At 44.5% G+C, this 144,179-nt stretch overlaps 1 protein-coding gene across 1 annotated transcript; it reads left to right on the top strand.

Moving 5' to 3' along the window:
* Positions 1–62,357: 62,357 nt before the first annotated feature.
* On the top strand, positions 62,358–106,404 carry LOC146062675 (anosmin-1-like). Its single transcript, XM_083174740.1, has 14 exons — positions 62,358–63,524; positions 65,922–65,969; positions 69,498–69,560; positions 71,043–71,250; positions 77,956–78,140; positions 80,323–80,452; positions 82,852–83,051; positions 83,137–83,272; positions 83,711–83,860; positions 87,179–87,273; positions 89,942–90,110; positions 91,518–91,720; positions 94,089–94,221; positions 105,940–106,404. The coding sequence occupies exons 1-13, from the start codon at positions 63,318–63,320 to the stop codon at positions 94,218–94,220; spliced, it is 1,926 nt and encodes a 641-aa protein (XP_083030866.1). The 5' UTR covers positions 62,358–63,317; the 3' UTR covers position 94,221; positions 105,940–106,404.
* Positions 106,405–144,179: the final 37,775 nt, after the last annotated feature.

The raw sequence follows: 144,179 nt of genomic DNA, 5'->3' as shown, positions 1-144,179 counted from the left end.
GGGGCACATATTTTGGGGTGCTTTGTCTCCTTCATTCCTTGTGAAAATGAAAAATTTGGAGCCAGAACTGCATTTTTGTGTAAAAAAATGTAATTTTTCATTTTCACTGCCCACTTGTATCAAAATTGGTGAAACCCCTGGGGGTTTGAAATGTACACTATACCCCTAGATGAATTCCCTGAGGGGTGTACTTTGCAAAATGGGGTGACTTGTGGGGGGGTTCCACTGTATTGGTGCTTGGGGGGTCTTGCTAATGCGACATAGCACCCACCAAAATTCCACCAGAATCTGAGCTGCAAAATCCAAAAATCACTCCTTCCCTTCTGAGTCCTGCCATGCACCCAACTGGTATTTTTTGGTCACATGTGAGGCATTGCCGTACTCGGGAGAAATTGGGGCACAGATTTTGGGGTGCTTTTTCTCCTTCATACCTTCTGAAAATGAAAAATTTTGAGCCAGAACTGCATTTTTGTGTAAAAAATGTAATTTTTCTTTTTCACTGCCCACTTGTATCAAAATTGGTGAAACCCCTGGGGGTTTTAAATGTACACTATACCCCTAGATGAATTCCCTGAGGGGTGTAGTTTTCAAAATGGGGTGACTTGTGGGGGGGTTCCACTGTATTGGTGCTTGGGGGGTCTTGCTAATGCGACATAGCACCCACCAAAATTCCACCAGAATCTGAGCCGCAAAATCCAAAAATCACTCCTTCCGTTCTGAGTCCTGCCATGCACCCAACTGGTATTTTTTGGTCACATGTGAGGCATTGCCGTACTCGGAAGAAATTGGGGCACATATTTTGGGGTGCTTTTTCTCCTTCATACCTTCTGAAAATGAAAAATTGTGAGCCAGAACTGCATTTTTGTGTAAAAAAATGTAATTTTTCATTTTCACTGCCCACTTGTATCAAAATTGGTGAAACCCCTGGGGGTTTGAAATGTACACTATACCCCTAGATGAATTCCCTGAGGGGTGTACTTTGCAAAATGGGGTGACTTGTGGGGGGGTTCCACTGTATTGGTGCAACATAGCACCCACCATTCATTCCACCAGAATCTGTGCTGCAAAATCCAAAAATCACTCCTTCCCTTCTGAGTCCTGCCATGCACCCAACTGGTATTTTTTGGTCACATGTGAGGCATTGCCGTACTCGGGAGAAATTGGGGCACAGATTTTGGGGTGCTTTTTCTCCTTCATACCTTCTGAAAATGAAAAATTTTGAGCCAGAACTGCATTTTTGTGTAAAAAAATGTAATTTTTCATTTTCACTGCCCACTTGTATCAAAATTGGTGAAACCCCTGGGGGTTTGAAATGTACACTATACCCCTAGATGAATTCCCTGAGGGGTGTAGTTTGCAAAATGGGGTGACTTGTGGGGGGGTTCCACTGTATTGGTGCTTGGGGGGTCTTGCTAATGCGACATAGCACCCACCAAAATTCCACCAGAATCTGAGCTGCAAAATCCAAAAATCACTCCTTCCCTTTTGAGTCCTGCCATGCACCCAACTGGTATTTTTTGGTCACATGTGAGGCATTGCTGTACTCGGGAGAAATTGGGGCACAGATTTTGGGGTGCTTTGTCTCCTTCATACCTTCTGAAAATGACAAATTTGGAGCCAGAACTGCATTTTTGTGTAAAAAAAATAATTTTTCATTTTCACTGCCCAGTTGTACCACAATTGGTGAAACCCCTGCGGGTTTGAAATGTACACTATACCCCTAGCTGAATTCCCTGAGGGGTGTAGTTTGCAAAATGGGGTCACTTGTGGGGGGGTTCCTAACTTTTAGCATGTTATGGTGCCTAGAAACCTACATGGTGCCTAAAAAATAATCTCATAAAAAGGAGGCTCCAAAATCAAGTAGGTGCTCCTTCTATTATGAAGCCTGTGGTTTGGTCACCGTGCACACTAGGGCCACATATAGGATATTTATGAAAACAAAAGAATTGGGGGAATCAATTTTTAGTCACATTTCTCTAGTAAAATGTACTGTGTTCCTTAGAAAAATGTATTAAAATTGCAAATCTGCAAAAAAAAAGAAATTTTGAAATTTCACCTACACTTTGTTTTAATTCCTGTGAAACACCTAAAGGGTTAACAAACTTCCAAAATGCTGTTTTGAATACTGTGAGGGGTGCAGTTTTTGAAATGGCATCATTTATGGGGGTGTCTCACATACAAGTCCCTCAAAGTCACATCAGAACTGAACTGGTCCCTAAAAAAATCAGTGTTTGAAATTTTCTTGAAAATTTGAGAATTTGCTATTCATATTGTAAGCCTCCTAGTGTCCCAAAAAATTAAAAGGAAGTTGAAATAATGATGTCAACATAAAGTAGACATATGGTCTATGTTAGTTATTCACTATTTTGAGTGGTAAGATTATTTGTCTCACAAGCAGAAAATTTAACATTTTGCAAATCGCTAAATTTTCCATTTTTTCACGATATTTTGGTATTTTTCACAAAAAAACACAGACTGTATCGACGAAAATTTACCACTAACTTGAAGTACAATGTGTCACGAAAAAACAATCTCAAAATCACTGGGATAAGTAAAAGCAAAAAAAAGTTATCCCCACTTAAGTGAGACATGTCAGAATTGAAAAAAAGGGCTCTGTCAGGAAGGCAAAAACAGGCTCTGTCAGGAAGGGGTTAAAGTATTATAGATAGACCAAATGTATATAAATAATAATAATAAAATATATATATATATATATATATATATATACATACAGTACATACATACAGGGGCATCAACAGCAGTGTAGACCCCTAGGCATAGCAATGTATTGGGGCCCCTACCGATCCTCCAGCGGTAGGGGTGGGGTAAGCTTTGATGTCCCGCGGGTGGTAGGGGGTATTATATCAACCGCTCAGCATGTAGGGCCTTGATCAGTAATTTCCACTAATTACCCCTTTACTGCACAGATGGTGGGAGATGAGGGCATTGGGCTGAATGAAGGGGCCCTGATACATAACTTCCAGGGTGGTAGAGGATGTTTAATACGCAGAGGAGGGGTGGAGTGGGCTCATTATTCATAATTTTCTGGTGCGAGGACAGCTTGCTTGACTGCAGATATCTCCAGTTCCTGGAAATAGATTTCTTAAATTTTAATGGAATTAAAAACTAGAGAATCCCACCTACCAAATGGTATTGGGAACTAGGGGATCAGAGTTCAGGAGGCAGAGCAATCTGCCAACGAGTATATAAAACTACATACCAGGTGTGTGGAGCTGGGGCAGTAACCAGCTGCTGGAAGGCGGATATCTCTGGTTCTGGGAACAGTAGAGACAAGCTACTAGGGCCCTTCAAAGGGGGAGGGTCCCAGCTTTTGGAGTATACCCTCAGAAAAACTCTAAGTCAGACAGAACCTGAAATATCTGACTGGGAATAACAATTAACATGCTTGGATGGGGACCACTGCTTTGAAGTCAGATATCTCTGGTTCCCAAGGGCCGATTTTTACAATTCTTGTATCCATGGAAAGAGGGGACCCTCAGCTTTCAGCTGAGGGCCCTTAGACTCCTGGGGGGGGGGGTTTCTGGGTACTCAGAAACCCCCCCTGCGTTTCCCCCACCCCCGGCTTCCAAGTCTGGCCAGCGCAAACCAGCTCCTGTTGTTCCTGTGAATGGGATTTCTGTGGAGCGGCGGTTGCAGCAGTTTGCCGTGGTATTTTATATCTATATCTTGTGGTAACCAGCCCACAGTGTCTTTTATATCAGCATGAGCATCTGCTTTTACTTGTCTCGTAGGAGTGTTAATTCTCCAAATAAATATATCATTTACATGCACCATGGAGCGCCCCTCTACTCTTTATATTTTGTACATCTCGTACTTCCTGACCCTGGATGTAGCTGCAGTCTATATCTTTGGATTTTGGTGAAACTGTTTGCTTTTTTTAAACAAGGCATTTATAGCTGGACTCATTTGGGTTTGTAAAAAACATTAGCGCCACCCGCACAACTGTTTTCTCAAATATATATATATATATATATATATATATATATATATATATATAAAAGAATCCAGATGATGGGCACACTCCTCAGCGGCTTGCAGCTGCCGCGGTGCACCAGCAGGTTTGAAATACAAAAGATTTCCAGAGGCGGGCACCCACGGACTTGATCCCAGCAATAAATCACTCTAACAAGAGTTTAGCAAGCTTTCGGGCTTTTATTATAGCCCTTCGTCAGGCAACATATATACAAATAACAAAGACAGTGCTCACCTTATATACCAATGCATCAGACATCTTTCAGACTCCCGCCTCCACTGCGTCCGTCCGTAGCGTGCACACACACCGGAACTTCCGGGTGTCCCACTTCCGGTGTCCCCCGCTGCTGGCAACGCTCGGCTGGTTGCTATGGAGACGTCATCTGAACATAAACACAATTGCAATCATATAAATATGCATGCAAAGGGCAAATCACTTAAATAGCAAGTTACAAGTACATAAAACAATTACAAGACATAACAGCATAACCTTGTATGGAATTCTAAGCTCCACTTTCCATAATCATACGCAATAGTATATCTCAATACTTTAAATATTAAGGGAGCATAAAACAAATGACCAAATATAACTGCAGATAAATTTACATAAATACATTAAAATTAAGCATATCATTGAGACCTTTGGGCTTTACTGTTTGTAAAATGAAAATCCATTTAGCCTCTAGGCGCAAAAGACTCTTGTGCCTATCACCTCTTCTTTTATTCTCAGGTATGTGGTCAATTATGATATGCTTGAAGCTTCAAGCATATCATAATTGACCACATACCTGAGAATAAAAGAAGGTATTGCTGGGATCAAGTCCGTGGGTGCCCGCCTCTGGAAATCTTTTATATATATATATATATATATATATATATATATATATATATATATATATATATATATATATATATATATATATATAAGATTAATTTGGACAGATCCATTTTTAACTTTATCTCATCTCATTGTTTTATGATCTGAGAAGTGTACAATGCTTGTGTAATACAATTTAATTGTATTAATATATACAGGGTTTAAAGTATGGGGAAACTAAATTTCACCATCTTTAATTTGTATATATTAAATGAGGACAGACACTGCATGCTAGTACCAAGTAGCCATGTGTACAAGAACAGTTGTAATAGGAAAGCCCCCCCCCCCCCCCCATGGCAACACTAGGTGTGGCCAAATACATAAGATTAACAGTACACAAACAAGTTCCATCACCTCTCCAGGACCACGTTTAGGGGGTTATTCTGATTCACTCGGAAAGGCACAATCACTCTCTAATGGACAAAACCATATGCACTGCAGGTGGGGCTGATGTAACATGTGCAGAGAGAGTTCGATTTGGGTGGGGTGTACTTCAAACTGATATTTATAGTGCAGCGTAAAAATAATGCAGCCAGTATTTACCCTGCACAGAAACAATAAAACACCCACATCTAACTCTCTCTGCACATGTTACATCAGCCCCAGTTGCAGTGCATATGGTTTTGTCCATTAAAGAATGATAGTGCCTTTCCGAGTGAATCAGAATAACCCCCTAAGCTAGGGTGACCAACTCATCCCTTTAATCCGGGACACATATTAATTACACATGTTCTGTGGCAGTTTAAAACCAGGTGAAATGGAGTCTTGAGGTGTGGCAGTTTAAAACCAGGTGAAAGCCAGCCACAGAACCTGTATAATTAATATGTGTCCCGGATTAAAGGGATGAGTTGGTCACCCTACCCTAAGTCCCATATATATATATATATATATATATATATATATATATATATATATATATATATATATATGTGTGTGTGTGTGTGTGTGTAGAATCTTCAAATATACAATAGTTTTAGTTCCCTAAGGGTCAATAAACTGTTTCTGTAACATGATACACACTGACCATGATATTTGTAAAGTATATTTCTGTACTCTCCATTGGAACAAACTCCAACACTAATCAGACATGAGTTTACATCTATAAATATTTGGCTTTATGTCTTGACCTTATCTTTCATTTAGTTTGTATGTACACAGTCTGGTACCTAAAATGTATTGCAAGCTGGGTTACAATATACAAACACTATTCTAGTGTTGCTGCCAAAAGGTGTATTGTGTAACTTATGCTAAAACCTATACTGTACTATGGGGGAATACATACAGATGACTGGCGGGCAGAATGCCGGCTGCCAGAATACCAACACTGATATCCTGATAGAGGGAATCCGGTACTTATGTAATATCTGGACTCCCGTTTTTCTTTTGAGACCGCGTCCCCTCACGGGGCTCGCTGCGCTCACCACGCTTCGGGCACGGTGGCTCGCTGCGCTCGCCACACTATATAAAATCAACTCCATGCGTAGTTGGATAGTAGGGGTATGAAAAAATGGGGTGCATTTAACATGGGAGTCCAGATAATACATAAGTACCGGGAATCCTGACAGGGGTCCAGGAAGTATCCTTAACTTCCCCCTGTGCCCACTAATCCTCCCTCACTGCAGCCTGACACTAACCCTCCACAGCCTAATCATAACCCATGCTGTGAGTGCCAGTAGTGCCTAACCCTAACCTTCCTACCCCACTGTCTAAGTTTAACCTCCCCTCTAAGTGCCTAACCCCCCAGCCTAATACTCACCCAACCCGCATACTTCGGTTAACCCACCCCAATACTATACCACCTCCGCGTAATTCACATTAACCCCATACCTAGTGGAGTTTACAATCTATGGGCCTTTTCCCATAAGTATACCATATAATAGGCTGCTTGCAATGCAAATGCAGACGGGTGTGGTATGGGGCTCCGACAGTAGGGATCCTGACAGTCATTAGCCCAACATCGGGATCCTGACTGCCTGTACTCAGACAGCATGGCGAGCACAAAAAAGCCCCTTGCGGGCTCGCTGCACTCGCCACACTGGAACTCTCAAAACTGAAAGTGGATAAATCAATGGGGCCAGATGGGATACATCCAAGGATACTAAAAGAGCTTAAAGGGGAGCTGATAAAACCAATAACAGAATTATTCAACCAGTCACTAGCTACTGGAGTAATCCCAGATTGAAAAACAGCGAATGTAGTCCCACTGCACAAAAGTGGAAGCAAGGAAAAGGTACGCAACTATCGAAAAGTGAGCCTTACATCAGTAGTAGGGAAATTGATGGAAACACTTTTAAAACAAAGAGTTGTAGAATATCTCAAAATCAGCAATTTACAGGATCCAAAACAACATGGGTTTACTGGGGGAAGATCATGTCAAACAAATCTTATTTACTTTTTTGACTGGGTGACTTAAGTAATAGATCAAGGTGGGGCTGTAGATGTAGCTTATCTAGACTTTAGTAAAGCTTTTGACACTGTCCCACATCGCAGACTTTTAAATAAACTTGAAAGCTTGGGATTGGATTCTAAGATAGTTGAATGGATAAGAGCGTGGTTGCAGGACAGAAAACAGAGAGTTGTAGTAAACGGAGTACAGTCAAAGGATGGAAAGGTTACAAGTGGCGTACCCCAGGGATCTGTACTTGGACCGGTGCTTTTTAATATCTTTATTGGTGATATTGCAAATGGAATTGAGGGTAAAATTTGCCTTTTTGCAGATGACACAAAGGTATGCAACAGGGTAGACACACCAGGAAGGGTAAAACAAATGATTGAGGATCTAGGTAGATTAGAGGAATGGTCAAGAGCATGGCAACTACAGTTTAATGCCAAAAAATACAAAATCATGCACTTGGGTCTCAGAAATCCAAAGACTAAATATAGTATAAATGGCACTATAATGGAAACTACTGAGGAAGAGAGGGATCTAGGTGTCACTATTTCAGGGGACTTAAAAGCAGGTAGGCAATGTAACAAAGCAATGAAAAAGGCAAGTCAGATGCTTGGTTGCATAGGGAGAGGTATCAGCAGTAGAAAGAAAGAAGTAATAATGCCACTGTATAGGTCATTGGTACGACCTCACCTAGAGTATTGTCAAGGCCGGCCTTAGGCATAGGCAAACTAGGCAATTGCCTAGGGCATTTGGAATGCCTAGGGGCATCAGTAGCTTCTGCTGATTAAAATAATATGCAGCATGCCTATATTCTGTGTGTGAGTGAGGTTGTCTCTGCATATGAAATAGTGTATTCATGGAAATCACTGTAACATAGCATTCCGTATGCAGGTACAGTCACAGTCGCACACAGAATATAGGCATGCCGCATACCATTTTAATCATCGGAAGCTCCTTGTGTGTGCTGGTCATAGCAATGCAAAGAAGACGAATTTTCAGCAAAAAAGGCCCCTAACGTTAGCAGAACTGGCCAGGAGCTGCATGGCCTATTGAGGCAAGATGTATGAGGAAACATCTGTATCCAAGCAGAGGCAGAGGTCACAGTGTTAGCGGCTGTGCGAGTGCTGTCGGTGGGTGGGTTGGTTGGTTATGCAATAGTGTTCGGCATATGTGTAAGGGGCATTATGTGTGTCATGTATAAATGCATTAATAATGTGACATATGTGTAACAGGCATTATATGTGTCCTGTGTATAAGGGCCTTAATAATGTGCAACATATGTGTAATGGGCATTATGTGTGTCATGTGTATAAGGGCATTAATAATGTGCAACATATGTGTAATGGGCATTATGTGAGTCATGTGTATAAGGGCATTAATAATGTGCAACATATGTGTAAGGGGCATTATGTGTGTTATTATGTGTATGAAGGGCATTAATAAAGGTTGGCATAATGTGTAAGGGGCATTATGGTTATAAGGACATTAATAATGTGTGTCATATGTAAGGGGCATTACTGTGTGGTATTATCAGGGGTGCCGAGAGAAAGGGGTAGTGGGTACAAATTACCCAGGCCAAAGTCTGATGGGAGGGCCCAGTGGTGGTCCCGGGCCCCCTCCCCTTGAGTGACAGCAGCAGCTGCAGCTCTTCTCCTCTGCCCAGCACACACTGCTTTGTGCTGGGTTGCAGTGTGGCCATGGAGGTGGTTAAAATACAATATTTTCTCAGGATAAGGGTATAATGTGAATAATGTGAGGACTAATGTATATAAGGTAAAGTGGTACTACAGTGTGATGTAACGTGAATAAGGGACACCATCGCATGATATAATGTGAATAAAGTTGCACTACTGTGTGGCATAATTTGAATTGCGGGTAAAATTGTGTGGCCATGCCCCTCCCCAGCAAGAACACACCCTTGTTTGGGCTGTGCACCGAATGTGTGCACTGTTTCTATTTAAAATATTGCGGGTAGGAGCACCAAAATGATGACTGCTATGATGAGAGTTGATGCTGGGAAAGGGGAGCAGGGTCAGAGGCGGCACTAGTGATGGTGCTAGGGGGCACCAGCCAACATCTTGCCTAGGGCGTCATTTAGGCTAGGGCCGGCTCTGAGTATTGTGTTCAGTTCTGGAGGCCATATCTCCAGAAGGATATAAATACATTAGAGACTGTACAAAGAAGGGCAACTAATATGGTGCATGGCCTACATCACAAAACGTACCAGGAAAGACTAAAAGATCTTAATATGTATAGTTTAGAGCAGAGAAGGGAAAGGGGGGACATGATAGAAACTTTCAAATATATCAAGGGTTTTAACAAGGTACAGGTGGGAGACATTCTTCACAGGAAGAGGAGCAACAGAACACGAGGACATGCACTGAAACTAGAGGGAGGAAGATTCAGGGGAAATGTGAGGAAGAATTACTTCACAGAAAGAGTAGTAGAAAATTGGAATAGCCTCCCATCAGAGGTGGTAGACGCAAATACAGTAGTACAATTTAAACATGCTTGGGATAAGCATATTGATATCCTTACAAAAAAATAAGGATCAAATATGGTTTGAGGTAACATGTTTAAAAAAGGGGCAGACTAGATGGGCCAAGTGTTTCTTATCTGCCGTCAAATTCTATGTTTCTATGTTTCTATGTTTCTATTCTATTCTCCCTCTGTGGGGGTCGTGGACCCCCACGAGGGAAAATAGCGGGTGACCGTCGGGCACCTGGCTGTCAGCGTTTTGACAGTCGGGATCCCGACGTTGGGTAAATGACAGTAGGGATCCCGACTGTCAGGAATGCGTCCGGCACCCATGCAGATGGAGGTGCATACCACCCCCTGCCATGAGGCTATACAATACTTTATTTTTAGATGGGGTCAATAGGGAGTACAGAGAACTTACGCAGGATTTTGCCCTCTGGTGTCAAGAACCATCTCCGGCTTAATACAGGAAAGACTAGGGAGCTGGTGGTTGATTATAGGAGACGTCAACACTCTCTTCCTACACATCCAGGAAGCAGATATTGAGATTGTAAAATCTTATAAGTACCTGGGTTTTCATCTAAACCAGTGGTTCCCAAACTGTGCGCCGCGGCTCCCTGGGGTGCCGCGGCGCTGTCACAGGGGTGCCGCGGCCGGTGGCTCTAACATGGAGCCTGACATCCACATATCTTATATATATATATATATATAGAGTAACTCATGTGTCGACACATATAGGACAGCACACCTTTTATATATGCAGATTTAATGAAAAAAGATCGGCAATACATAGCATGACAGCTGACCCATATACAGTATGTTTCAAAAAGAACATGGGTAATAATTTAGGCACCCATCTTTATAAGGCTTCCAGGGAATATGTCACAGTCGACGATACCGTTTCGGTGGGCTTTCCACCTTCCTCATGGAGTGCAGTGTTTTGAGTGGCAGTTGGCTTAACCTCCCAACCATCCTTTTTGCATACAAGTTATCTTATAATAAGTATTTCTTTCCCGATCTTAATACTAATCTTAATATTTTGACCCAACTACACTTATAAAAGGACAGTTCGGTAATTATTTTGGCTTAAGGGTGCCTTGAAAAAATCTTGGAGACCCGAAGGGTGCCTTGAGCTGAAAAAGTTTGGGAACCACTGATCTAAACAATAAATTGGACTGGACTGGTCATTCTGCTTCTCTGCATAGGAAGGGGCAGAGCAGACTTTTACTTGTTGAGGAGACTGAAATCTTTTGGGGTACAGGGAGTACTACTGAGGATCTTTTTTGATTCTGTGGGGGCATCAGCTATATTCTTAGGGGTGGTTTGCTGGGGTAGCAGCATTTCAACTGCTGATAGCAAGAGATTAAACAGACTGGTTAGGAAAGTTCTGTTTTGTTCTGTTTTGGGAATCCCCTTGGATACGGTAGAGGTGGTGGGTGCAGGGCCAGTGCTAGGGTGTCCGGTGCCCTCCTGCAAACCATAAATTTTGCGCCCTTTCACATTGCCATTGCAACAAGCTGCAGTGTATGCAACATGCGATCCTATGGAGGATCTCGGTGCATGTACAAACAACATCTCAGTGCTGTGTCCGCAAAATGTTGCAGGCACTAAAGGTGCCCATACATGCTGCAAGAATTGCATACGTTATGGGCTAGATTGCATCGCATCGCACAGCATGCATGCAATGTGTATGCGATGCGATCTCAAAGCAATACAAAAAGTACAGATAGCGCCGGCCTTATTATTGCTGGCGGAGCGCCGGGACCGTGTCCCTGCCGATCCGCCAGCAATCTGGCGCTCTGGCTGAATGAGACGCTCGTGCGTTTCCCACGCACGAGCGTCTCAATAGCCGGGCGGCGAGGCGGCGCGGCGGGTGCAGTCCTGCCCGTCTCCAGCTTCAGGGAGACGGGCAGGGCTGCGGGGGGCTGCGGGGGGGCGGTGTGGACCGGCGGGGACCCGGGGAAGCCGGCGGGGACCCGGGGAAAAGCACCGTCGGAACGGGACGCGCGTGCACCTCGTGCACGCGCGTCCCCTTCCGACATACAGATGGCGCGGGGCGGGGGATGGCGGGTGGCGAGTCCTCCGCCATCCCCAGCAAAGACAAGCCCGGTGCCATCTGTATGTGCAGCACATACTTTTTGGTCTATGCGATGCGATGCCCGCAGGAGCGCATATCGCACGCTGCTGTTGCAGTGTGTATGGCCATCTTTAGGCACATAACCCAGCCCATTATTTAAAAAGTGTCTAAATTCATATAAAAAAATCTACAATTATTAAAAAATTTGTTAAAAACATGTATAATAAAAGGCTCACTGTTCTTTTGCTGCTTAACTCTTGTGCAGGCCCTCCTCTTCTATCTGCGTAGGCATTACTCCCCTCTCGTGACTAGGGGGAAAGGAGGAGAGAAGGAGGAGATGGAAGAAGAGGGGAGGAGATAGAGGGGGCGGAATTTAGAGGACTGGCAGTGGCACTGGCACAGCACACTGAGAAGAAGGAAGGAAGGGGATGTGGCACTGCTGCCTGTTCATCATATGATTGACAGCATACAGGCGCAGGGAGCAATGGGTAGGAGGCGGATCCGGACATGACATGGCCTCCAGGCATTCACAGACAGCGCTACATGCCTCAGTGCAAGTGTCCGTGAGGAAGAGGGGGCAGGTCGCAGGAGGAGGACAGTGTGAACGTGCTGCAGGGAGCTGCTCAGCCTCTCCATACTGCCGCCCACTGTCAGACAGGCACTGAGGGCGGCATGCAGGCTGTGTGCACTCACGGTGCAGGGAGCAGCTCTTTATACTGCCGCCCGCTTTCAGACAGGCACTGCGGGCAGCGTGCAGGAGGCAGTGGCAGTGAGGGCTGAGGCAGCTTTAGCAGAGCAGGAAGGGAGACAGCACCTTTTCAGCATGGCGCCTCCTTGCTTTGCAGGAGCTGCTGAGTGGGTAGCGCCAGCCCTGGGTGGGTGAGAGGAGAATAATTGGCAAGTTAGCATCCCTGCTGAATGATCCGTCCCACCACTTCAGGATATTTTGTCAGAATTACATAGTTCCTTTGGTGATAGATAGCTTCACTCTCGAAGTCTCATTGAGAGATTCCGCAGGTCTTTTCTTCCTGCTGCGGTTAGACTGTATAACCACCATGGTCTCTGGTAGATTCCTGCACACATCTTACTTCAATCATGTGCAAAATATAGTTACAGATTTTTATTCACCATGGTTCTGTACTTTGTCTTTGGTTTATTTTTATATATTTTTATGTGTGTTTTATTATTCTATTTATTCTGTCTCTACTATGCACTTTGCTGTAACAATGGGCCTTATTCTAGTTCACTCTTTCTGACAAAATCCTTCTTAGATGGACAAAACCATGTGCACTGCAGGGGGAAGATGTAAAATGTGCAGAGAGAATTCGATTTTGGTGAGTTATTTTGTTTCCCATGCAATTTATTTATTTTTTAATCTCTTTCACTCACTTTTCCATAAAGAAGCACTGCACTGATCTAACTGATCCATGGATTCTCTGCTGGGTTTTGTGTTTCGCCAATTTCAGAGATGCATTTTATGTCCGAGAATGTAATCTTGAATGATCTCGAATGATAGTAAAATGATTCTTTGGTGCACCAACTAATACGTGTGTGCAGATTTCTGTAAAAAATGTTGCGGCAGCCATTTGAGAGAGGTTTCTGTACTACTGCACATTTTCTCAGCTATGATTTGTACTCTTTCTGCCATGAGAGAGGACTTCAGAGGTGAGTAGTAAAGAGATATGTGCAGCATGTGTGGTGCGGGCAGGGGGACCCATTTGATCCGATTATAAATTCACCAGTGGGCACAGTGCTTTTGTGATCAAGTCGAATCAGATTAGCTTCCGAAAACCAAGAGTTCATATTTAAAGTAACAAAGCAGCAGAGAAAGTCTATTGCATAAGGGACTACAGATGGGAGCTGATAGATGTCAGAAATAATGATCTGATTGGTGAACTGAAGGCACGTTTTTCCAATTAAGTATTCAACTGGTACATGGACCACAGGAGGTACTTAACAGCTCATAACTCAAGGGTTCCCCTATATACAGATGTGTCCTCATACATCTACTGTAGACTTAGAGGGTAATTCCGACCTGATCGCACTGCCGCAAATTTGCAAGGCGGATGATTATTGGTATACTGCGCATGCGAGCGTAAGCGCAAGGCCATCCTACAATGAAATCCTGCAACTTTTTCTATTCGCAAGCCGTTAGCAAGTTGATTGACAGGGAGTAGGCGCCTGGGGGTGGAAACCAGCCATTTAGCTGGTTTCTTCTTATTTCTTTCGTACCTTCTAGAAGATACATGTATAGGGTGGGATGCACTAAACCAAAAATGCAGTAAAAACCCTGTTATCAAGGTTTTTATCACATTTTGGTATGCAGGAAACCCCGTATGCCGGGTTTTCGCTGCAAGGGGTATCGCCTGCTAAAGCTGGCAATACCCCATAGAAGTCTATGGGCTTCATAACGTGCCCCCTGCCACCCCACATGGACCTCCGCCGAACCCGATCTAACCTGTGTCTGGGCAGCCTCCTGCTGCTCAGACCAGCGACCTCCTCCTACCCAGTCCTCTACTGTACTTCTCCTTCCGGGGGCAGGGAGAAGGAGGCAGAGCCCGGCAGCAGCAGTAGCCAGGCAGGAGGAGAGCCGCTGGGGACCCACTCACCCCCCGCCGGCTTATCGCAAGAGCTGCCCTTTGCAATACTAATCACATTTGTTAGAGCATATGAAATTAGTATCTCTGCAGAGGGGAGTGGTAAGGTGTCGTGGATGGTAGTGTATCCCGCCCATAATCTGATTGGTTGCTATGGGTAACATACCATCTTCAATAGAACTTCCATGTTAGCAAATTTACCCCTTAAACTCAGTCATACAGAGTTATATCAAATTAATCAGCAAAGTATCTGTGTTGTGACTAAGATGCACTAACAGTAAAAAAGATGCCCGATGATATTAGAGTGTTATGGGACCTGGGGTGCGGCAAGTATCTGTTTAGTGCGATTGCAGCAATGATGTATAAGGAGCATCTGTAAAATAATACAGCTCTGTGTCTTCACATAGGGACTGATTTAAAGGTTCACGAAGTGGGTTTGCAAACATATTCTTCCTCGTGGGGTTTTACAGATGCCCACAGATGTTGTCTCTGATCTGACACTTGTGCACAAAAACACACCATCCATCATTTGAGCTACTCTATAGTTCACCAGAATTTCCATCATAAGTAAGCCACTGGAGCCTTTAATCTGCATACAAATTTGCAGTTGCCAGCTCAGACATATCCCTCAAACTTCCATGACACATCTGCATTTTTGAAGCCACTCCCCTTTACCCCCCACAATCACTGCCATCACTCAATTTACATAGCAATCCTAACTGCCTCCATGATTACAGATCAATCGTCACACTGAGCTCAACTCTACCAACATCGGCAATGCGTCCACCTCTCAATACAGCCCTTAGGCTCAGCTTTCCTACAAAATGAGTATCTTTTAGGGCAATAGATGCATCCTGATGTTAGGGCTCAGTCTGATAGTTCTGTAAGGAGCTCTACTACACAACTAGTTACCGTACAAACTGTGAATATTTACATAGATAACACGAAAGCTGTTTATGAACGTAAAAGAGACGCTGTCAGCAATATTGGCTTTCGAGGAAAAGTAAGAGGCAGGATTTGTTTCAACATCACCTGTCAGAGCCAAGAAACATGTTTTGCATAAATTGTTAGAAGTGACTTTGCAGTCTTGCGCTACCATTCCTCCCAACATTTCCAGTTGTCGCAGCGGGAGTCATTCTGAGGAAAGGCAGCATGGCCCCCACTCTTTCCCCACGACGGCACACGGCATCGGCAAGTGTGTTTAAACTTACCGTTGCTGACTACCCCGCCAGGTCCTGTTGCTAACGATGTCCTGCTAGGACATTGTTTATTGTGTACCCAGCATAAAACAATTCTCCAATATCTGTAATTAAAAATAAAAATGAAGTAAATACTAAAAAGTGGGGTTATTTGGGTCATCAATTTTGATTTAAGTCAGATGGAGGAATAATCATTGAAATTTTATGAAAATCACCAATTCAAATGAAATATCCCTTTGTATTGATGTTCTGAATAAATACAAATGATTTTACCACTGTGTACCATTTCTGATGAAAATATAAGAGCGCACTTCTAAATCTTCTCTTTATTCAAGTGTCTAAAAGTGACTTGGATTGCTTATAAACGGGATCTCTCACACTGAAAGTCATCATTTCTGAAATACTTAGGTAAATGTACTGTACTGTAATGTACTGTATGGTTATATACACTATAAAGCAGTTGTTCCTAATTACTATCAGCAGCTAAATGTAATGAAGAAAGCAGTAATAGAGGATGTGTAAGTAAATAAAATAATATGGAACGGGACTAAACAAATAGAATAGTGTCATCATCAGTAAGCTGCAGAAGCAGTAGCAGTCTGGAGGATAGACAGCAAAGAGCCAGAGCCTGCCCAGCACCAGAAGACTAGAGGCAGGAGTTGGGAGGAAAGTTACAACAGCAGGTAATCCAAACCAGAAGACCGGGTCCTGCACAAGATCAAAGAGGTAAGGTACAACCAGCAGATGTTGGATGGCGGCATCATCATCATCATCAATTTACTACACATGGGATGTAGCTATGGACAACCAATCAGAATCTACTTTTCACTTCTTTTTAGCACCTTCTAGAAGATAATATATAGTATCTGAATGGTTGCCCATTGCAACATCACATGTGAAATAGAACTCACATGGGAGGTGAAGTAAATTCCCCCCCCCCCCCCCCAATGTGTTGGTAGCTTAAATAATGCAAACAAAAATCAATGTGCAAAAAATCAGAAAAGTCAGAATAGATTTCTGTTGTGGGAGTCCATACATCTCTTACTGATTGACAGGAGGGACAACCCTCTCTTCAATCCTGCAGCACCCCACATCTCCACCACCTCTGTGTGCTGCAGGTGTATCCACTTGCATATCATGTTTACCAGAAAGCCAAGAAAACATGCTCTGCCAAGGGGGTTCATGCTCGTTGCCACGAGGGAGTGAGGCTGGCCTGGAAGAAATGGAGTGAGAGGCACTACTGCTGCCTGCCGTGCACTCTTGACTGGCATTGCCAGTGGGTGGGTAACTAGTTGATGAACACATTGAGCAGCAATAACTCCATCTAAGCATTTCCCTGGGTCACTGCTATGGGGGCAGGGGGTTGGGGGGCTAGGGCATTTAACAGGTGCTGGATGTGATACCCACACGTGCATGCAGGAGCTGGGAAGACAGAATCAGCCCTGCGTTACTGGTGTTGATTAGTCCTGAACATCTACTTGGAGGAATTTTACCCCATTTCACATTACTAAAAGCTTACAGCAATTATTCCACATGAAATGGGTCATGTTGCCCGGTTGTGTCATGATTTTTTTTTCCAGCTTTTTATTTTAAGTTCAACTCCAGTGTTTCTTTAAGTAGCTGATCACTATGCATTATTATGCAAATTGATCTCACAGCAAAAATAGAATACATTCAGTAATACAACCTGAATACATAAAAATGTACTTGTTTCCTAGCTGGGCGCCCAGATTTCTTACGTACACAAACGTAGTGAAATCGCATCTCATCGCATCGCATGGTACGTTTTTACCATGAGATGTATGCAATGCGATATTTGATTGTACAAGCACCCATGCCATGAGATGTGATGAGTGCTTACAATGAGATGTGATGGGTGCTTACAATGAGATGTGATGCTGTGTGATGTGTGCATGTATGTGATGTGATGGGTGCTTACAATTGTAAGCACCTGCACCTACGCTATTGTTTAGCTTCAACCCCAGTATCCACGCCACCCCGAAGCATGGCGAGCGCAGCGGAACGCATCCTCCGACCTTTTCATACCCCCACTATCTACGTCAGCATGGAGATGATTTTAGATAGTGTGGCGAGCGCAGCGAGCCACCGAGCCCGAAGCGTGACTAGCCCAGCAAGCCCCGCAAGGTGACGCGGAATACATGTAAAGTTATCCACTGCGCTCGCCGCGCTTTGGGCTCGGTGACTCGCTGCGCTCGCCACACTATCTAAGATCAACTCCATGCTATTTGCTTAGTGGGCGCCCTGCTAGGAAACAAGTACCCATAAAAAACCCATAGACTGTATCAACTGCTGTGCTTCTTTTTTAGGCAGCCTTTTTCGAATAGTTGTCAGGAAGCACAGAACTTTTAACTTTAAGGACACCAGAGGACTACTACACCAACTCCTCCTGTCTTGAACCAGCTCCATTTATGTACCTTCTTGGTGAGAACTTAAAATAATCCACTTCATCACTCCACTTATTCATCATGGAATGCCACCATCTTTCCACCGCTCAAGACACCACCATCTGTTAATCCTTGGATTCCAACATCCGCATTATTGTGAGGTTGTCTCCAACTATCAGTGCCTAATATCCTCCAGCGGCATTCCAAGACACACCAGGTATAAGAACTTTCATGATGCTCTGTTTCTGAAGTGGTTAAAATTCTTGCGACTATACTTACCCACAACAGACTGAACAATATAGGAACAAGCGCGAGCTATATTTATCCATTCGCGTTATACTGCTAGATCCTCTTTGTCCTATTCTAACAAGTTATCTTGAAGTGCACAATATTATTTGAATTAATGTGTTGATTCATTTATGTTTTTTTTTAAATAAATATAATTTGTTATAGCTAATTGCCCCCACATATATTTATTAGCACTCTACTCCATTCCTTTTAATCTCCCAGTGCGATAGGCTTTTGATGTTGGTCAGTGCACCCCAGTATCCTGTTGAAAGGTGTATCTGTAGTAGGTAAAGTGTCAAGTAGATGTGAATCCAATGTTTCCCTGTATGAAGGGAGTAAGGAAATTGGGTTGCCTCTTTTGAAATGTAATCTGTATTTATTTATGTGTAATAAGATAGCTGGTCTGATTGATATTGGGATCCTAAAGGTATAAGGGGAGGATTTAACCATGTTATTGTGTCTTCTGACTATATAAAGGGCCTGTGAGCCGTGGGAGAAAGGTCTCTTCTGACTGGGAAAAGTGTGTGCTGCCATAACAATTTGTATGCTATGAAATAGTCCATAGCACCTTTAATGTCAGACTTAGCCTTTTTTAAGACTTATTGAGCAAATCAACATCATAGCCTTCAACACTACACGTTTTTCCATCAGTAAGTAAACAATGCAGAGCCTGGTCAATTGTCAGTGACCAGTGGGAGTCAACTGATGCCAGTCAGGAGGTGTATCGACATATACACAGCACTAAAGCGGTTCCAGGGTAGGTGGCAAGACCTGGTGGTGGCAGCAACACACCCGCTCACTGCACTGATATATCCAGCTTGAAAAAGAAGACCTGTGTGTCTTTGAAACGCGTTGCTGCTACAGATTGGGACACATACCGATTGACTGCCCATGCACTGTTTGCACTTTTCCAGCACTTGGACACTTTAACCTGGACGCACCTCTGCACTTTATCCTGGGAAACTACACCTTAACAAGCCATCTGCGGTGGTGCCGCAGATCTTCATTTGAAGCCTAGCCCACCGCAGCACCCACATACGATGAGATCTCGCTATTCATTGATCAACCCAGAGATGAAATTACATGCCATGCAATCCTATTGGTGTTCCCATTAGTGCTAAAACAGTACTTTTTATATCTATGTTTGTTTTTCACATTGTTCTGATATTGTAATTAAATACAGCTTTGTCATTCAATTGTGTACAGAACATTTTTGAGGAGGTTGCGCTATACCAGAACATTGTATGTTTCTAGTATATTTCCATAGAGGTGGTGTACGTGTACCTCTTGTTTTATGTTTTAGTAAGCAGCACCTCCCCAATTAATTGCGCTATTATCACTCCACAAACCCCTGTCGTTGGAAAGGTAGTTGCTGATGGTAAGAGGGAATCCCCTATTGATCAGGTCTCTTGAGACCCAAACTCGATCTGTAATTGCTGTACCGGGCAGCAGGGGCTCCATTGGTCACAAGCATATTTTGGTTTTTGGTTAAGATTTGACCATCAGAACTCTCGATATTCTGGCTGCTTTTTTTCTTTTTTTTCTTCACTTTTTATAATAGTTTGCCAGTTTCTTTTTCTGTGAAAGAAATACATATATAAGATATTGTAAAAAGGTCACATGAAAGATCTACATAAGAAACATCTCCATTCTATTTCTTTGAGCCTCACTTAAATTTTTTTTTTTTTTTTTTGTAACTGTACATAAAAAAAATGCTATGGCTTTCCCATGTTTAGTATAGAACAGCAGATTTTCCATCATCTCCACTAATCACAAGTAGTGAAGAACACAACATCACCTTAAATGTGCTACAAATCTGTGTAGGTCTGTAAACTGGGGAAAAACCAGCACGAAAACCGCATTATAATATCACAAAACAGAGTATTGACACAACTTTTTAAACTGAAATGTAACAATTTATAAATATTTCAGTTGCATAATTTTATTACTATACCACTTGAAATTAAATCAGATTCAGCTCTGTTTCTTAATTAATCAGGTTAAATCTTTATGCATCTGACACCTGGCTTAATGGTGCTTCTTACATAGGGCCTTATTCTAGTTCACTCTTTCTGACAAAATCCTTCTTAGATGGACAAAACCATGTGCACTGTAGGGGGGGGGGGGCAGATGTAAAATATGCAGAGAGAATTAGATTTGGGTGAGTTATTTTGTTTCTGTGCAGGGAAAATACTGTCTGCTTTATTTTTACACTGCATTATAGATCTTACTTTGAAGTAAAACCCCACCCAAATCTAATTCTCTCTGCACATGTTACATCTACCCCACCTGCAGTGCACATGGTTTTGTCCATCTAAGAAGGAGTGAACTAGAATAAGGCCCCAAGTCGTCAAGGCTGGCCAGGGAGAAGCAGTCCAAGTACAAGATTGTATCACTTATATTCATCCAACTATTAAATATCAAAATAAAAATAAATACTGTGGGCTTGTGACTTATCATTTGGCAGTGTCAGTGAAACTAGGGTCTGTGAACTCTAAGCCAGTGCAGTTTAGTTTTCCTTCTATAAATCAGGCTTTATACTGGCTTTGAAAACCAGTTTAATGCTGTGTCATTAAAAATAAAGGTGAAACAACGCAGGAGCAAAAGTGCAGCATGTGGTTATTGAAAGCACCGCTACAGTAATCCAGATATCTGGGAATGGTAAACAGTTTTTGTTAGCAGAATTATATAGTATGTAGAATTATATAGATTAATTATTCATAGAAATAAAAAAGTGGGTTACAGTACCATATCTCCCAAGTTTAGATTAGGGGGTGTGGGAGTGGGACTTTGTGGGTGTGGGGCCTGCTGAAAAGGGGGCGTGGCCTATAAACCCCCATTTTGCCGCTGAGGGGGCATGGAGAGCGGCTCTGTGAGCAGCTCGCCTCCCCCAGTCCCTCTGCCTGCGGGCATAGTTGCTATACGCATACGCACAGCGTCTATTTACCAGTTGACAGGGGGGACTCCCAACTGCCCCCCCTGCCCCGAGACACTAACGATTCTAGGCGGGATGTGGGAACATCACCAAAAACGGGACAGTACCGTGGAAAGCCAGACAGTTGGAAGGTACAGTATCCGTTACAAACATGGTTACCATGTTGAATTGGTCATCTGTTAGATCTTAAGCAAGAAGATCCTTTGTATAGCTGGTATCTGTACATGTGGTAGGGGCAAGGGCGTAACTACCATAGGTGCAGGGGGTGCAGTTGCTATGGGGCCCAGAGCTTAGAGGGGCCCACTTAGCATGTCAAAGTATCATGTGCTGTATACATTTTTCAGCATTAGGTGATAAATAGGGGCCCTTACAAACATTTGCTTTGGGGCCCACATGTATCTAGTTACGCCACTGGGTAGGGGATATAGATTGTAAGCTCCACTACATCAGGGACTGATATGAATGTTCTCTGTAAAGTGCTGCGGAATATGTGTGTGCTATAAAAATAACTGTTGATAAATAAAAAATAAATAATGTATCCATGGGACACACAACTCTCAAAATGGAGTGGATAGAAAGGATTCCAATTAGAGGACACAACAGTTGTGCAATGACGCGTTTTACTATGGAATAATACTCACTTATGCCTCAGAAGCATTTTTCCCCTCCACTTGAGATGCATTCATTAAATTTCAACGCAGCGCAATGCATCTAGATGGAGCTCACAAACCAGTAATATGGTTATTTTGTGCAAAGATTTGCGAAGGCAGGACAGAATATAAACCCATTTCCTAATATCTTCTTTCTTCCTTGTATCTGGAATACAAGAGCCTTAAGGAAGCAGAGATGCAGTTTTTGTGATTACAATTTGTACAGTTGTTGCCCAAGAATGTTCACTGCCATTTTGACTTTGATTTTTTCCATTTTTTATGGTACTTGTGTAGTTTCACGGCTGCACTGCCCGCGGAGCGCATTGTATGCAAAATCACAACATATGATTTGCATTCAATTTGCGATTTAGCACACCCCCACTATCCACGTCAGGCTGAAGCATGGCGGAAGGACGTGGTACGCATCCTACCAACCTTTTCATACCCCCACTATCCACGTCGGTGTGTAGTTGATTTTATAAAGTGTGGAGAGCGCAGCGAGCCACCGAGCCGTGGCCCAGTGTATGTTTCAAATACAGTCTACAGGACAGGACACAGGGAGAGTGTTGCTCCTTCACAGCTACTTCCAGAGGTGAGCAAGCTGCAGATTAGAAAGTAGCAGTCTCATATATACATAAAAGCAAAAATGTATAAACTGAGTGCAGGAAACCTGGTTATAGTCCAAACTGCTGTCTATAAGGGATACTCAACCCTTAGTAAGAAAAACAAAATAAAAAACACAAAGTAGACGGCGCTAATGGACTGTAACACACATACAAATTTAATCAATCAAAAAATGAAATATTTATTTCTAAAAAATATATAAGAATAGACACCGGCCGGTTAAACATATAATACAAAAGAATCACATATTAGTGCAACATAGACTCACTTCTGTGAGTCTATGTTGCACTAATATGTGATTTTATTGTCTCACCGGCCGGTGCTTATTCTTTAATATATATATTTTTTTGAAATAAATATTTCATTTTTTAATTGATTAAATTTGTATGTGTGTTACAGTCCATTAGCGCCGTCTACTTTGTGTTTTTTCATACAGTATATACATAATTGCCTACTCTCCTGGAATGGCCCAGAGGATCCCAAAAATCAAACGGCACTTCCACCCTCCCTGAAAATAGCCAAGGCTCCCGCATCATGCTACCCCCTCCCAGTACCTCCCATTCAGTTACTCACCTCCATCTGCTACAGATGAAGGGGCAGGGCGATAACCGGTAATGTAGGCATTGTAAAGTGGGGGCAGGGTGATGACACAATCACATCTCTACGCCCCCTACTGTGGAACATGGCCGCTCCCTCCCAGATGAAGAGGCCTTTAGCTAGGCATATATATATATATATATATATATATATATATATATATAGTCCAATAGGTAGGAGTGGGCTGAGGAAGGGGCTTATACCCCGAAACGTCCCCATTCAATACAATTTTATTTGCATGAAACCGTCTCCTGAGTGCCTTTGTCCGTGAGGATTTGGATTGCTATATATATATATATATATATATATATATATATATATATATATATATATATATATATATTAGGGATGAGCGGGTTCGGATCCTAGAGATCCGAACCCCCACGAACTTACCTGATCCGAGGCGTTCTCGAGCCGTTCGCGTCCATCCCACCGAAAATCCAGTCCGAAAACGAGGCTAGAACGTCATCAGCTTGCGTCGGATTCTCGCGAGACCGCTACACTATAAATCCCGGCTTCCGACGCCTGAAACTGGCCTTGTGACCAAGCCAGTTCATGGGCCCCGCTGCTGTCTGCACCGCAGCCGCCATTTTCCTGTCCACTTTTTTTTTTAACTTGACGTTTGGTAGTGCGGGGGCCATGGAATGACAGGCTTTTGTGCAGCGGGCGGAGGATGATCAGTAGTGACAGATCGGATCTCTGTTGTGGATCCGATCTGCACCGGCACTGCTCCCCCTAGTGACAGCCGCCACCTGAGCCTGTCACAGTCACACACACAGAACACAGGCTGTGGCGCTCGCAGCATGGGCTGTCTAAGGCGGCGGCCTTCCTACCTCTCCTGCCCGCTGGTCCTCTTGTCCTACCACAGCAACCTCTCTCCCTGTGGACAGAGCAGTAACAGCGCTGCCCACCTTTCCACCATCTGTTATGATGCTACCTCCCTCTCCCTCATACCAGCAGCAACAGACCAGCAGCCACAGCTGATGGAGGAGGAGCCAGCAGGTCTAGGAAGAGCCTGCAACAGCTCCAAAGTTAGTCAGCACAGTTTCAGGTATGTGATATGTGCTGCTGGGGAGGGGTTTAATATATTAATTTGTGCTGAGGAGGGGGGAGTCATGGAAATCTGTGCTGAGGAGGGGGGGTCATGTAAATGTGTGCTGGGGGGTCATGTAAATGTGTGCTGGGGAGTTGGGGTCATGTAAATGTGTGCTGCGGAGAGGGGGTGTCATGTAACCGTGTCTGGGGAGGGGGGTGGCATGTAAATGTATGCTAGGCAGTAGGTTATGCAAGGGTAGAAGCATATGGAGCATATGTGGGTGGACAGGAGGAGTAGTGTGTGTGTGTGTGTGTGTGTGTGTGTGTGTGTGTGTGTGTGTGTGTGTGTGTGTGTGTGTGTGTGTGTGATGGGTATAGGGAAATGGTGATAGCTGTTAGGGGATGTATGTGGACTGTTAAGTGGTAACAAGCGAGAGGAGAAGTGCAAGGGTAATGGGGCATAGAGGTACAGGGGGACGCAGTGGGGCACTGAAAGGCTAAGTCTTTTTTTATTTTTTGTGGGCTGCCAACCTCCTGCCGCTACTGCTTCTGAGTGCCTGGAGGCAAAAGGGGCACAGCAGTCAGTGAGCAGCAATTGGAAGCAGCAGAGGTGGGACGTCAGCAATAGTGGCACCGGCAGGCAGTCTGCAGTGGAGGGGAGCAGCAGCCGCAGGGGGGGAGCCGCAGGGGGGGAGCCGGCGCCAAGGGGGCGAAGATAGCGGTGCAGTGGTTTACTGGGCCAGAGGCTGCGAGAGCTGGAGGCAGGATGAGTGCCAGACCAGGGGTGATGCTAGTTGTGCAGTATCAGCCTAGGGGGATGCTAAGTGTGTCATGTCAGTCCAGGGGTGATGATGCTAAATGTGTCGTATCAGTCCAGGGGTAATTCTAGGTGTGCAGTATCAGCCTAGAGGGGATGCTAAGTGTGCCATATCAGTCTAGTGTTTGTGCCGCACAATTTTTAGCAGTTTTTATACTTTTTTAACAAAAAAATCAGAACCCAAAAAATCCAAACACAAAACACTTAGGAGGTGTTTTGCCAAAGCCCATTAGAACCCAAAACCTCAAGGTAATCAGAACCCAAAACCCAAAACCCGAAAAGTGGCTGATGCACATCCCTAATGTATATATATATATATATATATATATATATATATATATAGTTCTAGTTATAGTTCTGTGTAGAACCGGCACTCCCAATAAAATACTTCAACTGCCCCAGGTGCCCTCGGTGGAATCAGGATAAATGTAGATAATAATCCGCGTCACTCAGGGGGTCTTGGTCATGAAAATATTTATATATAAACGTCAATCAATACATGTGCAAAAAGGTCGACGTTTCAGTGCCCGCAAGCACTTTTGTCAAGACTGCACATTGTAACAATAACTCGCACGGCGGCGAGAACACAAACTCGCTCGGCGGTGAGACAACAGAGATATATATACATACCTGTCCTGGATCCTTCCAGCAGCCGGGTGTGAGTCGCATCCCCTCACGAAGGAGGGGCGCAGCTCACTGACGTCAGTCCCGACTAGGTTGCCAAGCAACAGTACAGGACGCCGTCCCCCAGTCAGATCTGTGCGGACCGGGTTACATACAGAAACACATAATAGCGGCTTGACTGTGAAGTCTATTAGCGTTATACTGTGAAAGCTGAAAGCTTCTTTCAGAGAAAAGTGTGCCAGCTAAAGCGTTCATTCAGACCTCCAGGTCTGATAGTTTGCAGGCGAAATATCCACTTTGATTCCAATTTGAGGAGATTACCATCTCTGTCCCCTCCACGAATTGGAGCTGGTATATGGTCAATCAAAATGAATTTCAATTCTTCAATGGAGTGACCAGCTTCAAGCCAATGTCTAGCTACTGGCTGATCAGATTTCTTAGTCAGTATAGCCTGATTTATGGCTGATCTATGTAGAGCCATTCGTATCCTTGCTGTGCGGATGGTCTTACCTACATAGTGTAGGTTGCATGGACAGTGTAATAAATATATAACATGTGTGGTTTGACATGTCAACACATGTTTAATCTTAAATATCTGGTTACCATGGGGATGTTTAAAGGTTTTGCTGACAGTCATATTTTTGCAAGTAGTGCATTTAATGCATCTATAGCAGTGGTCTCCAACCTTTTTTGGGTCGGGAGCTACTCGCGACAAAATAAACCGCCCGAAGAGCTACTAAAGTAAAAAATGTTACAAAATCTGCATAATATAAAAAAAAACACACTGCAATGCCCCAGACATAATATGGCACACACTGCAATGTCCAATATGTCACAAACATACCTCCCAACACTGTAGATAGAGGAGAAGAGACATCTGCGCGTGCCGAAGGCACGCGTCAAAAATTAGAGGGTTCAGCTACTACCGTGGAACTCCTGCGAGGCTACATCCCCCATTTTTTCCGCTATGGGGGCATGGTCAGCTCTCTAAGAGCTGTAGCCACATGGGGTGCGGCCATGGAAAATGGGGGTGTGATACACATATGCCCTCAACAGTGCAGTCCGTGATACCCATTATAAATATGCCCCGCACCGTGATGCTCCATTATACATATGCCACACACACAATGCCCATTATACATATGCCCAACAACATGATACTCCGTTATACAAATGCCCCACACCGTGATGCTCCATTATACATATGCCACACACCGTGATGCTCCATTATACATATGCCACACACCGTGATGCTCCATTATACATATGCCCCACACCGTGATGCTCCATTATACATATGCCCCACCGTGATGCTCCATTATACATATGCCACACAGTGATGCTCCATTATACATATGCCACACACCGTGATGCTCCATTATACATATGCCACACCGTGATGCTCCATTAATCATATGCCCCACACCGTGATGCTCCATTATACATATGCCCCACTGTGATGCTCCATTAATCATATGCCCCACCGTGATGCTCCATTAATCATATGCCCCACCGTGATGCTCCATTAATCATATGCCCCACCATGATGCTCCATTATACATATGCCACACCGTGATGCTCATTACACATATGCCACACAAATGATGCCCATTACACATATGCCCCACACCTTGATGCTCATTAATTAATAATCATCAAGGTATCTGGGGCATATGCCACACACATGATGCCCATTATACAAATGACCCACAGCGTGAAGCTCATTATTAATGAGCATCAAGTGTGTGGCATCATGTGTGTGGCATATGCCCCACACACCTTGATGATTATTAATTAATGAGTATCAAGGTGTGGGGCATATGTTAAATGGGCATTATTTGTGTGGCATATGTTTAATGACTCATTAAACATATGTCATACACATGATGCCCATTAAGCAGTAAACAGTTGCGCACACACAGTTTAAAAATAAATAAATTACCTAACAGAGTTAAGCAGAGGCTGTGGGGGCGTCGATAAGTGCGGCATGTTGGGGACGTCAGGAGAGGAAGCGCTACGCGGCAGGAGGTCACTGCCGCCGCCAGGTCCAGAAATGCGGCATTAACTTACTTCCTGACCTCCTGCCGCCAAGCAAGGACCCGCTGCGCGGCAGGAGGTCACTGCCGCCGCCGCCAGGTACAGAGACGCGGCATTAACTCACTTCCTGACCTCCTGCCGCCAAGCAAGGACTCGCTGCGCGGCAGGAGGTCATTGAGCTACTCTAAAACACCCGGCGAGCTACCCGTCGCTCGCGAGCGACGGGTTGGCGAACGCTGATCTATAGCATCCAGGTTGCCGTGTCATAAAATTGGACGTGGATGTAGTACTTTTGAAACCTGTGACGTCTGTGTGCATAACCATGTCCTTTATATTACGTCCCCTGGTGTAGCAGGAAAGTGGTTGTAATGACTGGAGACCAGGTAACTCTGGGTCCGTTTTAACAATGGGCCATAACGCTCGTGTAGCCCTCTGGACCACTGGGCTGGACGTGGTAAACTGTTGTTTCCAAGGTAACACCTTGGATGCTGGTTTAGTCATTTTGGACAGTAACTGAGAGCGAGGTATAGCTAATACCTCCTGCTGAGTTTTCTTTAAGGTTTTTAAATCGTAGCCTCTTTGATGGAACCGCTCCACTACAGCATTTGTAGCTGAAGTAGCTGTGTCGACAGTGCTAGAAATCCGGGCTACCCTCATAAGCTGGGATTTAGGGAGGCCTCTTTTCAAAGGTTTAGGATGGTGACTCGATGATAATAATAGGGTGTTCCGGTCGGTAGGTTTTGTATACACCTCAGTGTGGAGTCTGCCGTCTACAATGCAAACCAGAACATCCAAAAAGTTGATGCTGTGCTTTTGTATATTATACGTATACTTGATGGGTGATTCGCTGTGGTTGATTAATGTCAGGTATTCCTCCAAATAAGTGACCGGTCCATTCCACAAAAGGAACAGGTCATCAATAAATCGTACAAACATATGTACATCCTGGTTAAAGTGATGATTATTGAGGAACTTTTCTCGTTCTTCCTTGAACATAAAAACATTGGCGAAGCTAGGGGCTACCGGGCTCCCCATAGCACACCCACTCTGCTGTTGGTAATACTTGCCATCATATAAAAAATAATTTCGTTCAAGTGTTAGTGTCAATAACTCAATGAATAGGCCTTGATCTAGGATATCGATGTTATTTTCGCGTAGGAACAACGCCACTGCTGCAATGCCTTCCCTCTGTGGTATGGATGTATACAGACTGTTAACGTCCATAGTGACCAAGATGGTATTAGGTGGAAGAATGTCAAATGAATTTAGTTTAGAAAGGAAGGCTGTGGTGTCCCGTATATAGGTACTCTGTGATTGAATGAACGGTTGCAAAATTATATCCAAGAGTTTAGACACTGGTTGAAACAATGATAGGTTAGCACTGATGATGGGTCTTCCAGGCGGTTTATTGATATTTTTGTGGATTTTTGGCACTGTATACATCAGTGGAGTAACAGGATGTGGCTGTAATAAAAATGTTGCCAGAGATTGTTCAATCTGTCCGTTAAGTACTGCTTGATGTAGAAGTTTGTCCAGTTCCAGTTTGTAGTCATTAGTGGGGTCCCGTGTCAATTTGGTGTATGTCCTGGCATCTGCCAGTTGTGACTCTATTTCCTTTTTATAGTCGTCCAGATTCTGGACGACTATAGCACCTCCTTTATCCGCTGGACGTATTATTATGTGCTGGTAATCAGATAGCTGTTTAAGGGCTTGTTGTTCCATGCGGGACATATTTTGATGAATGGGAGGTAGTGCCTGATTATATTTCACTACTGCTGCGTTCACTAGACGGGAGAAAGTGGGGATAGATTTATTAGCAGAGGGGGGGTCGAAAGTTGATTTAGACCTCGAGCGGACAAAGGCTTGTATGTCCGTGGGTGTGTCATTTTGTTGTTGGTTCTGAAAATGCTCTTTGAGCCGTAGATTCCGCTCAAAGCGATATTTATCTATCTGCCATTGTAAATCATTGTGCTTATTGGTGGGGATAAACGATAAGCCCCTGTTAAGCACAGAAATCTCGGACGGGCTCAAAATATGATCGGAGAGATTGTAAATCAGGTCCTGGTCAGGGCACGAAGTTCGCGCGATCCGCGCGTTTTGCCCCCCGCGACGGGTGGTCGCCCTCTTGGGCGTTTATGAACCGCCTGTGGTCCTTCTAAAGGGACTGCAGAGCCTTGTGTGGGTTCGTCTGATTCCCTCACCCTGAAATCACTATCAGAGTTAGAGGAAGGGGCATCTCTGGAACGGTTTTCCCTACGGCGGCGGTAGTTGTTTGTACCTCCTCGATTTTGTTGGTATCGGGGTTCACCCCCCATAAGCCATCGGTAGACCTTATTCTCTTCATAGTCTCTGGTGACTGTATCCATTTTATTGGCCTTAAATTTCAATAGATCTTTTTTATACACGTCAATTTTCTGGACTAGGTTGAGTGACCATTCGGGATTTTCCATGCGTATCGTCGGTACTGAATAGGTAGTTTCAAGTGCGCTGATCTTATCTTGTACCAGTTTTAGTTCACGAGACGACTCCTCGATCACCAACAACATCAGGTCGTTGCTGCACTTGTTCAGTATCCCTATCCATTTTACACAGAAGTCCGGGTTGTACCGCCCTATAGTGGGGGTATTGCGAACCCGGAATCCTCTCGGGATAAGTTGTTGGCGATAGTATTTGGAGAGAGAGGACCCATGAAGTTGGTAGTCCACCTCTCTTTTCTTAAGATGAAATAGTTGATTCGCTATGTCGTCTAAGGATGTGTCGACCACGGTGTCGTCCTCAGTGGAATCAAACAGGATCTTTTGCGCCTGCGTTTCGTTGTAACTGTGGGTAACCCCCTTGGTGGAGGGCATAGCCCGATGACCAGAAGTGGCCTGTGTTTCCATGATGCCCCTAGCTTCGCCAATGTTTTTATGTTCAAGGAAGAACGAGAAAAGTTCCTCAATAATCATCACTTTAACCAGCATGTACATATGTTTGTACGATTTATTGATGACCTGTTCCTTTTGTGGAATGGACCGGTCACTTATTTGGAGGAATACCTGACATTAATCAACCACAGCGAATCACCCATCAAGTATACGTATAATATACAAAAGCACAGCATCAACTTTTTGGATGTTCTGGTTAGCATTGTAGATGGCAGACTCCACACTGAGGTGTATACAAAACCTACCGACCGGAACACCCTATTATTATCATCGAGTCACCATCCTAAACCTTTGAAAAGAGGCCTCCCTAAATCCCAGCTTATGAGGGTAGCCCGGATTTCTAGCACTGTCGACACAGCCACTTCAGCTACAAATGCTGTAAAGGAGCGGTTCCATCAAAGAGGCTACGATTTAAAAACCTTAAAGAAAACTCAGCAGGAGGTATTAGCTATACCTCGCTCTCAGTTACTGTCCAAAATGACTAAACCAGCATCCAAGGTGTTACCTTGGAATCAACAGTTTACCACGTCCAGCCCAGTGGTCCAGAGGGCTACACGAGCGTTATGGCCCATTGTTAAATCGGACCCAGAGTTACCTGGTCTCCAGTCATTACAACCACTTTCCTGCTACACCAGGGGACGTAATATAAAGGACATGGTTATGCACACAGACGTCACAGGTTTCAAAAGTACTACATCCACGTCCAATTTTATGACACGGCAACCTGGATGCTATAGATGCATTAAATGCACTACTTGCAAAAATATGACTGTCAGCAAAACCTTTAAACATCCCCATGGTAACCAGATATTTAAGATTAAACATGTGTTGACATGTCAAACCACACATGTTATATATTTATTACACTGTCCATGCAACCTACACTATGTAGGTAAGACCATCCGCACAGCAAGGATACGAATGGCTCTACATAGATCAGCCATAAATCAGGCTATACTGACTAAGAAATCTGATCAGCCAGTAGCTAGACATTGGCTTGAAGCTGGTCACTCCATTGAAGAATTGAAATTCATTTTGATTGACCATATACCAGCTCCAATTCGTGGAGGGGACAGAGATGGTAATCTCCTCAAATTGGAATCAAAGTGGATATTTCGCCTGCAAACTATCAGACCTGGAGGTCTGAATGAACGCTTTAGCTGGCACACTTTTCTCTGAAAGAAGCTTTCAGCTTTCACAGTATAACGCTAATAGACTTCACAGTCAAGCCGCTATTATGTGTTTCTGTATGTAACCCGGTCCGCACAGATCTGACTGGTGGCCGGGGACGGCGTCCTGTACTGTTGCTTGGCAACCTAGTCGGGACTGACGTCAGTGAGCTGCGCCCCTCCTTCGTGAGGGGATGCGACTCACACCCGGCTGCTGGAAGGATCCAGGACGGGTATGTATATATATCTCTGTTGTCTCGCCGCCGAGCGAGTTTGTGTTCTCGCCGCCGTGCGAGTTATTGTTACAATGTGCAGTCTTGACAAAAGTGCTTGCGGGCACTGAAACGTCGACCTTTTTGCACATGTATTGATTGACGTTTATATATAAATATTTTCATGACCAAGACCCCCTGAGTGACGCGGATTATTATCTACATTTTTATATATATATATATATATATATATATATATATATATATATATATATATATATATATATATATATACAGGTCGGGTATCCCGTATCCGGGCATCCCGTATCCGAATTATTCCAAAAACCGTGGTTTTTGTAGTCCACCTGTAAAAAGAATGTTAAAAGAAAACACACACAGAAAAGTAAAACTTTATTACATACACACACACACATCTCACTTTTACACCCACATACTCACCGATCCAGGATCCAGCGCTGGTCTCCCTTCTGCAGAGTCGGCTACCCCCGCACTGACAGCGGGGACAACCGGCTTTCTCAGATGGAGCTAACAGCTTCAGGTCGCGCTGTCCCAGCACGACACAGGCTGAGAGCGTGATTGGGCGATGCGTCTCCATGGAGACGCATAGTGCGGGGGTAGCCGGCTCTGTAGAAGGGAGACCAGCGCTGGATCGGTGAGTATGTGGGTGTAAAAGTGAGATGTGTGTGTGTGTATGTAGTATAGTTTTACTTTTCTGTGTGTGGTTTTTCTTTTAACATTCTTGTTACAGGTGGACTACAAGTCCCAGCGGGCCCATTAATGCCTGCATGCTGGGACTTGTGGTTCTCCAAGTCCCAGCCTGCGGGGGACTTGGAGAACCCCATCAGGATTGAAAGATTTAACCCCATCAGGCCGGCGTCCACTGGCCAGGGACGCCGGTGACAGGCCCGGGCTTCAGCCCTGGGCGGGTGAAGCCTGGGGGGGGACCCCTTTATTGGGGGGGGGTTCCCCACTCCTCCAGGTACCCCGTCCAAGGCTGACCAGCCACGGTGCTCATGGTACGGCCGGGGGACCTTATGTAAAATGTGTCCCCCGGCTGTGGCATGACACTGCGGGCTGTTGGAGCCCGGTGCTGGTTTCAAAATACGGGGGACCCCCAGATTTTTTGTCCCCCGTATTTTTGGAACCAGGACCAGTCCAAGAGTCCTGGGCTGGTTTCAGAAATACGGGGGACCCCTACGCTTTTTGTCCCCCGTATTTTTGGAACCAGGTCCGGCTCAATGAGACCGGGACTGGTTATGCTCAGGAGGGGGGACCCCACGCAATTTTTATTTTTATTTTTTATACAAACCCAAAATCGCACATAAGCTCAAATTTGCACATTTTCATGCCTAAAAATCGCACATTTTCATGCCGAAAATTCGCCCATTATCGCACTCAATCGCACTTTTCTTGCCGGAACACGCACCTCATTAAATATGTGAATCCAAGGCAAAAATGCGATTTAAAAAAAGTGCGATAATGGGCAAAAACTGACGTGCGAAAAACTCTCATCCCATAGAATGTCACCCGTAGTGTGAAAGGGGGTCTGTTACTAAAATCCCGGGAGTGACCTGAAAACCTGGCCAAAATCCTGGGTAGTATGTCTAAAAGGGGTATAAGCAATTTGCTTAGTGGGCTATTCTGCGTAAGAAAATCGCATCGCATTGCATCGCATCTCATGTCCCGAGTTAGTGCTGTGCGATGCGATTTCCTAAGTAATTTATTCACAGCTTTCTTGCCGCGTGTTATTTGCATCACATGCGATCGCACCTCACACAAAATCGCATGCAATTTTATAGGGTGCGATGCCATTAACTTTACTATACACTTCTATGCCATGCAATGAGATTTTAGGCACCCCCCACTATCCACGCCACCCCGAAGCGTGGCAAGCGCAGCGAGCCCCGCAAGGGGTGTCGTAATGTGTCCTCCCGACCTTTTCATACCCCCACTATCCACGTCGGCGTGGAGGTGATTTTATATAGTGTGGCAAGCGCAGCGAGCCACTGAGTCCGAAGCGTGGCGAGCACAGTGAGCCCAGCGAGAGGACGTGTAATACATGTAAAGTAATTCGCATCCGTTCGCCACGCTTCGGGCTCGGTGGCTCGCTGCGCTCACCACGCTATATAAAATCAACTCCACGCCGATGTGGATAGTGGGGGTATGAAAAGGTCGGGATGACGCGTTCGACGCCCCTTGCGGGGCTCGCCACGCTTCGGGGTGGCGTTGATAGTGGGGGTGTTTTAGGAACACATTCACACCTGCCATATCATACATCTGACACAGTAATGACGACATGTGTTAACGATTAACTTGAAATTTACTTAATAATAAAGATATCACATTAATTAATTACAGTTATAACCAGAAATTAAGTAAAAGAACATGAATAATTACAATTAATTAATAAAAACACAATAATAACAGAGTCACTCTTCACACTCTTTGTTGGCCTTCGGAAGCAACGCAAGTGCATGCAGAATGCAGAGAAATGCATTAGAAGGTGGGTGTCACAATCCTGCCTGTAGTCTGTGTATTTGATCTGTCATACCTGCTTTTCAGTCCTGTGTAGCCCAGCCTGCTGCAGTTAGGCTATCAGGGCCTGTGCTAGTAATGAGCACCTGGGGGAGTGCTAATTCAGCCATTAACTCCATAGTTACTGGTGGAGTAGAATCATTCAAGCTCCCTATTTGGGATACGGTCGTATTGTCGACCCGACTCAGGTCGACAGTCATTAGGTCGACACCGTTGGGTCGACAGGCAACAAGTATGAAGGTCGACAGGTGTCTAGGTCAACATGGGACAAGGTCGACATGCTAAAAAGGTTGACAAATGCGTTAGGTCGGCATGGGTTAGGTCGACAGGTCGCTAGGTCGACATGGGCTTTTCACTGTTTTTTGAGCCGACATGTGACAACAAGCGGTATTTCATGCCCTACCATCCACTAGGGCATGGTGGGAGAAGAAAATAGTGTGCCCGAAGCATTGCGACCGAAGCAAGCTTTGCGAGGGGCTGCGGTTGACTTCCAACTGTGTTCAAGTCGACTGTGTCGACACTCGGGTACAAAAAAAAACAGTGAAAAAACCCATGTCAACCTCATGACCTGTCGACCTTCACCCATGTCGACACTGTCGACCTAGCTGTCTGTCGACCCAACGGTGTCGACCTAATGACTGTCGACCTAAGTCGGGTGAACAATACGATCCACACCCCCCTATTTACCCTGTTGGCCTCATTCAGAGACTGTTCCAGGTTTTTTCTATTCCCAATCACCCGGCTGCCCAATCAGTGCTGCTCTAAGGGGTTATCCTCTCAGATCTGGAAGCACACCTTGCTTGTGCATCGTTGCTACTAAGCTCCATGCTGTAGGATCTCTCTCTGAGCAGGCTCCCAAGTCCTGAACCACTCTGGCTGCAAGCTCCTGTGCACCGCTGAACTTCAGTTACCTGCACCTTTGGTCACCTGCTACCTGCACCGCTGACCTTCAGTTACCTGCAACTGACTATTACAGACTCTGATATTCCTCTTTCCTCAAAGTAATCATCTGTGCCATTATTCCCATTGTGCAATAAACTTCATTCATCATATTTACGTGCCTCTGAGTCAGCTAGACACCAAGGTCACTCCCGAGTCCCAATCCTCAATTGTGACAGTGGGTGTGTGATTGTTCTGCATCCAAGCAGCGTTATACCAGTTGCGCATTAATAACCAATTAAATCTAAAAAATCCTAATCAATTTTTCTCGTCTTTCTTTTTTGAGCTCTGTCCTCAAAAACAAGAATAAAAATATTTTGCTCTTATTTAAATTTAATTTTAAAATGAAGAACAAACAGCTTGGACCAAATATTCCCGCACCAGCTGCTGCCATCATTCATGCTGACGTATATGGTACTACTACTCATACTAACGCCGTTGCTGATGCTCATCCTCAAACCGGTCAAGGAGAGAAAAAGTAAGTCTGATCCTCCTATAGCTGAAAGAATGAAAATTGCCAGAATGCCATTCACATCACGCAGTGGCAAGGAGAGACTCCGGCCTTGCCCTCTATTTCTGACTCAGACTTGGGAATCTGCAGCTGCCAGTGAGGCATCTCATGCATCTGACAAAGAAAGACCTTGTCATTCCGCTTTCCTAAGTGAGAAAACAGGCCAAACCACTAAGTCATCAAAATAAACTGTGCATCTAGGAACAGCAATGTCACAAAGCACTGAGGGGAGTCCAAGTGTATCCTTGATTGCTACCTGTGACCATAGTCTCTCAGGGAAGCCACCTTCCACTCCCAATGAGTTATAGCAAGAGGATGGGGGTTGACTTGTGTAGCAGACGATGGCACTACTGAGGAATTGGATATTGAGGATGAGGATGTTGTGTGTGCAAGTAAGGCACAAGTGGAACCATCTGTTGGACATGATAAGACTGCCATTGTCATGCCTGGTCATAGGACCAACAAATGCACATCTTATGTGTGGAATTAGTTTCGCACCAATTCAGAAAACATTTGCCAAGCCATCTGTAGCCTTTGTGGAAACAAAATAAGTCGAGGTAAGGACATATAGCATCTTGGAACATCTACCCTATTACGCCATCTGCAGCGAGCTCATGGGAAGTATAGGGATGTTTTCAAACTTGGTGCTGAAAAATTAACATCAACAAGAAGTCCAGCATCAAATGTGTCCCTTCTCTTTAGTGGACCCCACCACTTGCGATCTCCACTACCCTCACCCTCACCCTCAACTTCCGTATCCTCAGTTATGACCAGGGATGGTTCTTCTGATACTACTGTTGTGCTAGAAGAATCCTCCCCTTTTCATGATTCTGCAGAAGAATACTTGATCGAAAGGCTTACTGTTACTGCTGCTGCTGCTGGGGGTAGTTCTTCAACCCAGAAGTGTCCCAAGAAAACCCATTATACTACTTTGAATAAACAACTGACTGTTCAGCAGTGCTTGGCGAGAAAAAACAAGTATGTCAGTTCTCACCCAGTGGCACAGGGGATCACAGAAGCCATGACTGCCTTGAGAGTATTGGATGTGCATCCAATATCTGCCATTAATTGTGTGGGTTTCACACAATTAATGGAGGATGCGTGTCCCCGGTACCAGATTCCACCTCAGTTCTATTTCATCCGGAAAGCCATTCCTGAGCTGTACCAGGACATCAGGTCTAAAGTAATCCATGGCCTGAAAAGTGGGGTTGGAGACATTGTCCACTTAACCACGTATATGTGGACAAGCGGCAGTGGAAAGACCAAGGATTAAATGACTGTAACAGCCCACTGGGTGGTTGAATCCCCTCCAGCAGCAGCAGCAGTAGGATCTAACAAGCATCACCAGCTCATTCATACTAGGCAGGCTACTCTATGTATCACCGGATTTACTAAGACGCATACCACTGAGAACCTCTTGGAAAAACTGAGAGATGTCATAGCGACATGGCTTACCCCAGTTATCTGAAATTTATAATTTCAGATAACACCAGTAATATCGTGAAAGCATTACAGCTGGGTGAATTCAAACACATCCCCTGTTTTGCTCACAAGATCAACTTAGTGGTTCAGGAATTTTTAAGGAATGACAAGGGTGTGCAAGAGATGCTGTGGGTTGCACAAAAAAATTTGGGGCATTCCACAACAGCGTGCAAGAGATTGCAGCAGCTGCAAGATGAATTTAATCTGCCATTCCATCAACTGAAGCAGGAGGTGCCAACAAGGTGGAACTCCACCCTGTATATGCTTCAGCGGATGGAAGAACAGCAGAAAGCCATTCACAGCTATACAACAAACCATGACTTTGGGAGAGGAGGGGACGGGAGGGGAGATGTACCTTAGCCCAGCACATTGAAAACTCATATCTGTGCTGTGCAAGATGCTGAAACCCTGTGAAGTGAGTGCCAAGACTGCTATTTTGAGCCAGGTGGTTCCCTTAATTAGGCTTTTGGAGAATCAATTTGCGAAATTGAAGGAGGAGATCAAACAAGGCCCATGCGCAAAATATGCTGGACTTGTAGATCAACTCCTTTTTTTGTCTTCGACAAGATACACGGGTTGGCAATATGTTGAGAGCGGAACACTACATTTGGCAACCATGCTTGATCCGAGGTTCTGTGCTGTGTCTTTCTTTCCAACTGACACAGATCTTACTACATGCAAAGAGCTCCTGGTGAGCAAGTTGGCAGCTGAAGTGACGTCTCCTCTTTCAATTTCGCATGAATCTGCCCGTAAAAAACTGTATTTTCCAAAAACATCTAGTGGGGGTGAAAAGCAGTCCACAAAACATCTGATTGGGTTTAAGTGATTTGACCAGTATCAGTGACACTTCTAGCGTGAATACTCCATCAGAGACAGTCACCATGCAGAGTTAGTGGAGGACTATTTTCAGGACAACGTCATTGTTGGCATGTCAGAGAGTCCTTTCACACACTGGAAAGAAAAAAACAATAAGAAGCCCCTTATACAGGCTGGCTTTGTATTACTTAAGCTGCCCACTCTCCAGTGTGTACTCGGAGAGAGTGTTCAGCACTGCTGTGGCGCAACTATTAATTATGTGGTCCCTACTGAAAATGTTGGCAGCATCCCCCCTAGTAGGGTTAACAACCCCCCCATAGGGTTAACAACCCCCCAGTAGTGTTAACAACCCCCCCCCCCCCCATGCAGCCGGTACCTCCTGCCGCATCTGTCTTGCGGGTCCCGGCTCTCCCGTCTCCTGCTGCTTATTAAAAAAAGTGACATTTGGAAAATGGCTGCCCCATACTGCAGACCGTTTTTAAGATTGCTAGAGGAGGCCGCCGCCTCCTCTAGCATCCTCAAAAACTGTCTTTCGTAAGGGGGCAGCCTTTTTCCAAATGTCACTTTTTTAAAAGCAGCAGGAGCCGGGAGAGCCGGGACTCGCAAGACAGAATCACCGGCGGCAGGGGCCCACACCTTCTCCAGCGGCAGCCCCCCCCCCCGGCGCCCACACCTTCTCAGCGCCTCCCCGCTACCGCGGGGGCTGCGTGGCTATAGTTACGCCACTGGGTGGGAACCTTGAGAGTGATCAGCGTCGGTGGCTACTTCCTCAAAATGTTGAAAAAATTATGTTCATAAAAATGAACTACACATTTCACAAGGAAGATCTTTCCCACCAATTCCATCGCAAAACACACACATCGCTTATGTAGGATTCCAGCAGTGATTAACTGATATTGTGTGATGATGAGGACTCCAAGGATGTACACACTGATGAGAGTGAAGATTAGGATGGTGAATGATGACATCTGTCAGTCTGTACCTTATTGTGGGGGCCCAACGTCACAGGTTTGGCAGTCACTCTGGCTGAAATGACTGGTCTGTCAAGTGTGCAATGTCAACCTAAAGGTGGCTGGGTGGGCGGGCCCAGGGACAATTCCAACTTACACCTCTTTTTTTGCCATTATGTGCATTTTGGGGCCTACTTTTTCAAACTGCCATCCTGTCTGCTATTCACAGAGCTGAGCAATGAGATTATTATATGGATCGCTTTTCGTCCTGAAATTAAATTATTACATGAAGGATGCACTATATTTTTGGATCATTGCTTCTTTTATTGTGGGTGGGCCCAGTGGCAATTACATCTTGCACCTCTTTTTTGCCATTATGTGCTTTTTGAGGCCTACTTTTTCAAACTGCTATCCTGTCTGCTAATCACAGAGCTGAGCAATGAGATTATTATATGGATCGCTTTTCGTTATTATAAAACTGATGCACTATATTTTTGGATCATTGCTTCTTTTATTGTGGGTGGGCCCAGTGGCAATTTCATCTTGCACCTCTTTTGCCATTATTTGCTTTTTGGGGCCTAGTTTATTTTTTTTTTTAGGCGGCTTATTGGGTATTAAACTGATAAAAACAGATACACACTTGCAGAACAAGTCAGTGCTGCACGAAACGCCCACTGCTCCTTGGCTGAACATCGTAAACACGATCAAGCCAAATAGGGGTCTTTTTGGGGCCTAGTTTTTCAAACTGCCATCCTGTCTGCCACTGCAGTGCCACTCCTAGATGAGCCACGTGTTTGTGCCGCACACTTGTGTGGCTTAGCATAGTTATCCAGCTACCTGGGTGCAACCTTTTGCCCTAAAAACAATATTGTGAGGTGTAAAGTGGTCAAAATTGTCTGGAAAGGGCTGGAAATGAATGTTATTTTGACCGTTTTTCAAAAAAATCCAAATCCAAATCTCCGCGACGAATCCAAATCTTCGGCCCCAGTGCTCATCTATAGTTAAAATGTTTGATAAAATGTTATATCAGTGATTTTTTTTCTTGGCATAATCAAGTAATTTAGCCACACATGTTTCTCGTGGCTCCCACGATTTTCTGTAAGTAATATACAGTCCAGCGGCTTCACTAGCAAGTGGCAGGATGCCCGAGGGTAAAAAAACTATGGGACAGGTATGAGTGGGACAAGTGTTTTTAGAATTGCAGGTGGGAGTAATCAGTCCTTTTTTTAATACTGGGAGGGTAACAAGTTAACCACTGGTGTAGGGGGCGCAATGGATAAGAGGTGCTCTGCCAAGCTGCAGTGTGGAAAAGGGGGGTAGACAGCCCCCGTTAGGATACAAGAGAAACACAGGGGTACACTGCGCTAAATATCAACAATTCTAAAAGAATAACAATATAGTGCCAATTGGATGAAAGAATAGTGGAATATTTATTAAAAACAATAAAACGTCGAAAAGACCCATTTTTCCCCCCAAAAAGGGGGGAGGGGTATTTAAAAGAAGAGGAATATATGGTGTAGTCCAGTTCATACGGTAAGTGTTTTTAGTTGAAGCCATACATCGATGGGTCCATCCTATATTGTCTCCAAGATAAAAAACTGATTATTTGTATCCAATGTGTCCAGAGTGGTTATGGGACAGGATTTTTATGGAGTAGCACTCTCCTGGTGTAGTACCTATATCCTGATTAGGGCAAGTAGTGGCCCCAGATGGAAGGCACCAGGTGATTGCTGGCAGTCACAAATTGGATTGCAAAGAAGGAGACTGGTCCGGATCCAAGTAGTGGTATACAGTGAAGTTTAAGAACTGCATGGAGGTATTCCTCTGATCCACCAACGCGTTTCGCCAGGTCTCTGGCTTTATCAAGGTGTGATAAAGCCAGAGACCTAGCGAAACGTGTTGGTGGATCAGAGGAATACCCCCATCCAGTTCTTAAACTTCACTGCATACCACTACTTGGATCCGGACCAGTCTCCTTTTGGCAATCCAATTTGTAACCGCCGGCAATCATCTGGTGCCTCCCATCTGGGGCCTCTACTTGCCCTAATCAGGATATAGGTACTACACCAGGAGAGTGCTACTCCATAAAAATCCTGTCCCAAAACCACTCTGGACACATTGGATACAAATAATCAGTTTTTTTTATCTTGGAGACAATATAGGAATGGACCCATCGATATATGGCTTCAACTAAATACGGTACCGTATGAACTGGACTACACCATATATTCCTCTTTTTATAAATACCCCCCCCCCCCTTTTTGGGGAAAAAGAGGTCTTTGACGTTTTATGGTTTTTAATAAATATTACACTTTTCTTTCATCCAATTGGCACTATATTGTTATTCTTTTAGAATTGTTGATATTTAGCGCAGTGTACCCCTGTGTTTCTTTTTTTTTTAAATAGCCTTAAATTGACCTAAATATGTACCCACATTTTATGAGCACATTTATTTTACACAAAAAAACTTGCTTTCTTGCTTTCTATCTTTTATTCAGTGTTTTTAATGCATATTGCAGCAATTTAACACATTTTCATTGCCCAAAATACAGTGCTTTGCAAAAGCATTCACCCCCTTGGCATTTTTTCATGTTTTGTTGCCTCCTGGAACTAAAAAGGATTGTTTGACGGTTTGCATAATTTAATTCACAGAACATGTGTACAACTTGGAAGATGTTATTTTTTTTTTATTGTGAATCAAACAACAAATAGAACAAAATAACAGAAAACTTCAGCGTGCATAACCATTCACCCCCCTGAAGTCAGCATTTTGTAGAGCCACCTTTTGCGGCAATTACAGCTGCAAGTCGCTTGGATAAGTCTCTAGAAGCTTGCCACAACTTGCCGCTTGGAATTTTGCGCCTTCCTCAAGGCAAAACTGCTCCAGCTCCATCATGTTGGATGGTTTCTGCTGGTGAACAGCAATCTTCAACTCTGACCACAGATTCTCAGTTGGATTGAGATGAGGGAGAAAATTTAATAAAATGAGAGATTTAGAAAGTGAGAGATTTGGCAAGAAGTCTCCAGTTGTTGTTGTTTTTTAAAGCGGCAATCATTTTCACTGCAAAATCTGTTTGATTTTGCAGTGTAAATGATTGCCACTTTAAAAAAAACTGTAGATTTCTTACCAAATCTCTCACTTTCTGAATCTCTCATTCTATTAAATTTCAACCCTGGGATTTCACTAGGCCATTCCAACACATTTAAATGTTAATAAACCACTCAAGTGTTACTTTAGCAATGTGCTTCAGGTCATTGTCCTGCTGGAAGATGAACCTCTGTTCAAGCTTCAAATTACATGCAGACTGAAACAGGTTTTGCTCAAGAATATCTGTTTATTAGTTCCAGGGTTGGACTGGCCCACAGGGGAACAGGGGAAACCCCCGGTGGACCCCATTGCCTGGGGGCCCCACTTCCTTTTGGGGCTATGGTGTATTTTCAGTGCATTGCCATTATTTATCTGATATATTATCATGCATGCACTAGCAGTGTTTACTATACATACATTGACATTGTACTCTCTAGGTGTTAGCCAAATCTCTGTGGCAGCTGGTCACACCCCCTCTAGAGATTAGCCACACTCCTAATAAATGGCGCCTATCACTGCATTTCCTGGTGGGCCCTTCATGTCCCAGTCTGACACTGATTAGTACCATCCATCTTTCCCTCGACTCAAATCAGTTTCCCAATCCTGTTGAAAAACCTCTCAACAGCATGATGCTGCCACCACCATGTTTCACTGTGGGCGGTATTCAATGAGGCTGATTCGCCAGGTTTTTATGGCGATTTTGTGCTGTAAGGCGAATTTCTGACTAAAACGGGGAATCACCCTATTCAATGACCAGATGGCGAATACATTTCAAAGTTTTTTAGCCATGATTCACCGAGTAGCAATCGCTATCTTTTTGTGGTGAAGTGGAAGGTGAACTTTTAAAATAAAGTGTTTTGTTTTTTACAATTGGTGTCAAAAAATCTGGAATTTTATTCTGAGGAGGGGCATGCTATTTTTATTCATGTGCTGTAAGCACATGAATATATATTTAATTTAAAAAAAAAAATATATTTTTTTATTTTTTTACACAGACCAGCCAGCAGGGGGCGCCGGAGCCGAGCCGCTCATTACATATTCATATATTCACTTCACCTGATCATTACATATGCATGATCGGGTGTAGTGAATACCTGCTCCCCTGCTGGCACCCCCGGGGGGGCAGCCTGTGCTACCTGGCACCCGGAGAGCCCACCTCCCCCCCACAAACGTTCTGGGGCAGGCAGGGAGACTTCCATCTCCCTGCCTGCCACCGTCCTCAGGCTCCATGCGGAGTCCGCCGCAGGAGCTCAAATTCGCCGGTCAGGGGCAGCGAGCCCCTGACTCGTTGAATACCGGAGCGGGCGAGGCTCCGGAACGCAGCGAGCAGTGGCGAATGTGCAGCGAATCCTAAACAGGATTCGCTGCACGTCGCCAGTATTCACATTGAATACTGCCCTGTGTCTCATCTGACCAGAGCACCTTCCTCCATACATTTGGGGAGTCACCCACATGCATTTTGGATAACTCAATACAGGCCTTCTTATTTTTAACACTAAGTAATGGCTTTTGGTACTTCTGTATTTGCAGGGCGCCCACTAAGCTATTTGCTTAGTGGGCTATTCTGCGTAGTGAAATCGCATCGCATGCAATTATGCGATACTATGCCATGCGATTTTCCTTAGTTAATTTTTAGTGCACGCCTGCCCGCGGATCGCATTGCATGCCATTTGCGGTGCGATCCGATTTTTCATTGTATAAGCACCCATGCAATGAGATGTGATGGTACTTCATTTTAAAAGCACCCATGCATACCCTCACTATCCACGTCACCCTGAAGCGTGGCAAGCGGAAGCGGTTACACGTCCTCCCGACCTTTTCATACCGCCACTATCCACATCTGCGAGTAGATTTTATAAAGTGTGGCGAGCGCACGTGGATTACTTTACATGTATTCCGCATCCGCTCGCCATTCTTCGGGCTCGGTGGCTCGCTGCGCTCGCCACACTTTAGAAAGTCAACTCCACACCGACGTGGATAGTGGGTGTATGAAAAGGTTGGGAGGATGTGTAACCGCATCTTCTTGCGGGGCTCGCTGCACTCGCCACGCTTCCAGGTGCCGTGGATAGTGGGGGTGTGCATGGGTGCTTTTAAAATGAAGTACCATTACATCTCAAAGCATAGGTGCTTATACAATAAAAAATTGCATTGCATCGCACTGCAAATGGCATGTGATGCGATCCGCGGGCAGGGGTGCACTAAAAATTAACTAAGGAAAATCGCATAGCATAGCACCGCAAAATTGCATGCGATGCGATGCAATGCAATTTTCCTACGGTGCCGTACGTAGGTAAATTGGGCGCCCTGAAAATACACAAGTACCTGGCTTTTTTGTGGCCATTCTTCCATAAAGCCCAGCTCTGTGGAGTGCACGGCTTATTGTGGTTCCAGGCTCAGATACACCAGTCTCTGCTGTGGAACTCTGCAGCTCCTTAAGGGTTACCTTTGGTCTCTGTGCTTCCTCTCTGATGAATGCCCTCCTTGCCTGGGCTGTGAGTTTTGGTGGGCAATCCTCTCTTGTGCTGCTTTCAGACCCCATAACTGGCTTGGACCCTGTATTTGAAAATGCTTCCAAATAAACGGGTCTGCCAGGTGAAACCCCTTTCACATGCTTATATTACTGTTTAAATGCTGTTTTTTTACATAATCCTGTTTCAGTGTACCTGGCAGATCAGTTTTTGGAAACTTTTCAAATACAGGGTCAAAGCCAGTGTGGTCTTAGGCAGCCCCCCCCCCCCCCCTCCTACCTGGATAGCCAGCCTGTAATCCAGGCAACATGTGTCCATGCCTCGCTGTGGAGAGGGGAGCCGGGATCAGATGCTGCAGCAGGGAAGACGAGACCCCGGTCAGGGGGTGATGATATGGGTTGCAGGGGGCAGGCACTCCTCCAGTCTCCCCAGTGCCACACAGTGCAGGGTCCCTTCGGGGAATGTGAAATGAGCGGCGGGGTCCCTGCGGTGCTAGTTCTCATCCGCTGCAGGGACCCCGCCGCTCATTTCACATTCTCCGAAGGGACACTGAACTGTGTGGCACTGGGGAGACTGGAGGAGTGCCTGCCCTCTGCAGCCCGTATCATCACCCCAGGACCGGGATCTTGTCTCCCCTGCTGCAGCATCTTATCCAGGCTCCCCTGTCCACAGCGAGGCATGGACACAAGTTTACAGGCTGGCTGTCCAGGTATCAGGGGAGGGACGGACCAGTATGGGGTCCGAAATACTGTTTCAGACCCGTTCAGACCACAAAAAAACGGGTCTGAAAGGGGTAGGACCCTGCTTTTTTTACCGTTTCCAAAAAACTTTTTTTGGGAACTGTAAAATCACTCTGCACCTTTCAGACGGCACAGATTACCATTTTAAAATGGTTAAAAATCTGCAAAATACCGGTTTTTTTTTAGTGTGGTCTGAATGGGGCATTGGTAGGTTTGCTGTGGTACCATGTTTTTTCCATTTGAGGATGATGGATTTAATAGTGCTCAGGGGAGTGATCAAATATTTGGATATTTTTTTATAACCTAACCCCCTATCTTGTACTTCTCAACAACTTTGTCCTTGACTTGTTTGGAGAGCTCCGTGGTCTTCATGGTGTGATACCTTTTGCTTAATGGTTTTGCAGCCTTTGGGGCCTTTCAGAAAAGGAGTGTTTATACTGACAGATCATCGGGGTTATTTTAGTTCACTCTTTCTGACAAATTCCTTCTTAGATGGACAAAACCATGTCCACTGCAGGGGGCAGATGTAACTTGTGCAGATAGAATTAGATTTGGGTGAGTTATTTTGTTTCTGTGCAGGGTAAATACTGACTGCTTTATTTTTAAACTGCAATATAGATTTCACTTTGAAGTAAAACCCCACCCAAATCTAATTCTCTCTGCACAAGTTACATCTGCCCCCCTGCAGTGCACATGGTTCTGTCCATCTAAGAAGGAATTTGTCAGAAAGAGTGAACCAAAATAACCCCCTATGTGACACTTAGATTGCTCACAGGTAGACTTAATTTAACTAATCATGTGACTTCTGAAGGTAATTGGTTGCACCAGAACTTTTGAGGGGCTTAATAACAAAGGGGGTGAATACATATGCACATGCCAAATTTCAGATTTTTATGTTTAAAATTTTTTTTAATATATTTTTCTCACTTCACTTCACCAACTTTCAGATAAAAAAAAAAAACATTTAAATTATAGGTTGTACTGTAACAAAATAGGTCAAAAGCCAGAGGGGTGAATACTTTTGCAAGGCACTGTATTTTGTTATGTCCTCTAATATACTTCTATACTGGTATCATATATTATTGTGCCATTTTTGGGGTTACAAAACCATGTGCACTGCAGGTGGGGCAGATGTAACATGTGCAGAGAGAGTTAAATTTGGGTGGGGTGTGTTGAAACTGAAATCTAAATTGCAGTGTAAAAATAATGCGGCCAGTATTTACCCTGCACAGAAACAAAATAACTCGCACAAATCTAACTCTCTAAATCTAACTCTCTCTATACATGTTACATCTGCCCCACCTGCAGTGCACATGGTTTTGACCATTTTGAGAACAAATTTGTACTGCGATCAGATCTGAAAAAGGGCCTATTTACAACAGATTCTCTTTTTTCAGGTTCTACAGTATATGGCATAAATGTATTTTTTTTTTTTAGCATATATAGGGTGAAATTTATTAGGATGAGAGATTCAAGTGAGAGATTTGGTAAGAAATCTCCAGGTTTTTTTAAAGTGGCAATCATTTACACTGCAAAATCAAACTGGTGTTTCAGTGTAAATGATTGCTGCTTTAAAAAAACTGGAGATTTCTTACCAAATCTCTCACTTTCTGAATCTCTCATCCTATTACATTTCACCCATAGTGTTCATTCTAGCACCCGCTATCTTTAAAAACCCATGCAGTTCCTGTTCCCTGCCTGGGGTGTCGCTGTCTGCTGTGGTGTTTCTAGCACAGGTCTGGTTTGCATATCAGTGTTGATATACAGAACAAACTATGCTAGAAGCACTGCAGCAGACAGCGACCCCCCAGGCAGGGAAGAGGAACTTAATGGGTTTTCAAAGATAGCGGGTGTTAGAATGAACACTAACATATGCTTCTTGGTATGCTGTTTATGGTGCAAAGTTTTTGGATCTTTAAGACTAAAGGTAACTGATCCTAAATTATTTTTGGGAAGCTTTGCCGGGAGCAAAATCATACCTTTCTAGTTTTGCATATACATAAAATGATCCTGCGCTATAAAACTCATGCAAATAATAATAAGTGCTTTGTTTTAGTTGTATTTGCAATGCACATTTAGAAATTCGGTTTACACTATACTGTATATTTAAGAGTAAACCATATTTAAAAACCATTTTAGTTCACAAATGAACAATTTTGTAGTCAATGCAAATCCACATACATTTTATTATTACAGAACCTTCGCAGGGAGACAATGGCATGACAATGAGGGAGCACTTTTACTATATAATGTATAACTTCCTTCCATTTTCCCAGACTTCCATCCTGTAGCTCTAGTGCATGACCTCATGGAAAATAAGAATTGACATTAACTACAAAGACTGAATACACATCCGGAGCAGAGAGACTTCCGTGTAATGTATTACTGTTTACTGTTTTGATCCCTCTTATTTAATCAGATGTTACAGTGAGAGAGGTTGAGCATGTTTTCCTTCCCTTTGTTCATCCACTGTCAGTAAATCAAAAGAACACTACATCTACCAACAAACTCAGACCTCTTGTTCCAGGTGCTAGGTATTATTTTATTATCCGGTGCTGAGCTTTTAAAGTATCGGAAATAAATATCATGTAGAAAGTATTTATACTGTAATTTCCGGAAGGGTCATAAACTGTGAGTTTCAGTGACTCTCATCTCTTTACCTGACTTCTCATATAATTTAACACACTTGTCTTGTGTATGAATTAAATTTTTTGCATGTAGATGCAAAAGTGGGCTCCCTGTTGTGATAGGAACTCCTCCCGTTGAACAATGCTAACCTTTGTATTAGGGATGTGCAGATCCGGATTTACCCGGAACTCAAAATGGGATCTTATTGGCTATCAGCTGTCACATGTTTTGGCACTTAAAGAATGTGAAAGCCGGATAGCCAATAAGATCCCATTTTGAGATCTGGGTAAATCCGGATCTGCACATACCTACTTTGTATAATGCCAGCACATAAGAGCATTTACTATAATTTAAATGCTCAAGTTAAATTAAATAAACTATCCATCATGTAATTTAGAGAAAGTATTGGTCAGGCCACCCCTAGGCACAATATTTATGGGTGCCCACTCCCTCCTGGGATTCTGGCCAGATGTCGAACTCTCCTGCAAACAGTTTTCGTATTGCCTTTTGCAACCTAAAACCCTTCTCTTTTGTACTCCCAGATTGCTCCAGACTCTCTCTACACAAACCTAATCTCCCTGGGCTCTGGGTTGCACATGTGCCTACTCTTAAGACTACCCATGGTGCATCATGGAGGAGGTAGTCATTTTTTTTGTGTCCAAATACAATGAATTGGGGCACTGAAAAGTTTTGATGTAGGAGGACTGTTGTGCCTTCTCCAGATAGTGGCTCCCCTATGCACATGCCCCAAGGTTACTGGGCACATGAAATATACTGTATATAAAGGCAAACAGTGAGTAAAATCTGTAGGCCTCCCTCCTCCAGATGTTAGTCCATGACATTGCTGCACATGAGCTAAGTGCTCTGTGGTCACAGCTCAGCTAGGCAGATGGGGTACAGGCCAAAAAGCTCTAAATCAGTCCGCCTAAAATAAAACATTGATCCTTTAGGTGAAGGGGAGAAAAGTCCAGGCACTTAGAAAACTCCACTTAGTGTGCATTTAGTTTAGGGGAAAAAACTAGGCTTTCTTTGACCCAAGTCAAAGAATCAGAGAGTCTCCTCCCTTTTGGTTTCAAAAGTGGAACGGTTTGACAAGGTACTTGCTGGCACAAGTTCATAATACTTACACAACAAATCGGACACCTACACTTGTATATTATAGTTATACATACAATGAATACTTGTAAGGTGTATACCTAACCCACCATCATTGACTCCCTCACCACCAAGATCAAAGTTTCCAGCCTTATGATTTTGAATTACAGTATAGTCAATTATGAATCTGCTGTTTATCAGGTTTATTCCTGTTAATCCTGATGGTTCTAGCTATGCAACATTGCTTGCCTTAGGCCATTTCTAAACATATTATTCACTCACTGGTCATCTCACGGCTCGACTACTGCAACAAGTACACACAACTACTCCCACACTACCAGCTTGCTCCCCTCCATTCTGTTCTCATCCCTTCAGCTAGATCTTCCTCTCCAGTTAGTCCATATCTGCCAAGCCTGATCAAGAAAATCTATACTGGCTTCTATTACCTTACAGAATCCTCTCCAAACTCCTCATCTTTACATACAGTACAAAGGTCCTCTCTAACTCCAATGCTCCCTACATCCATAACCTCATTTTCCTACACACTCCCTCCCGCCCTCTCCGGTCAGCCAATGGCCATCACCTCTCTACCCTGAATCACTAAATCTCATGCGCAAATCCAAGATTTGGCCCATGATGCACCTTCACTGGAATGAGCTCCCTCACTTTTAGACTATTTTAGACTATTAGACTCTTCCCAACCTTGCAAAGCTTCAAACGGGTATTGAAAACCCACCTGTTCACCAAGGCGTACCCTTCTGCATAACCTAGTAATGAGGCTGCTCTCTTTATCTGCCGCCTCATGTTCTGGCCATTCCTGCCATACTCACCACCTTCCCTCAGGCCTCTATGCCTGCACCTCGTGTCGCCTGTCTGTCTACCCCTCCATCTATATTGTAAGCTCCTTGGAGCAGGGCCGTCTTCCCTCCTGTTCTCACAGCCCTCTTCTCTCACCCTTCAATTACATCTCTCCTACCCATCTACCATCTATACCCGCATCTCTTCTTACTTGTGTTCATTCATCTCTACAAACAGCAACCGGCCGCTGGTAGCATGAGGACAACTCCTTTGCTTCACTACATCTCAGCTGTATTGTGTACTAAGAATTGTGCAGCTAATTGTTACCAATGCTCTGTTTTAGTTTTTCAGTTACTGTTATGTTTAGTTCTGTGTACCCTGTATTGTTCAGGTGTGGACTATTAGGTTGAGTGTGTCTAGGTCGACAGTCAATAGGTTGACCATTATTGGTCGACAGGCAGGTCAACACATCAAAAAGATTGACATGGTTTAGGTCAGTGGTAGCCAACCCTAGAGCTACCAACAGTTCACATTTTCCAGACAACCTAGCTGCTGCACAGCTGCACTCATTAATCACTGACACATTTTAAAAGATCCACAGGTGGAGCTAATTAGCTCACTTGTGATTCTGTGAGGAGACCTGCAAAACATGCACTGTTGGTAGCTCTCGAGGACTAGGGTTGGCTACCCCAGGTCTAGGTTGACATTGACAAAAGGTTGACATAAGCAAAAAGTCAACATGGAAATGGTCGACATAGGAAAATGTCGACACATGGTTTTCACATTTATGTTGTCCGTATTAGTGTACCTCGTCTATTCGCATTGCTCAGTGCACTTGCCATTCTTCTGGTATGATGCATTGCTTCGCTTGGCACATTATTCTATTTCCCGCTATGCCCACTTGGATCGTAAAGTAAGAACAAGTTGGTTTAAAACATTTTTTAATGAAAAACTCAGGTCAACCTTTTCTTGTGTCGACCGTTGATATGTTGACCTCTTGTATGCCATATGTATGGCGCTGCGAACCACTTGTGGCACCTTATAAATGTAATGTTATAATAATTTGGAAATGGCCACTTTAAATGATCTGGAATTTTAATTTAAGGAGGCAACAAAAACTCTATTGAACGGTTTTCATTAAGTAGCCATACTTCATACATACATACATACATACATACATACATACATACATACATACATACATACATACTTTATACATACATACATACTGTACTTTATACATACATATTTCCTCTCAATGCCATGTATATCTATATCATTGCCCTCGCTATGGCCCCATTTATTTATATATTCCATGCAGCAAATATACTAGATGCGAGACAATGTGCTAGACAGTGGCAAATTGTAAAAACCTTGCTTCTCTATTTTGTTACACTGGCTACATGATGCATTCATTTATTTTATGTCTAGTCAACACAGTGAGGCCTAAAGGGAGGAGACATACAGCATGGAATAAGAATATTAAGTTTAGTATCAGTAACTTTTTTCATTATAAGTTTATTTTTGGGGAAATCATAAGCATGACTAAATTAGGTAAATTGTGCTTTATTGTCATCCTTGCACTTATCTACAGATGGAGCCGCTCTCATGCATTCGGCCGGCGCACCGGATGGATGTGCATCTCAAATGATTGCACATCCGTTGCCGCAAATGGGGCATGCAAGTGTCTCACATGCCTCGGCGAGTGGCACGCAGAGAACATTATAGATAAGCTCAGCTCCATCTGTATACTGCCAACGTATTTAATTCTAGGCAGCCACCAACACTGCTTTTGCCTATTACCGTGACCATACATAATTGGATTTGATCCTGGACCAGAATCTTGTGGCACTTCTACAAGCGCCCATGGTACCCAGTTTGGAGATTACCTGGTTTACTTTTTGGAATACTTAGATAACAATTTGAAGAGTAAGATTTAAATCTCATCATCATGAGATATAAGGGTATCAAGACTTTTCTCTAATATACACCTATTTATTGTTAAAAATTGTACACATAATTGATTATATTTAATATATACCGTTACTGACTATGGGGTAAAATTACTAAGATGGGAGTTCTTTTGAAGATGGGATGTTGCCCATAGCAACCAATTAGATTCTATTTCTTATTTATTTAGCAACTTCTAGAAGATAATAGATGATATATAATAGATAGAGCCCTCATTCTGGTTGACCCAGTAAGCTGCGAAGCTCACAGCTTACCTACAGAGCTCACCTACAGAGCTCACCTACAGAGCTCACCTACAGAGGTCTTAGATTTCAAATAATTTTTATGCACTATTTGACTTGCACATGTTAACCTCAAAGGGGCAGATGTATTAAGCCTGGGGTAGAAATAAAGTGGAAGAACGCTCCAGCCAATCAACTAGCCTACACATGGGTCGATCTCAGGGCATTTTCTCAGCGATCTCAATGAGTAATCTTGCTGTGCGAACTGCGCAATCTACATTGCTCAGACCGGTCAGCAGTGTCGCCCCATGTGTAGGCCCCTTAACTGTCATTTTTCTAAAATAGCTGATTGGCTTTTGCGTTATAACCTTCTACTTTATCTCCACTTTATCTCTTCACAGGCTTAAAAAATCTGCCCCAAAGTGAGAAAAATACATCATGGGAAGATCCACCAAAGTAAACTTCTGCAGTTATCACATGGTAACCAGAGATAAACCTAGACACAATAAGAAAGTACCTGTAGATATTTTTGTTCTATGTCCTGACTGAAGGTTTGGTACTTGTTTCCTAGCACGGCCACAATCGGGAGTAATCGTGTACCTTAAGTTAAGGTACACGATTAACGCGATGGACCCGATTTCCTTTGAAATCAGGTCCATTTGGCCGGCTAAGACAAAATATCGGGGGCATCGCGTCGGTCGGGACCATTAACAATGGTCCCGACACGACCGACGCGATGCCCCCGATTTCCCCATAGGCTTCAATGTTAAAAAATATTTTAACATTGAAATCGTGTCGGGAAAGGTAAAATATCGGGGGCATCGCGTCGGTCGGGACCATTAACAATGGTCCCGACGCGATGCCCCCGATTTTTCCATAGGCTTCAATGTTCAAATATTTTTTAACATTGAAATCGTGAGAAAATGTGAAAAATGTGAAATGGACCAATATGACCCATTTCACATTATAGATGTCCCCGTCGTCACCCCACGATAGACGCCAACCCGAAGCGTGGCGAGCGTAGCGAGCCCGCGAGGGGCGGCGGTGCGCGTCCTCCGACCTTTTCATTCCCCTACTATCCACGTCGGCGTGGAGTTGAGAATAGAATAGTGTGGCGAGCGTAGCAAGCCACCGAGCCCGAAGCGTGGCGAGCGAGCCCCGCGAGGGGACGCGTATAACTTCACAGGTATACGCGTCCCCTCGCGGGGCTCGCTGCGCTCGCCACGCTTCGGGCTCGGTGGCTCGCTGCGCTCGCCACACTATTCTATTCTCAACTCCACGCCGACGTGGATAGTAGGGGAATGAAAAGGTCGGAGGACGCGCACCGCCGCCCCTCGCGGGCTCGCTGCGCTCGCCACGCTTCGGGTTGGCGTCTATCGTGGGGTGGGGTTTACGCCGTTAAATTTGGGGGGGTTGGAAAAATTTTACATTGAATCCAATGTAAAATCGGGTCCCAGGGACCCGATTTACATTTCATTCAATCAAAAAATCGGGTCGGTCGCGTCGATCGCATCGCATGCGACCAAATCGCATGCGATGCGATCGACCCGATTTTTCCGACACGACCACCCCGATGTAAATCGGTGTGGCCGTGCTAGGAAACAAGTACCGAAGGTTTTTATTCCTACAGGCTCAACACAATCCCCTGCCACTCCGCCGGGGAGATTGTGTTGTAATAGGGACATATATGTCGGAAATAGCGGCGGTGCCTATTAAATGTGGTCTTTCCCGACAGAACTTTAAAAAGCAGTCAGGCCCGTTTGGTCGTGGATGGTCGAGCGCAAGGCCCTATCTCGACAATCCACGGCCGTTTCTCGTGGACACGCCCCCATTTTGGCACCCCAAAATGTTAGTGGGTACAATGTAGTTCCTACACAGGAATTACGCAACAATTGTAGCTGAACGTCAATAAAATACGCTGCATGGGCGCTACTTTAAGCAATATGTACATACAAAAATGTGTGTCTGTAGGGGAAGTTCACACATTCGATTAAAAATAAATCATTCACCTACTTCACTTATTGTTAAAAAAAAAATGATGCCGATTTTGGTGGCCAAGCTAGCTTCAAATTCTAATATGTGGTCTTATACCCATCAATCATGCCTGCTCAGAAAGGACATGGCCATCTGAGAACAATTAGGCCCAAATGATCACACAATGAAAACCTCCAAATGTAATGAGCAGAACTCAGAGTCCACATACTCTAGTTCCATCCACCCTCACCCCTTAAATAGCATGTCACATTCCTGGAAATGATTAATCACACAAATTAAACCATGTCTATAGAGTAGTACCATTAAAAATATCCCTTAATCATCAAAGATCTACTAACACTGATGTAGCATAGGCTGGTTTACTTGCTTAAATTACCATTTGCAAAGTCCATACAGCATGGATAAAATAATGTAATTACTATTTTGTAAAGAATTTTATGGTGATGCACGTAGTAATGCCTAATGTATTTTATGATTTTCACAAAGAGAAGAGAATGAAACCTGAAAGTATAGTATGCAATTAAACATTGTTTTGTGTATAAAATGTATTCAAAGTGTGGGTGGCTGCAGTTGGCAGATTTACTAAAGCCCCATACACACTAGAGGACATAGTAAAAGCCCTTTCTGAGCAATATCTATAACTAAATTGCATATTGCAGCACCCTAATGCAGCATCCTTAATGCAGCACCAAAGCACCCTAGTATTAAATAAATATTTGCGGCACCAGAATTGCATGGAGCAGCATGGCCCTCGTTCCGAGATTACACTGTCTATTTCCACTTTCAATTTCGATGCCATTGGGTTCTGCATCGGGATCAACGCGAGATCGGGTGCTGCAAAAACTCTGTGCGAATTGCTCTAACTTGCTAAGGATTTGGACTATATATTCAAAATTGATAGCCAAATTGGGGGTTATTCTAATTGATATGCTCCCCTGCTTGTTTGCACAGGGGAGCGATGGTTTGGGACTGCGCATGCGCGTACACATGTAGGCGCGTGTGCAGCCACTTGGTGTGAGCGGGCACGTCAAATTGCTTATCGGCCCGTTCACACCTAGCAGTGCGGACCGGGGGCGGGGGGTGGCGTGCTGTTGTCTCCCCCGTGGGACCACCCAGAGTTACATGGGCGTTGCCATGAAAACACTGGGTGTTCCCATGGAAATTTGCCTGTGACGCGGGTGCGGAGGGCAGGCAGCTGACGTCAGCTACATACCAAACCTAAGTCCCTAGAGTGGACTGAGCAAGCGGGACATTTTTATATGTTTATTGGAGCGCTCATTACCCATTCCTCATGCCATTACAATTGTTATTGTTTTATATATTATTGTATTTTAAATGATTTTATTAGATATCTAAATAAATCAACATTTATTGATTAATTGATCCTAAACATATCATTGAATATTAGCTACTCATATTCTGTTTTTTTTTTGCTATTGTATATTGGGAACTGACATCCCGAGTGAGCTGCTTGATAACACATCTTATTTATTTATTTATTTACAGTTTTTTATATAGCGCAGCAGATTCCGTTGCGCTTTACAATAGTAGACAGTGATGAAACAAACTGGGTAACAACAGACAGATTTGAGGGTTAGAGGGCCCTGCTGCAAGCTTGCAATCTATAGGATAAGCGGTGCCTGATACCTTTTTTAGGTAAATCCTTGTTTTTATTTCCAAAGATGCAGCTGCTGTATGAGCTGTGAATTAGGCACAGTCATTATATGTAGACTATGGAGGAGCTGATCCATAGTTGCACATACAATCATTCCTGCATGCTCTGGAACCAAGCGCATCCATGTTTAGTATGTGTGATGTAAGTTGTATGCATTTCAATCGCATCACAATGCAACTGATTAGGCGTAACTAGGCTGTTACGGGGTCCTTAGTCTTTATTGACTATGGCTAATGAGACATTTCATGTGAACTATAAGCTTGCGAGCAGGGCCCTCTTACCTTTTGACTGTCTGTAAATACCCTGTTTGTTGTATCACTGTCTCCTTAGTAAAGCGCAACGGAATATGCTGCGCTATATAAGAAACTGTTAATAAATAATTAATAAACTAAAAAAGTATAGTATTAGTAATAATATGAGAACAAATGACAGAAAACTGCTTAGAGCGCTAATCACGGTAGTTTTCTCAAGGTGAGCAGCTGCAAAAAGGGACTAGTCAGGTCCCAAAAGGTTCAAAGTGGAAAAAAAAGAAGGGGGTATTGCAGCGCTCACAAATTTTAATGAGTCAACCAATTTATATAATGAAAATAATTTATTCTATGGTACAAGAAATATAATAAAAAATGCAATTTAAAAAGCAATAAAAAGCACTTGAAACCAATGTATGGACCTGTTATTATATAACCTGCTCTGGTAGATCTCAACCTAGGGATGGAATGAGGAGCAACTGGAGTCCAATTGTAATCCCAATATTGTCCCAGTCCGTGGTGGACTTTAGGGCTTGTAGGGATCCTCTCTAAGGTATGTGCTTTGTAGAAGATGGGATGGATACTCCAATTTGATGAGCCACTATATTAGTCTCAATCCAAAGTTTGTATGTGGCTCCTATTGATAAAGTGCACTGTGCCAGAAATAAGGTGCTCCAGGTGTTTGAGAAGGTTGTAAAAAGTTCCAGAGAAATAAGCAGGTGGTGGATAAAGTGTCCACAGCAGGTCCAATTATATCACTGACGCGTTTCGCTGTCATAAGAGGGCAGCTTTTTCAAGGTCAGTAATAATATGATAATACTCGAGCATGGATGGTGTAATGGTTAGCATTACTGCTTCACAACGCTGAGGTCATGGGTTCGATTCCCACCATTGCCCTAACTGTTTACTCCGGGTACTCCGGTTTCATCCCACAATCCAAAAATATACTGGTAGGCTAATTGGCTCCCAACAATTTAACCCTAGAATGTCTGTGTGCGTGTATATGTGTGTACACATGTGGTAGGGAACATAGATTGTAAGCTCCACTGGGGCAGGGACTGATGTGAATGTTCAAATATTCTCTGTAAAGCGCTGTGGAATATTTGTGCTCTATATAAGAAACTGTTAATAAATACTACAATGTTATGGATACAAATAATAGTCATACACACGTTACCAAACAGTCAAAGGCAAAACACAGCATCGCCCAGTAACACTGCAAAATTTGAGCAGGGCTTTTAGTCAGGGCATACAATGTGCACTGTCCGCACTGGACCACATGACTGTTCTGTCGACAATCTAGTCATGCCCACATTTCATTAGTGTCCACATGAACAACGTTGATGTGGTCAATGTCGACATGACACACATCAACATTATAAATGTTGACATAATAAATGTTGACAAAATAGACATAACCCATGAAATATTTAAGAAAAACAATAGTAGTGCAGATAAAGAGTACACACTTGAGTAAATAGTGCATCATGAGCTACAATAAATATTCAGTAAGGATCGTCATAAAATGAATCACTTTTTTTGCTTAGGAAATACCTGATATAATTATGAGAACAATCACTTGGACTAATGGTGTGCAGTAAATTATAATCACTGACACCACTAACCAGGCACCATAGGCAAGTAACAATGTCATGATTACATACTCAATTAGGATGAGTTTCTAGTGGTTTTATGTTGCCTCTTTTATGGCAATTACCTAAGAGCTTCCGACAACAAATGGTTAACATCCTATACAAGTGTTAGCAGTGTGAACTTGTAACCTTAGCTCTATTTAAGATATCAAGTATTGGGACACCTTGTCTATTAAGGCTATTAAAATGCTGTTAGTTGGTTAGTGTGGTGTTTGATGGTGTGAATCTGCTACTTGATGCTTTCCAGGAATGAACAGCTCCTCTTTGTGGGGGTAAGAGATATCAATCACAAGTGATAATACTTAGGATGAGGGCAGTTAAGCAGGTCACAAGTTCAGGAGTAGGGCCATAAATACATCCTTCTGAGCTCTGGGGTGTGCAAGGAAATCCCCATCTATCTCCTGGGAAGCTGCTGACTTGTACAGTTCAAAAGACAGTCAATAGGTACAAATTATCTGTTTTCCACTTTGTGTCCTTCATTTGTATAAGTAATAAACTGATATAACAAGAAATGAAATAGGCAATTTGGAGACCAAATGTTTCAAGTTAGTGATTTATTGTTGCAATTTATTGTTGCTTAGAAAATTCATTGTTGCTCTTTGAGTTTAAGTTGCAGCATTAACCAATTAAGCAATTGTATATACAACTAACTACACGATCAGATATTTGTGTCAGCCATTATCCCCACAACTCAGCCATTTGGTATATTTATATGCCATTGTAGTGGATATAATATCACGCATGCTTGTTGCCAATTGATTGCTGCTTAGAATAGTATTTATTTAAGTTTAAATTGTAGTAACATCAGGGACTCTGGGCTCTGCCTTGTGAAATCGGCTGTCACAGTTGTGTGTGATCAGGTTTCCCTAACACTAGGCTTATAAATGTTGCAGTTGTTTATTGTCTTCAAATGTGGTTCTACTACAGTTTATTAGACGATGTGTAATTATCGACTGTGTTTTAATGGGCCCTACCCACATGCCGATGTGTGTAGGGCGACCTAGCTGTGCTATGTCGGGCCGTTCTGCTCAGCACACAGAGCTGACAGCCCACACACAGAGCGAACTGTCAGCTCTGTGTGCTAAGCGAGCAGACAGCGCCAGTGTTCTCCGGTGGGAGAACCCTGCCGATGCCGATAATGATGGACATTGTTCATCAATCTCGGCCAGCGACAAAGACACGCGGGGACGTGCATTGCTGTCGATGTAGCCCCCACACACACACCGATGTGAGGGCATTTTCTAAGCGACTTTGCCAAACTAAGCAAAATCGCTTAGAAAATGCCTTAATATCAGCATGTGTGTAGGTCGTATAAGTCTAACCAATTAAGCAAAGGGACTATATACCACACTTGATAATTTTTCTGACTGTCCGCGCGACTCAGGAATTAACAGTTGCAGGACTCATTTTCTATTACACAGCACATTCTAACCCCACGTGTTCACACAGGTGTTCAGTTACAAATATTGACACCAGTCAGGGCCGGCGCCACCACTAGGCAAATCTAGGCATTTGCCTAGGGCGCCGGCCACTGGAGGGTGGTATTTCGCCCCCCTTGCCGCCTGGGTACCTGTCCTGCGGCGCTGTGCGTACTGTATATAAAGCTGGCGGCGGCGGCGGCAGCGGGGGGTCCCTGCAGTCAATAAGAAATAACGAGCGCTATCCGCTGGGCTATGCGGAAGCGCTTCTGTTTTGGAAACACTGGCCTACGCTGATTGGCTGAGATTCAGCCAATCAGTGTGCGCCGTGCGGCCAGTGTTTCCAAAACAGAAGCACTTCCGTATAGCCCGGCGGATAGCGCTCGTTATTTCTTATTGACTGCCGGGACCCCCCGCTGCCAGCTTTATATACGCACAGCGCCGCAGGACAGGTACCCGGGCGGCAGACACCGGGGCGCCCCCACCCCGACTCGCCTGGGGCGCTCCGGTGCCTTGCACCGGCCCTGACACCAGTGAGACCTCCGGTACAGGTGGTACATTTACCCATTTTTATTACCCCTTCTTTCCCACATTAGCTGGATTAACCAGTACCTTCTAGTGGGGAGCGCCTACAGACTATCACCCTCAACCCCCATCCAATATTTATTATGATGGTGGATAGCAGAAGCGTCTGTTCGTCGTAACAACCACATTTATCTCTCCTAATCTCCCCTCACTGCTCCCTCATCCATTGGATGACCAGACCCTCCCTGCAATACCCTAATGGCAACAGGTTGGTGTCTGAGCTGATCCTTTGGAAAGCAGAAGCGGCCTGTTGTCCCGCATACCATTCCAGTGCCTTCTCATCCATCAGAGTATATGACCACACATCACTGTGCCGCCTGATCCTGTCCGATCTCAGCAGCTAAGCAGTGACTGGCCGGATCAGTACCCGCTGGGAGACCTGTAGGGAATATTCGGTGCTGTATGTACACTGTGGGAGGCAGAGGCACCTGGTACCCCATGAGGAACCTTTTCCCACTTTACTCTCCATGTTATTTCTATTACCCAGTGATGTACTACTCATATTAAATACAACATTGACGTCAGGATTGTATGTTCTCCAATTGGTTGGAACAGGGATTAACCCACAAATTGTTTCATTGATTGGGGGTAGTTACCGTGGAACAATCATTTTCTCCTAACATAACAATAAGTGTGTTCATATGTACACTAATACTAATATTGACGCTTACATTTTATAAAAAGTGTAATAAAAGTTATGTTTTAATTGTAGACATATTTCATCCATTTCCATGATTTTGTAAGTGTGCCCCAAAAACCTAAAAGGTTCCTCCTTTGTCCTTCTTTGGACACACTTTGTTGTTATAGCTTCATTGCTGAACTTCTTTTGGGAGCACCACCAACCCAGTACTTTTGACAACTGTGTCATCACTAGTCTCATGTTGGTTTTTTTCGATATTACCTCGATTATTATCATCTTGTTAACACATGCCTAAGACAAACCCCCTTCCCTTCTATCTAAGTTACTCTCAAGTCACTTAAGCTACCACACGGGGGAGATATATTGCTCAGCCACGGGGAGATGTATTGCTCCCAGCACACAGGAGAGCTGGGGCACAATAGAGCGGCATCCGGAAAAGACGGAGCTGCATGTGCCTCTAGCAGGAGATGCTGCACAATGAAGAGCGGGGGCTGTCTATGACTCTGACAGGACAGGAGACGCTCTGCTAGGTAAAGCTGTTGGAGCTGCGCACGGGAGAGACTGAGCTGCCAATGTAAAAAAGAAGTGCTGCTGAACAGGGAGACCCAGCGCTGATGACCGGTGAGAGGGGGGGGACCTGTTGAGAGGGGGGGGGGGGGGGGGGAATATGCCTGTCGCAACCCATTCAAGCCCCTTATCTCCAGCCTCTCCACTTTCCCCCTACCCTGCCTCCCCTCTACTCACTCACCTCCTCTCTTTTCCTTCCTCTATACCCCCTCCCCTCTCAACCTGAAACCTTCTCTCTCTCTCTCTCTCTCTCTCATTCCCTGTCTCATCCTAACACTCCCTCTCTCCTCCTTCCTCTCCATTACACTCCCTGTCTCTCCCCCTTTCTCTCTCCCCTTCTCAATCACTATCTTTCCCTGACACTCGCTCTCACACTCTTTCTCTCCCTTACACCCTCTCTCACTCCGTCTCTCCTTTCCACACTCTTTCCCCCTCTCTCTCTCGTGACAATGGTGGGGTGTGGGGCCCCTTCCAAAATTTTGCTATGGGGCTCACACAGTTCTAGTTACGCCCCTGCTGGTAATTATATGTTCCCCGTGTCCCTCATAGTACTCTCGTACATCTAGTATACATATACCTGTACTGTTACTGGCTACCTAGCTGGCTGTGCAATTACCATTTGGTGCCGCTAAATGGCTGCCTGGGTACTGCACAGCTCGGTAAATATGTTCCTCATGTCCGTGCCCCTTATTAGAATGCATCTACTTCATACCTGTATGTGTGATGTACTGCCATTGTTGCCTGTTCCTTGTACTGATAACCCTTTGTATTGCAGTATGTGCATCGTTATTTTTAATGTCTGTAAAGCGCCTTGCGTCCTGTTGGAGAAAGTGCGCTATACAAATAAAACTTACTTACTCTCTCACCTCACAGGTACACAGGTGCACTCATTACTGACTGACTAATTATTTCACTTGCGATTCTGTGTAGAGACATGGAAAACATTAACTGTTGGTAGCTCTCGAGGACTGGAGTTGGCTACCCATGAGTTAAACAGTGTTTACTATCATTGTATTCTTTGTATAAAGTTTTCTATAAGATGGCTCTTTATGGTATTTTTGATGTTGTTAATATTCAGGAATGAACTTTCAGGTTCATTTGTAAAGCTTAATATAGCTGTAAATACAAAGCACAAAAGAGCAGCTATGCAAAGCATTCTAGGAGGGCTATTACTGCATACCCTCCAACATGACCCATTCCATTAGGTACAAAATGCTCTGCTTCTGGACTTCTTTCTTTATTTAGGATTGCCTTCACCTGTGCTGGAACACCATTATCATCACTGAACACAGGTGACTGCAATTATCAATTAAGATGTAAGTCCAGAAGCAGTGCATTGTGTACCTAATGGAATGGGTCGTGTTGGAGGGTATGTTACTGTTAGTTTAGAAGCCATCCAGGCCATTATGGAAGCCTTTTTATTTTTAGGGCCATCTTTTCTACTGGGCTTGGTGGGCTACTGCCCAGGGGCCCCATGAGCATAGGGGCCCACAGCAGCCTAAAGTAGGCGACAATCCCATTAGCACTGCCGGCGTTGGCTGGTATTCCTCCTCCCCCTGTCCTCCTCCTCCTCCTCCATTGGTCACACTGAATGTCAGGTGTCAGGTGTGACATCATCACGCCCAAAGTTATCAGTGGGGATCACCGAGAGAGGGGAGGTTGTGTAGGTAGGGATCCCACTGCACTGCTTTGTTCGGGGGCCCATAATCCATTTAAAGTCAGATACTAACAAAATAATAAGAAAAGAATACTGTTTTGTTTTTGTTTGTTTTTTTCAAAACAAAGATATTTAGAAAGTTTGGGATTATACTGTATTTCTATAGATTGTAAACTTGCGATCAGGGAACTCCTACCTCTATGTCGGTTTGTTTCGACCCAGTTTGTTTAATCACTGTTGTTTCCAATTGTAAAATGCAACGGAATAAGCTGCTCTATATAAGAAACTGTAAATAAATAAATAAATAAATAAATACATTTTTATGAATAAAATAATAAAATAAAATAAAACCTGGCATGTCTATCTATCCAAAGACATCACACTTCAACGTGGCACCACGAGTATATTATGCAGGTATGTGTGCCTGCCCTTACATCATAGAAACTCTGTCACCTGTTCCTATGACCTTATGTGAAATCATGTATTTCAGACACCACATATGTAGCAACCACAGAGCAGCGGGGGATACATGTCAGTTTCTGTACTGTTACAGAAGTTATAGTGTGGGGTCCTGGTTGAAGCTGGGAAAGGCTGACTGGGGGAGTGTCCCTGGTAGAAGGAAGAGTCTTTCCAGATACAGACTTCTTGCAGGATGTACAGAAGTAGGACAGCACTGGGAAGGAGATGCAGGTACCTGTGAGCATGGCTGGACTGTTATTCAATGGTCATTTGGTACTTTTGCTGCTATACAACATAGTAGCTCCTGCTGCAGGCAGGCGACTGGAAAAGGATGGGGGAGACATTGATAAGAAGATAATGTTGGCCAGATGCACATCACGCTGTCTGACCCTGCACATCACCAAGCTGTCTGCCACTTTCAGAAGTCTACAGGTAATTGGCTCAACTGCTCTCTTGTATTACTGTCAAAGGAAACATGTATCTTTATTATATATATAAGATTATATATATATATAGTGTAATAATCCTAATTATAAAAGCATGCATAAGATTGGTAGAAAATCAATATAGTTTGGGTAAAAATAACATACGAAACACCTAAAAGAAATAACATCAAAACATGGAAAATATATAATGATTCTGGTTTTTATTAAGTGCAATATTTTAAAATCACCTTTAATGTGGGCATGTCTGTCACAAGACTGGAAAAGGTTTGGGACCGCTGCCCTAGTGGGAGCCAGTGGAGACATTTATCACATGTATACAGAGGAGGAAAGAAACATCTTGAAAAGAAAGAGCTACAGAGTATTTTGGTTTAATACAGGGACAGTAAAATGAATTGGTTTTTGCATTTCAAGCTATAGGATGGATTAAGGCCCCCCATACATTACAACGATTTTGCACAATTTCATTGATTACGACCTTTCGGGAAGATATATCGTTTGTAAAGTGGCAAATCATAAGTGTTTTCCATCTGATCCTAAGTGGTCCGTGAGTGTCGGATAGGAGCCCCTAGGTCAATCGTACTGCACCAGTGATTTATTGAAATCGCTTGGAATCAGATAACAAAGGAGTGCTTTTTGTTCATGTAATATATCGCAGGAAGTTTGATTGGCGTTTCCAGTACCTCTAGCCCCCTAATTCAGCCCATTGGATATATATTGTGGTACAATTATATACCATAAGATATATCTCATGCGATTTATCTTGGCTTGATTAATCGCATTAGACATATCTTATGCAAAAATGACACCATCCAAATTGGATGGAATCACTACCGTGAAGGTCCAGGCAGGGCAGTCTTAACAAAAGTTTGGGCCCCTGGGCAAAGCAATGCACTGGGGCCCTTACCCATTCTCCCCTTCTAGGGGTGGGGGGTGCGATCAGCAGCAGCTTTGATGTCCCATGGGTGGCAGGGGGTGCTCTATCTTCCATTCAACATGTAGGACCTGGAGTAGTAACTTCTGCTAATTACTCCTTTACTGCACAGGTGGTGGGAGGGTGAACAGTAATGTGTGGAAGGGGTCACTGAGCTGAATGAAGGGTCCCTTGTAAATGACTTCCAGAGAGGTAGGGGGTGTTTTATACACAGGGGAGGGTTGAATAATGGAGTGGGCATAATATTCGTCATTTTCCGGTGGAAGGGCAGCTTGTTTGACTGCAGATGTCGCAATTATCTGGAAATAGATTTCTTAGCCTTCAATAGTATAAAAACCTAGAGTCCCAACTTTCAGGAGGTGCTGGGGACTTGGGGATCAGAGATCAGGAGCCAGAGCAGTCCATTGACAAAAATATAAAACTGTACACCAAACGTTTGGAGCTGGAGCAGGGACCGGCTGCTGGAAGGCTGATATCTCTGGTTCTGGGCATGATAGAGACAAGCCGCTAGTGTCCACAGAAAGGGAAGAGTCCCAGATTTTGGAATATACTCTCTAAAAACTGTAAGTCAGAGAGAACCTGAGAAATATGACTTCTGGTATCCCTGGAAAAAGGGTATCCTCAGCTATCAGCATAGGACCCTTATACATCTGGGTCCCCTGGGCAAGTGCCCAATAAGCCCATACGAAAAGATGTCCCTGGGTCCAGGGGAAGTTCAAGGGAAATAACACCCGACTTCAGGGTCAGACCTATCGTTGTAGTGTATGCCGCTCCTATGACTTCTGAACTTGGCTTAAACGGCTTCTTACAGGTAACCAGTATAATAATGCATCAACCTGTAGGGTAGATTTTATGGACAACAGAGCTGATACTGTATGCCATACAAGACTGAAATAATAGCATACGGTCACTAGGTCGACATTCAAAAAGGTAAACATGCAGTAGGTCGACAGGCATTAGGTCGACACACTCAAAAGGTCGACATGGCTTTAGGTCAATATGGTCATTAGGTTGACATGAGGAAGGTCGACAGTCAAAAGGTTGGCATGGCTTTTCCACATTTTTTTGACACACGGTATTTCATGCCCTACCATCCACCAGGGCATGGAGGTAGAATAGAATAGTGTGCCAAGTGTAGTGAGGCACTGTGCCTGAAGCATGGAGACTGTGTCGACATTCGGGACAAAAATGTATAAAACCCACGTCGACTTTTTTGACGGTCAACATTCCCTATGTCAACGTAATGCTTTTGTCGACCTAATGACCCTGTTGACCTAAAGCAATGTCAACATTTTCAGTGTGTCGATTTAAGTCATGTGGTCGACCTAATGCTCCACACCAGTGAAATCTATGGCCTTGTCTCCATCTGTTACTGGTGCAGAACACCCAGTGATTCTTTACATTTTTTTATGCAGAGCATTGATCTTTATTGTGCTGCATTTCCTCTTGCAGAATGATGACATTTTGACATGGTGTGGTAATAAGCGGCGGTGCTCACAGGTGAGTGCAAATTAATGTTCTCTAATTAATATCTATGGTTTGATTGTTGGCAGGAATAACGTTCAGTTTGTCAGGATACCTTAAGTTTACTTCCAGTAATTAATGAATCTATTTATATTAAACCAGGAATGCTGCAGTAGGAGTATATCCAAACTCTGCACCATGCAAGACTGGCATGCATCAAACACATCAATGCACTGTGTTACGTGAGATTGTGGGGGAAATTTACTAAAGGAACTTTGTAAAAAATAGGTGTATTTGTATCCAGAAATACACTTATTTTTGACATTTACTATCCCGAAAATACGGCAATTCGTAGTCACATTGATGTGCTATCAATACGAACACGAATTGCCGTATTTTCAGGATAGTAAATGTCAAAAATAAGTGTATTTCTGGATACAAATACACCTATTTTTTACAAATTTTCTTTAGTAAATTTCCCTCTGTAGGTCAGACATGTAAGCTAGCAGGCATGTTATAATAATAATAATGATATTTATATAGCACTTTTCTCCCAATCGGACTCAAAGTGCTTCACACATTGTCTTTACAGCTCGAAATACAAAACAAGCTTAACAGTAGATGTCAGTGAAATGTAAATGGTACAATGACCCCAGTACCTCCTACATCACCACTGGATAGAGGAGTTTTCTTCAACATCACCACTGATAGATAAATAGGAAACGTGAAATATTATATATACTGTATATAATATGAGGTGCCACACCTTTTACAATATGGGGTTTATTTACTAAGATAGAAGTGCTATTGAAGATGGGATGTTGCTAGGAACAACCAATCTACTTAATTTTTTCAATTTAAATTTTTTATTTATTTAGCACCTTCTAGAAGACAATAGCTAGAATCTTACTGGTTGCCCACAGCAACATCCAACCTTCAATAGAACTCCCATCTTAGTAAATAAACCCCTATGTGGTCCTGTATCAGGAATTGGTCCTCCAGGCTTGGATAGCTTTGATGGTAATGTTTGTTGTTATTCATTCATTCATGCTAATTACAAGTCATTAGTAGTTTATAGCATTGTACAATCTGGTACAAGCATCATCTCAGTGTTGTTGTAATAAAAGAGAAACCCATGGATAGACTTATTCATCAACTAAACTAAGCTATAAGCAGATTGATGGTATCTACTTTTAATCTCTAGATCACGCTATACAGGTAATTGTCCATACATACATACATCATACATACATACATCAGCAATGAAAGACGTGGTATTAAAAATGTGTGTTATCAGAAAAAGCTCACAAAACACAGAATATTACTGTCTATTTTCTTACACAGAGACGCACAGAATGTGTTCTCCGCTCTGTTCTGTCCCTTTTATCTTCGGTGGTCTACAACAGAGTAACAACAGCATTGCTCAGAGCTCCCAGGGCAGTACAAGGGTTATCACAACAAGCTACACCAAGGATACAACCATGGTGACAACCTTATTAAGTGTGAGAAGACATTATAGTGATGGGAAGACCTAGAAACACTATTTTAGAGCTCAAATAGAAGCTTATTGGACTAATTAGAAGACAGTACCACATGATGCCTTTCAAATTCTGAGATGTTTGCTTTTATTTCCATACTATTTAATTGCACAATTACAGTCAGTTATATTTACATAATATATTTACATGTAAGTTATATTTACATAATATAAATGCTATTTTTTTTTCAGAATCACCCCTTTAAATTATTACATATGGTCATGCTGGGTGTGGTCCAGTTGATCTGTAGTAAACAGATGGACACTCAATAGGTCAACCCTAAATGGTCAGCATGCAGAAGATTAACTGATCAAAAAGGCCCAGAGATACAAAATGTGTCGGTTATGTTTCACTATATATGAGTCAATTTAGTGAACACATGTACCCTTGCAAGGCGTGCTACAGTCATGAGGCATTGTGCAATGTGCCTCGCTGCATTCAGCCCAGTTGCTATTCATATATGCGCTCGACAGGATATGTTGGTTTCTTGGCGAATGCTGTGATTTTGTTACAGATGTGTCAACAAAGGTAAAATGCATAAATATCTTTATTTGGTGTCAGAATGGTATATAGCTACATAGTCAGGGGCCGTACGGATGGTGTAATACTTAGCATAACTGGTTAGCATCACCTTGCGTGGGTTTCCTCTGGGTACTCCGATTTCTACCAACAAAATGCACCCCAGATTGAATGTGCGTGCATGTACATGTGGTAGGGAATATAGACTGTAAGCTCCACTGGGGCAGGGACTGATGTGAATATTCAAATATTCCCTGTAAAGCGCTGCGGAATATGTGTGCGCTATATAAGAAACTGTTAATAAATAAATAATCAGGGCCGGGTGCTGGACGGAGTCCCGACAGGCATTTACCCGACGTCGGGATCCACACTGTCAAAACACCGACAGCCGGGTTCCCGACGGCCACCTGCTATTTTCCCTCAAGGGGGTCAACGACCCCCATAGAGGGAGAATAGAACAGATAGCGAGCGTAGCGAGCCACCGTGCCCGCAGCGTGGCGAGCGCAGCGAGCCCGCAAGGGGCTTAGTTGCGCTCACCATGCTGTCTTGGTCCGGCTAGTCGGGATCCCAATGTTGGGCTAATGACTGTCGGGATCCCGACTGTCGGACCCCTGTACCACACCCATCAGGGCCATCTTAACATCATTGTAGGCCCCCAGCACAGCGATGCATTTAAGGCCCCTCCACACCCATTCACAAAAAAATGTTAACAAAAATCATAAGAACCCCCTCTTGTGGATCTGTGCCCCATCTTTCCACTTGCTTCCATACAGTAAATGGTTGTCAGCACTCTGAATGGTGGATAGTGCCTGCCATCCACCAATCAACATACCGATAGCCATTTACTGTCTGACTGCAGGCTTTGAGGACCTGGAGAATGCTGGACTCTGATTGATGGATATCACCAGGCAGCATTCTCTATGCATCCCAAAAAGCTCAGGAGGCAGATGCCCACATCCCAATCTGCCCCAGCTCGTAGGCTCCCAGAATTAGGGGCCATTGGGCAACATTGAGCCCATACATTAAGATGGCCCTGTGCTTAGTCATTTACATAATTGACATCCTTATATGTATGAAACAATATAGATACAATGCATGAAACATGAAGGTAAAGACCAAGAACATTTGTGGTATTGGCAATGGTGACAGTGATGTCAAATTTACAGTAACGCACTATATATACTTGAAATATTGTTGACCATAAAGAATACAGTTATGGTGCAATAGTTCAGTCCATGAACATAGGGAACGTCTCTATCTATAGAGTGATCATATGTGTGTCAACTATTGTCATGTTGACTGTTTGAACCTGTCTACCTTTTAAATGTCAACCTTCTAACTGTCGACCATTTGGGGTTGACCTATGAACTGTCTATCGTGTAGAGCTATGAACCAGGCACCAGTCATATCTGTTAGAATGGAAGTAAAGCATATGTTGTTTTTGTAATAGCAGTGGGACTGTAGAATATAGTTTTTAATTTCCTTAGTGCTATTACTATTGTTTCAGTGTTTAAAACCATGTATGGGGAAGTTGGACTCCAAGCCAAAACAGTGTCATAGGAAATGTGAGGTAATGTTTTTATTTTTTGTGACCATAATTTTATATAATAAACATGTTCTTCATTTCATGCTGCCATACATGTGTTATGCTGATTCAAAGTTTGTAATCAATGCCTATAATTAGGCGCAATAAAAAATACTTTTTGAAGTAGGCTAAGGGCCTGGTTCAGAGTTTACACTATCCCGATACCAATACAGCAGAGCGATTATTGGATGCCTGACCACATCTCTAAATCACAATGGTCTTGCAATGGTGTACACATAGAGGACAAAAGGAATCGTTTGTAGGTGGCAACATGTGTACAACCATTCAGGATGTATCCAAATCCCATATGCAGTAGGAAGGGCTCGAAGATCCTACTTCCTGGGTTCACCATCCATTAGTTCGGGTCTTTGGGCTGTTAGCCCCACATACGGCTAATCAGTAGCTCCAGCTGTGGGGGTTTATATAAAAAAGGCTGCTAGACTGAGAATTAAGGGGCGCACACACGGAGTGATTTTGTGCTATTTTCTTAGCATTCTGGCTAAATTGCTAAGAAAGTAAGCACAGATCTCTCCGTGCGTATGCCCCGAGAGATTAATTATCTCCTGCTAACTAAGTCCGTGCATGCAGTCAAAATCTAGTCAAATTGCTTAGCAAGTGACTGCAAATCTCTGAGCATGTACAGAATGCGAGATACTGATCGCAATATCTCATTCTGAACCACTACCCGGCCTTTTTTTGCTTAAGCAAAATTACTTAGCAAAATCACTTAGCACAAATCTCTGCGTGTGTATGTGCTCCCCATTGGCGATCTGGACACCAGGAAATCACCTACCCTAAATAGCTTAGCAAAATCGCTTAGCACAAATCTCTGCATGTGTATGTGCGCCCCATGGGCGATCTTGACACAGGGAAATAGTCTACCCTAAATAGCTTAGCAAAATTGCTTAGAACACAACTCTACGTGTGTATGCCCCTTTATTGGAGGTCTGTGCCTGGTGGAGACACTATGCAGTTCTCCATGCAAGAGACAACCTGCTATCTTTGACTAGTATGCTACTGTTTTTGTTTTTTAGTGAGTTAGGAGATTATCCTGTGTATAGTTATAGCCATGCGGCAAGGATTTATCTTGATGCTTTATTTCGGTTTTGTTTGATTCACTAATAAAACTGGCTGAGGCCAGTTGCACCAATGTACTGAACTAATTTATGACCTCAGCTCATAGCTGCCTCCCCTCCTGCATTCTGCAGGAGACTCCCTGAAATAGCAGCAATCTCCCTCTCTCCCTCATTAGTCTAGTAATCTCCCTCTTTTCACCTAACCCACATTACACTGTTACAATTTTTTGGAAAAAAAGGAATGAGAGACAGATACTTTTACATTGAATCATCAGCACCATTTCCCAGCACTTTACCAAGTATAGTAGCTCTTACTATATATACTGTATACACACACACCTTACACTTTCATCATTAGTATCTGATATTGATTCCTTTGTTCCTCACTTAGAACCACCATGAGTGTTTGGCCAGCTGTGAGTTCCTGAGATCCCTGCATGTGACAAGACAGGGGCAGTGCCCTTCCCCACACAGAGCATCTGGGTTTGCAGCTGCATGTGTGCTGAGCTGTAATGCAGACAGAGAATGTCCTGGCAAAAAGAAGTGTTGTGCCAATGGTTGTGGCTTCACCTGCCAGATGCCAGTTAACATGCTTAAAGGTAATCTTTTTATAACCTAATTCTTTTATCGGAAAAGTAAATGTAATATGCATATAAAACAATGAGACAAATCTGTATGAGACAAATGTATGGAAGCTGAGGACAATCAACTATTTACTCTCAAATGCTGGAATATGGAAAATGGTTCAAATTTTCAGAAAAAAATTGGTCAAAGCCATTGGATTTAACACATTACATTACAGATATTTCAATAATGCTGTATATTGAGAATATAATAATAATAATAATAATAATAATAATAATAATAATTTTGTATAGCATTTACTTTTTTGTGTAACTGTAAACAACACAGACTAGAAGGGTTTTGTGGGTACTGGGGCATATTTAGGATTGTCATTGGAATTTCCCTTTTAACATTTTGTATTTGGCAGATTAGGTACCTACTTTTTTTTATATCTCTTACCTCTTTACAGCTAACAGCAAAATATTCAATCTTGACAAACTTTTATAGATATGAGTTGTGTGCAATAATGTGTGACTGCACACAAAGTATTACAGTATACAGAAACAAGCAAAAAATAATCAGTCCCAAGGCGCAGTCACTCTTCTTCTGCCGGCCCGAAAGAAGGGGTCACCACTCAACCCCACGTGGATGCAGTTCATACAGAAAAGGACCAATGGCGATGAAGAGGTGTTTACCATCCAATGAAAAAGATAAAAAGATATGATGACAAAGGTTAGAACCTTTAATAGCAATACTCTTGGTCACAACACAGGAGGGGGTTCTTCGTTAGCGTACCCGTACTTACACTCAGAGTTGAGGTTATGTGCTCATAAAGGTATCTTTCGTAACACTAGGGAATTTCACCACAAGTGGATTTCGATAACCAAATGCGTACCGTACTCACAAGTCGGAATTGCTGGTACAGGCGCATAAAGGTTTCTTTTACTTGGAGAAAGAGGCCCAAATCTCTCATTTGCAATATGTTTCCATTAGCACCATATAAAAGACAAAGAAGCCTCTTTCAGGAAAGGGGGGTACACATTTATTTATGTAAAAACAGAATGATGGGGAGCACCAGATGTAAAAAGCACGGTACCTGGTGACTGGGGTATTGGCCTTATACCCCAATCATAACCGCATGCAAGTGGTAAATCTCCCCCAAGGCAGTACAGTAAGGCTCCTCTCCTGCCAACGCGTTTCGACAGGATAACCTGTCTTTTTCAAGGCTTGGAGAGGAGTACATGCTAAGCCAGTGCTAAAGAAATGAAATTGAAATTTCTACAGAAAGGGTATAAATCCAATAAATTGGATAAGGCTCTAGAGGAAGTTGACGGCATCCCTAGAGAATCATTGTTAGAAGTGAAAAGTAAAGAGCCAGTAGAAACTGGAACAAATGTGGCCTTCATTTCTAACTATAACAGCTATCACCGCCAAGTAGAGTCCATTTTTAGAAAAAATTGGGATTTACTACTCCGTGATCCAGTCCTTGCCAATATCCTACCTAATAAACCAAGATTTATCTACAAAAGAGCGCCCAATATAAAAGATAAATTAACTTCTAGTGCATTTATAGAGAAACCTTTGGGAGGATTAATCAGAAACAAGAGTTTCCATAGATGCGGGGATTGCTCTATGTGTAAATCATGTGGTACCACTGATAAAAAAACAGTGGAATTAGTCCTCAATGGACAGGTTTTTAAACTTAACCACTTTATGACATGCAATTCTAGATATGCAATTTATGTCATTATGTGCACCTGTAATAAATTGTACGTGGGTAAGACCATCAGGACCTTGAAGGTCCGGTGGTCCGAACACATTAGAAATATAAAAAAGGGCAATGTGGATCATCCCTTTTCTTTACATTTTAAAGAGGTTCACCACTGTTCCCCAAATCAAATTAAAGGTTTTTGGGGATTGGAACTTATTAAAGACAACTGGCGACACAAGAATAAAGACACCAATCTCGCCAGAAAGGAGATGAAATGGATTTTTGACTTAAAGTCACTATCTCCACATGGCTTGAACTCAGATTTCGAGCTCAAGTGGTTCCTCTAATTTTTCATTCGTTTTTAATGTTTTTAACGTTTCTATATTAATTTATTTGAAAACGTTTTTTACTAATTTTTATGTACCCACATACAATTTAACGTTTTAACATGTATTATGTCCACCATATATTTTATCTTTGCTCATTCTTTGTAATAAGCCGGTATTTATTACCCTGCACGTCTTTTTCTGCACTTTAACCAGCCCGTTTTTTTCTAATATGGCCGTGCGTTCCAAGCATTAAAATCTAGCCAGCCACTGCCTTCAATATGGCCGTGCGTTCCACGGCCATAACAGCGGGGGATTCTGTGGGCGTACACAGTCTCCCAGCGCTACAGGTTACTAACACGCGGCCGAGTGATCCTGAAAGCCGGATATGACGCAGACGCCGGAAGACGTCATGCGTTCCATAGCCCGAAGCGCGTGCGTTCCACGCATCCAAAGGGCTCCAGTTCTGCCTGATAGAACCTTCGTTTTTGGCTACAAATTCAGGAGGTAAACAGCGCTAATCCCCTGGTCACCTCTAGGTGTTTCTGAAAACTGTTGAACTCCAGTTTAACGGAGTTTGTGTAAACGGGCCTACACTTCCGTTTTCCCCTCACTTCCGGGGGAGGTCTAATGAGTGCATAGGTATAAATACTGGCTTAGCATGTACTCCTCTCCAAGCCTTGAAAAAGACAGGTTATCCTGTCGAAACGCGTTGGCTGGAGAGGAGCCTTACTGTACTGCCTTGGGGGAGATTTACCACTTGCATGCGGTTATGATTGGGGTATAAGGCCAATACCCCAGTCACCAGGTACCGTGCTTTTTACATCTGGTGCTCCCCATCATTCTGTTTTTACATAAATAAATGTGTACCCCCCTTTCCTGAAAGAGGCTTCTTTGTCTTTTATATGGTGCTAATGGAAACATATTGCAAATGAGAGATTTGGGCCTCTTTCTCCAAGTAAAAGAAACCTTTATGCGCCTGTACCAGCAATTCCGACTTGTGAGTACGGTACGCATTTGGTTATCGAAATCCACTTGTGGTGAAATTCCCTAGTGTTACGAAAGATACCTTTATGAGCACATAACCTCAACTCTGAGTGTGAGTACGGGTACGCTAACGAAGAACCCCCTCCTGTGTTGTGACCAAGAGTATTGCTATTAAAGGTTCTAACCTTTGTCATCATATCTTTTTATCTTTTTCATTGGATGGTAAACACCTCTTCATCGCCATTGGTCCTTTTCTGTATGTATTACAGTATACAGGTCGGGTATCCCGTATCCGGGCACCCCGTATCCGAATTATTCCAAAAACCGTGGTTTTTTGGAATAATTCAAATCCCCCCCCCCCCCCAACCCTCTTTTAATACTTACCAAGTCCTCCGGCGTCCATAGCAGGCCTTCAGCATCCTCTCCGGCGTCTCCAGCGGTCCCAGGAGTGCTTTGCGCGAGTGCGCGCGCGCGCCGGTGACGTCACCGGTGCGCCTGGGAACTTGCGCAAAGCACTCCTGGGACCACTGGAGACGCCGGAGACGGTGCTGGTGGCCTGCCGGGACGCCGGAGGACTCCATGGACGCCGAGGGACCATCGGGGACCCACCAGGGGCAGGTAAGTATGCCTAAAAAAAATATTCCAAAAAACGGAATATTCCCTTATCCGGAATGCTCGTGGTCCCGAGCATTTCGGATAAGGGATACTCAACCTGTATTTACAAACAGTGAACATTAAAAAAAAATCAAAATGGAGGAGGAGTCAACCTGCTTGAAGAAGCATTTGGACCAGTCTGAAGAAGGTGTGTGTGATAGGTGCTTGAACACAATGATGTCACAGGGGGACAGGTCTGGACTGTATAGTGGTTGACCAAGCTCCTGAATGCAGACAGACAGAAAATCCACCACTTTCCTGGATTTGTGTCTATGTGCAGTGTCGTAATGACACTGCAGTTCTTGGACAACACCTGGAAATGGCTTCCAGTACTTGCAGTAGGCATTGGTTGGTGTGCAAGTCTCAAGTGAAATCATGCTGCTGCACTAGCATGCAGTAGCTACATGACCAGTCTGTAGCCACTATCTGCTTGGCTTTGCAGCACTCACATCGCAACTTCTATGAAGCCGTGCTGAAGCCGACGCGCCCGCCCTCTTCATTCACAAGCTGCACTACTGCAGGGAGAGGATGCAACGCTGGACAGACTCCAGAGCTGGTAAGTATTTTTTTTTAACACTGTGCCACCACGGTTGGTTGCGAGGGGGGGGGGGGGGGGTACACTGTACCACCAATGTTTATATATAAGGCCACTGGCCACCAATGATTTAATAGTTTATCAGCCTGGCGCCCACCGCACAGGGGCGCCAGGGACAGCCTCGGGCTTCAGCCCGGGCCAGTGGAGCCCTGGATGGGGGTGTCCCCTTTATTGGGGGGGGTCCCCACTCCCCCAGGGACCTGGCCTGGGCTGACCAGCCACAGAGGTAATGCTTTGGCCACGGGACCTTATATAATAACCGTCTGTGGCATTACCCTGATGGCTGTTTGAGCCCGGTGCTGGTTTCTAGAATATTTTGGAAACCAGGACTGGTCCTAGAGCCCAGGGGCTGGTCATGCTCGTGGGGGGGGACCCCAAGCCATTTTTTATGTATTATTTTATTGCAAGGATTTTATAATGACCCATGAGATTTGAAATCTTCCATGCTGAATCTCCCATAATGAATCTCTGACCCCAATCTCTCTGTATGTGACTCATTATCTGAGAGAGTGAAATCTCTCATGCTGAATCTCCTGTTATGAATCTCTGGCACAAATCTCTGCGTATGTAGGGCCCTTTATATACAGAAAGACAAAGTTGGGCTCGTCGCACTAGGTACTGATAATGTAAATATCAGAAGAGGCCCCCAGTATTTATTACACTTAAATCAGTGATATTGGCGGGGTGTGCTACCTTTTGACAAGAAATTTGAATACATCAAGGGGAGAAGGAAAGACTAGGCTTGTCGTTATTGTGGTGCACCGTAAGGAGGTATTTTATATAAAATATAACTTTTATTCAATTATTCACTTAAAAAGCGACATATAAAACCAAAGACATACAAAATGGACAATTAACACAAAAGTTTTAAAATTGAGGAAAAGATTCCTCACGTAGTGAGACCCCAATGTCACAGTATCCTGTGGTTTTTGTTTGTCACAGCAGTGCGTCTTACTATATAGGGAGTAATCTGCAGACCTGAACAGATCAGTGAATTCTACCCATGTGATAGTGTTATATCTGAGTAGCCTTTAAGTTACAATGATGAGTACTAATCCTCTAATTGCTAGGGTACTCCAACACTAGTTGTTTTAAATATGGTTATAGTGGGGAGATATAATGATCTGATAGGTCTAGGTCTGCCAAGTTTTTAGAGGCAGTATTACATGTGTGCTAGATGGCAGTATAACTATCTGGAGGGTAATCAGCTGGTGTGGTGAATATATCACCTTTTCAATTCACAGGTGCTACCCAGCTGACCTTCCAACTGACTGAGTTATAGATAAATCAAGAGATCCAAATTTGTAGCATATTAATGGTGCACATAGAATGAATTGGCATCAGAGGGGTTAAATGCTAATGGTCTCTCTGTTTGGGTAATAGGTAGTGTTAGGTGATGATATAACTGTCTGGAGGGTAATCAGCTGGTGTGGTGAATATATCACCTTATCAATTCATAGGTGCCACCCAGCTGACCTTCCAACAGACTGAGTTATAGATAAATCAGAGATCCCAATTTTATAGCATATTCATGATGCACATAGAATGAATTAGCATCACCGGGGTTAAATGCTTGCGGTCTCTCTATATAAGTGCACACTTGCAATACCCTAAACAATACAAAAATACTAGCCCTGTCACCCCGGACAGATCCGGATTACAGCGCACCCTTGATGCTGACAAATGTCCTGGCACCAGCGGGGTAAAGCCTTCGGTCTGACGGCGGGTGTAACTGTCCCTAATCTGCAGAACTAGGTAAGTATTCACCATTTGTATCTGGACAAAGGTGGAATGGGGGGAGGGGAGGCACAGTTTAACAATGAACCATGTGCCTTCACCGCCCACTGGACAGTGCCGGAGGGCTGCGCACACTGATGTGACAAAACAATGTTCAATGACAAATCATAAAGGAGGACAATTGGGTGCAGTCACTAGGTGGACACGGTCAACACGCGTGTCGCTGCTCGCTTCATCAGGACCAGAAATTTCCTCAATTTTAAAACTTTTGTGTTAATTGTCCATTTTGTATGTCTTTGGTTTTATATGTCGCTTTTTAAGTGAATAATTGAATAAAAGTTATATTTTATATAAAATACCTCCTTACGGTGCACCACAATAACGACAAGCCTAGTCTTTCCTTCTCCCCTTGATGTACCCTTTATATACAGTTCTGTAACCTGACATTTCACAAAAACTTAATTATAGAAATTACAGTTCACAACCAGATTGTATCTACTCAACCTATGCACGAAACCTCTGAAACACCTTTCATATGGATAGCATTTCACAACTTTTAGGGTTTTTTTTTATTATTTTTGTTACTTACCAGACAATCCTCAAAAGGATTGTCATTGCTGTTTTTATGGGTTTTTTTTCAAGTCTTAGGATATGATTAAAAGATTAATTATCTTAGTTTTATTGCAATGAAGATAATCTTATAATTTTAAGACTTCATCTGTTCTTGCAGGAGTCCCATTGAAACCTCACAGTGAATTTACATTTAATGAACATACAAACAGAAGTGTGGAGATAACTTGGAACTCCAGATTCAACATTTCTGCTGAGCCAGTTCTGTATATCCTCCAAAGACGATGGAATTATGGTATTCAGCCCAGTGAGGATCAGTCCACACCTTGGCAAACGATAGCTGTGGTTAGTACATATGGCTGAAAATGTCATTTGTTAGGAGAAATAAAAATATGTGAATGTTTTCATAAAAAAAAACATATAGTAGGGCATAGCAAAAATGATGACATTATATTGCACCCAATCAGATGTCTGCTTGTAGTCTCTAAACTGTTGAACAAAATTGACAGCTAGGATTTTATTGTGTGCCATATAAAGTAACCAATAAAGCAGCAGTGACTCCGCCTCCAGCCACTGTGCACTGTAAATCCATGAAATATACTTCTGGTGCATATACTGTAGGGCCTAATACAGTATCAGTTGTAGCTTTGTAAAGATCCACAAAACTGCTGTCACTAACATATGGGGGGCCGCCAAGCACAGGGAAAGAACACCCCTGCATACCGGGACCCTCCCTGCAATACATTGTAAAATTTTGCCATCACATCTCTTGAGTACCCCCCTGCTTGCTCAGCGTATCTGCAAAGGAAGGCGACTGGCCACCATGTTTTGTGTTGCAGGGGCTACTTTTGACGTTGTGCAGCTGATCTGCCCCGCAAAATGGTCCATACACGTGTTGATGCTCCGAAATGCTGTGTTGCTGCCCCTCGCCAGCATTTAAGGCCCCCATAAACTATGCCATTTGGGCCCAATTTCACCCGATTCCAGCAGATCGGCCAGAGAACAGAGAAATTGGGTGAAATCGGCCCCATGTGTCAGACATCCGATTGGATGTGCATTGGCCCAGAATCGGAGGTCAGGTGGCCTGCAAGTAAGATAACTGGTACCTGTAGCCATCAGCGGCACATCGTGGGTGCTATTGCATCTGATATGATACTAGGTATGTGCCAGCGGTGCCGCACCACTGGCACACACTTATATGCAGAGCAGGGAAGTGCCGGTTAGGAGAGGCGCTCATCCCACTCTGCATCCCTGACAGGTGGTGCGCAGCAGGCTGGACACTCAAAAAAAAACCCATATAAAAGAAAGGGCAGCCGCTGAGACAGCTCTGGGTTATTTTGAATTATTATTATTATTATAATTTTATTTATAAGGCGCCACAAGTGTTTCGCAGCGCCGTACAAAGGAACAATACAGGGAGACAAAACTTGGCATAACATTGAATAAATAACAAAAATACAGTACAAATAAAGAGCACCACAGTTCAATACACATTACAGCTTAAATGTAAGTAGTGAGGACCCAATCAACATACAACTAGAGGCTTGAGGCCAATGATGGAGATGAGTATGAAGATGGTCACTGAGTGTTGGAGTAAAGGAGAGCTGTGAGTGAAATGTGAAGAGAAGTGGGCTTTGACAACAGGAGGGAAGAAGGCCCTACTCGGAGGATCTTACAATCTAGTAGGAAAGGGAGACAGACAGATTACAAGAGGTGCAAGCGAGGGGGTGGTGGTTAGATAGCAGGATGAAAACAGGCAAGGGGTCGGAATTCTCTTGTCCCATGCCTGCAGCTCCACGCGAGTTTTGCATGCGATAAATCGCAAGAGATTTATCACATGCACAAAAGGCACATTGAGTGCCAAATCATTAGTGAGTCTCCCAGGGAGCTGCTGGGGGATTTCAAGGGGAATTGGGTCCGACTTGTACTTAGGACTAATGTATCGGGGCCTTTGGACTGTGGTTGCAATTTCATGAATGCAACTAGTTCAAGGGCTCACAGTGGTGTGCACTGATTAACGATATCGACACTTCTACATCCACTACTGAATCAGTTCCATACTGTTTATGTCTGGTGTAAAAAAAACTGGCCCATATTCTGACACTGACATAAGATTCATCTAGATCTGCAAGTTGACACACAAAAAAATGTGGTACATTTTACAGCTGCATTTCTGGTGACAAACTCTACATCACCCAATGTATACATATTGCAAATGCAACAGCTCTTCTGTAACAGCAGACACGTTCTCCCTTCACTTCAATCTGCCACACCAGCAGCCATGCAATGGTTATGAATGCTGTGATTTCCTAGCTTTGCCATGTGACACCACCCTATAAAATATACGAGCCTACAGTATGTGTCATTCTGTGTTGGGATACGTATAACCTTAGAATAACTTTTACCCATAACTTTTATTAATAACAGTGAAATATAAAGTAAAAAAACAAGTTTGAGTACATATTTCTCCATTAGCAGATCTCTATTTTGATACATTTAATAATGATACGCTGTCCCTTTCTTACAGACAGCAGCTCATCATTTCAATATGACAGATGTGAGGCCAGGCAGATGGTACCAGTTCCAGGTGGCAGCAGTAAATGTGCATGGAACACAAGGCTTCACAACTCCAAGTAGACACTTCCACTCTACTAAAGGCAAGAAAAACCTATGTATGCTATAGGCTACGGGTCAGTTGATCAATCTAGTCTTTTTGTTTTCTTCACCCAAACAACAACTATTACAGCATACATCCAATACTCATCACCCAACAGGAGAGCAAGCTAATAGAAACGGGCTAAGTGTTTCAGATGATTCTGACATAGATTATCTACCAGGAAAGTCATTTCCCATATCAATCCTTTACAATAGACAGCATAGGATGGTTCAGTTATACACAAACAATGCCTGTATTTCGCGGCTGTAACCAATTATCCTTTCCCAACATGATTAACGTGCATCTGTAATGTATCTGTGACCAGGATTAAGGAGCAGGACCAGTGCTTGTGATGTCAATTTATAGTGGAAACTCGTCTGGGCTATCTAGCACTAGCCATAAATTTGATAGGATATTAGATTTTTCAATAACTTAAGACCTGATTCAGAGTAGTATACGAACCCCAGTGGTTTATTTACTACTTTAATGTGAGAAAATGGGAGCATGTGCAGGATTTCTCGCATTTCCCCAAAAGCAGCAGCTGGGCCGTTTGGTGTCTGCGGGTGGCTGGGCAGGCTCTACCATTAGACCATTAGACCAAGTCTGCCTATCAGAAAATCAAGGATGTCTATGAGGATCCTTGTTGTACTTAATGCAGGTGGCTGCTGTGGAACTTCTAAGACCTCACCTCCATACTTTCCCTTGAGGCATACTTCCCCACTTTGCTGCCCCCTCCTTCTTGTAATCTGTTGTGGGTGGCAAAGGGAGTCCTCCAGGGAAAGCAGGGGACTTGCCCACCGTTCCCAGGGTGGGGCTGGGAGGACCACCCAATATTTTTGGGAGCCTCCATGCCATTCTGGAATGTTCTTCAAGTATGCCTTTAGGGGTTGGAAAAAGGTTATTGGTGGCAGTATGTGGGGGGGGGGGATGCAGTAGATTTAAGTTTTGCCTAGGGCACTGAGAAGCCTTACACCGGCCCTGAAAATGTAGGTGTGTTGCCCCGTTTTTAGTGCTGAGGGTCAGGGTCTGCATCATGCAAGATTTCCTGGCCTCATCCGAAGAGCTGTGACTGCCGCCAATATGCATAGCCTCAGGCTCACTCAGATGGCTGATGTTTTTGCAGAGTAATCCAGTGCTGCATCTTAATAAATTGATCTCTTATTAAATTAATTAATAACCTACCTACATTTTTATTCATCAAAATGACCTGTAATGTTCACCTTATATAAATATAATATTTTTTTACATAACATTTTTATTTGCGTTTATATAACAAATGTGAGCGACGCTGGCATTTTTAGCAGATATTTTGAACATCTTCTACAGAGCGGTTGGCTCTCAAAGGGTTAAACAGAGCAGCCTGTGCTAAATGCTCATTTCAAATGAAAAGTTGTTGAGAGTTAAAATTCTTAGTGATTTGCAACTTTTGAGTAAAGGAATATAACATAGTGTACAGTAAGGTACATTAAAAAACCTATTCTCTTTTTATAAGTACAGTATATTATAGCATACCTCCCAACCAGCTATTGGATAGACTGATATTTCCAATGCTCAGAAATATTTTCCGTTTTCGCGCAGAATAGATTGAATTAGCATTCGTTCTATACAATCTTCTTCTTTGCCCCAACTTTTGGAAACAATCCGGATCTGCGAATCCATGTTTTTTTCCACTGAAGCGGCTGCTAATTCACAAATTTAGCATCCGTTTCCACAAATGCAGATTTGGCTTTCCATTTTGGGATTGAATAGGTGCTGGCCGATATTTATGAGTATAGGAAATATCAGGCAACATTGGATACCCCCAGAGTAGTATACCTCACAATGTTTTAAGATTTTGAATTCAAGACATCGTATACATATTTCTAAAAAGCACAAGTAATGGGTATAATGATGCTACAAGGGGGTGTGATCACAGCACATTTGTGCACAACGATGCCTGCACATCACCCTGAGGCCTTGCCCGGCATGTCTGAAATCTGCGCAATTACCATTCCCTTGGCCAGATATACTAAGCTTGAAAAGTGATAAAATGGAGAGTGATAAACCACCAGCCAATCAGCTCCTATCTGTCATGTCACAGGCTATGTTTGAAAAATGACAAGTAGGAGCTGATTGATTGGTGGGTTATCACTCTCCATTGATTTGATCACTTTTCAGGGCTTAGTACATCTCACCCCCTGTTCCTACAATGCAGCTGGTACTGTACACATGACATCACATACTCCATATTTCCCAAATACACTGAAGAAGGACAAAACTCTTTAAGTTAGGACAGTCCCCTAAATTTGGATTATACCACCTAAATCGGACATTTCAGAGGTACAGTATGTTCTAGCTCTATTGTGTAGAATATTGCTTGACATTTAAACTAAAAAAATGATAATGTCTCATTTTCTGCAGATCCCTTGCCCCCTGCGGCCCCTAATGACCTCAGAATAGGTGACCTAACTCTTGCCCCGAATGGCACTGTGAGAGTGCACATTATCTGGGCTGCTCCAAAAGAACAAGACTTAAAAATTCATCATTACAGAATAACATGGAGAGCTACTGAAGAGCTGTTATCAGCGAGCAAGCCAAACAGTTGGATGATAACTGACGGGGTGTGTAAAGGCTGAAATACAACTTCTAATCAGATTCAGTCATATGTTTTCTTGGAAGATAAAAATGATGGTTTCTTTTATTCAGGCAAATACTGAATTTACTTTGAACAGTTTTCTACCTAATAGAGAATATCTGGTAAAGATACAAGCAGTTTCCTACTGGAGACAGAAAAGAATGAAGAGTCTGCAGTCACAGGTCATTTTCAGTACTGCACAGCAAGGTGCGTAACAGACCATTAGTAATCTCACAATGGCATACCTCCCAACAATCCCGATTTCAGCGGGTCAGTCCCGATTACCGGGTCCTGTCCCGCTGTCCCACCCGTGGCCGGAGGTGTCCAGCTGCGGGGGGGGGGGGGGGGGGCAGTTCGGAGCCCCCCCAATTTGACAGAATAGACGCTGTGCGCATGCGCACAGCGTCTATTCGCGGCCGAAAACGGGGATGCGACTCATTTGCATAAGCTGCGCCCCTCATTTGCATAAGCCGCACAAGTGTCCCTATTTCTGCAGCCGGAAAGTTGGGAGGTATGCAATGGCAGATACTGTAGTTTATATGTTCACTATACAGATTATACTGCCTTGTAAATAAACGTATGTATAACAAAATATGATGAACATGTTCTATCCTGCTGTAATTGTTTTACTGTTTTTATATACAGATTTAAAATCTGAAAGCCGTAAATCCACTGTGGATGTCTGTAACAACATAGCCAAATCACACAACGCTAACTGCAAGAGCACTCTGCGCACATATTATTTTTACCACAATAATCAGATCCAAATAAAACTGTCCTGGAAAGCAATGCCAGGTAAGAGAATTGTGCATCCTCCTGCCTGATTTTGATTGACAATAATATAATAGCAAATCTGTACACAGAAACAGGGCTGTCTTAGCATAGGCTGGGCAAAGCTTACCCACCCAATACATAAAAAAAATAAAAAACATATCTTACCAATCTCACAGTCTCTTGCCTTCTCTCCACATGGTTCCATACAGTGGATGGTTGTCAGCACTGTAATTTACAATCAAAGCAGCTAGGCCGCATTCTCCATCTGCCTCCCAAAAGATGCTCCAGAGACACCAGTCCGCCCCTTAGGGGCCATGGGCAGGTTCCCACTGTACCTATATCAGGGCCATCTTAACAGCATTACAAAGCAAGATGTCGCAGACCCGGACGCTGAAATGATTGGTTTGTTAAATGTCCAGTTAATACAACATAGGGTCGGCAGGAGGACCCAAGGACAATTCCATCTTGCACCTATTTTCTTTGTATTATGTGGCCTTTGGAGCATTTTTTAGCACAGTTTTTAAAACTGCCATCCTGTCTGCTGCTGCAATCCCACTCCTAGATGGGCCACGTGTTTGTGCCACCCATGTACGGATGGAGCCGGGCTCATTCAATGGGGGTCTGGTGGTCAGATCACTAACCGCCAGCCTGTGCCAGCCGCCAGAAGGGGACATGCGCAAGCTCCCCACCGGTCCCGCTGCTACTCTGCTGGTCACCGTCGATTGACACCACCTTCTCGCACTCCCTGAACTGGAGATGGGCAGAGTTTGAGTCTCCCGCCGCCCGTAAACTGGGAAGCGCAAGCGTGTGAGACGCTTGCGTGTCCCAGTTAGATGGAGCACCTCTACGCCGGCGATCGCATTCTGGCGAGCCCAGCCGCTGGCTGAGAGGCACTCCATCTGTATGTCGCTTAGCATAGTCATCTAGTCATCCAACTACCTCAGCCTTTTGGCCTGAAAACAACTTTGTGAGGTATTTAGGATATATTGGAAATGAGTGTAAATTTATGTTATCGAGGTTAATAATAGCGTAAAAGAAAAAAAAATTCTGGTATTTTAGCGTTTAAAAAAAAAAGATCCAAAACACGAAACACAAAACCCAGAAGGGTGGTGTTTTGGAAGATACAGATCCAAAATATGAAAAGTGCCTGGTGTACACCCCTAGGCAGGAGTCATAATTATTACCCAACATCTCAGGAAAGCTAAAAGGAGTTACCAGCCTGAAGTATTCTACAGTACTCTGCTCCAAAGTTAGTAACCTGCATTTCCATCCCCTCAGGAGGGACACAGCTTAGCCAGTTCTGTTACTTGAACAGCAACAAAATTCTCCTCAGATCTAGCAAACCGGAAAGTGCACCACCGAGCTCCATCGCTTTGAATTAAATAATATTCCAGTTTATGGGGCCCCAATTACAAGGTCATTCAAAAGTGATTGTTTTTAAACTTTATATCTTAGATCAGTAAAGGTCCATACACACTGGGTGACTATGCCCAGCGTGTATGGACAGCGATTATGTCAATCACCTCTGCTGGGAAACCCGCTCAATGCATACACACTTAGCAGCTTTCCCCCTGCCCGGCACCAACGATGATGATGCGGGAGCGCACAGCAGCGCTCACCGCTCATCGCTGGGGCATACACACTGGCCGGCTTTGAGCTGAAAGCCGCTCAAACAGGCTGTTTTGAGCGGCTTTCAGCTCAAAGTCGCCCAGTGTGTATGGGTCTTAAGATTGTCAAATGTTGTTACTGTTACTTACACTGTGTATTTTCTGTATGAAGAATGTGGGCTGGATGCTGTAACATCCGCGCCCCCTTTCCGTCGGACTTGACCAGCTACCGCAGACATAATTATCGCATATATTATTAGCGTTAAGAGCTGTCCTTTGCATTGAGCCGGCGATGTGAAGCGGCTCCCCCCTCCCTCTCCCGGCTGGATGATGTGCTGCTGCGGGCTGCTCTCCTCCTCCTCCCTGCACCTGGAAGAGGATACAGTGCAAGGAGGAGGAGGTCACAGGTCCAGGCAGCACAGCGCTGTGGGGGGGGGGGGGGGGGGCGGTGCGAGTCGGCGGGGGTCCGTTCGGGGCGGCGTGGGTGCGTTAAGAAGCCCATAGGCTTCTATGGGGTATCACCAGCTTTTGCAGATTTTTACCGCATTCCTGCTTCAGAGAATCGCCTCCTGTATGACCTGTATGAGAGCCACAAGTGTAATGAATGTTTTATATTGCTACTGCTTGTAATAATCTCAAGTTCCTGGTCAGCGGTGGTGTAAAAAGGGTTAACCTTTTACACAGGACTTCTACCCAGAAGGTCCTGACCAGGGTAGAACACGGGCAGGACCTAGAGGGCAGTGTAAACGGGTACTCCGGGTGATCCGACCCGGCTCCCGTTTACATAAATGGGGGAAGCACACAGCCTCTGTTGCTGTCTGCTGTACTCTGCAGACAGCAGCAGAGGCAGGCAGAAGGTGAATGGATGCCTGTGTGCAGCATCTATTCACCTCGCGGATGGGGGCTGGGGGGTGCACGGTGGCTGGGGGCAGCCCAGCAGCTTACCTTGGTGCTGGGCTTTCCCCCAGCGTGGTGGTCTGGGGCCTGGTGCCGTCACAGGAACCGCCATTGCCGGGGGGGGGGGGGTCCAAAGACGTTAAAATGGCTCTGCATATGATACATGTGTATATATTGGGCAGAATGGTTGTCATGGTGTTTAGCATTGCTGCCTTATACCCCTGAAGATTCAAACGTCTATCATCTGTGTGGAGTTTGTATTTTCTCCATGCTTTTGTGTAGTTTCCTCCTGGTGTTGCAATTTCTTCCCACACTTGAAAATATATTCTATAACATTATGCGTACATTATTTATACATGAACCAGTTAATATTTATCTTGACATGTACACTAAAACATACATGTGTAGCCAAGTACTAACCTACTGTCATTTCTATTTTCCTGCAAATACTGCCTAATGTTTTCATAGCTACTGCCTTTACAGACTATTTAATATTATTATTTATTATTATTTAAACTGTGGTTTTAAAAACCAAACTTTTATATTGCTTTACAGCCTTTTTAGTAATAAGATGATAGTACATGACTTTTAGCTGTATTTTAGTGATACTTAAATCATAGATGTGAACATAGATCAGGAACCTTGGTGTTGGGTTCTGTCCTGAAATTTTGAATCAAAATATGAAACAATACATCATATATTCATAGTGCCTGATATATACAAATTTGCAGTAATAAGGTGAAGGACTGACAACTATCTGTTTTTATCTTTATATATCACGGTAATTACTGTAATCCATTAACCTATGTCTAAATATATTTCTATGTACCTACAGGTAACTACTTGGAGCCATACACTTACGTAATAAAATGGAGACCAATTGTGTGTGATAGTAATGACACTTTCTCTGGTGGAAAAGCAATTGTTAAGGTGAGACCTATCTGAGTAGTATGTAAATTAATTTATGGCCAATAACCCCTACCATCTTTATTCTTTAACCTTTATTTAATAAATAAAGATGGTAGGGGTTATTGTGCAGATGTGATTTTCTTTAAAGTCGAATCTGTATTGTCGAAAATGGCCGCTGGATTGTCAACTCCATGGCCATTTTCGACTATCCACGGACTTTCCAGCTTTCAAATACTAGTCAGAAGAACTAACCCAACAGAAATATCATCTGCAATTGAATAACCCCTATTGAGAACTGTTTGTGGTCTTCAGATATTAATCAGCTGTTATTGTGAATTACAATCATAGTGAACCACATAGAAATGTAATCACACATACAACTCCTTAAAATGACTTGCAACATCCAGTATGGTCCCACAAGATCAAACCGACCAGTTGCCGGGTTATAGAAAGTGGAACTTTCACACTGTACCTGGACCAGGATCCATATGTCACAATAATAGTGGGAATTACAACACTGTAAATGGAATTTGCTAGCGATTAATAAATAAATGTAACTAAATAATACTACTTTCAGACCGCAAATACCGTGTCGCACACGGGATTAGGACACAGGTCCCATCCCCAGAGCAACACGGCATATGCTGTCTGAAAGTTCCGACACCGACGCGGCATATTGCCGAGTCGGTGACGTCACATGGGGCGGAGCTGGGCGGCGGCGCATCATCGGGGGCTTGGGAGGAGGCAGTACTTGGAGCTGACAGTGCTGCCTCCTCCATACTGTGAACGGGACACGGGTCGCTCGACCCAGGCACCCGTTCACACTGCACTTGACACGGGTCATAGCCGTGTTCAACCCTGGTCAATACCAGGGTTGAACATCCGTGTTGCTCGACCCGTGGTGGCCTTTTCAGACCGCACCTTGACCCGTGTTGGGGCCGCAAGAACACGGCAATAACCCGGGTCTAGAGTGTGGTCTGAAAGCGGTATAAATAACAAGAGTGCTTGATTAACCAATAGATTAGGCTGCAGCCTAGGGAGCAAGGACTGATGGGAAGGGGGCACCTTGCAGGGGACAGCTAAGGAATAAAATTAAGGCCTAAGTTATTCCATATTTGTTAGCTATCACCTGTCCTGATGTGCTGTGCGGGTAAAGTTCTTAAGGTGACTGTCAGATGGCTATGCCAATGTAACTTACTGATGGAACCATTACTTTATGTATATTATGCTACAATGCCAGCTGGTCAGCCTAAAGCCAGTCTCTTTCACACAACACAAAAATCAGATCATTCATGCCAGTTGTATAACCTTTGTTGCATGCACATGGGCAGTATGAATGGCGAGTCCCTGAGCACTCATACACGTGTGTTTAGCAGCATTACAAGGGGAGCTACATGTGAATTAGCCTAGGGCTGGGGTAGCCAACTCGTCCTCAAGAGCTACCAACAGTTAATGTTTTCCAGATCTCACAGAGGGGCAGATGTATCATAGCAGCGCTTATCGCGCCGCTATGATACTTCCTGCTTCGCCTCAATAGCGAGGCGAAGCAGGAAGGGACATCGACAAGATGTATTAACATCTTGTCTGCCGAAGCGGGGGGAGCGTTAACTCCCCCCTTCGGCGATGTCCCGTTCTGAAGATAGCGCATCAGTTAATACTGATGCGCTATCTCCTGTCCCCCGGCCGGCAGCACTGGGCATGCGCGGGATCTCGCTGTTCACGCGAGATCCCCAGCGCAGCCCAGACCTAACAGCAGGGACAGCGCTGTCCCTGCTGTTTAGATAGGGCTTCGCCAGCCTGATGCTGGCGAAGCCAAACCCGGCTTCGTGCGGAACGGTCAGCGATGCTGACCGTTCATACATTCGGCCTGCTATCATTTTGATAGCAGCGCCGATATGGACAGGGGCGCATAGCGCCCCTGTCCATTACCGCATCCCGGCCGCTTCATACATGGGGGAGAAGCGGTATCAGTGCACATAACGTGCGCTAATACCCCTTCTCCCCCATAACGACCGTTCATACATCTGCCCCAATATCACAAGTGAAATAATTAGCTCCACCTGTGGATCTTTGAAAATGTTTCAGCTAGTAATGAGTGCACCTTTGCAGCAGCTAGGTTGTCTGGAAAATGGGAACTGTTGGTAGCTCTCGAGGACTGTAGTTGGCTACCACTGGCCTAGGGCACCTGGAACCTTTAATCAGGTCCTGAACAAGACATTCATGGAAATTAGACAACTATTACAGTCTTAAGATTTTAGATTACAAGGGCTGACATAGAGAATGATAGAAAAATATACCTAAACATGAAACAAAGGGAAAGTGGCCATATGTAATGGCACAGATAGCTGTATTTAAGTTATCTGAATGAATCATAAAGAGAATCGCTTAGAAAGGACTCACAGTTGCATCCAACTCTGAAAATGCATCCCTCTTTACATGTATATTTAATAATAATAATTTAAAAAAATACTTTTTTCAATACCAAAAAGCTTAATTTATTCTGAAAAAAAACAATAAAATGTGCAGTTAGGCCAATAAATCAAAAATGTTGCCTTTTTTTCTTTTAAAAGTGATACATTTGGAAAATGACACTGCTCATTAGGTGCACCACTAGATATGAATTGGTTAAATACGCAGTGATAGAGTGGGGGCTAAGTGTTAAATGAGGACTACCAATTTCTTTTTGCAGGGTTCAAACTTCATTATTACTGGGCTCCAGTTTGCATGCACGTATAAAGTAACTGTACGGCCGTTCACCCTTCAGGGACCACTAGCTGAAGAGGTGACATTTGTGAAAACGCCCAAGTGCAACAACATGAAAGTTAACAGCCTAAAACATGGACAATGTTCTAGAAGGGGTGAGTGGCCTTCAAACAAATGGCATATCTAAAAGCTGGTTCCAGCACACAGAATCCATCAGTAATATACTTATTCATCAGAGACAAAAGCAGAGAACACAACTCATTTTAATTATTTAATGCAGTTTTTAATAGTATCAAACAGCTGCGTGTGTATTTGTATTTATTTGTATTGTATTTTATCCAACTGTGGGGGTTACTCAGACCTGATCGCACAGCTGCTAATTCACAGGCTGGACGACTGCGCATATGTATGGCTTGCAGTACACATGCGTGATGCCATCCTGAGATAAAATCCAGTGAGATAAAATCCAGTGTCTTTTTTAATTGTTTTCTGACGCACGCCCGTTACCGTCCCCAAACTCCAGCTTCCTGTCAATCACCTTGCGAATGGCCAGCAGTTAAAGAAGTAGCATGATTTTATCGCAAGATGGCCTTGCATATGCGTACTATGGGCCTATCGATAATTGCCCAGCCTACTAGTTTGCAGCAATGCGGTCAGGTTTGAATTAGGCCCTATATTAGAAGTCTCACTATGTAATAATACACCTAATATGTCCACTGATTCATAGTAATTCATTTTTAAAAGCTCAAAAGGACACGTTGCTATCTATTTAGTGGAGAAGTTGTCCATGGCAACCAATTTCTATAAAATTATACCTAGCAAGTGATTGGATGCCATGGGAAACTTCTCCACTCTTTTCATTGCTTAATACAGTACATCACCAAACCCCCACACACACACACACACACACCCGCCCCACATACACACTTTGGGCCTGATTCAGACCTGATCGCATTGCTATGAATTAACACAGAGGACGATTATTGTGCGCGCAAGGCTGGCCTGTGCTGAAGTCCTACTTTTTCTATTCACAAGCCGTTTGCCATCTGATTGACAGGAAGTGCCAAGAAAAATGCTGGGCGTGCCCAAAAAGTGCTAGAAGTATCATGGAAAATACAGGCGTGACCAAGAGTTTTAGGGAAGGGTGCTTTGGCTTCAGGCCGGATATGCTTGTTTTTAAAGTAGCCGCCGAGTAAGTCTCTGGCTACTCCTAGCTTGTGACGACTGCTGCCCAGTGAACAAATTCCATGGTGACCCACTATGGATTTTGGTCATTTTTGCTCGGGAGCGAAGACTTCCCTAGGCATACATATCCATTTACACAGCGTACACATTTATTCGCAAGGCAGGATTTCACTATAGCGGGGCAGTGTCTACCTGATAGCTGGCCGCTGCATATTTATGGGCGAGATCGGGTCTGAATTACCCCATTTGACATAACTTAGAGATACTGCATGAACTGGATAATAAATATATATATATATATATATATATATATATATATATATATATATCTTTTTATTAAGTTCAGTAATGAAACATGTGTGTATCTGTAACTCCAGGGCGCCACCGTCTGTCCAGAAACGTGATGCACACACCAGAGAGGTTAAGTGCAGCCTTCCACAGGGTTAATGGAAGAATTGAAGGAGAATTTCACTGGCAAGTTTTGCAAAGTGAACAATCACACACCATTACAGCCTTTGTGGTCAGTTGGGCAGAGATATCAAACACTGCTACAGTTTACAACACACGGACCCTGCCACCTGTGAGTATGATTCAGTTCCAGAATTACACTTTTTGTTTTCTGGCCAATATCTGATTACAGTCTTGTGATCTAATAATATTGCAAATGACAGCAGAATTTTTATTTAATTTAAACATTATTACTAATACATTTGCAGAAACTGACCATCAGATTTACTCTAGAACTTGGGGCATAATTCAGCATGGATCACTAGTTAGAGGAAAAAGCAGCTGCATGTGATCAAAAATTTGCCACCCAGACAGAAAGAATCACCGCCCCTTGCAAAATTGCAGCTGCATTGTAATACAGATCCATTCGCAAAAAGTGATAGATCAAACATTTGTTTCCATCTGAGTTACGGTGCCCATACACAGTACAATTGCTGAGTGAGATGAGATGCGCGCTCCCGTTGCACAGCTCAAAAAGTAAGAGCTGCTCATACTTTTTGTACTAGATCTCATTTCATCGCATTGCAAAACCTATGCAATGCGATGCGATCTAGTCCAAATTGTATACAATAATTGTACCGTGTATGGGCACCCTAAGTCTAATGCTTCCACTAATCTGCCGAAAAACCATTGCTGTCATTGCTGACATCAGAGAAGCACCCCAGAAAAAGAAACAAACACACCCAGAAAACACCATAATGTATTTCCACCCCTAAACGCTGCCTTTCTGTAAATCAAACTGCGACTTCTATGCATACGGAAATGTACTCACCAATTGCAGCCAGGCACACGCAGTCATTTCATGGTGAATTGTGAAATCTCTAAATAGTGATCCATGCTGAGTAAGGCCGTAAGTGTTGAAATTCCTGACAAGTAATGCTGGGTACACACCAGAACGATTAGGGCTCAATCCCATCAATCTGGATCCAATTCCGACCAATTGGATGTAGAGTGTATGTAGATTGGGCATGTTTTTGCATGTTTAGATCCGATTCCAATCTCGATGGGCAGCCCCGCTGACATTTGGTCGTTTTACAGATCCTACCTGCTGCAGGTAGGATCTGTAAAAGACCCATTCAACAAGATACAGACTCAGATCGGATTGGGATTGGATTGGATGCAGATCGTTAGCAGATTGTGTGCTCCAACAGATCTGCTAACGATCTACTAAGAATCAGGATCGTTCTGGTGTGTACCAGACATAAATCAGGTTAAGGTTCGTACACACGGGGGGCGATTTTGTATAATATAGCAGGAACATGCTCCTGCGACCAGCTGATTATCACTGCCGGGCTCCCCCGGCAGTTTCTTTTTCATCAGCGACCATCTCTGGTCACTGATGAAAAGGAGAAACTGAGCAATATATCTCCCCCGTGTGTATGGGCCTTTAGTCTATGTAGTCCAAAGTGCTAATTAGCAGTACAGTAAATTCCAGCATGTAAAACGTTACATACTCACTTTGAATGTTAAGGTGACAGAAGAACCATTTTCATTAAGTGGTAAGTGATCTGCAGTATAGCTAAAGTGAGGACAGATTCCCTGGTGATTTTTCTAAAACAAAATGATACCACTTACACACTGCTATGCCAGGTCACACCCAGGATTTTGTACATGGACCCAATTTAGGCCCCTTTCAACTGGCAGCCAGTCCTGGCTTATTACTGGGCTGGTCCCGTTACTACGGATTATATCCGAGCCGCCAGCAGCCAGCTCTTCCTAGGCAGTGAATGGGAACCCCTGTTCTACCCTGCTTGCTACCCGATTTAAGCCTGGTGTTTTTACACTGCACAATATACAGGATTGCTGTGTGTTCATGTGCAATAATCCAGTATGTAGATGGCTGTGTGAAAGGGGAATTAGTATTTTCAAGGTATGGTATATTAGCCACTAGTCACAAAAATGATTCCTATTGAAGACCTGCTCGAAATTTCACCCTGTAAGATATTAGTACACTTTGCTGATATACTGTAGGCACATAATGCCCTCACAAGGCTTTTATGATGTAGTTTCAAATCCTAGCTGCTGCCGCTGAATGCAGCTAAAGTTGTCCGAATCTCTATGGGCATAATTCAACATTGTGCGCTAATGCGATGATCCCATATACAGCAGATGTGCAAAAATCTGAAAATGACACAGACGCTTGGACTTCTATTGAGATGCCCAATAACGGCTTCTCAGATCCAAGCAACTGCTTACAAATACAAATCCTTTGATAAATGACTCAGAGTTGTCATGCCTACGTACAGCCAAATATACACGTACACATAGGTCCGAGTACAAAATGCGAGAGCAATTAAAAAAGGATTCAGGTTTAGGAACAAGATGCTGCATTGTGTTCTGCAAATAAAATACAGTTTCTTTGTTATTTCATTGGTCCCGCAATGTTACAGTGGTATCAGTTTTGTATTTAATTACTTGGTCCCTCGCTATGTATCTTCTAGGATCACACCTTTACATATATTGAGGACCTCAAACCATCCACATCTTACCACATTACAGTCCAAGTGATCTCCAAGAATAAAAATGTATCCTCTGCAGAGAAAACTGTTCTCACACCTGGGGTGAGACTGTAAGGTTAGTGATTTGTATTTGCATAATAAGTGTCCCATGTTCAGTAGTTTTCGGACTAGACAAACCACATGATGACTCGGTATGCCAAGAATAAAAATACTATTTTCCAAACTTTTCTACCGCAAATCACAAATGACCTTCTCTCACTCCCGCCTCAAGGATTTTGCCAGTGCTGCAACTGACCACTGAAACTCTTGTAGTAATAATAATAATAATAGATGTGCTTGTGGACTAAATAATACAGGGTTACCTAATGAACCGACTAATCTTCTTTGTCCACACAACACACCGTGACAGAGAGGCAAGTATGAATTTTTCCCATATGCTAGCAGACACAGACTGCCACTTTGCAAAGGTCAAACACAATTTTATTGTGTTAACAGATTCAAGATAATAACCAAGATGTACTGTATATAAAAATACACAGAAGTATTGATGCAGTTTCCCTGGAACTTAAATTTAGATTAGTGACAGATGATACAAGCAAATAGAGTCATGGGCAAAAATAAATGGTAAAACACTTAGCATATATCAATAATTATAACAGATAGCAAACTGGTATAGCCTGACACAGGTGAGCACACTGGTTTGTAGGCTTTAGAGTAATGGCCCCCATACATTATGCAATTTTGGGCTGATTCCACACGATTTCAGCACTTGGGCTGATAAATCGCGTGAAATCGGCCCAAAATCGCATGTGTGTGATATTTGATCTGATCCGATGCACGGTCCCGTGCGCATTGGACCGGATCAGGAGGTCAGACGTACAGCATGTACGATCACTGCTGACCTCCTGCAGCGGGTGGGCAGCAGCGGCTCTTAACCCCTTCCTGACAGAGCCAGTTTTTGCGTTCCTGACAGAGCCCTTTTTTTCAAATCTGACATGTATCACTTAAGTGGGGATAACTTTTTTTTGCTTTTACTTATCCCAGTGATTTTGAGATTGTTTTTTCGTGACACATGGTACTTCAAATTAGTGGTAAATTTGGGTCGATACAGTCTGTGTTTTTTTGTGAAAAATACCAAAATGTCGTAAAAAAATGGAAAATTTAGCAATTTGCAAAATGTTAAATTTTCTGCTTGTGAGACAAATAATCATACCACTCAAAATAGTTAATAACTAACATAGACCATATGTCTACTTTATGTTTCCATCATTATTTCAACTTCCTTTTAATTTTTTTGGACACTAGGAGGCTTACAATATGAATAGCAAATTCTCAAATTTTCAAGAAAATTTCAAACACTGATTTTTTTAGGGACCAGTTCAGTTCTGATGTGACTTTGAGGGACTTGTATGTGAGACACCCCCATAAATGATACCATTTCAAAAACTGCACCCCTCACAGTATTCAAAACAGCATTTTGGAAGTTTGTTAACCCTTTAGGTGTTTCACAGGAATTAAAACAAAGTGTAGGTGAAATTTCAAAATTTCATTTTTTTTGCAGATTTGCAATATTAATACATTTTTCTAAGGAACACAGTACATTTTACTAGAGAAATGTGACTAAAAATTGATTCCCCCAATTCTTTTGTTTTCATAAATATCCTATATGTGGCCCTAGTGTGCACGTTGACCAAACCACAGGCTTCATAATAGAAGGAGCACCTACTTGATTTTGGAGCCTCCTTTTTATGAGATTATTTTTTAGGCACCATGTAGGTTACTAGGCACCATAAGATGCTAAAAGTTAGGAACCCCCCCACAAGTGACCCCATTTTGCAAACTACACCCCTCAGGGAATTCATCTAGGGGTATAGTGTACATTTCAAACCCCCAGGGGTTTCACCAATTGTGGTACAACTGGGCAGTGAAAATGAAAAATTAAATCTTTTACACAAAAATGCAGTTCTGGCTCAAAATTTTTCATTTTCAGAAGGTATGAAGTAGAAAAAGCACCCCAAAATCTGTGCCCCAATTTCTCCCGAGTACGGCAATGCCTCACATGTGACCAAAAAATACCATTTGGGTGCATGGCAGGACTCAGAAAGGAAGGAGTGATTTTTGGATTTTGCAGCTCAGATTCTGGTGGAATGTTGGTGGGTGCTATGTTGCATTAGCAAGACCCCCCCAAGCACCAATACAGTGGAACCCCCCCACAAGTGACCCCATTTTGCAAACTACACCCCTCAGGGAATTCATCTAGGGGTATAGTGTACATTTCAAACCCCCAGGGGTTTCACCAATTTTGATACAACTGGGCAGTGAAAATGAAAAATTACATTTTTTTACACAAAAATGCAGTTCTGGCTCAAAATTTTTCATTTTCATAAGGTATGAAGGAGAAAAAGCACCCCAAAATCTGTGCCCCAATTTCTCCCGAGTATGGCAATGCCTCATATGTGACCAAAAAATACCAGTTGGGTGCATGGCAGGACTCAGAAGGGAAGGAGTGATTTTTGGTGGTGGAATGTTGGTGGGTGCTATGTTGCATTAGCAAGACCCCCAAAGCACCAATACAGTGGAACCCCCCCACAAGTGACCCCATTTTGCAAACTACACCCCTCAGGGAATTCATCTAGGGGTATAGTGTACATTTCAAACCCCCAGGGGTTTCACCAATTTTGATACAACTGGGCAGTGAAAATGAAAAATTACATTTTTTGACACAAAAATGCAGTTCTGGCTCAAAATTTTTTATTTTCAGAAGGTATGAAGGAGAAAAAGCACCCCAAAATCTGTGCCCCAATTTCTCCCGAGTACGGCAATGCCTCACATGTGACCAAAAAATACCATTTGGGTGCATGGCAGGACTCAGAAGGGTAGGAGTGATTTTTGGATTTTGCAGCTCAGATTCTGGTGGAATTTTGGTGGGTGCTATGTCGCATTAGCAAGACCCCCCAAGCACCAATACAGTGGAACCCCCCCACAAGTGACCCCATTTTGCAAACTACACCCCTCAGGGAATTCATCTAGGGGTATAGTGTACATTTCAAACCCCCAGGGGTTTCACCAATTTTGATACAACTGGGCTGTGCAAATGCAAAATTACATTTTTTACACAAAAATGCAGTTCTGGCTCAAATTTTTTTCATTTTCACAAGGAATGAAGGAGACAAAGCACCCCAAAATCTGTGCCCCAATTTCTCCCGAGTACGGCAATGCCTCACATGTGACCAAAAAATACCATTTGGGTGCATGGCAGGACTCAGAAAGGAAGGAGTGATTTTTGGATTTTGCAGCTCAGATTCTGGTGGAATGTTGGTGGGTGCTATGTTGCATTAGCAAGACCCCCCAAGCACCAATACAGTGGAACCCCCCCACAATTGACCCCATTTTGCAAACTACACCCCTCAGGGAATTCATTAAGGGGTATAGTGTACATTTCAAACCCCCAGGGGTTTTACCAATTTTGATACAACTGGGCAGTGAAAATGAAAAATTACATTTTTTTACACAAAAATGCAGTTCTGGCTCAAAAATTTTCATTTTCATAAGGTATGAAGGAGAAAAAGCACCCCAAAATCTGTGCCCCAATTTCTCCCGAGTATGGCAATGCCTCATATGTGACCAAAAAATACCAGTTGGGTGCATGGCAGGACTCAGAAGGGAAGGAGTGATTTTTGGTGGTGGAATGTTGGTGGGTGCTATGTCGCATTAGCAAGACCCCCAAAGCACCAATACAGTGGAACCCCCCCACAAGTGACCCCATTTTGCAAACTACACCCCTCAGGGAATTCATCTAGGGGTATAGTGTACATTTCAAACCCCCAGGGGTTTCACCAATTTTGATACAACTGGGCAGTGAAAATGAAAAATTACATTTTTTTACACAAAAATGCAGTTCTGGCTCAAAATTTTTCATTTTCAGAAGGTATGAAGGAGAAAAAGCACCCCAAAATCTGTGCCCCAATTTCTCCCGAGTACGGCAATGCCTCACATGTGACCAAAAAATACCATTTGGGTGCATGGCAGGACTCAGAAGGGAAGGAGTGATTTTTGGATTTTGCAGCTCAGATTCTGGTGGAATGTTGGTGGGTGCTATGTTGCATTAGCAAGACCCCCCAAGCACCAATACAGTGGAACCCCCCCACAAGTGACCCCATTTTGCAAACTACACCCCTCAGGGAATTCATCTAGGGGTATAGTGTACATTTCAAACCCCCAGGGGTTTCACCAATTTTGATACAACTGGGCAGTGAAAATGAAAAATTACATTTTTTTACACAAAAATGCAGTTCTGGCTCAAAATTTTTCATTTTTATAAGGTATGAAGGAGAAAAAGCACCCCAAAATCTGTGCCCCAATTTCTCCCGAGTATGGCAATGCCTCATATGTGACCAAAAAATACCAGTTGGGTGCATGGCAGGACTCAGAAGGGAAGGAGTGATTTTTGGTGGTGGAATGTTGGTGGGTGCTATGTCGCATTAGCAAGACCCCCAAAGCACCAATACAGTGGAACCACCCCACAAGTGACCCCATTTTGCAAACTACACCCCTCAGGGAATTCATCTAGGGGTATAGTGTACATTTCAAACCCCCAGGGGTTTCACCAATTTTGATACAACTGGGCAGTGAAAATGAAAAATTACATTTTTTTACACAAAAATGCAGTTCTGGCTCAAAATTTTTCATTTTCAGAAGGTATGAAGGAGAAAAAGCACCCCAAAATCTGTGCCCCAATTTCTCCCGAGTACGGCAATGCCTCATGTGTGACCAAAAAGTGGCAGGACTCAGAAGGGAAGGAGTGATATTTGGATTTTGCAGCACAAATTCTGGTGGAATGTTGGTGGGTGCTATGTCGCATTAGCAAGACCCCCCAAGCACCAATACAGTGGAACCCCCCCACAAGTGACCCCATTTTGCAAACTACACCCCTCAGGGAATTCATCTAGGGGTATAGTGTACATTTCAAACCCCCAGGGGTTTCACCAATTGTGGTACAACTGGGCAGTGAAAATGAAAAATTACATTTTTTTACACAAAAATGCAGTTCTGGCTCAAAATTTTTCATTTTCAGAAGGTATGAAGGAGAAAAAGCACCCCAGAATCTGTGCCCCAATTTCTCCCAAGTATGGCAATGCCTCATATGTGACCAAAAAATACCAGTTGGGTGCATGGCAGGACTCAGAAGGGAAGGAGTGATTTTTGGATTTTGCAGCTCAGATTCTGGTGGAATGTTGGTGGGTGCTATGTGGCATTAGCAAGACCCCCGAAGCACGGTGAAATGATGAACCTAATAATCCATAGATGTGTGGTATATTTTAAAACACTCCTTTATACATAGGCCGGGTTTGTCGGGGCAAGTTTCACAGTGGAAAATAGTTTCCTTTCTTATTCCCTTTTTATAGCAAACTTTGCACCTTTTTTGTGTCCTGCCCTTTCTTGCAGTGGAAGGGGATTTCGTTCGGAAAATGCTGCCCTGGTACAATACGGGGGCCAGTACTAGAAGTACTGGGGCCCTCTGCCTGCTGGTTCCCAAATACTAGGCCCTTTATGACTTCCTCTTGAAAGTGCATAAATGTCCCCCTCTGGCCGGTAGAACGGAATAGCACGTAAGCGTTATACAGTGCCATCTGGATGATATACACGGCCAGCTTCTTGTACCAGATTTTTGTTTTCCGCAGGGCACTGTACGGCTTCAGTACCTGATCTGAAAGATCCACTCCGCCCATGTACCTATTGTAATCCAGGATACAATTAGGTTTGGAGGTGTGGGTACTGGTACCTCGTACAGGGACGGAGGTGGTACTGTCTCCGTGAATTGTTGTCAGTATAAGGACATCCCTCTTGTCCTTATATTTGACCAACAACATATTTTCGGTGCATATTCCCCTGCTTTCACCCCTTCTCATTACTTGGGCAATGTGCGTTTTTGGGAGGCCTCTTTGGTTCTTGCGCACAGTACCGCAAGCTGCTGTACCTCTTGAACCAAGGGCCTTAAACAGGGGGATGCTAGTGTAAAAGTTATCCACATAGAGGTGATAACCTTTATCCAGGAAGGGGTGCACTAAATCCCAGACAATTTTTCCACTAACACCTACGAGGGAGGGGGGGCATTCTGGCGGTTCAATTCTTGAATCCTTCCCTTCATATACCCTAAACCTGTGAGTGTACCCTGAGGTGCTTTCACACAGCTTATACATTTTTATGCCATACCTTGCCCTCTTACTGGGAAGGTACTGGCGGAATTTAACCCTTCCTTTAAAATGTATAAGAGACTCGTCTATGCAAATGAATTTATCTGGGATGTACATCTCTTCAAATTTGGCACTGAAATGATCAATGACCGGCCTGACTTTGAATAGCCGGTCAAAGGTGGGATCATCTCTGGGTGGGCACTGTGCATTATCGTTGTAATGCAAAAATTTAAGGATCGTCTCAAATCGAGCCCGGGACATGGCCATACGGTAAAATGGGGTGCTGTACAGAACATCTGTACTCCAATATTGCCTAATTTCTGGCTTTTTTACTATGCCCATATGAAACACCAGACCCCAAAACGTCATCATCTCTACTGCATCTACAGGGGTCCACCTAGCAAATGATGACGTGGGGTTTTGAGCAATAAACTGCTGGGCATATAAATTAGTTTGGTCCACCATTAAATTTATAAAATCATCAGAGAAAAATAGTTTGAAAAAGTCAATTTCTCTGAGACCTGTGGAATCAAATTGGATTCCTGGCATGGCCAAAAACTCAGGAACCTGGGGCTCAAAATTGTCTGGTGGTGGGGTCCATACGAGATCAATTATTGGGGGGTGGGTCTCAGCTGCTCTACGGGGGCGTCTTTGAGGGGGTCCCTCATCACCAGAGGAGGAAGAGGAGCTTAAGACGAATCCTTCAAATTCCCCGCTTGCATCACTGGCTGTGTCAGAGTCAGAGGCAAGCATGGCATATGCCTCCTCCGCTGAATACATTCTTCTGGATGACTGGGATGACATTTGGGATGACATTTGGGATGACATTTGGGATGACATTTTTATTTTTGTGTTACTGGTAGTGAAATGTTTCAACACGTGTATAGTGTAGGGGGGGTACAAACTTTATTTCAACCCGGGGGGTATGTAGTGTGTAGTGTGTATGTAGTGCAGAAAAAAAAATACTTTATACAAAAAAAAAAATTTGAAGGGGTTAAAAAAAAAAAAAAATTGAAGGGGTTAAAAAAAAAAAATTGAAGGGGTTAAAAAAAAAAAAAAAGGTCCTGCGCCAAAAATTGAGCACAGATGTTGGTCAGTAACGTCCGTCACTGAACAGCGCTCAAAGGCAACAGGAATTTGATCAAAAAAAAAAAAAAATAGATCAACCCTGTGCCGAAAAAGATGATCAGTGATGTACGTCACTGATCAGCGCACAGTGGCCACAGGACACCCACAAAATCACAGTGTGTGTAAAAAAAAAATTAAAAAAAGACCCCACAGCACCCACAAAAAAAAAAAGGTGATCAGTGATGCGACACTGATTACCAGTGAGGGGCAGCAGGTGCACAACCTTTGGTGCAACTGGCAGGTATATATATAAAAAAAAAAAAACCTCTGCACCCCCAAAAAGTTGCTGATCACCTCAGATATAGTGATCAGCACAAAAGGCGGGGGCAGCAGACACAAAATTTAGCACTCTCTATCACTCTCTGTCACTATCTCTCTCTATCTCTCTATCTCTCACTATCTATCACTCTATGACACTGCAGCAGCAGCACTGACAGTTATATATATGAAAAATAATCCCTGCACCCCCAAAAAGTTGCTGGGGGTGCACAAAATGGGGGCAGCAGACACAAAATATAGCAGTCTCTATCACTCTCTGTCACTATCTCTCTCTATATCTCTATCTCTCTATCTCTCACTATCTATCACTCTATGACACTGCAGCAGGTATATATATATATATAAAAAAAACCCTGCGCCCCCAAAAAGTTGCTGATCAGTTAATTTATACTGATCAGCACAAAAGGGGGGGCAGCAGTCAGTTATATAAAAAATATATAGCACAATCTGTCACTATCTCTCTATCTCTCTCTATCTCTCTCTCTCTATCTCTCTCTATCTCTCTATCTATAACTCTATTACACTGCAGCAGCACAAAATATAGCACTCTCTGTCACTAGGCCTCTCTATCTCTCTCTATCTCTCTCTCTCTATCTCTCTATCTAATAACTCGCAGCAGCACAACACAGCACAACACAGCACAGGATGTCACAATAAGAAGCAAGATCCAGGCAGTGATCAGGTAAGTATTTAGCAAGGTTCTGGTCAGTATATGGCGGCAGCTGGGCACGGTGACCGCACTGCACGCTATTCCAGACCGGAATGGCGTCTGCAGTGCAGTCACCGTTAGTTTAAACCCCCCTCCATGGCTGTGATTGGTCCGTCGGTCCGACGAACCAATCACGGCCTTTGGGGGCGGGCGGGGTGAGGTGGGGTGACACCAGTGTCACCCTTACACCCCGCGGTGATTGGTGCTGTACTTTACAGCACAAATCACCTCCGATCCCGTGTCACCGGCGAACGTTATTCGCCGGTGACACAGAAAACGCTGTGAATGGCTGTTCACACTGAACAGCCAATCACAGCGATCGCCGATGGGGGGGCGGCATCGCAGCCCCCCCTGGGCATGCAGGGACATGTCTGCTGTCAGGGACAGCAGACATCGTCCCTCTGTCACTGCGTCTCTAGACGCAGTGACAGTTTGAAGTCATGACGTATATATACGTCATGTGTCGGGAAGTACTTCCCGGCCATGACGTATATATACGTCAAATGTCGGAAAGGGGTTAAATGAGTGGCCGGCGGGTGCATTAGGGGGTGCCAGTGAGGAAGCAGTGCGGCTGCGGTGGTATCAGAACAGTGAGGCGGGTGGCGGTGATCATCAGTGTGCTGTGCAGTGAGCGGGCAGCAGCGGCTATTACAACTTTAAAATAATGTGTCAAATGACTGTTGGCTTCTGATTGGCTGAGATAGATCACTCTCAGCCAATCAGCGGCAGCCAGGAGGGAGTGCTCTATCTCAGCCAATCAAAAGACGGACAGTCATTCAACACATTTTAAAATTCTTATAGCCGCCGCTGCCCGCCCGCTGTGGCACTGCACACTGATAATCACTGCCACCCACCTCACTGTTCTGATCACCGCTGCGGCCAGACTGCTTCCTCACTGGCACCCCCCGCTGCACCCGCCGGCCATTGCTCCTCACAGGAACCACCGCTGCCCGCCCCACTGCTCCTCACCACCCTGCAGCTCCCTGGTTTTTTACATGTGATAAATCACATGCGACAAGTCGGCCTAATGAATGGGGGCCTTAGCAGTCTCTATAACCAGCAGTGATAAATAAATAACAAGCATGTGAGCACGTGACAAGTGAGCAGGCCGGCTGTAGGCCTTGGTACACAGTCTTTATAACCAGCAGTGAGAAACAAGCATGTAGATATGCACATGACCAGGGCCGGTGCCGCCACTAGGCAGGACTAGGCATTTGCCTAGGGCGCCGGCCACTGGAGGGCGGTGATGAGCCGCCGAGGAGAGATACCATAAAGGTACCATAGAAAGCGGGGAGCAGGTAAGACAGAAGGCTTCCCTCTTCCCCCACCCCCCATCCCGCCTCTGAATCAACGCTGCCCTCCCCCCCTGGACGTGGGGGCTGCTGCGGCAGCAGTATTGCCCGCATCACAACCACCCCCCTGGAGTGCGGGCAGCTGCTGCAGTATCGCCCGCAAATCCCCCCCCCCCCCGGAGCGCGGGTGCCCGCCGCAGTATTCCCCCCCCCCCCGAAGCACGCAGGGGGGGGTGCATTGGGAGGCGGGCAGAGGATTTGCCTGGGGCGGGGGGAGGCTTGCACCGGCCCTGCACATGACAGGTGAGCAGGGCCGGCTGTAGGCCTTGGTACACAGTCTTTATAACCAGCAGTGAGAAACAAGCAAGTAGGTATGCATGTGACAGGTGAGCAGGCTGGCTGTAGGCTTTAGGACACAGTCTTTATTCACCAGCAGTGAAAAACAAGGAAGTAGGTGCGCACGTGACAGGTGAGCAGGGCCGGCTGTAGGCCTTGGTACACAGTCTTTATAACCAGCAGTGAGAAACAAGCAAGTAGGTATGCATGTGACAGGTGAGCAGGCTGGCTGTAGGCTTTGGGACACAGTCTTTATTCACCAGCAGTGAGAAACAAGGAAGTAGGTGCGTATGTGAAAAGTGAAGCGACCTCATGATGGTACGGATAGGTGAATTCAAGATTTGGTAGGTAGTGGTATCACAGTAGTACTTAATATTGGTTGATTTGACCAAATATTAAGCTGGTACAAGACAGGAGTCTGTCCAAAGTCTCTGGTGTCCGATCACATATGGTAACGCTGTCCACCCAACGTGTTTCGTTGTCATCCAACAACTTTTTCAAAGGCATAGCACTCATTGCAGGGTCACTTGTTTTAGGCCTTGGAACACTGTCTCTATAACCAGCAGTGATAAACAATCAAGCAGCTATGTATGTACAAGGTTAGCAAAATGGCTGTAGGCTTTGGGACACAGTCGCTATAATTATTTATTTATTAACAGTTTCTTATATAACGCAGCATATTCTGTTGCGCTTTACAAAAGGAGACAGTGATACAACAAACTGGGTATTTACAGACAGTCAAAAGGTATTAGGGCCCTGCTCGCAAGCTTACAAACTATCGGGAAATAGGCATTGATACATAAGGATAGATATTATTTATTGCATTAATTCCACCAGAATGCAAATGTTCCTGGTGCGCTGTAAGATACGGTGACCCAGCAGTTTGGTTATGGGTCAGGAGGATGGAAAATGTGAAAAAGAAAGAGAGTGGATATGTGTGGACTGTACAGTGGGGATGTGATTAGATAAGAACAGTATATGAAGATGAAGTGGCTGGTTCTGGAATTTGATAAGCTTGCCGGAAGAGGTTAGTTTTCAGGGAATGCTTGTAGGTTTGGAGAATGGAGGAGAGTCTTATTGTGCTTGGGAGGGCATTCCACAGCCTAAAGAAAGTCCTTCAATCGGAATGGGAGCGAGTTTAATCAGTAGTGATAGGTAGCACGCAGGTATGCAAATGACAGGTGAGCAGGCTGGCTGTAGGCCTTGGTACATATATTTTTCATAAATTTTATGTAACATTTTTTAGTACTTGTGTAGGTTTACGGCGGCACTGGGATCGCATCGCATTGCACGCAAATCGCATGTGATGTGACGCAATGGGATTTAGCACACCCCCACTATCCACGTTTAGCACACTATTCACGTCACCCTGAAGCGTGGCGAGCGGAAGCGGTACACGTCCTCCCGACCTGTTCATACCCTCACTATCCACGCCGGCATGGAGTTGACTTTATAAAGTGTGGCGAGCCACCGAGCCCGAAGCGTGGCAAGCGCAGCTAGCCCTGCGAGGGGACGCGGAATACACATCAAGTAATCCGCGGCCCCGCTCGGGGCTCATTTTCCGCGGCCGCTTGCCACTCTTCCAGCTCCATGGCGTGCTGCGCTCGCCAAACTTTATAAATCAACTCCACACCGACGTGGATAGTGGGGGTATGAACAGGTCAGGAGGATGCGTACCACTGCGCTTGCCACGCTTCGGGGTGATGTGGATAGTGGGGGTGTGCTAAGTAATAGTGGGGGTGTGCTAAATTGAATTGCATCGCACGCGACGTGAAACTGCACAAGTACATCTCATTGCATCGCATGCGATGGAATCCCAGTGCCACCGTGAAACTGCACAAGTACCCTTTTTTTTATCCTAAAATAATTGCATTTTCCTTCTTTTCTTCTTAAAGATTAAAGGAAACATTACTGATTTCTATCAAAGCTGCTGGAAATGAATTTGAGAAGATTTTCATGTCCTCCTGCCATGGAAGAAAAAGAACACCACAAAGATCCTACCGTCATGGAGTATATACTGTAGGAGTGCTATCCCACTTTTGGCCATATTTTGACCAGTCTATCTATGCGCTAAACCAACCTATCTCACTAGTGCCACATCATTCATCTTGTGTGACTTGGAACAAATTTCAGTCAGTCAAAGAAAGCTATCCTTTCTAAAGAAAGTAATGTACTGTCATCTTATGGAAGCTAAGAATTTAATATTGTTAGTGTTACTTTAAAAATCCAGAATCTCCATTTAACATACAGCACAAGGATCATGTAATATGTAATACTTTTGTACACACATTATATATTTTATTTGTACAGGGCAGTTTTAAGTTAACATTGAACAATGGTTTTGTATATACTTGCATTTCTACTTGTTTGTATTTTTTTATTATTAAAATAAATATTTATAGTTGCTGTAGTTATGCTGAAAACATGTAATATGCACTACCAGATGCAGTAGAGAAACATATCCTTTACTGAAGCATTACAGCAAGTAGAAAACCGAAATGTTGGTGCCCGATCTGCTCCAATAAGAGATGTTGGGCTCCCACTATAGTAAGTACGCTAATTCCCCCACTATCCATGTCGGCATGGAGTTGATTTTCTATAGTGTTGCGAAGCCTGGTGAGCGCAGCGAGCCCCGTGAGGGGACGCGTAAAACTAAGCAAATAGCTTAGTGGGCGCCCAACTAACATATAAGTACCTATTTTTCTAACTGGAGAGTGCACTCCTTTTATATTGTGTGGAACCCCATAATATATTTACCCAATACACAGGGGGATATTCTGGCTGATTCGCTCGGATGCAAATTCACACCCTTGCAAGTCAACCAGAAGCCGCCCTGCGAATGGTGGTATGCCCACCCTCCCTTTGCAAGCCGATTCCTTTATCTGGCATGCGAATGGATGTTTTACATAAACATCCATTCGCAGGCCAGGGGGAACCTCCCACATCTTGGGAGGTTGGTCGCTGACCATCGAAATATGTGGTGCGGGCACGCATATCAAAAGTGACTCTCAGGTCACTCAGATATGCATGCACATTCAGGAGGAAACAGGGCCAGCGCCACCACTAGGCAGTTTTAGGCATTTGCCTAGGGCCACTGGAGGGCGGTAATGAGCTGCCAAGGAGAGCAACGGAACTCATCCCAGCAGGGTCAGGGAGCGGGGAGCCGGTGAGTGAATGATATGACCCCCCACCCCCCTATCTAGTGCCCGAGGATAATCATCGGCGGATGGAAGCCGCCCACTCCCCCCAGCTAGTAATAGGCAACAATCCCCGTGCGGCACCCCCGGCAGTCCCCGTGCGGCACCCCATGGCAATCCACCTGCGTCACGCACCGCCCGACAATCCCCATGCGGCGGTACGCACCCCCAGACAATCCCCGTGCGGCACACACCCCCAGACAACCCCCCCCCGGAGCAAGGTAAGAACCGCGCTGTATTAGAGTAGTGCCATGCTGAAATCCCCCCCCCCCAGGGCGTTGCGGGGGGGATTTGCCTGGGGCGGGGGGTGATCTTGCACCGGCCCTGGGAGGAAATAGGCGGGCAGCTGACATCCAGAAATGTGGCTGCGAATACGCCAAACATCAGTCCCCGTGCGAACGAACGGCCACTGCAAACAGACCTGAATAAGGTCCACACTGTGCAATTTATGTTCTATTCAATCCCGATTCAATTGGGATCGAATCAGGATTGAATCACTCTGCAGTGTACACATTAGATTTAGACTATAATACAGATCTGTACTACAGTATATAGACCCTTATTCTGATCGGTGCGTACTTTTCCGAATTCTTTCGGATGGCGTTTTTTTGCCGTCTGCGCATGCGTGGAGAACGCGACGCGCATGTGCCACGCATGGTCTCCGTACTTGTTCTCACTAATGCTGTACAGAAATGTGCACCGCAATCATTCGGCCAATATGGATGTGTTATGGGCGTCATGCGGAATGACACAGGGGCGTAGTTTCAAAGTGGGCTAAACTGGGCGGAAACATGGGCGGACACGGGGGAGTACACATATTTTGGTAGGCGTGCATTCGGACAGCACGCCGAATGCACGCGAACAAAAAGGCAAGAAATGTGCGGTGTCCAAAAGGCTACTCTTGCTTTGCGGACACCACTCGGTCATGCGCTAGGCAATCGGAACGCCTAATCAGGACGGACGCACCTCAACCAATGTCACCTGAACCCAATACAATCACATACTTTACCCATTACTTGTTAATTACACGCTTCTCACTGCTACAATTGGAAGCATGCAGCTTAAAGGGAACATTACATGCTGCACTTGTCACACACTTTTACACTGCAAATAATCAACACAGCTTAATATTATTAATACTAATACACATGGCACTTCTGCATGTATCAATTAATACAGACATTTGTGGGGCCAAAATAATATTTATTTAAGACACTTTGGTAAAAATGTAAAAAACAACACAAAACAAATGGGACCATAACAGGCCAAAAAAGAAATAATATAGAAGAAATAGCCACAGCAGAATCATTAGGAACACATCAGGTGGCTTCACAACAAAAGTACAGCACCAACACTTCAAGTACAGCACACAGTAATGCTAGCCGAAACAGGGCAACAGGGGAACCAAACATGACATTTGAACCGCGGGGAAATGTGGTGACCCTGGGCACGGATGTTGACACAGGATGCTGACACACACAGCTCAATGGAAGATTTGGGAAGACATAACGGTGGAGATTAATGGGGACACAAGTTCATTTGCGAGCACGTTTGCCCCTGGCAGGCTCCTTGCCACGTGCAGCAGGTCTTCGGCCTCGTCCACGGCCAGAGTCAGATGGTGCCTCATGTGGAGCACATGCTGGTGAGGGGGTGGATGTTCTTCCCCCTCTGGCAGCAGGAAGTGATGGTGTTGGTAATGCACCCGAAGCGGGTGACATTAGGGCCCTATTGCTGGTAACTACCTCCACCATAAGTTCATTATGGCGGAGGAGGAGGTCATTTTGCCGCAGGGCTTGATCAGCCAGCACCTGCAGGCTAGCAGCAATAGCTTGATGGCTGGTACTCATAGCTTGCCGGCTGGCACTCATAGCCTGCAGGCTCTCAGCAATACTCTGCTGGCTGGTGGTCAAACCCTGCAGCACCTCCTCGGCCCTACGCACCCGCTCGAATGCAGACTCTCCCTGCTGCACAATACTATCCAGCACACGGCCCCACATGGACAATTCAGCCGCGGACAATCCCGGCGGCTGCTGCACGGGCCTGCTACTGGGGCCAGGTGGCACAGACTCCACAGCCTCCTCAAGAGAATCTGGACCAAGCGGTGGGGATGCTGTTGAACGAGAAATTACCAATTACCACACATTCCATGCCAAATGTTAAACATCTACTTATGGCCTGGCAAATAATTACCTTCAAGCGTAGAAGCCATCACTTCCGCTGGGGACTCGCTGTCTATAGTGCTCACCCCCCGGATCTCCTCCACTGCTATACACCACTGGGCCATCTCTTCCAGGGGGGTGAGCTCCAGCTTGGATGGCATGGGGCCAGCCCCAGAGGTGTGGCTGTGTTCCCACCGCTGGGTCAATTTCTTCTTGAGGTTGCCTTTGAAGTCGTGCCACCTGCAATCAAAGTGTACATATTAATACATGTAACTACTCATGTTTGCTGTAGCACCCATTGCAATCTGAAACATAATACAACATGTGACTACTGACACCAAACTTACATTATATTCATTTTTCAAACCAACCCTTAGAAGATACAAAAACAGTCACACTCCAATAACTATCAATTCTATGTCATGGCCAACATGTCTGTGCCTCCAAGCAACGTGAACACCCATTGACCAACTCCATCTAATATTGAATGTTAACATTACTGGACTTGTACTACTCAAATGTAACACACATGTACTTGCCTCTTCTTAACGTGCTCCGTCTGACAAACTTGTGGAGCCACTGCATTAATCTCCGTCGTTATCTCCTCCCAGATCTTCCATCTCCTTGTGTGTGTCAACTTCACCGCTGGGCACTCAATTAAATCACGTGCCCAGGTCACCAGGATGTCAAGCTCCCGCTGTTCATATGCCATGTTTCTTGTGGTTGGTTCCTCTGTTGCCCCACTGCGGCCACGGGCACGGCCACGGGCACTGCCACTGCCACGGCCACCGGTTGCTGTACTTGAAGTGCTGGCCTGGCTACTCTGTTGGGAAGCCACCTGCTGTGTTCCCAATGATTCTGCTGATGCTGAGGATGGCCCTGCTGCTGATTGGCCTGATGTGGATGGGCCATCTGGGTGCTCTGGGTTGAGGGGCACATAGGTGGTGTTGGCCTCCATGCGTGCCAAGAGATTCTGCACCACCTGGTCTTCCTCTGACTCTGAGCCTGGCATGTTTGCAACAACTGTTTGCCTTTCTAGGACAACTTTAAATACTATTTCTGTAATTGGCGTTAATCAGCTGCAACCTGCGTTCCGTACGGCCGCGTCCCGTACGCCAGCGTCAACCGTGCGGCGCATACGTCCCGCCCCTTGGTGTTGAAAAATATTTCCCAAAAACATGGCAAACTCAGTAAGTCTGATTTATTTGCTAAATGCAGATTCCAACACCAATGACCAAATACAACTGAGGTCAGACATGCAATGTATATTTGAATGTACTTCTGTACTGTGCACTTGTTTGCTATGTAGTACAACTGACACTACTCATTCCATATGTCAATCCAGTCCACCACTTAGCCACAAGTAATCAGTGCTAGCATCCAAATCACATGTGAAAGCACTCCACATTCAGGTTAGATGCTAGCTACTTTTCATTCCACCTCTGTAGTAGGGGCCAGTAGAAGGTAAGTGTACACATGGCAGCATGTGGAGTTAGGTGTAAGTGTCTAGAGATGCACACTATTTCACCTGTTGCTTAGACCCATGTTTGGTGAATGTTATAGATTAGATATAATGTGTTTCCATCTTATTTTACACTGTTTAGGATGGGTGTGCGATGCAATGGGTTAGCCGTCTGTTCGGGCGCATACACGCTGTTAGTGTACAAATGAACAATAAAGTTAATACCAAATATCACTCTGATCAACCAATGACAGCACATGATTGTTTGATTTGTGCCATTGCTAAGATGGCGGCTTATGGCAGAGCAGCACCCTTTTCTGCAGCCGAGCTGAGGACACTGGTCTCCGTTATGGAGACCAGGCTGGGGCGTGCGGGCCCATTCATAACGAATAGGCAGAAACCCTCTGCCTATGCGGTGGCCCGCCGGCGGATATACGCCCGCACCCATGTGCGGCGGACCATCGCTCAGCTGGAGCGGCGGTGGTCCGACCTCCGGCGCAGGGAGCCAGAGAGGCTTCAATCCATAAGGGCCAGCATTGCTAGATGTGAGTATTTCAACAGTAAATGTGGATTTGTACATGATTGCTTACCTGACATTATTTAATCCACTAAGGATGTATGTATGAATGGATTGCACTCACACACCGCCACTTTCCACGCACGTATTTGATAAGATGTACTGTGCTGATTACAGCTAATCCGGAAAGCACAAACTGCTTGGGGGCTTTGCTATGATCAATACACTACATTTTATGAAATCCATGTTGACATGTATAGTCGACATGTTGACATAGTCCACATGACGACAAGTGGTAACATTACGTCACGTCGGCCGCAATGTACTGTAACTATAACAGTACAATGCGTCCGACCGACGCGATATTTCATAGTATAAGCACTATATAGTGCTTATCATGTCAGTCGCGTCGGACACAATGTACAAGGGCTGAGACCGACGCAATCAATATTTTTATTAATACTCCGCCACACTTATCTGGCGAAATCGCGTCGGTCGGGGTGAAAGGGACGATGTACCGCGAGCGACGCGAGGTATGAGAACTGACGTCTATAGTAAGTGCTTCTGAGTTCTTCTAATATAAAACATCGCGTCGGTCTGAGGCATTGAACTGTTTAGAACGTCTCCCAGCGACCGACCGACGCGATTTTGATGACGGGCAAAGGCCAAAGGCGCCAAAAGCACCCTGGGGAAGGACAACAGCAGCCATTTTACATGGACATTAATCAGTTGATGCAGCTGAAGTTTCTGGCTCCCTGCCCCTGCGCAAAAAGTAAGCAGATGTCGTGATTATTCTATTCAGGTGGGGTGTGGGGTTTGGGAGAGTCATATACAGAGTGTTGTAGGGGGGGGGGGGGGCGGGGGGGGCTTTTTTTTTTGGGGGGGGGGCGCTTTAGGGGGACAATGATATATATATTTATATAGCTAGTTTTTATTATGTGTAGAAGCCCTGTTATGCAGGGTGGGGTACAAGTATTCATGCTGAGGGAAGAGGGAGATGAGGGGAGACAGGGGGGAGTGGGGAGAAGAACTACATAAGGGGGGTTGTGATCATGTATACCAGTGATGAAATCCAGGGTGTTGTATAGTTTTTAAAGTGTGTGGATCAAGTCTATTTTCAAGGGTACTGCTCATGTATAGATGTAGACAGTGATCATGTGAAGGTGGTGATGTTGTGCAGGTTTTAGGGTGATCTGACTAATGCACTTGGGTGTACAAAGTGTTGATATATTGCCAGGATCATATTCTCATGTGGTTGTTATTGCAATGGTGCTTCAGGTATCATGATGTATCCTATTACTGTTAATGTGCAAGCTTTTGATTTTTTTCTGGTTTTTTAAAAATGAAAAAAAAAGTTGGAGTAGACTTTGTGTAACTTGTGTTCGATTACAGTGCCCAAGTCACGCCATCCCGAAGCGTGGCGAGCGGCGGCGGTACGCGTCCTACGACCTTTTCATACCCCCACTATCCACGTCGGCGTGGAGTTGAGAATAGAATAGTGTGGCGAGCGCAGCGAGCCACCGAGCCTGAAGCGTGGCGAGCGCAGCGAGCCCCGCGAGGGGACGCTGATACCTGTGTAGCTGACGAGGGGACGATGATACCTGTGTAGCCCACGAGGGGACGTGGATACCTGTGAAGCCCGCGAGGGGACGCAGGGATCTGTGAAGGTATCAGCGTGCGCTCGCCACGCTTCGGGCTCCGTGGCTCGCTGCGCTCGCCACACTATTCTATTCTTAACTCCACGCCGACGTGGATAGTGGGGGTATGAAAAGGTCGTAGGACGCGTACCGCCGCCCCTCGCTGCGCTCGCCACGCTTCGGGATGGCGTGGATAGTGGGGGACACATATCTATCAGTGCTTCTGTCAGCAAATGTGGTGTATATTGTAGTTATTATGTAATATGCAGTTAGTGTCTCAGATTAAAGCCTTCTTTTTTTTCCGTATTTTATTTCAGTTCTTTACATCTGATTGTGTAATTTGCCAATAAGGCTAATTTGGGATTTTCTGCCCTTTGTTTCCAAAATCTACACCGTCTCAGGTAAATATTAGTGGCTTTCTGTTGCGTATTACTGAATAACAGTGGAGTGCATTGTAGTTTGCAGGGTAAACTTCATTTTTGAATATTTTTTTACAGCATGGAGCGTAATGTGGACCGCCATCTGTTGAAGAAGTTGATCGATCTCTACAAAGAGAATAGATGCCTATGGCGAAAAGATCATATTGATTTTCACAATCAGGCAAAGCGGAATGAGGCATTTGGGAAGATCTCGGCCTACGCTAGGAGACGTGTCCCTAATGCAGATGTCACATGGGTCCGGAAGAAACTCACTAATATGCGGACAGTGCTGGTGAAGGAGCATAATCGGGTCCGGGAGTCGCAAGCTTCGGGAACCGATCCGGCCAACGTGTACCAACCGAAGTTGTGGTATTATGACCGGATGCTGTTCATTGGGGAGGAACAAGGAAGGACAGAAGCAGAGGGAACTACTACGGATGAAGGCTCTTCATCCAGTGCACAGGAGAGTGCGGACGTAGTAAGTATCGTGTTCAAACATGTTCAGCATGTAAATGGAAGTGAAATGCAATGTTTTAACATTTTTTTTTTGTTTCTTTTCATTTTAGGTAGTTCCCTCTGAGTCAACGCAGCAGGCTGAGTCGGTGTCGGAAGTGGCGGCTCCTGTGGTGGCGAGCACGTCATCAGCTCCCCCAGGAGGCGTAGGAGGAGACAGCCGACAAGACCTGCTGCTACTGGCCAAGAACATTGCTGCCCCTACAAGGAGGAAGCATTAAATAATCCCCCCGATGAGTATCAAATGCTCACTAATCATGTGTGCGCAGAAATGCGAAAGTGGAAGCGTCCAACGTACCACTACTTTAAGCGGTTGCTGTATGACTGTATGTTGCGGGCAGCCGAGGATGACATCTGTGCTGACTGCAAGGTAACGACATGCCGCACTGCGCACGTAGAGCCACCATGCCAACACCCACATCACCCCCCCATGTTCAATGCGCCGGTTGCTCCTCCGCCTGCCCCTTACTACGCGCCGGGACCCCCTATGCCACCACCTCAATTTATAATTTGGCAGCAATGTTCTTGTTTCTGTTCCTTTCTGATTTCTGGTCATGTACTGCAATTTTGGTTGGTGAACGTTGCAGTCCGGTCTTCCTGAAGTTTGCGATGACCGTACTTGTTTTGCTCCTTCACTAACCACTGTTCTGCATATTTGTGTTTTCTTCCGGATTCATGTGATTGTTTGCATTAGTGGGCACAGTTTTCTAGTGTGCCGTTATCTTCCCATGCCTCATTTCAATTTGCCTGGTTTTGATAGCCAGGCATCTATTCTCCTTGTACTGATCGATCAACTTCTTCTGCATTTGATGAACCTATGTTCTTCTTGTATTTTACTTTTGTAAAAAAAACGAAAACTAAAAAAAATGCTTAAAAAAACGAAAAAAAATACAAAATGCTTAAAGATACCAAAAAAAAGTTAAAAAACAACAAAAAAGAAAAAAAAACAAATAAAAAAGTTTAAAAACAACAAAAAAAGAAAAAAAAATAATTGAAAAATGTATGATCCTGTGTGATGTATTAATTGCAAATAATTGAAAAATGTATGATCATGTGTGATGTATTAATTTATTTATTATTTATTTAAAAAAAAAAAAAAAAAGGCGAGTTATTAGTGAAAAAAATAAAAAAAAGTCCAAAGAAGAAGTTAAAAAATGTTTTAAAATAAAACCCGTTAAACGTATTGACATGTGTCGTGTGATTTATTGTGTCTAATTGCTGGTTTAAAAATGGGGTGCAAAATGTAAACCTGTGAATGTGGGGTATAATTGTAAGCACCCATGTCAAAACATGAAATGGGTGCTTGCAATGAAGAAATCGCGTCGATCGCGTCGGGGCCATTGAATACTGACATTCAGTGCTCCCGATGGGACCGATGGCTTCTAATGCCGCCGATTTCGGTCAATTCTTCAATCATCGCGTCGGTCGCGTCGAGGTAATTGAAGCATGGTACACAATATCCGCGATCTCTGAAATCAAGAGCATCACGTCCGTCGGGGTTGATCGCGGCCCTTATAGTGCACTAAATAAGAGCCGCGACCGATCCCGATTGTGGCCGTGCTAGGAAACAAGTACCGATTTGTGTGAGTTATTTTGTTTCTGTGCAGGGTAAATACTGGCTGCATTATTTTTACACTGCAATTTAGATTTCAGTTTCAACACACCCCACCCAAATGTAACTCTCTCTGCACATGTTACATCTGCCCCACCTGCAGTGCACATGGTTTTGCCCATTTTGAGAACAAATTTGTACTGCGGTCAGATCTGAATAAGGGCCAAAGCTTGCTTGTCAGGGCCAAGCTACTGCAATCATGCAGATTCCCAAGCCCTTATGTAATTATTGCATGGTTGCCTACCTGACCCTCTCCTTCAGGGAGAAAATGCTCTGTTCCTGGTCTTCCCTGGTAATGTATGATTGCCATCACCTGTGGTGAAACACCTTTCTTATCAATAACCTAGCTCACCACAGGTGATGGCAATCTTAAGGTGCATACACACGGGGGCGATTTAGTGCAAAATCGCGGGAAATATGGTCGCTCAGCGACCATATTGCCCGCAATGGGAGTGTGCACCGGTGATATATCGCCGGGTGTGCGCTCCCGTTTTTGCCCCTGTGGTGATCGCTGGTCGCAGGAACATGCTCCTGCGACCAGCTGATTACCACTGATTACCATCTCTGGTCGCTGATGTAAAGGAGAAACTGAGCAATATATTGCTCGGCCATATATGTACACAGCAATACATTACCAGGGAAGTCCAAGAGCAGAGCATTTTCTCCCTGAAGGAGATGGTCAGGTAGGCAACCATGAATTATTGCAGATACAAATATAATGAATGTTCTACTGTATCACTCTCCCTGTTATACCATACACCTCTCTACTGCCAGTACCAATTACAAGAAATTACAATTACAAACATGGGTACCAAGTCCCTTAACACCAGTGGTGTAACTTGTTTAATGCAGCCCACGCTGCCACGGTATGCGGTCATTTGGTCTACAGTATTCGGTATGGAATCCTGGCGTTCAAAATCCCGACGCTGGAATCCCAACCGCAGAAATCCCGACCGCAGAAATCCCGACAAGGGGGGACGTGGAGCGCCACCCTTTGCGGGCTCGCTGCGCTTGCCACGCTAATTTATTCTCTCTCTATGGGTATCGTGGACACCCACGGAGGGAGAAAGTTTCGGGATTTCGGCGGTTGGGATTCCAGCGTCGGGATTCTGAACGCCGGGATTCCGACCGCCGGGAAATGGACTGCATCCCAGTCTACAGCATGTTGGTCAACAAGCATTGGGTCGGCACCGTTAGGTTGACATGGTTCTAGGCCGACATGGGTCAAGGTCGACAGGTCATTAGGTCGGCACAAGCATTTGGTCAACAGTGTCTAGGTCGACATGGGGTTTTTCACTGGTTTTTGAGCCGACTTGTGCCGACAAGCGGTATTTCATGCGCTACCATCCACTAGGGCATGGTGGGAGAATAAAATAGTGTGCGGAGCGCAGGAAGGCACCGTGCCCAAAGCATAGCGAGCGATGCGGTGTCCATGTTGTCTGTGACGACATTCGGGTAAAAAAAACTGTGAAAAACCCCATGTCAACCTTTTGACTGTTGACCTTTTTACTGTCGACCTAATGCTTGTGTCAACCTATTGACCTGTCAACCTAAACTTATGTTGACCTAGACCCATGTCAACCTTCTCCCATGTTGAACTAGAACCATGTTGACCTATCCCCATGTCGACCTAATGCTTGTCATCCAATATGCTGTAGACCAAATGATCCCAAGTGGCATCGGGGTCTGTGTGGGCACCGGCACCCGCCCAGCGCACTGACAATCATAATCTGACTGTAATGGGTCGTTCGCGAACGATCCGGTTCTTTTGAACGGATCCCATCAAAGAACGAGGGAGCCACCGACCCCAAAATGGTGATCCGGATCAGTTTCGTTTAACGTTGCATACAATACAATACAATACAATGCATTGCTTGAGCTCAGCACTGCCACCTTTGGCAGCTGAGATATTTTCTTCTAATTGGAGACTGTGAGAGAATAGAAAAACAAGGCTGCTGCTGCTGCTGCTGCTGCTGCTGCTGCTGCTGCTGCTGCTGCTGCTGCTGCTGCTGCTGCTGCTGCTGCTGCTGCTGCTGCTGCTGCTGCTGCTGCTGCTGCTGCTGCTGCTGCTGCTGCTGCTGCGTCACGTGCAGATCTAGATTCTTCTTGAAGCCCTGAAGGAGGGCAACAGCAGACTAAGCAGAGGCATAGGCATTGCAAGATTGCTTCACCAGTAGTATCACAGAAAGGTGTGCAGAAGTATGAACACACATTCTCACAGACACACAGACTTTGGTTAGGCAGTGCACATGTTTTTTTTTTTTTACTAGATCTGTGTTTGCTGGGCTGTGTAGTACTTTTAACTTTAATTTGGAGGGGGAGGGGGCCTTCTTTTAACTTTCATTTGGGGGGGGGGGGGCTTGGCAATGAGCAAATTTAGTCCCCCTTGGCAATAAGCAAATTTAGTCTCCCTTGGCAACGAGCAAATTAATACCCCTTTTACACCGCCGCAAAACCCCGGGTCTTCAGCGTGTCAGACCCCGGTCAGCGGCAGTGTAAATGGGACACGCCGTGTCCCTTTACACGGGACTTCTACCCAGGTCCTGGGAACTGGATTGTTCGTCAGACAAGCGTTGGTCAGACAGTCACAAGGTCGACATGCAGAAAGGTCGACATGGGAAAAGGTCGACATGGGAACAGGTCGACATGGTCGTTAGGATGACATGAGGAAGGTCGAAAGGTCATAAGGTCGACATGGGGTTTTCGCTGTTTTTTGACCCGAATGTCAACACAGTTGACATGGACACAGTTGGAAGTGAGAATCGGACCCTCGCATCGCTCGCAATGCTTCGGGCACATTGGCTCACTTCGCTCGCCACACTATTATAATCTCACTCCATGCCCTAGTGGATGGTAGGGCATGAAATACCGCCTGTCGGCACATGTCGGCTCAAAAAACAGTGAAAATCCCCATGTCGACCTTATGACCTGTCGACCTTCCTCATGTTGACCTATAACCATGTCGATCTTGTTCCACGTCGACGTAAAACCATGTCGACCTAAAACCATGTCGACCTTTCAGCATGTCGACCTAGTGTTGTTGACCTAATGTCGACCTAGATCAGTCAACCAAACGACCGTTTCCTCAGGTCCTGACCTGGGTAGAACATGACTATGACCTGGGTAGAGGGCGGTGTAAATGGGTACACTGGGTCATCCGACCCGGCTCCCATTTACATCAATGGGGGACCGCAGCATCCGCAGGTTGGACTGGGGGGCACAGACAGCCTGCGCTGCTGTCTGCTATATTCAGCAGACAGCAGCGGAGGAGGTGAATGGATGCCGGTGTGCGGCATCCATTCACCTCCCGGACGATGGCTGGAGGGGTGCACGGGGGCTGGGGGCAGCCCAGCAGCTTACCTTGGTGCTGGGCTGTCCCCAGCACGGCGATCGGTGGTCCCGGCGGGGATCACCGCGGGCCTGGCGCTTGGAGATGATGTCATTATATTTCTCTAAAATGTGCAATGTACAGAACGCTTTAAGGAGCCGCATCCCGCTGTAAGCTCCTCTTCTCCTTCTGACACCCTCCGTGTACTCCCTGGCTAGCAGCTGTACATGTACCAGAGACAGGGTATCTTCTACTCTAGTAAGCCAGCACTGTTGTTTTTTTTTGCACCCACAATTGGTTGCACAGTGGACTAATAGAACACGGTTTAAAAAGTGCAATTAAGTCAATGTTTCAGCACTGTATTGTGCTTTTTTCAGGTGTGTGTGTGGGGGGGGGGGGGCAGAACATTTGCCTAGGGTTCCAAAAAACCTAGCACAGGCCCTGTGTATCACACCCAGTGGCGGCTCGTACCTTATGACAGGAGGGGTGCTGCCGCTGTCCGCAATGCCAGCACTCCCCCTGCCGCCGCTGCCCCCTCCTCCTGGTCCCTGCCGCAGGCAATGTTCCCGGTGTTGAATAACGCTGCTCCTGAATGCACTTATTTGCGTTTATACTGAAGTAAAAAAAAATTGTTCTTTCCTAAAGGGGTAATAGAGTGTCTGTTCCTTGTCTGTTACAGGTCCGGAAAATGAGCAGGATGACTAGTGATATTTGGCATCATTTCCATAAGAACACGAAGGACAAGAAAGGGATATGCAACCATTGCAAGGTGTCTATATCTATAGCGGCAGGATCAACAGGCAATTTGATGAGCCACATGAAGTCAAAGCACCCATTGGTACAATTACATCATCAGGGAAATTCTCAGCGATCGCCTTCAGTGGATGACTCCGGAGAAGGAACTTCTCATCAAAGTGATTCTACTCCACGCCCAAGTCCCAGCGTCTCTTCGTTTCGTCCTGAAGAGTGCAGTGAGAACAATGCCACATCTCCACTGGCACCATTGTCGACACAGCAGTCTGGTCAGTTATCGATGAACAGATTCATTGAGGTCATTAGACCACTTTCAATAACAAAGAAACAGTCTTTAGATATTCAGCTACTAAAAATGATATATCATGCCTTCGCTCTTGTTGAGAATGAGGAATTTAAGAAATTTGTAGCAATGTTACATCCAGGTTACAAGCTGCCAAGTAGGAAAACGCTGGCAAACAGTTTGCTTCTATCAGTGTATCATGATGTTTTATATAAAGTGAAAAATGTTGTACATGCTGCTCAAGCTGTTTGTGTTACTTGCGATGGTTAGACGAACATTAATAACGAAAAAGTTATTATGGTCTTACTGCACATTATATAGACAGTAAGAATTGTTGTATGCAGTCTTGCCTGCTTGAATGTTCAGAGTTTCCTGATCGGCACACTAGTGCCAATATAGCTACCTGGATAGGGAAAGCACAAGAGAAATTTTTCATTCAGAACAAGGTGTACGCTGTAGTCACAGACAATGCTGCCAACATTAAGGCCGCAGTCACAGAGTTAAATCTTAGACATATTTCTTGTTTTGCTCATTCTTTAAATTTAATCGTTCAAGGAGCTATTTCTGGATCAATTAACAATGTTGTGACTTCAGCAAAAGAGCTTGTGCGGTTCTTTAAGAAAAGTAGTTCGGCTTTAGCAAAATTAAAAGAGATGCAGATTTCCTTAAATAAAGAGCAGCTAAAGCTGAAACAAGATGTTCCAACAAGGTGGAACTCAACCTATGATATGTTAGAGAGGGTAGTAAAAAATAAGGAACCAATTGTGTCTACGCTTGCAATGTTAGAAAATAGTACTCCTCGAAATACTGATGTACCACGCAATTTTACTCAGGAGGAGTGGGACGTTATGACCCACGCTGTTAAATTGCTAGAGATGTTTAATGCCATAACTACGGAAATATCAGCTGAAAGTAATGTTTCATTGTCAAAGACGACCGTGCTGTCTAGAATGATGATAGAAAGTGTTAAAGAGTATATAGAAATCAACCCTGATGTTCCTGAAAGCATTGTTACATTAAGCAAGCTTCTCTTCGATGGCTTAATTAGGCGGTTTAGCCACAGAGAATCGGTTGAGTTAATTGCACAAACGGTTCTTTTAGATCCAAGGTTTAAAAGAGAGGGATTTGGAGATGAACAAAAGTACAAAGCTGCCTATAAGTCGCTTATCGGGAGGGTTAAAGCGGCAGCTCAGAATAGGGGCGCAACACCAAGACTTCAGCCAGCATCACAAGCTAGCACTCCTTCTATTGTTTGGGGCCGATTTGATAGGGCTCGTAGCCATTTGCATGCTAGGCAAGACCCCACAGCAGAAGCTACCGTCGAAATCGACAAATACTTAAATGAACCATATTTGGCACGCACATGTGACCCTTTGGAATGGTGGGAGACAAGGAAATTTACTTACCCAAATGTGTATGCAGTGGCAATGAAACGATTGTTTATTCCTGCTACCAGCGTGCCCTGTGAGAGATTGTTTTCTAAAGAAGGGCAGATATGCACAGAAAAGAGAAGTAGGCTTCTGAGCAAGAAAGTAAGTAAAATGTTATTTGTAAACAACAACTTGAACCTTACTTAGAACAAGAAAGTTCTGTAAATGTTACTCGGTCAAGTATGTTCTTTAAAAAAAGTTTTACATTGTTTTTACTGTTTATGTTTAAGACAATAAATGACAATAAATGATTGTTAATGGTGGGAGACAAGGAAAGTTGCTTAACCAAATGTGTATGCAGTGGCAATGAAACGATTGTTTATTCCTGCTACCAGCGTGCCCTGTGAGAGATTGTTTTCTAAAGCAGGGCAGATATGCACAGAAAAGAGAAGTAGGCTTCTGAGCGAGAAAATAAGTAAAATGTTATTTGTAAACAACAACTTGCACCTTATTTAGAACAAGAAAGTTTTGTAAATGTTACTCGGTCGAGTATGTTCTTAAAAAAAAAGTTTTACATATTTTTACTGTTTATTTTTAAGACAATAAATGATTGTTGAACAAATTATGCTTCATTATTATTAAGTTACCCTTTCAAGAATTCCCAGCAACTTGAACAGTATTGACGCCAATCAGCTCCTACCTGTCATGTTTCAAACCAAGCCTGTAACTTCACAGGAAGGATCTGATTGGCCAGTGATAAAAAAAACAGACACTATCACTTCACCGAGCTTAAAAAATCTGAAACCCCTTAGTGGCACATTTATCAAACCATATTTGCGGCTAAATCCCTGAAAACACACGTTTTCGGGGTTTAGCAGCAAATATTAAGTATCCCCTAAATGTATCATCGGGGAACCGCAGGAGGAATCTCTGATCCCTGCTGCGATCCCTCTTTCAGCGCCGCCAGCCGCATCTCCATGGGTTTCTATGGGGCATGCGAAGCTGCCCGATGTATCAACATCAGGCAGCCCGGCTTCGCACCCCTGGGCTACCGCCATTCTGAGATGGCGATAGCCCATTGTAGTCTATGCCTACACATCGCACTGCCCGGCTCGGATGAGAGGGGTCAGCGGGGGTCTGACCCCCCGGCTTCCGGGTTAGGGCTTCACAGGGACGGGCTCCTTTCGGAGCCCTGTCCCTGCGCCCTCAAAATTGATAAATTGTCCCAATATGATCAATACCCCAGGACACCACCTTCTCACAAAGGATTATTCCCTGTATTTGTCATTGTACAAGTATATAGGTAGGCATGAGGGAAATGGTTGTATTTAATGGGTGAGTAGACACTTTTATTTTTATATCATAGGGACCCCCTCCTCCCTCCCGAAACTGGCAATGAAGAGGGGTCTTCAAGAGGGAGGCCTGATTTGTACAGTGAGCCACAGAATGTCAGACTCCACCTCCCCCTACTGCCGTATCCGGCGGCGTGTATGCCTGAAATGCTGAGGGCCTATTGGGGAGATATTCAAGGGGAGGGCAAACAGGAAGGGACCCTGAGATATATAAGGGGGGCAAACCCAACGTATTCAATATTCAATTATCTACTGTGTTTACCACGCAGGGCTATTCAATTATTAGTCAATTTCCCCTGTGTGTAAAACCATAGATTGTACGGGCTAATACTGCAAAGAACAATCTATGTTAAGTGCACCACCTAGGTCAGGGTTAGAGAACCTTTGACCCCAGCTGTTGTTGGACTACACATCCCAGTATTCCCTGCAACAGTTTTATCATGGCCAAATAGCAAATTGTAGCAGGGCATGCTGGGATGTGTAGTCCAACAACAACTGGAGGGCCAAAGGTTCCCCATCTCTGACCTACGACTTTGCTCTGTTTCTGGACTTCCCTCTTAACGAATGATTGCTATTACCTGTTCTAAACAGGTAAATGGGTAAGAAAGGTGTTTCCACACAGGTAATAACAATCAAACATTAACCCCTTCCCGACATTTGACGTACATGTACGTCATGGCCGGGATGTACTTCCCGACACATGACGTACATGTACGTCATGACTTCAAAGTGCCACCGCGTCTACAGACGCGGTGACAGAGGGACGATGTCTGCTGTCCCTGACAGCAGACATCTTCCCTCATTGCCCAGGGGGGGCAGCGATACCCCCCCCCCCGTTCGGCGATCGCTGTGATTGGCTGTTCAATGTGAACAGCCAATTACAGCGTTTTCTGTGTACCGGCGAATAACGTTCGCCGGTGACACAGGGATCGGTGGTGATTGGTGCTGTAAAGTACAGCACCAATCACCACCGGGTGTAAGGATGACACTGGTGTCACCCCACCTCACCCCACCTGCCCCCAAAAGGCTGTGATTGGTCCGTCGGACCAACGGACCAATCACAGCCATTACACCTCAAATGAGGTAACGGAGACAGCCCTGCAGCCGCCATTCCGGTCAGGAACAGCGTGCAGAGCGGTCTCCGTGCCCATCTGTGCCCTATACTGACCTGATCGTTGGTGGCATCCGTGCTGCCAGCTCCTGGTGTGACTTCCTTGTGACTTCCTTGTGTTGCTGCTGCTGCTGCTGCAGCAGCGTCATTGTGGCAGAGATTTAAATTGTGTGCTATTATTTTGTGCTATCATTTTGTATCTGCTCCCCCCTGCTGCCCCCCTTTTGTGCTGATCACTATAAACTAAGTGATCAGCACCTTTTTTGGGGTGCAGGGTTTATATATACCCTGTCAGGTTGCACCCACAGTTGTGTGCCTGCTGCCCCTCACATTGCTGCATCACAGTGTTGCATCACTGATTAGCAGTTTTTTTTTTTTTGGAGAGTGCTGTGGGGTTAAATTGTTTTTACACCCACGGTGCTTTTGTGGGTGTCCTGTGGCTGCTGAGCGCTGATCAGTGACGTACATCACTGATCAGCATTTTTGGCACAGGGTTGATCTAATTTTTTTTTTTATCAAATTTCTGTTGCCTTTGAGTCATCAGCAGTTTTTTTAAATTTTTTTTTTTTGGAGAGTGCTGTGGTTTTTTTTTTTTAAATTGTTTTTACACCCACGATGCTTTTGTGGGTGTCCTGTGGCCGCTGAGCGCTGATCAGTGACGTACATCACTGAACAGCATTTTTGGCACAGGGTTGATATACTTTTTTTTCAGCAGTTTTTTTAAATTGTTTTTTTTTTTTGGAGAGTGCTGTGTTTTTTTTTTTTTAAATTGTTTTTACACCCACGGTGCTTTTGTGGGTGTCCTGTGGCCGCTGAGCGCTGATCAGTGACGTACATCACTGAACAGCATTTTTGGCACAGGGTTGATATAATTTTTTTTCAGCAGTTTTTTTAAATTGTTTTTTTTTTGGAGAGTGCTGTGGTTTTTTTTTTTTTATTGTTTTTACACCCACGGTGCTTTTGTGGGTGTCCTGTGGCCGCTGTGCGCTGATCAGTGACGTACATCACTGAACAGCATTTTTGGCACAGGGTTGATATAATTTTTTTTTCTGCAGTTTTTTTTAATTGTTTTTTTTTGGAGAGTGCTGTGGGTTTTTTTTTTAAAATTGTTTTTACACCCACGGTGCTTTTGTGGGTGTCCTGTGGCCGCTGAGCGCTGATCAGTGACGGACGTTACTGACCAACATCTGTGCTCAATTTTTGGCGCAGGAGCTTTTTTTTTTTTTCTTTTAAACTTACACGTGTTAAAGCACTACATACACACTACATACCCCCCGTGTTGAAATAAAGTTTGTATCCCCCCCCTACACTATACACTACACTTAAAAATAATAAAAATGTCCCAATCATCGCAAAGACTGTTTTCAGCGGAGGAGGCATATGCCCTTCTTGCCTCTGACACTGACACAGCCAGTGAAGTAAGCGATGAATTGGCATTTGTCTTAAGCTCCTCTTCCTCCTCTAGTGATGAGGATGAGGGACCCCCTCAAAGACGCCCCCGTAGAGCAGCTGAGACCCCCCCCCCAATGATTGATCTCGTATGGACCCCACCACCAGACAATTTTGAGCCCCAGGTTCCTGAGTTTTTGGCCAACCCAGGAATCCAATTTGATAGTACAGGCCTCAAAGAAATTGACTTTTTCAAAGTCTTTTTCTCTGATGATTTTATAAATTTAATGGTGGACCAAAGTAATTTATATGCCCAGCAGTTTATTGCCCAAAACCCCACGTCATCATTTGCTAGGTGGACCCCTGTAGATGCAGTAGAGATGATGACGTTTTGGGGTCTGGCGTTACATATGGGCATAGTTAAAAAGCCAGAAATTAGGCAATATTGGAGTACAGATGTTCTGTACAGCACCCCACTTCATCGTATGGCCATGACCCGGACTCGTTTTGAGACAATCCTTACATTTTTGCATTACAACGATAATGCACAGTGCCCACCCAGAGATGATCCCACCTTTGACCGGCTATTCAAAGTCAGGCCGGTCATTGATCATTTCAGCGCCAAATTTGCTGAGATGTACATCCCCCAAAAATTCATTTGTGTAGACGAGTCACTTATACATTTTAAAGGAAGGGTTAAATTCCGCCAGTACCTTCCCAATAAGAGGGCAAGGTATGGCATAAAAATGTATAAGCTGTGCGAAAGTACCTCAGGGTACACCCACAGGTTTAGGGTATATGAAGGGAAGGACACAAGAATTGAACCGCCAGAATGCCCCCCCTCCCTCGTAGGTGTTAGTGGAAAGATTGTCTGGGATTTAGTGCACCCCTTCCTGGATAAGGGTTATCACCTCTATGTGGATAACTTTTACACCAGCATCCCCCTGTTTAAGGCCCTTGGTTCAAGAGGTACAGCAGCTTGCGGTACTGTGCCCAAGAACCAAAGAGGCCTCCCAAAAACGCACGTTGCCCAATTACTGAGAAAGGGTGAAAGCAGGGGAATATGCACCGAAAATATGTTGTTGGTCAAATATAAGGACAAGAGGGATGTCCTTATACTGACAACAATTCACGGAGACAGTACCACCTCCGTCCCTGTACGAGGTACCAGTACCCACACCTCAAAACCTATTTGTATCCTTGATTACAATAAGTACATGGGCGGAGTGGATCTTTCAGATCAGGTACTGAAGCCGTACAGTGCCCTGCGGAAAACAAAAATATGGTATAAGAAGCTGGCCGTGTATATCATCCAGATGGCACTGTATAACGCTTACGTACTATTCCGTTCTACCAGCCAGACAGGGACATTTATGCACTTTCAAGAGGAAGTCATAAAGGGCCTAATATTTGGGAACCAGCAGGCAGAGGGCCCCAGTACTTCTAGTACTGGCCCCAGTACTTCTAGTACTGGCCCCCGTATTGTATCAGGGCAGCATTTTCCAAACGAAATCCCCTCCACTGGAAAAAAGGGCAGGACACAAAAAAGGTGCAAAGTTTGCTATAAAAAGGGAATACGAAAGCAAACTATTTTCCACTGTGAAACTTGCCCCGACAAACCCGGCCTATGTATGAAGGAGTGCTTTAAAATATACCACACATCTATGGATTATTAGGTTCATCATTTCACCGTGCTTCGGGGGTCTTGCTAATGCGACATAGCACCCACCATTCATTCCACCAGAATTTGTGCTGCAAAATCCAAATATCACTCCTTCCCTTCTGAGTCCTGCCATGCACCCAAATGGTATTTTTGGTCACATATGAGGCATTGCCGTACTCGGGAGAAATTGGGGCACAGATTTTGGGGTGCTTTGTCTCCTTCATTCCTTGTGAAAATGAAAAATTTTGAGCCAGAACTGCATTTTTGTGTAAAAAAATGTAATTTTTCATTTTCACAGCCCAGTTGTACCACAATTGGTGAAACCCCTGGGGGTTTGAAATGTACACTATACCCCTAGATGAATTCCCTGAGGGGTGTAGTTTGCAAAATGGGGTCACTTGTGGGGGGGTTCCACTGTATTGGTGCTTCGGGGGTCTTGCTAATGCAACATAGCACCCACCATTCATTCCACCAGAATGTGTGCTGCAAAATCCAAATATCACTCCTTCCCTTCTGAGTCCTGCCATTTTTGGTCACATATGAGGCATTGCCGTTCTCGGGAGAAATTGGGGCACAGATTTTGGGGTGCTTTGTCTCCTTCATTCCTTGTGAAAATGAAAAATTTTGAGCCAGAACTGCATTTTTGTGTAAAAAAAATGTAATTTTTCATTTTCACAGCCCAGTTGTACCACAATTGGTGAAACCCCTGGGAGTTTGAAATGTACACTATACCCCTAGATGAATTCCCTGAGGGGTGTAGTTTGCAAAATGGGGTCACTTGTGGGGGGGTTCCACTGTATTGGTGCTTCGGGGGTCTTGCTAATGCAACATAGCACCCACCATTCATTCCACCAGAATGTGTGCTGCAAAATCCAAATATCACTCCTTCCCTTCTGAGTCCTGCCATTTTTGGTCACATATGAGGCATTGCCGTACTCAGGAGAAATTGGGGCACAGATTTTGGGGTGCTTTGTCTCCTTCATTCCTTGTGAAAATGAAAGATTTTGAGCCAGAACTGCATTTTTGTGTAAAAAAATGTAATTTTTCATTTTCCAGCCCAGTTGTACCACAATTGGTGAAACCCCTGGGGGTTTGAAATGTACACTATACCCCTAGATGAATTCCCTGAGGGGTGTAGTTTGCAAAATGGGGTCACTTGTGGGGGGGTTCCACTGTATTGGTGCTTCGGGGGTCTTGCTAATGCAACATAGCACCCACCATTCATTCCACCAGAATGTGTGCTGCAAAATCCAAAAATCACTCCTTCCCTTCTGAGTCCTGCCATGCACCCAAATGGTATTTTTTGGTCACATATGAGGCATTGCCGTACTCGGGAGAAATTGGGGCATAGATTTTGGGGTGCTTTGTCTCCTTCATTCCTTGTGAAAATGAAAAATTTTGAGCCAGAACTGCATTTTTGTGTAAAAAAATGTAATTTTTCATTTTCACAGCCCAGTTGTACCACAATTGGTGAAACCCCTGGGGGTTTGAAATGTACACTATACCCCTAGATGAATTCCCTGAGGGATGTAGTTTGCAAAATGGGGTCACTTGTGGGGGGTTCCACTGTATTGGTGCTTCGGGGGTCTTGCTAATGCAACATAGCACCCACCATTCATTCCACCAGAATGTGTGCTGCAAAATCCAAATATCACTCCTTCCCTTCGGAGTCCTGCCATGCACCCAAATGGTATTTTTTGGTCACATATGAGGCATTGCCGTACTCGGGAGAAATTGGGGCACAGATTTTGGGGTGCTTTGTCTCCTTCATTCCTTGTGAAAATTAAAAATTTTGAGCCAGAACTGCATTTTTGTGTAAAAAAATGTAATTTTTCATTTTCACAGCCCAGTTGTACCACAATTGGTGAAACCCCTGGGGGTTTGAAATGTACACTATACCCCTAGCTGAATTCCCTGAGGGGTGTAGTTTGCAAAATGGGGTCACTTGTGGGGGGGTTCCACTGTATTGGTGCTTCGGGGGTCTTGCTAATGCGACATAGCACCCACCATTCATTCCACCAGAATCTGTGCTGCAAAATCCAAAAATCACTCCTTCCCTTCTGAGTCCTGCCATGCACCCAAATGGTATTTTTTGGTCACATATGAGGCATTTCCGTACTCGGGAGAAATTGGGGCACAGATTTTGGGGTGCTTTGTCTCCTTCATTCCTTGTGAAAATGAAAAATTTTGAGCCAGAACTGCATTTTTGTGTAAAAAATGTAATTTTTTCATTTTCACAGCCCAGTTGTACCACAATTGGTGAAACCCCTGGGGGTTTGAAATGTACACTATACCCCTAGATGAATTCCCTGAGGGGTGTAGTTTGCAAAATGGGGTCACTTGTGGGGGGGTTCCACTGTATTGGTGCTTCGGGGGTCTTGCTAATGCAACATAGCACCCACCATTCATTCCACCAGAATGTGTGCTGCAAAATCCAAAAATCACTCCTTCCCTTCTGAGTCCTGCCATGCACCCAAATGGTATTTTTTGGTCACATATGAGGCATTGCCGTACTCGGGAGAAATTGGGGCATAGATTTTGGGGTGCTTTGTCTCCTTCATTCCTTGTGAAAATGAAAAATTTTGAGCCAGAACTGCATTTTTGTGTAAAAAAATGTAATTTTTCATTTTCACAGCCCAGTTGTACCACAATTGGTGAAACCCCTGGGGGTTTGAAATGTACACTATACCCCTAGATGAATTCCCTGAGGGGTGTAGTTTGCAAAATGGGGTCACTTGTGGGGGGTTCCACTGTATTGGTGCTTCGGGGGTCTTGCTAATGCAACATAGCACCCACCATTCATTCCACCAGAATGTGTGCTGCAAAATCCAAATATCACTCCTTCCCTTCGGAGTCCTGCCATGCACCCAAATGGTATTTTTTGGTCACATATGAGGCATTGCCGTACTCGGGAGAAATTGGGGCACAGATTTTGGGGTGCTTTGTCTCCTTCATTCCTTGTGAAAATGAAAAATTTTGAGCCAGAACTGCATTTTTGTGTAAAAAAATTTAATTTTTCATTTTCACAGCCCAGTTGTACCACAATTGGTGAAACCCCTGGGGGTTTGAAATGTACACTATACCCCTAGCTGAATTCCCTGAGGGGTGTAGTTTGCAAAATGGGGTCACTTGTGGGGGGGTTCCACTGTATTGGTGCTTCGGGGGTCTTGCTAATGCGACATAGCACCCACCATTCATTCCACCAGAATCTGTGCTGCAAAATCCAAAAATCACTCCTTCCCTTCTGAGTCCTGCCATGCACCCAAATGGTATTTTTTGGTCACATATGAGGCATTGCCGTACTCGGGAGAAATTGGGGCACAGATTTTGGGGTGCTTTGTCTCCTTCATTCCTTGTAAAAATGAAAAATTTTGAGCCAGAACTGCATTTTTGTGTAAAAAATGTAATTTTTCATTTTCACAGCCCAGTTGTACCACAATTGGTGAAACCCCTGGGGGTTTGAAATGTACACTATACCCCTAGATGAATTCCCTGAGGGGTGTAGTTTGCAAAATGGGGTCACTTGTGGGGGGGTTCCACTGTATTGGTGCTTCGGGGGTCTTGCTAATGCAACATAGCACCCACCATTCATTCCACCAGAATGTGTGCTGCAAAATCCAAATATCACTCCTTCCCTTCTGAGTCCTGCCATGCACCCAAATGGTATTTTTTTGGTCACATATGAGGCATTGCCGTACTTGGGAGAAATTGGGGCACAGATTTTGGGGTGCTTTGTCTCCTTCATTCCTTGTGAAAATGAAAAATTTTGAGCCAGAACTGCATTTTTGTGTAAAAAAATGTAATTTTTCATTTTCACAGCCCAGTTGTACCACAATTGGTGAAACCCCTGGGGGTTTGAAATGTACACTATACCCCTAGATGAATTCCCTGAGGGGTGTAGTTTGCAAAATGGGGTCACTTGTGGGGGGTTCCACTGTATTGGTGCTTCGGGGGTCTTGCTAATGCAACATAGCACCCACCATTCATTCCACCAGAATGTGTGCTGCAAAATCCAAATATCACTCCTTCCCTTCGGAGTCCTGCCATGCACCCAAATGGTATTTTTTGGTCACATATGAGGCATTGCCGTACTCGGGAGAAATTGGGGCACAGATTTTGGGGTGCTTTGTCTCCTTCATTCCTTGTGAAAATGAAAAATTTTGAGCCAGAACCTCATTTTTGTGTAAAAAAATGTAATTTTTCATTTTCACAGCCCAGTTGTACCACAATTGGTGAAACCCCTGGGGGTTTGAAATGTACACTATACCCCTAGCTGAATTCCCTGAGGGGTGTAGTTTGCAAAATGGGGTCACTTGTGGGGGGGTTCCACTGTATTGGTGCTTCGGGGGTCTTGCTAATGCGACATAGCACCCACCATTCATTCCACCAGAATCTGTGCTGCAAAATCCAAAAATCACTCCTTCCCTTCTGAGTCCTGCCATGCACCCAAATGGTATTTTTTGGTCACATATGAGGCATTGCCGTACTCGGGAGAAATTGGGGCACAGATTTTGGGGTGCTTTGTCTCCTTCATTCCTTGTGAAAATGAAAAATTTTGAGCCAGAACTGCATTTTTGTGTAAAAAATGTAATTTTTCATTTTCACAGCCCAGTTGTACCACAATTGGTGAAACCCCTGGGGGTTTGAAATGTACACTATACCCCTAGATGAATTCCCTGAGGGGTGTAGTTTGCAAAATGGGGTCACTTGTGGGGGGGTTCCACTGTATTGGTGCTTCGGGGGTCTTGCTAATGCAACATAGCACCCACCATTCATTCCACCAGAATGTGTGCTGCAAAATCCAAATATCACTCCTTCCCTTCTGAGTCCTGCCATGCACCCAAATGGTATTTTTTGGTCACATATGAGGCATTGCCGTACTTGGGAGAAATTGGGGCACAGATTTTGGGGTGCTTTGTCTCCTTCATTCCTTGTGAAAATGAAAAATTTTGAGCCAGAACTGCATTTTTGTGTAAAAAAATGTAATTTTTCATTTTCACAGCCCAGTTGTACCACAATTGGTGAAACCCCTGGGGGTTTGAAATGTACACTATACCCCTAGATGAATTCCCTGAGGGGTGTAGTTTGCAAAATGGGGTCACTTGTGGGGGGGTTCCACTGTATTGGTGCTTCGGGGGTCTTGCTAATGCGACATAGCACCCACCATTCATTCCACCAGAATCTGTGCTGCAAAATCCAAAAATCACTCCTTCCCTTCTGAGTCCTGCCATGCACCCAAATGGTATTTTTTGGTCACATCTGAGGCATTGCCGTACTCGGGAGAAATTGGGGCACAGATTTTGGGGTGCTTTGTCTCCTTCATTCCTTGTGAAAATGAAAAAGTTTGAGCCAGAACTGCATTTTTGTGTAAAAAATGTAATTTTTCATTTTCACAGCCCAGTTGTACCACAATTGGTGAAACCCCTGGGGGTTTGAAATGTACACTATACCCCTAGATGAATTCCCTGAGGGGTGTAGTTTGCAAAATGGGGTCACTTGTGGGGGGGTTCCTAACTTTTAGCATCTATAGAAACCTACATGGTGCCTAAAAAATAATCTCATAAAAAGGAGGCTCCTTCTCGTACATTCAAATAGCAAAGAGCAGGAAAGCTAAAGTTGCGGTGGCATCATTTGATGCAAATAAAGCTTTCGATTCCATTGAATGGGAATATTTATGGGCGGTTCTTAAGGCCTTCGGCTTTGGGAATCGGTTCATGGGGTGGATATCGTTGCTCTACAAAAATCCGCAGGCTAGAGTGTCGATAAATGGGTTAACCTCCCCGCTGTTCCCACTGTTTAGGGGGACCAGACAGGGATGTCCCCTTTCACCCCTGTTATTTGCAGTAGCAGTCGAACCGCTGGCCTGTATTTTAAGAACGTTACTAGGAGGAGGGGGGCCCGGAGAGGGACTCGGCCTGAACCTGGTTTCCTTGTACGCTGATGACTTGCTAGTGGGTGTGGCAGACCCCGAGGTGGATATCCCTAGAATTATTGAGTGTATGCGGGAATTTGGGGAATTTTCGGGTCTCACAATCAACTGGGGGAAACCACATCTGATGAGGGTAGGTGATAACTTGTTAGGAGGCCTAATGGGATCTCCCCTGCAGCCCACGGGAAAATTTAAATACCTGGGCGTGTGGGTTTCGGAAGCTACAACCAACTATATTCGGGACAATCTCATGCCGTTAATAAAGGATATTAGGGCAAAGTGTCGCTGCTGGTCAAAACTTCCTATCTCTCAGATTGGTAGGGTAAATTTGATAAAGATGTCGGTTTTGCCCAGGCTACTATACATATTTCAACAATCTCCGGTTTACATAAAAGATGATTATTTTAAGAATATCAGAAGTATTATTTCCTCTTTTATCTGGCGTGATAAGAGACCTCGAATCAGGATGGACATTTTGTGCAGAGATAGAGATAGGGGTGGATTGGCGGTTCCTAACTTTAAAGTTTATTACATTGCTGCCCAGTTGGTTCATCTTTGTGCTTGGGTCCGAGATGGCGAAGCCACGGTGGAGCTGGCAGGTCTTATGAGTTGCGCCGAGGACAACATAGCTCCACTTCAACGGCTTGTGGCAATGAATTTGCGAGGGCATCCTCCACCCATAGTAACGCAAGCGGTAAAAATTTGGAGATGGGTTCATAAGATGATTAAATATGAGGGGTTGGACCCGGATACCTCTATCTTTTCCTTGGATGCACTGAGGGAAATAAAAGACCAACAGGGTATGGTGATATGGGGGAAATATGAGGTGACAAGGATTGGACAATTCTATAGTAATGGAAACATCAAATCATTTGATGAAATCCAGATTGAATTCAACATGCCTAGACATATGTTTTTTAGATTTCTTCAGGTCAGAAGTGCACTGCAGCAGGAAGAAGGGGGGATAGCACAAAATATAGTAGAATCACCTTGTAAAAGATTTATCAAACAATTGAGTGGTAAAAGATTGTCCAGAATGTACGGTTTTTTTAACTCATACGCTCAGGATGAAGAATTGCTGGTCCTAATGGACAAGTGGGCAGCAGATATCCCGCAGGTGACTGAGACAGTTTGGGGGAGGGCACTGGCAGTTCTGGGAAAGGCAACCACCTCTATCCGTATACAGCAAGTACAATTCAATATTCTACATAGGAGTTACCTAACCCCGGTCAGGTTAAAAAAAATAGCAGGAACCCACTCGGATCGCTGCCCGAAATGTAGGACGGAGGTAGGATCCTTTTGGCACCTTTTATGGGAATGCCAGGTTATTAAGGAGTTTTGGGAGGCGGTGGCGGATAAGTTGGAGATTGTGGGAGTACCTCGAGAACTCCTTACAACGCTCAGTATGGTAATGGGGGTGTGGGAGAGGGATGATCCTACTGGTGAGTGGAAGGACCTAGTGATAAATGTGTCCGCAATAGCGAAAGTCATCATTGCAAGGCAATGGATGGCCTCCTCTGGTCCAAACATTATAGAATGGTTGAACGTAGTCAATAGCACGTGTGAGCATGAGAGATATGTACTGTATACGCCTCCAGAAGGGCTCTGGTTAAATATGGAAAGATCTGGGGTAGTTGGCGACACTCAAGACTATATAAAACGGCAGCCCGGAACGATGGCGAGTGACTGAGGTCAAGAGAGATGTTAAGGGACTGGGGTAGCACATTCAATAAGCACATATTAGTACACGGGTTAGGGGAGGAACTTCCAATAGGGAGCAGTGGGTATAATTTTCTAATAGAAATCAAATCAAAGTAAACACGCGGGATGGGCCTTGGCATTAGGGGAAAATGTCAATACTACATAATAAATAAGGGTCAAATAAACTGGGACACAGTTAGATAACACGGGTAGGTAAGTTATTCAATAAACATCACATGGATTTCATACATAAGTCTCACGTATATCAATTAGACACAGCACGAATAGTGTTCAGTAAAAGGAGAGGGGAAGGGGGGGGGACGCGGGATCAACAGTAATGAATATGGGGTCAATGGGCACATATAAACAAGAATCAATCGACTTAAAGGCCCAATTGTAATTTTCTACACATTTAGTCTAAACACGTAAATATGGCACGTTCATAAGTATAGGTTATTGTACACGATTTCTTTATAGTTTTGTCCTCTTATCCTTTCTTTTCTCTTTACTTTGGTCACTTTGGTATAGATTAAGGGTAAAAGCAATCTAGGAACCGTGCTTTAAAGAAATAAGAACTGGCGGGTGGTGGAAATGTCGAAGGAATTGCATCAGATAAAGCATAAATAATATTTGGTACTAAAATTCAATATGAGCATAGATATAGTGAATAATAGAAAGCTAGGCAAGAGAGGACAGGATAGGTCAGGGGTAAATGTGGGGGGGGGGGGGGGTGGGGGGAGGGGGTGGGGCTATATGTAAGTTTCGTAATCTAATGTGTACCTATGTAAATGTATTTATACTTCGGTTGGTATACTGTTTAACTTGTGATTTATTATGTTATTGTCTTGTTGTTTAAAAAAAAAAAAAAAAAAAATGTATAAATAAAAAGGAGGCTCCAAAATCAAGTAGGTGCTCCTTCTATTATGAAGCCTGTGGTTTGGTCAACGTGCACACTAGGGCCACATATAGGATATTTATGAAAACAAAAGAATTGGGGGAATCAATTTTTAGTCACATTTCTCTAGTAAAATCTACTGTGTTCCTTAGAAAAATGTATTAAAATTGAAAATCTGCAAAAAAAATGAAATTTTGAAATTTCACCTACACTTTGTTTTAATTCCTGTGAAACACCTAAAGGGTTAACAAACTTCCAAAATGCTGTTTTGAATACTGTGAGGGGTGCAGTTTTTGAAATGGCATCATTTATGGGGGTGTCTCACATACAAGTCCCTCAAAGTCACATCAGAACTGAACTGGTCCCTAAAAAAATCAGTGTTTGAAATTTTCTTGAGAATTTGCTATTCATATTTTAAGCCTCCTAGTGTCCAAAAAAATTAAAAGGAGGTTGAAATAATGATGGCAACATAAAGTAGACATATGGTCTTTGTTAGTTATTAACTATTTTGAGTGGTATGATTATTTGTCTCACAAGCAGAAAATTTAACATTTTGAAAATTGCAAAATTTTCCATTTTTTTACGACATTTTGGTATTTTTCACAAAAAAACACAGACTGTATCGACCAAAATTTACCACTAACTTGAAGTACAATGTGTCACGAGAAAACAATCTCAAAATCACTGGGATAAGTAAAAGCAAAAAAAAGTTATCCCCACTTAAGTGATACATGTCAGATTTGAAAAAAAGGGCTCTGTCAGGAAGGCAAAAACATGCTGCGTCGGTAAGGGGTTAAGAGGGAAGTCCAGAAACAGAGCATTGTGTCCCTCCTGGAAAGGGTCATGTTGGGAGGTATGGTACACTGACTCAAACCATAAATAACTGTCTTTTTTACACAAACCGAGCCGTCGATCCGCCCAAATGATACGTATCTTTTCCCCGACCGACCCGGCGGGACCCGGATCCGCTCAGTGACCCGTTTTGCCCATCTCTAGGTGACTGTGCTGCCCTAGTGCTGGCTAAGCACAGGAGGCGGCAATGACAGCATGTCAAACTGACAAACAAATCCTCGCTTCACTTGCCTGTACACAGTCAGAGCCGGCTATTGGCTACTGTGTTACAGGATGGGCGGGTGGTCTGTCCAATGAGTTGTCTGGTGGGCAGGTGGGTGGGAGGCCTGCAGTGTATCCCCTCCCCGTGCCAAGTCCCTCCTCCCAGCAGCATGAATCCAGTGCAGATTCAAACCAGATACTACTATTTTACAATTCCCTGCAGCATAATCATGCCTCCCCCTGCAGTGCAACCCTTCTCCATCACACCCTCTACTCCCTGAAGCCATGCCATCCTTCCCACTGCAGTCTGAATACCCCTCCCCCTGTAACCCCGAATCCCAGTAGCCCTGGGGATGGTACTCTGCAGCCCTGCTCCACACCTTCCCCTGCATACCAAACTGTTTTACCCCATGCAGAGTTCCCTCCATTCAAACTTGGAGCTAGAATTTTTTTTTCTCCCTGCAGCCACAATATCCCTTCTACTCCGTAAAGTGTGAGCAACATGAGACAGTGCTGGGACAGCTACTCCCAGTCATGTGGTAAGTCTAACTTGCACACAAATAGTTTAATTTAGGGTTGCCTACTTTTGAAAAGCAGTTTCAGGGAGATACCGATTCTGAGGGGGCCTGTCATGTCCCACCCAAAGGGCGTATCTAATGACACCTATGGGCATGTCTAGGGACACTTATTGGCATATCTTGTTTGCCATACGATATTTGGCCATGCTGTCCTGAGAAACGATATGTCCTTAGCTGTAAAACAAGCTTTGTGAATAGGAGGAAGGAAATGCTATGGTACTCTCCCCCTCCAGGCCCCCACGCTGCTGCAGCTACATAAAAAATGATCCCCCTCCCCACTGCTTCCCCCAAAAAATGTTTAAGGCAGTGGGGAGAAAAAAATGTTTATGAAGCAGAAGGGGCAGGCAGGGGAGAGGTTTTATGAAACTGCACTGCTGCCGTAGCATTAATGGCCTGGAGGGGGATCCCTTCTAAAATATCAGCGGGGAGCAGAGGGACATAAACAAGCAGCCAGTCAATCTCACCTGCTGCCTGCCGCTGTGTAGTTCTTATAGCGCAGTGTGGTCACCATTCTCTGCCGCTTCTCCCGCTCTCCGTCACCGTGATGTCAGCTTGCCTGCCCGCCGCTGCTGCATAGTTAGTGTGTAGCTGCTGCGGCTGTGGACAGCGCTACCCACAAAGCCCAGCAGCGGCCGGCATTAAACAGGACAGCATGACGTCAAACCCTGGCAATCACTGACTAGCGCATGCGCAGTTACAGGTTTTCCCCGTAAACCTTAAAAAACCGGGAGAATCCCCTCTATTCCTGTGAGACCGGGAGTTAGAGCCAAAACGCGGGAGACTCCCACAAATTGCGGGAAGGTCGGCAGCCCTGGTTTAATTTACAAAGGTTGTATATATATATATATATATATATATATATATATATATATATATCAGTTTGGCAGTCCTTGTTGGGTCGTTGTGTTTTTTTTTTTTACATTTGGTAGCCAATGTGTGTGCTTTTTTCCCCCTGTGGGTTTACAATAGGTGTGCTTTTAATTTTGTGTGTGTGTGTGTGTGTGTGTGTGTGTGTGTGTGGTGGGGGTCATATTTCTACTGTTGGCACCGGGAGCCAAATTGACAAGAAACATTCCGGTTACCAAACCATGGGGAGGGGCGCCAGAAACTATTTGGCAGGAAGGAGCAAATTTTCTAGTTACGCCATTGCTTAATACTATGACATATGTGCAAGCTAAGCAACACACCCTACCTCTCTCAGGGGCAGATGTATTAAGCCTGGGGAAGAGATAAACTGGAGATAAAGTGGAAGGAGATAACGCACCAGCCAATCAGCTGTGTTAGAAAAAAACGGTTGGGAGTTGATTGGCTGTTGCGTTATCTCCTTCCACTTTATCTCCAGTTTATCTCTTTGCCAGGCTTAATACATCTGCCCCTCAGTTAGTTGGTCTCCCCTTGTTTTTAGCAATAAATAAAAATGTAGCTGCGTTAAAGATTGGGTTCTAGAGCACATATGAAATAGACAAATAAAGGAACATTCTAATTACAAAGGAAGTACAATCCTTCGTTACAGAAATTATATAGAAAAGGGTTATGGATAACATATAAACGGGATACGGTCATTGGGTTGAGAAGCATAAGGTCGACATGCAGGTAGGTCATCATGACTTTAGGTCGACATGCAGGAAGGTCAACAGGGTCATTAGGTCAACAGAGTCTTTAAGTTGACAGTCAAAATACAGCCAACAGGCAGTATTTCATGCCCTACCATCCACTAGGGCAGGGGTTCCCAATCTTTTTTTAATCACGGCACCCTAGAGTATAAGAATTTTTTTCGCGGCACCCCTAGGCCAAATTTATTTTAATTAGATTGGATTTATATGCTATTCTTAGGGTCAGTTATGTGGTAAAGGGCAGGAATTGCTTCTGTTTGTACACATTTTATGATTGGCAGCCACCAGCACTGGTTTTGCTTATAAATAATTAACCATTAATAATTTTAGTTGGTCCTGGACTACCAACCCAGGGCACCCCTGCATGTGTCCCGAGGCACCCCAGGGAGCCACGGCGCACAGTTTGGGAACCACTGCACTAGGGCATGGGTCTTCAACCTGTGGCCCTCCAGATGTTGTGAAACTACATGTTCCAACATGCATTGCCACATTTTTTCCTATAAGGCCATGCCAAAACTGTCAGGGCATGCTGGGACATGTAGTTCCACAACATCTGGAGGGCCACAGGTCCACTAGGGCCTGGTGGGAGAATAAAATAGTGTGCCGAGCGTATCGATGCACCATGCCCGAAGCATGACAAGTTCAGCGAGCCATGTGAGGAGACGTGGTGGTACGTTTCGGTGTGCACGTCGACACGACATGTGCTGACAGGCAGTATTTCATGTCCTACGATCCACTAGGGCATGGTGGGAGAAAATAGTGCGTGCCATGCGAGGGGAAGTGGTGCCATGTTTTAGTGTTTATGTTGACTGTGTTGACATTCGGGTGAAAACATGTCGAAATTTTCACTTTCGACCTTACCCATGTCGACCTTTCTGCATGTTGACCTTAAGCCATGTCGACCTAGTGGTGTTGACCTAATGCTTGTGCCCTAATCATCCATACCCATATAAACATGTGTAAAGCTTACACAGAATTACACAGCTTATTCTGGCCAGTAAAGGTAGAGGGAAAACTATGGCAAGAAACCTTAGGTCCAGGTTGTAACTAATGGGCCCTACATACATAGCGATGTGTGTAGGGTGACCTAGCTATGCTAGGTCAGGCAGTGCTGCACCGCTGTCAGTCAGCACATAGTGCTGACAGCCTACAAACAGGGCCGTTGCTAGGCACCGGAGTGCCCCAGGCGGGAGGGGTGCCCCGGCGCTCAACTGCTGGGGGGTGCACCCTGTCTCTGCCTGGCCGCCGGGGGGGGGAGGTGCTCGGTGTCTCTATCCGGCCGCCGGGGGGAGGGGTGTTTGCGGTGTCTCTGCCTGGCCATTCGGGGGGGGGGGGCTTTTTGGGGCGGTGCCAGGGGGGGTATGGGGGGCCGATATGGCCACCGTGCTACTGGGGGGGAAGAGTGTTCCGCACTGGGATTGCCCGGGGGGGGGGGCTGGGAGGTGCTGGGGGCGGTATCGTATCACTTAGCTCACCTGGTCCCCGCTTCCTGACCCTGCTGGGAGGAGTTCCGGCACTTTTCAGCTTCTGCTCTGCTTTCTATGGTACTTGGCGGCTCACTACCACCCTCCAGTGGCCGGCGCCCTAGGCAAATGCCTAGACCTGCCTAGTGGTGGCGCCGGCCCTGCCTACACACAGAGCGAGCTGTTAGCTTTGTGTGCTGAGTGAGCTGTCAGTGCCAGTGTTCTCTGGTGGAGAACACTGCGACCAGCAAGATTGATGGACACGGCCTATCAATGTCGGACAGCGACGCGCGAGGACACGCATTGCTATGGCTCCCACATACACCGATGTAGGGGAATTTTCTAAGCGACTTTGCCAAACTAAGCGAAGTCGCTTAGAAAATGCCTTAATATCGGCGTGTGTGTAGGCCCCATTAGAATTGATTCTTGTAGTCTGACATAGAATAAAAGGCCCATACATTTTTTTAAGCTCTTCTCACCCCGCTCAAAGATGTCATGAACAATTTCCTTATGACTGGCTGGCTAGTTTATCAACTCAGCGACCATGTAATGCTTACCTTAAGTACATATGGCTGCATCTAATTTCCCCTGTGTAATACCAACATTAAATAGTTTGTTCACATTAATCTCTTTCTTAAACTATAAAAAATGTTAGAAATGTAAATTTTCCAACAAAAATAGGTAAAATATGTCCTTGATCCCCATTTATGTGACATCACAACTGGTGACATTCCTTTACATAAACAAATCTAACTTAAAACGTTCATCAAAGGACATTTAAAACGAAATTAGATTGTGTTTTAACATGGGCAAGATCTTCAATTCTTCAGACTGTACTGCATCATAGTTTTTAGACCATACTCCTCTCTGGCCTAGAATCAAGTTGGATACAAAGTAATAAAGAAAAATGAAAGTGAGTGTTTAGATCACATGCAAATTTACCACTGGTCTAATTCTTTATTTAAATAACTTTCTTACCTGGCCACTTAATCTGCCATGCCCATACTGTCTGCCTTCTCAGAAGCCGGTATCCCAGTCTGTTTTAATGATTTGGTCTTAAGCTGTGTACACACCGGGGCGATAGGGGCTGAAATCGCTGGCGACCATATTGCCAGTGATGGGAGTGTGCCCCGATGAGAAATCGCTGGGTGCGCGCTCCTGTTTTCAGCGACCAGATGATTACCTCTGCGGCTCCCCCGGCAGAGGTTCCTTCTCATCAGCGACCATCTCTGGTCTCTGATGAAAAGGAGAAACTGAGCAATATATCTCCCCCCGTGTGTGCGCACCTTTATAGCTGAGTACGATTGATAAATCTCATTGCATGTTCAGCTTATAAAGTATTAATGATTTTTCCCTATTATCATATACTATTACTGCACAAGGAATGGTGTGCAAATACTGTAGATGCCACCTGCTGGCTCTTGTTTGGATATCCCATCTCTGGTGGACTCTGTCCACCCTGGGTTACAATGAGAAAACTGCAAATGAATCACTCTGTTAGAGGTGTGGGAATAATCATCCTTCTAAAATATTATTATGCAACCCTTCTGGCTCAATGTGGCCTATGGCACTCCCCACCAGCTCACAGGGCGTGGATTAAAATTGTATCATACACTGTAGCTCTTTATTCGCCACAGTCTAGAACAGTGGTTCCCGAAATTTAGAGGATAATCCATTTGGAATGCTTATATCAGGTATGGGGAACCATTGGTCCACCAGCTGTTCTTGAACTACACATCTCAGCAGCATTGCAACAATTTTAGCATGCCCAAACTGTAGCAGAGGATGCTAGGATGTGTAGTTCAACAGCAGATGCAGGCCTAAAAGTTGCCCTTCCATGGATAATGCGATCCAACCTGCCGTTTCCCAATTGTTGGGAAACTGGGCATGTGCATGACCCATTCTGTGCATGTCTGTCCAGTATGTCATCCTTAGCATGGAGTGGTATGAAGATTGTTCAAGCAGTGAGTAAAAGAGCAAAAATAAATTGCTCGGTGTGGTATAGCAAACCAACAGTCAGGATCCCGACAGTCATTAGCCTGATGTCAGGATCCCGCCTGTCCGGACTCAGACAGCGGGGGGAGCCCATGAAGCCCCTTGAGGGCTCGTTGCGCTCGCCACGCTGCAGGCACAGTGGCTCGCCGCACTCACCACCTATTCTGCTCTCCCTCTATGGGGGCCTAGAGTATCAGAATCTTTCCATGGCACCCCTAGGTGTAGAAAAATAAATATTAAATTAAGTAGATTGTGTTTATATATGATTCTTCTGTTCAGTTATGTGGTAAAGGGCAGGACTTGCTTATGTTTGTACACATGTTTTATGATTGGCAGCACTGGTTTTGTCCATAAATAATTGATCATAAATAATTTGAATTGGTCCTGGACCATCAAACTGTGGCACCCAAGGGAGCCACGGCACATAGGAGCAGATTTATTAAGCTTAATAAATCTACCCGTTTGGGAACCACTGCGTTACAGGGACAAATGCCTGACATACTTCATGTCTTTTTTTATTCAGTATGTGTAGGAATACTCCCCGGTGCAGGGATGGTTTCCCCTGCACCGTAGTAAAAGGAGTGATGCCCCCGTCGGGTGGTGCCGCCTCCTGCAGCCAGGGCCAGTGTACTCGTGCAGTCACTGGCCCTGCTGCTGGTGGGCGCCTGCCTCCTCACCTGGGGTGGCCCGGCACGGACAATGGCGGCGGGCCTGCATCTTTCGGGTTTTGGGCCCCGCCAATCACATTGCGGCCATTTGAATTTGGTGCCAGTGGGGAGCCAATCACGGCTCCCGCTCTGGCGGCCAATCAGGTGGCAGCCAATCCCGGCTCGCCGCATCATAGCCCCGCCCTCTGGCGCTGGTTTGAACTAACCAGTGCAGGGAGTTCGGCAGCCGGGAGACGAGAGCACGGAGCTTCCGCAGCAGAGAGGCAGACGGCGGAAGCCCCAGTAGGCGGCAGCAGTGTGCACAGGACTGCTACACGCCCGCCGGGCGAAGTACAGAGTGCTGGGGACTGCCGGCGAAGACGGAAGAAGCCCGGGAACAGCGGGGTGCAACGCAAAAGAGCTTGCCCCGGCCCCCACCGTCCCGGTGAAGACTTCAGGAAGCCCGGAGGTGGTGGGAGGCATCCCACCTCCGACGAAGACTGCACCAGGCTTCAGGCCACAGGTTTCGCGGGTGTTAAGCCGCAGGTACGTTGTTGTATTGCCCTGCCCTAGGGAGCAGGAGGTTAGGTGTGTTCAATTTCAGGTGCCGGTATTAGCATCCTAAGCTAGTCGGAAGACCGGTAGGCTGCTGGTGAGTATCACCAGTGTCGTATCTGTTGTTGTTTTGTTTGTGCTCCTTCCCCACCCCGGAGCGTTCCCCCACCCGAGTTACACCTGCCGTGTTCCACAAGTGGGTGTAACCAGTCTGAGGCCATTAGTGCCTGTGATGAGCATCCCCTCCCCCCCATAGTGGGATTCCCCTTTCCCCTACAGGTGGCGTCGCATCGGAAGCCAGTGGAGCAAGAGGAAGGACTGGGGACCATCATCGGCCCGAAGGTAAGAGACGGAGGGCAGCGAGGGGAGTACGCGCAGCGATCGTCGGCCATGCCCTCGTGCCTCTTACATATATATGATATAAAAGTATCAAAAGCAGAATACAGGGCGACTTCTCAGTAAATGAAAATATAATGAAGTAGACTCGGGTCAGCATCCAAGTGAGGTCACAGCGCTGAGGTGATGGGTTCGATCCCCACCATGGCCCAACTGTGCGGAGTTTGTATATTCTCCCCGTGCTTGCGTGGGTTTACTCCGGTTTCCTCCCTCAATCCAAAAATATACAGGTAGGTTAATTGGCTTCCAACAAAATTAACCCAAGAATGTCTGTGTGTACGTGTACATGTGGTAGGGAATATAGATTGTAAGCTCCACTGGGGCAGAGACTGATGTGAATGTTCAAATATTCTCTGAAAAAGCGCTGCGGAATATGTGTGCGCTATATAAGAAACAGTTAATAAATAAATAAATAAATAAGTGAGTGTGCTGTCAGCCTGTTAGTCTTCGAAGTGCTATGTACGAAGCAGGTGGAGAAGGTAAAGGACGCTGTCAGTAGTGAGTGCTCTCGCTGAGGCACACTGCGGTAAGCGATCCGCAGGGAA

The sequence above is a fragment of the Crinia signifera genome, chromosome 3, assembly GCF_055691185.1.
Source record: "Crinia signifera chromosome 3, ASM5569118v1, whole genome shotgun sequence".
Lineage (NCBI taxonomy): Eukaryota > Metazoa > Chordata > Amphibia > Anura > Myobatrachidae > Crinia > Crinia signifera.
The sequence above is the reverse complement of the archived record's forward strand: the minus strand, read 5'-3'. Positions and strand labels throughout refer to the sequence as shown.

Excerpts from the sequence above, each read along its gene's own strand:
- LOC146062675 (XM_083174740.1), top strand. The coding sequence starts at position 63,318 with ATGCAGGTACCTGTGAGCATGGCTGGACTGTTATTCAATGGTCATTTG. Across the intron at positions 90,111-91,517 it reads TGGACAATGTTCTAGAAGGG|GGCGCCACCGTCTGTCCAGA; the intron begins GTGAGTGGCCTT and ends CTGTAACTCCAG. Across the intron at positions 91,721-94,088 it reads ACACACGGACCCTGCCACCT|GATCACACCTTTACATATAT; the intron begins GTGAGTATGATT and ends TGTATCTTCTAG.